This window comes from Coregonus clupeaformis, chromosome 4 (genome assembly GCF_020615455.1).
Source record: "Coregonus clupeaformis isolate EN_2021a chromosome 4, ASM2061545v1, whole genome shotgun sequence".
NCBI lineage: Eukaryota > Metazoa > Chordata > Actinopteri > Salmoniformes > Salmonidae > Coregonus > Coregonus clupeaformis.
In genome coordinates, this window is record NC_059195.1 from 561641 (window position 1) to 687224 (window position 125584).

General features: G+C 45.3%; 7 protein-coding genes across 14 annotated transcripts; 3 read left to right on the top strand and 4 right to left on the bottom strand.

Moving 5' to 3' along the window:
• Positions 1–30847: 30847 nt before the first annotated feature.
• LOC121555348 (peroxisome assembly protein 26-like) lies at positions 30848–33384 on the bottom strand. Its single transcript, XM_041869186.2, has 5 exons — positions 32968–33384; positions 32736–32876; positions 32238–32566; positions 32009–32149; positions 30848–31764 (listed from the first exon to the last, which is right to left on the bottom strand). Exons 1-5 carry the CDS (start codon positions 33177–33179, stop codon positions 31661–31663), a joined length of 927 nt encoding a protein of 308 aa, XP_041725120.1. The 5' UTR covers positions 33180–33384; the 3' UTR covers positions 30848–31660.
• A 1589-nt stretch (positions 33385–34973) lies between these two features.
• LOC121549143 (cystine/glutamate transporter-like) lies at positions 34974–40174 on the top strand. Of its 2 annotated transcripts, XM_041861027.2 has the most exons (13): positions 34974–35056; positions 35461–35761; positions 37522–37648; positions 37766–37881; positions 37977–38102; positions 38210–38309; positions 38407–38451; positions 38551–38674; positions 38777–38880; positions 38975–39071; positions 39226–39375; positions 39499–39676; positions 39824–40174. In XM_041861027.2, exons 2-13 carry the CDS (start codon positions 35521–35523, stop codon positions 39886–39888), a joined length of 1473 nt encoding a protein of 490 aa, XP_041716961.1. In that variant the 5' UTR covers positions 34974–35056; positions 35461–35520; the 3' UTR covers positions 39889–40174. The 2 variants fall into 2 exon arrangements, with proteins under 2 accessions (XP_041716961.1, XP_041716953.1); XM_041861019.2 differs by lacking the exon at positions 34974–35056 and having other exon boundaries at positions 35172–35761.
• On the bottom strand, positions 40171–45853 carry LOC121549130 (forkhead box protein M1). Of its 5 annotated transcripts, XM_045209715.1 has the most exons (11): positions 45287–45422; positions 45125–45157; positions 44451–44960; positions 44189–44337; positions 43759–43953; positions 43458–43586; positions 43216–43272; positions 43043–43099; positions 42859–42910; positions 42564–42733; positions 40171–42459 (listed from the first exon to the last, which is right to left on the bottom strand). In XM_045209715.1, the coding sequence occupies exons 3-11, from the start codon at positions 44914–44916 to the stop codon at positions 41653–41655; spliced, it is 2082 nt and encodes a 693-aa protein (XP_045065650.1). In that variant the 5' UTR covers positions 44917–44960; positions 45125–45157; positions 45287–45422; the 3' UTR covers positions 40171–41652. The 5 variants fall into 5 exon arrangements, with proteins under 5 accessions (XP_045065650.1, XP_045065647.1, XP_045065648.1 ...); XM_045209712.1 differs by lacking the exons at positions 45125–45157; positions 45287–45422 and adding an exon at positions 45699–45853; XM_045209713.1 differs by having other exon boundaries at positions 45125–45422.
• A 125-nt stretch (positions 45854–45978) lies between these two features.
• Positions 45979–47729, top strand: LOC121549157. The gene is made up of 3 exons (XM_041861032.2): positions 45979–46088; positions 46302–46504; positions 46675–47729. Exons 2-3 carry the CDS (start codon positions 46322–46324, stop codon positions 47440–47442), a joined length of 951 nt encoding a protein of 316 aa, XP_041716966.2. The 5' UTR covers positions 45979–46088; positions 46302–46321; the 3' UTR covers positions 47443–47729.
• A 1744-nt stretch (positions 47730–49473) lies between these two features.
• tulp3 (TUB like protein 3) lies at positions 49474–96343 on the top strand. Of its 3 annotated transcripts, XM_045209721.1 has the most exons (13): positions 49498–49575; positions 50365–50529; positions 71882–71923; positions 75707–75758; positions 87786–87948; positions 88996–89202; positions 93663–93790; positions 94051–94242; positions 94488–94600; positions 94785–94902; positions 95023–95121; positions 95569–95740; positions 95902–96343. In XM_045209721.1, the coding sequence occupies exons 2-13, from the start codon at positions 50507–50509 to the stop codon at positions 96033–96035; spliced, it is 1443 nt and encodes a 480-aa protein (XP_045065656.1). In that variant the 5' UTR covers positions 49498–49575; positions 50365–50506; the 3' UTR covers positions 96036–96343. The 3 variants fall into 3 exon arrangements, with proteins under 3 accessions (XP_045065657.1, XP_045065656.1, XP_041716913.1); XM_045209722.1 differs by lacking the exon at positions 50365–50529 and having other exon boundaries at positions 49474–49575; XM_041860979.2 differs by lacking the exons at positions 49498–49575; positions 50365–50529 and adding an exon at positions 67624–67694.
• A 3933-nt stretch (positions 96344–100276) lies between these two features.
• Positions 100277–106254, bottom strand: LOC121547943 (protein mono-ADP-ribosyltransferase TIPARP-like). Its single transcript, XM_045209627.1, has 6 exons — positions 106004–106254; positions 105388–105825; positions 103574–103742; positions 103177–103412; positions 101367–101645; positions 100277–101056 (listed from the first exon to the last, which is right to left on the bottom strand). The coding sequence occupies exons 1-6, from the start codon at positions 106252–106254 to the stop codon at positions 100792–100794; spliced, it is 1638 nt and encodes a 545-aa protein (XP_045065562.1). The 3' UTR covers positions 100277–100791.
• Positions 106255–106923: 669 nt separating this feature from the next.
• LOC121555341 (E3 ubiquitin-protein ligase TRIM35-like) lies at positions 106924–109671 on the bottom strand. Its single transcript, XM_041869177.1, has 7 exons — positions 109569–109671; positions 108850–109293; positions 108544–108639; positions 108232–108462; positions 108111–108133; positions 107903–108024; positions 106924–107717 (listed from the first exon to the last, which is right to left on the bottom strand). The coding sequence occupies exons 2-7, from the start codon at positions 109264–109266 to the stop codon at positions 107173–107175; spliced, it is 1434 nt and encodes a 477-aa protein (XP_041725111.1). The 5' UTR covers positions 109267–109293; positions 109569–109671; the 3' UTR covers positions 106924–107172.
• Between the last annotated feature and the right edge of the window lie 15913 nt (positions 109672–125584).

The window sequence follows — 125584 nt, forward strand, 5'->3', positions numbered from 1 at the left end:
CACTGGCTGTCCAGTCACGAATGGGTTTGCTCTTGAACACTTGGGCCAACTCTTTATCAGGACAGTTGCGTACAAACATGACTGCCAACTCTGAGCACTGATTGGGTAAGGTCCTGCCCTCACTCACAAGGTACTGTTCGGCTGCCTCTGCAGCTTTGTTAAGCCTAATCCAGAAATCTATTGGACCCTCATTAGCATATGGTTTGATTGAATAGAAATCAGCTAATGGCATACCTGAGCAGACAGTATCCCCAAAGTGTTGCTTGAAAACACTGAACACCGCCTTAACATCTGTGACAACAAGGTTGTTACGCTTCCAGACTTTGGTCACATCCCGTGCCCTCCCCATGAGCCTAGACATCACCTCCCCAACATTCCCAGACCCAGTGTAACCCCTCTTCTCTAGGTAGACTTCCATTAACTCCCTCCCACTCCAGGACAGAGTACTTATCTGAGCCATCACCCCTAAAAAGAGGTGGAGCACTAACATCTGACTTCACAACCAGATTCAGCTTGGACGCATCAATAAAGGTTGACCCACACTGCTCAGGCAGGGGAAACTGCTGGGGTTGGTGAGGGGGACGGGCAGGAGAAAGACTTGAAACCCCAGGCTGCAGTAAACTCGCTCTGATAGATTCTCCTATCTCTGAACCAATCTGCTTAATAAGGTCACTAAGCTGACTCGGAGGCGTCCCATTATCACCGAGTACTGTGGATGATGGTACATCAAAAGACAGAGGTGGGATACCCTGGTCAGGTGGAACAAACAGCCTACCCCTCCCAGTGCTTGCAAACTCAGGACTAGCAAACGCTCTACTCCCAGGAGCTGACTGTACAATTGGTGTAAATGGAAGGACACCCCTCCCTCTACCCACACTAAAATCCCCAGCATAACACGTCTTATGGATTTGAGAATCTTCCATGGCTCAACAGAGCACTAAAATACAATGTAATTTAGTGCATTCAAATACCCAAAAAAATTATTGCAATAAACAAATTCATCCAAAACATACAAATAAGCACGAATACCTGTATCTAATGAATATGCTACATTCACTTTCACTGTTTACAGTATATATTCACTTACAGTAAACCATCAACAAATTCACATGCGCTGGTCGTGCACCTCATCCACATGCACAGCTCCGGCGGTCGGCTTGAGCTGACCAGTCGGCAGGTCACGTAATTAGGGACACGGCCACAACTGGAATTCTGATGGTTGGATAATTTTTATTCGACCTGCACACGAAGAGACAACACACAATATGTTAGCTCTTGGTGCAGCCACAGCTCTCGGGCACCTTGCTAGTTGAAGGTCAGGCAAAAGAGAACAGGTGCTGCATGCACACATTCAGTGCCTAACAACACACTATACAATACAAGTAAAATGATATACAACATAATTCTGACAAAATAAAAGACATACCTGCACACCACGAGACAACACACAATAGGTTAGCCCTTGGTGCAGCCACAGCCTCGGCACCTGCGTGAGCACATAGAAACTCACTCAAACACTGCCCCAAATACTCCCGAGTTACAATAGGTACCCTAATTAGCGAGCTCGGTGAAAGTTGTTAACATACATCTTTATATTGTCCACATTGTAACAAAACCTGTAGTTGCGTAACAGCACTTTGTGTAACTTTACCACAGTTTTATATTGACAAATTACGGCGCCAAGGACAACATACCTTGCTAGTTGAAGGTCAGGCAAAAGAGAACAATAAAAGCGTACATAAATACAGATAACCCGCGATGGACCAAACCAAAATATACATAACTTTTACAATTAGGTGTATTTGCAATATAGATACATAAAAATGTTTGTATACCAAAAAATAACATTAGCTATGCAGCTGTAATTAAATAAAGAAACCACATTGAATTATTATTATTATTAACTTATTAACATCCCCTCTTGACCTGGCCTACTTGAACTGTCCTTGTGTGCAATTTGGTGCATAATCTAGGGGAACAACATCACACTACTACACATATAATTCAAGTCATACCTTTATTGTCATTCATGCTCTTATTTTTAACCTAGTAGTTTTGCAAAAGTGTAACCTGCGTCAATTCTAGGAAATATTGGAATAACGTGCTTAAGAGGAGCCCTGACACGCACAACAGGATAACACAACTACCACATTTTCAATTGACAATCATTGATTTAAATGGATGTGGTCAATAGATTTGTATAGGCATATATACTAATTTAATTTAACTTGTAAGCCAACGTTGGATTAGTAGGTCTATGCAACATGCACCTGGATAACCGCGTCATGAATCGGAACGGGCTCCAACGTCCTCATATTATGACAAAATAAAGATCTTAATATTTCACGAAATAAAGACATAGAAGAAAACAGGTTCTAGAAACTCAATTTCTCCATGGCAATAGAATGTAAACATGTAAATAGCGCCAAACATATCCAAATATCGCCTACAACTCAATTCTCAGCGCAGCATATTGGACGACTCCACAGGCATTGATCATTCGCGACTTTAAGTCATTCCTGTTATCTCTAGAGCATCCCGTATATTTATAGCGCTGCATTTCGTCCCCCTCTGACCATGGATAGGGTTGGGAGCATTCCTGAGTTCACTTATGGTCCCACTAAGGTAATCTTAGGAGATATTCCTTTTGGCATACTGTAAATGCCTGTGCATAATGTACCTAATTAAGCATAATTATTTTAATTATCTTCAAAGGAATTCTGTAGAAGCAGCCTTTATTTTCAGACTCTGCAGGCCTGCTGGGAGGAAGCATATTACAATAAACAGGTAAGATTCATCCCACAAAAACAGTAACCACAGAAAAAAAGAGATAGATTTAATCCCAAAACAAGAGTTTTATTTCAAGACAGTTTAGAGAAGATGGTCATAAGAGTTTTTAATATCACTTGCAAATTGTGAGACATGAGCAGTTGTGAAATGTTGCGAGAAGCCCTTCTGAAAGCACATTATATGGTCTTTAGTGGCACGGTCTCACACCTTACCTCATCTTGCAGAAGAAGCTCATGGTCCACTATCTGCTGCTCCAGAGTCGAGGCCAGGTCTCGCCCCATGTCACCATGGAGCACATGAGCGACTGGCTGGTGTCTCAGGGCAAAAAATCCCTTAGGGAGAGGTGAGTACCACGTCAGCTCTCACCTTCACTGCCATTCTCTGTCACCAGCAGCACTCCAGGAGGTGTGGGTAAAATAAACAACAGATAAATAGGAAGCCAGGAAAGTTGAAATGCTTTGTGTTTTATTTGAAGGGTGTGGAAGGAAACCCTGGAGGAGGGGAACGAACTCGCTCGGCTGGTAAGAGAATGAGAGTTAGAGACTTAGACTATCAGTCAGTGAGCTCCTTTCTAGCCTTTCAACAACTAGTCAGTACAGCAGAATATATCTGTTGTGAAATTACACTAATGGGACTTCCTGTTTCCTACGGCAGACCTGGGAAGTAAACACCTGCCTAAAAATGATTGACATGGAGCACAAGGCTGTCTGCAAGCTCCGCCGCTCTATGCACACCACCTCTCCAGCTGGCGCTGACATGTGAGTTCCATGTACTGCCCTGCATACAGCTTGCTCCATTCATCTACACATCTGGAGCTATGCAGAAAATAACTAGGGCAGTGTTCTCTGTGTGAACATTGCACATCGTTTAGCTTTCTCTGCTGCTTTTTGTTGATTTCAGCGACCCCCAAGGTCCACATCATCGTGGAGAGAGCTGTGAGGAGCATTCTGGACAAGCTGTCCAATAAGCCCTGTAGCAACCTGCTCAGCCCATCCCAGGTGGTGGTGGAGCTGGTGCCCAGGATCCTCCTGGCCCTGTGGCTTCAGCCAGAGGAAGGCCATTCAGATCACCCCATCCTCCTAAGCGGGATGGCTGTGAGTATGGTGGTGGCCGTAGGGGAGAAGCTCTCCAACACGTTGAAGGCCTCTTCTCCTCACACCCCTTTCTCCCGTGCTGCTGCTTTTGACTCTGTGAGGTCGATCCTCGGGAGAATCAGGCAGTCCTTCTCCCTGGATGACCTCACAACCCCTTTTTTTATGAGCTCTGTCTGTGCCTTTGTGGCGGACGAGGTGAAAAGCTACTTCCAGCCTACTGCAGACACCCTGCCAGTCCCCCCTGTCCTAGTGGTGGCCGTCTCCGCCACACTACCAGCTGACATCCAAGCAGGTGAGTAGCACTCATAGAGAGCACTCTGACAGATGCCTTTTGTCATGACATCCTGGTGCCTTGTAGTAGTAAAGCCAATCAGGATTTTAATTGTCACCCCAAACACAGATGCAGACCTGGCTTCTTCGCACCTGGAGGTTGTGGACATCACCCCTAACAAAGAGGCTCACCTGGCTTCTTCCCACCTGGAGCTTGGGGACATCACCCCTAACACAGAGTTAGACCCGGCTTCTTCCTATCAGAAGGTTGTGGAAACCACCCCTAACACAGAGGCAGACCGGACTTCTTCCCACCTGGAGGTTGTGGACATCCCCCCTAACACAGAGGCAGACCCGGCTTCTTCCCACCTGGAGCTTATGGACATCCCCCCTAACACAGCGGCATTCCCGGCTTCTTCCCACCTGGAGCTTATGGACATCCCCCCTAACACAGCGGCAGACCGGGCTTCTTCTCACCTGGAGGTTGTGGACATCACCACTAACACAGAGGCAGACCCGGCTTCTATCCACCTAGAGGTTGCGGACATCACCCCTAACACAGAGGCAGACCTGGCTTCTTCCCACCTGGAGGTTGTTTACAAAACCCGTAGCACAGAGGCAGACCCGGTATCTTACCACCTGGAGGTTGAGGACATCACTCCTAACACAGAGGCAGACCTGGCTTCTTTCCACCTGGAGGTTGCGGATATCACCCCTAACACAGAGGCAGACCTGGCTTCTTCCCACCTGGAGGTTGTTTACAAAACCCGTAGCACAGAGGCAGACCCGGTATCTTACCACCTGGAGGTTGAGGACATCACTCCTAACACAGAGGCAGACCTGGCTTCTTTCCACCTAGTTGTTGTGGACATCACTTTTGACACAGAGGCAGACCCAGCTTATTCCCAGCTGGAGGTTGTGGAAGTCACCCCTAATATAGAGGTAGAACCTGTCTCTTCCCACTTGGAAGTTGTGGACATCACACCTTACACAGAGGCAGACCCGGCTTCTACCCACCTGAAGGTTGTGGACATCACCCCTAACACAGAGGCAGACCCGGCTTGTTCTCAGCTGGAGGTTTTGGACCTCTCCCCTAACACAAATGCATACCCGGCTTCTTCACTCTTGGAGGTTGTGGACGTCACACTTGAAGAAAAGCCTCTCATGGTGGCCGTCTCCGCCACTCTGCCATCTGCCATCCAAGCAGGTGAGTAAGACTTATAGAAAGCACTCTGACAGGTGCCATTTGTCATGATAACATGTAAAGTGTTGGTCCCATGTTTCATGAGCTGAAATAAAAGATCCCATTCAACTGGCCAGTGTTTAGAACTCTACGGTTTGCATTTATTTACGTTCTGTCCCGCTTTTGTCCTTTTCCAGAGGATGTTGCTGTGGTCACCCTGGACGTCACCCCACACGTCACCAAGGACGTGACCCTGGATGTTCCATGCAGGGCGAGGAAAGGGGCAGTCCGGCGTTTTTTTGCAGGCTTTGGAGGGCAGTGTGCTGCTGCGCTTGCCACAAGGAAGAGGAGGAACAATATTAACTATTCATTAGACCAGAAACAGGATTGAACCATAGACCATTAAATTCTTTGCATTATAGTTGCCTTCAATTCTGATTTTCTTCTGTTTAATTCTTAATTAATTTCAGAACATTTCTCTAAACTTTGTGGAGTAGGTTGTATAAATAAGTGGGAAACATCCCAATCCCAATTTTAATGCTTTTAATAATTAACTTATTACATTTTTTTTAGATGTATTATTTGACAAAAAAGTGGAGTGCGCGACAAAAAAACTTTAATCATCATAGAAAACTCTTGCTCACTATTAAAAATGCATTGTTTTATTCAAGCAAGGTTAAAAGATTAACGTTTCGGCCTAGTCTATGACATTTTTTACATTTTACATTTTAGTCATTTAGCAGACGCTCTTATCCAGAGCGACTTACAGGAGCAATTAGGGTTAAGTGCCTTGCTCAAGGGCACATTTACGTCATTTAGCAGACGCTCTTATCCAGAGCGACTCACCAATTGGTGCGTTCACCCTATAGCCAGTGGGATAACCACTTTACAACTTTTTTTTTTTTTTTGGGGGGGGTAGAAGGATTACTTTATCCTATCGCAGGTATTCCTTAAAGAGGTGGGGTTTCAAATGTCTCCGGAAGGTGGTGAGTGACTCCGCTGTCCTGGCGTCGTGAGGGAGCTTGTTCCACCATTGGGGTGCCAGAGCAGCGAACAGTTTTGACTGGGCTGAGCGGGAACTATGCTTCCGCAGAGGAAGGGGAGCCAGCAGGCCAGAGGTGGATGAACGCAATGCCCTCGTTTGGGTGTAGGGACTGATCAGAGCCCGAAGGTACAGAGGTGCCGTTCCCCCTCACTGCTCCATAGGCAAGCACCATGGTCTTGTAGCGGATGCGAGCTTCAACTGGAAGCCAGTGGAGTGTGCGGAGGAGGGGGTGACGTGAGAGAACTTGGGAAGGTTGAACACCAGACGGGCTGCGGCATTCTGGATGAGTTGTAGGGGTTTAATGGCACAGGCAGGGAGGCCAGCCAACAGCGAGTTGCAGTAGTCCAGACGGGAGATGACAAGTGCCTGGATTAGGACCTGTGCCGCTTCCTGTGTAAGGCAGGGTCGTACTCTCCGAATGTTGTAGAGCATGAACCTGCAGGAGCGGGTCACCGCCTTGATGTTGGCGGAGAACGACAGGGTGTTGTCCAGGGTCACGCCTAGGCTCTTCGCACTCTGGGAGGAGGACACAGCGGAGTTGTCAACCGTGATGGCGAGATCATGGAACGGGCAGTCCTTCCCCGGGAGGAAGAGCAGCTCCATCTTGCCAGGGTTCAGCTTGAGGTGGTGATCCGTCATCCATACTGATATGTCTGCCAGACATGCAGAGATGCGATTCGCCACCTGGTTATCAGAAGGGGGAAAGGAGAAGATTAGTTGTGTATCGTCAGCGTAGCAATGATAGGAGAGGCCATGTGAGGATATGACAGAGCCAAGTGACTTGGTGTATAGGGAGAAAAGGAGAGGGCCTAGAACTGAGCCCTGGGGGACACCAGTGGTGAGAGCACGTGGTGCGGAGACAGCTTCTCGCCACGCCACTTGGTAGGAGCGACCGGTCAGGTAGGACGCAATCCAGGAGTGAGCCGCGCCGGAGATGCCCAGCTCAGAGAGGGTGGAGAGGAGGATCTGATGGTTCACAGTATCAAAGGCAGCAGACAGGTCTAGAAGGACAAGAGCAGAGGAGAGAGAGTTAGCTTTAGCAGTGCGGAGAGCCTCCGTGACACAGAGAAGAGCAGTCTCAGTTGAATGACCAGTCCTGAAACCTGACTGGTTTGGATCAAGAAGGTCATTCTGAGAGAGATAGCAAGAGAGTTGGCTAAAGACGGCACGCTCAATAGTTTTGGAAAGAAAAGAAAGAAGGGATACTGGTCTGTAGTTGTTGACATCAGTGGGATCGAGTGTTGGTTTCTTGAGAAGGGGAGCAACTCTCGCTCTCTTGAAGACGGAAGGGACATGGCCAGCGGTCAAGGAGGAGTTGATCAGCGAGGTGAGGTAGGGGGAGAAGGTCACCGGAGATGGTCTGGAGAAGAGAGGAGGGGATGGGGTCAAGCGGGCAGGTTGTTGGGCGGCCTGCAGTCACAAGTCGCAGGATTTTATCTGGAGAGAGAGGGGAGAAAGAAGTCAAAGCATAGGGTAGGGCAGTGTGAGTAGGACCAGCAGTGTCATTAGACTTAACAAACGAGGATCGAATGTCGTCAACCTTCTTTTCAAAGTGGTTGACGAAGTCATCCACAGAGAGAGAGGAGGGGGGCGGGGGGAGGATTCAGGAGGGAGGAAAATGTGGCAAAGAGCTTCCTAGGGTTAGAGGCAGATGCTTGGAATTTAGAGTGGTAGAAAGTGGCCTTAGCAGCAGAAACAGATGAAGAAAGTGTAGAGAGGAGGGAGTGAAAAGATGCCAGGTCGGCAGGGAGTTTAGTTTTCTTCCATTTCCGCTCCGCTGCCCGGAGCTCTGTTCTGTGAGCTCGCAATGAGTCATCAAGCCACGGAGCTGGAGGGGAGGACCGAGCCGGCCGGGAGGATAGGGGACACAGAGAGTCAAAGGATGCAGAAAGGGAGGAGAGGAGGGTTGAGGAGGCAGAATCAGGAGATTGGAGGGAGAAGGATTGAGCAGAGGGAAGAGATGATAGGATGGAAGAGGAGAGAGTAGTGGGAGAGAGAGAGCGAAGGTTGCGGCGGCGCATTACCATCTGTGTAGGGGCAGAGTGAGTAGTGTGGGAGGAGAGCGAGAGAAAAGGGAAACAAAGTAGTGGTCGGAGACATGGAGGGGAGTTGCAGTGAGATTAGTAGAAGAGCAGCATCTAGTAAAGATGAGGTCAAGCGTATTGCCTGCCTTGTGAGTAGGGGGGACGGTGAGAGGGTGAGGTCAAAAGAGGAGAGAAGTGGAAAGAAGGAGGCAGAGAGAAATGAGTCAAATGTGGACATAGGGAGGTTGAAATCCCCCAAAACTGTGAGGGGGTGAGCCATCCTCAGGAAAGGAACTTATCAAGGCGTCAAGCTCATTGATGAACTCTCCAAGGGAACCTAGAGGGCGATAGATGACAAGGATATTAAGCTTAAATGGGCTAGTGACTGTGACAGCATGGAATTCAAATGAGGAGATAGACAGATGGGTTAGGGGAAAAATTGAGAATGTCCACTTGGGAGAGATGAGGATTCCTGTGCCACCACCCCTCTGACCAGATGCTCTCGGGGTATGCGAGAACACATGGTCAGACGAGGAGAGAGCAGTAGGAGTAGCAGTGTTTTCAGTGGTAATCCATGTTTCCGTCAGCGCCAGGAAGTCGAGGGACTGGAGATTAGCATAGGCTGGGATGAAGTCAGCTTTGTTGGCAGCAGAACGGCAGTTCCAGAGGCTGCCTGAGACCTGGAACTCCAGGTGTGGGGTGCGTGCAGGGACCACCAGGTTAGAGAGGCAGCAGCCACGCGGTGTGGGGCGTTTGTGTAGCCTGTGCAGAGAGGAGAGAACAGGGATAGGCAGAGGCATAGTTGACAGGCTGTAGCAAATGGCTACAATAATGCAGAGGAGATCGGAATGAAATGAACTAAACATCTGGGACAGTAGAGAGCAGGGCCTTCCTCACCAAAAACTTCTACTTCTAACAACTATAATTGTTTCACTGAACCACCCGAACAAAAACTCTACCAACTTCCACCTTTAGAAATCAGAATTGTTGTGAACCACAGCGGTTCAATGTTTAAAGGAATAGTCTCAACCCACTTTATTCAGCTAGCTAACTAAGACACCATAGCTAACTAGCATGCTAGCATCCAAAAACACACAGTTTAGCACCAACACTTGCATCCAAAAACACACAGTTTAGCGCCAACACTTGGTCACAACAAACCACGATATGACGATATGCAAGTTGTGATTGCCCAGTTAAAGGGGGACCCAGACTCACCCTGGTTCTTGAGGGTTGCAGACACTGAATAATTATCATTTGAAATAAATGGCACTTTTCAAGTCTTGACTAAAAATCTTTAATGAATATGAATTTAAATACAATTGACTTGAGGATCAGAGCAGGCAGGCTGACTGGCTTGCCCTGAAGGCCCTCTGCCTCTACCTCTGTGTGGTTAATCTCAGCCAAGAGGTTGTATGGGTTGTCTGTCTCTCTCTGGGTGTGAATCACTATCACTATGACCCCTCGCTCCGCCTGCCCGTTGGCCTGATTAGAAGGCTTCCACTCTCATTCCTTGTTCACAGGAGCAGGGGTGATGGCATCCGGGGTAACCTCCTCCTCTCCTGTATCTAACCCATCTTTCTGGCTGTGAGTTCGACTGAGGTCACTCATTCTCTCTCCCAGGGTGTTGGATAGTTTCTCCTCCTCTGTGTCTTGTGTATTTTCTACATTGTAGAATAATAGTGAAGACATCAAAACTATTAAATAACACATATGGCATCATGTAGTAACCAAAAACGTGTTACACATATCAAAAATATATTTCAGATTTGAGATTCTTCAAAGTAGCCACCCTTTGCCTTGATCACAGCTTTGTACATACAGAATAATACGAAATGTTCTGAGACCAGGTTGCGCTTTCACCTCCCCGGTAAGAGGGGAATAAGGCAACCTCAGAGTTACATTCAAGGATACTTTATTGACACACACGGATGAAATGGACATGGAAAGGTAGTGGAATGATAGTGGTCCTGTAATGGACAGATAACAGGGGTAATGAAGATGCACAATAACTGATAGCACAAGTAGAGCAACAACGCTATTAACAAAGGAAGGGCTGTATTAATGGCATAATGCTACCTGCAGAGTATTACACAACACAGTAAACACAGAGAGGCAATGGTAGTAGGCAATGGTAGTAAATATAAAGAACAACAAGTAAGAATGATATACATGTTACAAACTCACTTTGTGCACGTACACTATCCCACGGTATCTCTGTGCATTCAAATTGCATCGATAAAATGCAATTGGGTTCATTGTCCATAGCTTATGCCTGCCCATACCATAACCCCACTGCCACCATGGAGCATTCACAACGTTGACATCAGCCAACAGCTCGCCCATACGCTGCTTTACAAGTGGTCTGAAGTCGTGAGGCCAGTTAGAAGTACTGCCAAATTCTCTAAAGCCGCTTTGGCTTATGGTTGAGAAATTAACATAAACGTATCTGTTAACAGCTCTGGTGGACATTCCTGCAGTCTGTAAGCCAATTGCACGCTGCCTCAAAACTTGAAACATCTGTGCATTGTGTTGTGTGACAAAACTGCACATTTTAGAGTGGCATTTTATTGTCCTCAGCACAAGGTGCACCTGTGTAATTATCATGCTGTTTAATCAGTTTCTTGATATGCCATATTTGTCAGGTGGATGGATTATCTTGGCAAAGGAGAAATGCTCGCTTACAGGGATGTAAACAAATTTGTGTACACAATTTGAGAGAAATAAGCTTTTTGTGCGAATGGAACATTTCTGGGATTTTTATTTCAGCTCATGAAACATGGGACCAACACTTTACATGTTGCGTTTATATTTTTGTTCAGTGTAGTTATTAGGTTGGTAGATTGGGATCCTATCTGGGCTAGCTAAAGCCATCTTCATGGTTAGTAGTATGACAGAGAAAATATAGCAAGACAAATTTAAACATCACAAATCTGAGGGGGCAAGTGACCCTGTGCCCCCTTTGGGCATGACGTCTCTGCTATCAACCACATCATTCTGTCTCCGTGAATATTCAAAACAGACACATTCATTCAGGTCTGGTACTGGTCCTACCATATAGATCAGGGATGGACAATTCCAGTCCTTGGGGGTCGGAGGGGTGTCACACTTTTTCCCCATCCCTAGCAAACACAGATGATTAAACTTATTGCATTCTAAACTGAAACCCATGAGTACTTGATTATTAGAGTCAAACGTGTTAGCTGGGGCTGGGGGAAAAATGTAACACCAATCAGGTCCCGAGGACTGGAGTTGCCCATCCCTAATATAGATGCTCTGTTTGCACGCATCGAGGGATGTGGTGAGTGACAGTGGAGACAAGGGAGCACACAGAAACAGCTTTGTCCTTTTAGAAAGTCGTCATAATCCTTAAATAAATATGATATGTATTCAAGAAATGCAGAGCCACTTCCAAAAACATATTGACAGAGTCTAGTATCTAGTAATCTAATCAATTAGTTTTCAACCCTTTGTTATGGCAAGCCTAAATAAGCTCAGGAGTAAAAATGTGCTTAACAAGTCACATAATCAGTAAGATGGACTCACTATGTGTGCAATAATAGTGATTTTTGAACGACTACATAATCTCTGTACCCCACACATGCAATTATCTATCAGGTCCCTCAGTCGAGCAGTGAATTTCAAACATAGATTCAACCATGAAGACCAGGGAGGTTTTCCAATGCCTCACAAAGAAGGGCACCTTTTGGTAGATGGGTACAAAAAAAAGCAGACATTGAATATTCCTTTGAGCATGGTGAAGGTATTAATTACGCTTTGGATGGTGTATCAATACACCCAGTCACCACAAAAATACAGGTGTCCATCCTAACTCAGCTGCCAGAGAGGAAGGAAAACGGTCAGGGATTTCACCATGAGGCCAATGGTGACTTTAAAACAGCTGCTTTGATAGGAGAAAACTGAGGATGAATCATCAACATTGTAGTTACTCCACAATACTAACCTAATTGACAGAGTATGCACTCACTAACTGTAAGTCGCTCTGGATAAGAGCGTCTGCTAAATGACTAAAATGTAAATGTAAAAGAAGGAAACCTGTACATGCATTGTGTTTGCAATCAGGCACTAAAGTAAAACTGCAAATAATGTGGCAAAGAAATGAACTTTATGCCCTGAATACAAAGCGTAATGTTTGGGGAAAATCCAACACAACACATCACTGAGTACCACTCTTCATATTTCCAAGCATGGTGGTGGCTGCATCATGTTATGGGTATGCATGTCATTGGCAAGGACTAGATACTTTTTTAGGATAAAAAGAAACAGCATAGAGCTAAGTACAGGCAGATTCCTAGAGGAAAATCTGGTTCAGTCTGCTTTCCAACAGACACTGGGAGACAAATTCCCTCTTCAGCAGGACAATAACCTAAAACACAAGGCCAAATATTCACTGGAGTTGCTTACCAAGACGACATTGAATGTTTCTGAGTGGCTTAGTTACAGTTTTGACTTAATTCGGCTTGAAAACCTATGGCAAAAAAAAATGGCTGTCTATATAATGTATATTGCATATATTTTACAATCCAGTTGTGCAAAGCTCTTGGAGATTTACCCAGAAAGACACAGCTTTAATCGACTCAGGGGTGGGAATACTTATGTAAATAAGATATTTCTGTATGTAATTTCCAATACATTTGCAAAAATTTCAAAAGCGTGTTTTCACTTTGCATTATGGGGTATTGTGTGTAGCTGCGTGAGAGAAAATATTATAATTGAATCCATTTTGAATTCAGGCTGTAAGAAAACAACATGTGGAATAAGTTAAGGGGTATGAATACTTTCTGAATGCACTGTATATCTGCAAGAAAATGATAAATAAGTGACTGTTTGAAAGGGGGTCATATAAACATTGCCTTATTTATATTTTTACATATAACATAAAGTTAATTCTGTCTGAAATAGTCATGCTTTAATGGGCGTCGTTTCTCACACCAAATTTCCATTCTGGCTCAAACAAAGCAATCTGATCATGCTCCAGTCAAAAACAGCTATAGGGAATGCCTATACATTGTCCAATCTCCTTCCACACATTGATTTCATCTTTATTCAGAAAGAAACAAACTTGAAATTAAGTGTTGTTTCAGTGTCTTGTTGCAGGTTGTGCAATGTTCAAAAGTGTGTGAGAGAAAAAGCATTAACTTGTGTGTGTGGTGTCAAGTGTGGATGGTCCTATGTATGCAAATAGCCGAGATTGGATATTTCAGCACCATGGACAGCAGCGACATTGGGATAGCGAGATCTGTAATTCAGCAACACATGACACTGGATAGTGGCTGTCTCAGGTGAAGTTGGCATTGGGAAAATCCCATCTAATGGGAAACGAGGCATAGGAGGCAAAAGACTGAAGGAGAAGACTCCCACAGGAACTCTTGGCTTAACTGTTCTGCCACATTCATTTCAAATGTTACATTTTTCGATTTGTAAATAAAAGGGAACACATCTGCAAATAATGTAAACTGACTTTTCTAACTACACTGTACAGCTTTAGTGTGTCTGTGCGTCATAGGTACAACTGCAAGCAATTCGCTTCTCAAATCCTTCTCAAATGTCTGTTTAATGTGAGAAATAAAATGAAAAACAACTGTTAGACTATTACAATGCGTACTGTCATGAATTATTACTATTCCCAACAAGACAACGAAGTGATGGTCTTTACCCGCCATGGAGACTTATAAAGGCTACTTCCCCCCCACCAAAAGTTCCCACGCTGAGCGATATTGTTTCTACATCATTATGCATATAATTCAAGTCATACCTTTATTGTCATTCATGCTCTTATTTTTAACCGAGTAGCTTTGCAAAAGTGTAACCTGCGTCAATTCAGAGCTAGGAAATATTGAAATAACGTGCTTAAGAGGACCACACCCGTCGCTATGGGCGGGCCATAGGGGCCGGGCCCGCCCCCAAAAATGCTTGGCACCCCCCACTTGAGGCACAGATCTCTTAAAAAGTGAGGTGGAACTTTCTGAGGTGGAAGTTGGGAGAGTTATATTTCAGTGAAACGTAAGTGAAGGAGGCCCTGCTCTCTCGCTTTCCCAGATGTTTAGTTCATTTCATTCCGATCTCCTTTGCATTATTGTAGCCATTTTCTGTAGCCTGTCAACTATGCGTCTGTCTATCCCTGTTCTCTCCTCTCTGCACAGGCTATACAAATGCCTCACACCGCGTGGCTGCTGCCACTCTAACCTGGTGGTCCCTGCGCGCACGACCCACGTGGAGTTCCAGGTCTCCGGCAGCATCTGGAACTGCCGTTCTGCGGCCAACAAGGCAGAGTTCATCTCAGCCTATGCTACCCTCCAGTCCCTCGACTTCTTGGCGCTGACGGAAACATGGATTACCACTGAAAACACTGCTACTCCTACTGCTCTCTCCTCGTCTGACCATGTGTTCTTGCATACCCCGAGAGCATCTGGTCAGCGGGGTGGTGGCACAGGAATCCTCATCTCTGCCAAGTGGACATTCTCTCTTTTTCCCCTGACCCATCTGTCTATCTCCTCATTTGAATTCCATGCTGTCACAGTCACTAGCCCATTCAAGCTTAACATCCTTAGCATTTATCGCCTTCCAGGTTCCCTTGGAGAGTTCATCAATGAGCTTGACGCCTTGATAAGTTCCTTTCCTGAGGATGGCTCACCCCTCACAGTTCTGGGTGACTTTAACCTCCCTACGTCAACCTTTGACGCATTTCTCTCTGCCTCCTTCTTTCCACTCCTCTCCTCTTTTGACCTCACCCTCTCACCGTCCCCCCCTAATCACAAGGCAGGCAATACGCTTGACCTCATCTTTACTAGATGCTGTTCTTCTACTAATCTCACTGCAACTCCCCTCCATGTCTCCGACCACAACTTTGTATCCTTTTCTCTCTCGCTCTCCTCCAACACTACTCACTCTGCCCCTACTCAGATGGTAATGCGCCGTCGCAACCTTCACTCTCTCTCTCCCGCTACTCTCTCCTCCTCCATCCTATCATCTCTTCCCTCTGCTCAATCCTTCTCCCTCCAATCTCCTGATTCTGCCTCCTCAACCCTCCTCTCCTCCCTTTCTGCATCCTTTGACTCTCTATGTCCCCTATCCTCCCGGCCGGCTCGGTCCTCCCCTCCTGCTCCGTGGCATGACGACTTATTGCGAGCTCACAGAACAGGGCTACGGGCAGCCGAGCGGGAAATCGAGGAAAACTAGACACCCTGCGGGTTTGGCATCTTTTCACTCCCTCCTCTCTACATTTTCTTCATCTGTTTCTGCTGCTAAAGCCACTTTCTACCACTCTAAATTCCAAGCATCTGCCTCTAACCCTAGGAAGCTCTTTACCACCTTCACCTCCCTGCTGAATCCTGAAACCATCAGATCCTCCTCTCCACCCTCTCCGAGTTGGAAATCTCCGGCGCGGCTCACTCTTGGATTGCGTCCTACCTGACAGGTTGCTCCTACCAAGTGGCGTGGCGAGAATCTGTCTCCGCACCACGTGCTCTCACCACTGGTGTCCCCCAGGGCTCAGTTCTAGGCCCTCTTCTATTCTCGCTATACACCAAGTCACTTGGCTCTGTCATATCCTCACATGGCCTCTCCTATCATTGCTACGCAGACGACACAAAACTAATCTTCTCCTTTCCCCCCTCTGATAACCAGGTTGCGAATCGCATCTCTGCATGTCTGGCAGACATATCAGTGTGGATGACGGATCACCACCTCAAGCTGAACCTCCCGGGGAAGGACTGCCTGTTCCATGATCTCGCCATCACGGTTGACAACTCCGTTGTGTCCTCCTCCCAGAGTGCAAAAAGCCTTGGCGTGACCCTGGACAACACCCTGTCGTTCTCCGCTAACATCAAGGCGGTGACCAGATCCTGTAGGTCCATGCTCTACTACATTCGGAGAGTACGACCCTGCCTTACACAGGAAGCGGCACAGGTCCTAATCCAGGCACTTGTCATCTCTCGTCTGGATTACTGCAACTCACTGTTGGCTGGGCTCCCTGCCTGTGCCATTAAACCCCTACAACTCATCCAGAATGCCGCAGCCCATCTGGTGTTCAACCTTCCCAAGTTCTCTCACGTCACCCCGCTCCTCCGCACACTCCACTGGCTTCCAGTTGAAGCTTGCATCTGCTACAAGACCATGGTGCTTGCCTACGGAGCTGTGAGGGGAACGGCAACTCTGTACCTTCAGGCTCTGATCAGTCCCTACACCCAAACGAGGGCATTGCGTTCATCCACCTCTGGCCTGCTGGCTCCCCTACCTCTGCGGAAGCATAGTTCCCGCTCAGCCCAGTCAAAACTGTCCGCTGCTCTGGCACCCCAATGGTGGAACAAGCTCCCTCACGACGCCAGGACGGCGGAGTCACTCACCACCTTCCGGAGACACTTGAAACCCCACCTCTTTAAGGAATACCGGGGATAGGATAAAGTAATCCTCCCCCGCCTTACCTCACCCCACAAAAAAAATAAAATAAAAAAAAATGTGTTGTAAAGTGGTTATCCCACTGGCTGTAAGGTGAATGCACCAATTTTGTAAGTCGCTCTGGATAAGAGCGTCTGCTAAATGACGTAAATGTAAATGTAAATGTCAAAAAAAAATATATATATATATTATAATAGTTGCTAATTTTGTGTTGCATTAATGTTGCATTCTTTATCATTAAAACATAAAAAATAAAAATAAACAATGGTGTGATTTTGTTTGATTGATGGGAATCTACACTGCAACAGCCTATCACGGCCTTAATAAAAAGAAAGTTAGGCTACGTACGTGACGTATCCTACGTCAGTGTAGCCGCTCAACAGTTACCGCGCATTTTTGAAAGCTGGATGAGTTTTCGCCGGCTTACTCGCTTCAGTTCGTCATATATATCCATAAGTGGTTGAAAAGCCCACCAACAGTCTCCTCTGCAAAATTGGATACGACACCGACGCCTCCTGATGTTATAGTTGGAGAAGGAGACCCTGGACGACAGTCTGAGCCTGATGCTAGTAGCTCCGTGGAGTCCGGGGCAGCATTTGAGCCACAACTGCCTGTTGAATCAGTGGGTATGAGTGACCTCGGCATGGACAAACCCAAACAGGTTGTGTTGAGGAAATATTCAGTCAAAATGTTTGGTTAAAAAAAACGATCATTTTCCTCTAGCTGGTATTTGAACAGGGACTGGCTTGAGTACTCGGTGGAAAAGGACTCCGCATTTTGTTATGTGTGCAGGAAATTCAAATCTGTATCATCGGACGCGAACTTCTCCATTAAGGGATTTAATGATTGGAAGCATGCAATTGGAACAGGCAAGGGCTTAAATAAGCATGCAGCTTCAAAAGAACATTTAGCCTGTGAAGCAATGTGGAGAGATTCAGAAAAACGTAGAGAGACAGGAAAAGAGATTTCAGGCAAGGGCTTAAATAAGCATGCAGCTTCAAAAGAACATTTAGCCTGTGAAGCAATGTGGAGAGATTCAGAAAAACGTAGAGCAGGGGTGTCAAACGTCCGGCCCGCGGGCCGGATCAGGCCCGCAAACGGGTTTAATCCGGCCTGCGAGATGATTTTGTAAAGTATAAAAATGAGCTGCAATTTTTCAATAAAATAAACTGCTGTTCCAATTGTGTCCACTGGATGGCGCAATAGCAATTGTGTTAAGCAAGCAAACTGTTTATACCGGGGCAGAGCAAATAGGTCAAGCAAGTGCAGCCAGTCCGGATGAGCTACTTTGTTTTGCCCGCGATATTTATTACGGCTTCTACTTTTAACATTATGTGCTTTGGCACCCTCATTGCCCCAATATGTCTCTGTCAAAAAAGAGAAAAGTGGACGCAGAGTGCAGAGTGTTCCAAGAAAAATTGTCATCCTTCTATTTATTCACGGAATTGAATGGGAAAGCTGTATGTTTGGTGTGTTCACAGCATGTTGCAGTGCTGAAAGAATATAACCTTCGTCGCCACTATGTGAGTCTTCATGCCGACAAATATGACAACTTTCAAGGACAGCGGAGAAGAGAGAAGGTGAATGAACTGTTGGTGGGTCTGAAGAAACAGCAGTCTGTGTTTACTCACAGCCGAGACATCAGTGACGCTGCAGTGAAAGCTAGCTACCTCATTGCTAATGAAATCGCAGTGGCTTCAAAACCATTTAGTGAGGGTGAATTTGTAAAAACATGCATGATGAAGGCAGCTGAGATTGTGTGCCCTGAAAAGCACCAGGCTTTTGCAAATATCAGCCTGACAAGAAACACAGTTGCAGACAGGATTTCCGATCTTTCAGTGGATTTGGACAGCCAGTTGAAGCAAAAAGTAAAGTCATTTATTGCGTTTTCGGTTGCAATTGATGAAAGCACGGACATTACAGATGTTGCACAACTGGCCATTTTCATCCGCGAAGTTGATGACACATTGACCGTCACCGAGGAGTTCGTGGAGTTGGTGCCGATGACAGATACAACGACAGCAGCTGATATTTTCACTGCACTCGTCGGCGCGCTGGACAGGGTCGGAGTGGACTGGTCCCGCACTGTCAGCCTGGCTACAGATGGTGCGCCCTCAATGATCGGGAAAAAAGCAGGCGTTGTGACAAAGTTCAGAGAGAAAGTGCAATCTGCAAATGGAGGACGTGATTTTTGGACTTTTCACTGTATTTTGCACCAGGAGGCTTTGTGTTGCAAGTCATTAAAGATGGATAACGTCATGAAGGTGGTCATCCAAACTGTTAATTTCATCCGATCCAGAAGCCTGAATCACCGTCAGTTTGACAGCCTTCTCAGAGAGAAAGACCACATCTATGGCCTGCCATACCACACTGAGGTAAGATGGTTAAGCCGAGGTGCTGTGCTGAGGCGTTTCTTTGATTTACGAGAAGAAATTGAACAGTTCATGGAAGAAAAGGGCAAACCAGTGTTAGAATTTAATTCCGCAGAATGGATGCAGGACCTTGCATTTATGGTGGATGTTACAGAGCACCTGAATAACTTGAACAAACAGCTGCAAGGGCGCAACAAAGTTGCCACGCAGTATTATGACAGCATACGTTCTTTCAAGTTGAAGCTGTCATTGTGGGAGACGCAACTCGCCGGTGGTAATGCAGCTCACTTCCCCTGTCTGAAAAATGTGTGCGCGACCCAACATGTGGCAGACATGAAGCGGTTCAAAGATAAAATAACGGGACTGTTAAGGGAGTTTGAGCAACGCTTTCAGATTTTTGGTGAACTGGAGAAAGACTTCAACGTTTTTTGTTCGCCATTCACCGTGAATCCCTCTGATCTGCCCGTCAGCATCCAACTTGAAATAATAGACTTGCAGTGTGACTCGGATTTGAAGGGCAAATTTGCCGCAGCTGGCTTGGACACATTTTATCAGAATCTCTTGCCAGGTTACCCCAACTTGACAGCCCTCGCTGCAAAACTGTTGTGCATGTTTGGAACCACATATCTTTGTGAGCAAGTTCTCTGTAATGAGCATAAATAAAACAAAGCTGCGCTCAAGGCTCACGCACAAGCACTTGAATCACATCCTGAAGTTGGCTGCCACTCAGGATGTGACGCCTGATATTGATGCGCTGGTGAAAGCTAAAAGATGCCAGGTATCAGGAGTCAAATAAACTATGCAACCCCACTTAAAGTGCTGCATGAGACACCCTGATATAGTTCTGTGATCTGTGATATACTTCTGTGAATCACTGAGGCATTGTGTGTTTGTGTGTTGTTTGTCCTCAGAATTTCAAATAACTTGAGGTGTTTTATGATTAATAGTGATGTTGTGCTTTTGGACACACTGTCCTCAGGCTCCAGCTTTATGTTTATATGTTTTTATGTTGATGTGCTATTGTTTTTAATTGATTTTATTTTATTTGTATATTTAACCTATTCTTGACTCTGTGGTTCTTGCACTTGTTTGGGGAACAGGATTTCATTATTTGTATCTACATTTCTGCCTGAGAAATGACACCCTGATATAGTTCTGTGATCTGTGAAACAGTTATGTGAATCACTGAGGCATTGTGTGTTTGTGTGTTCTTTTTCTTTAGAATTTTCAAATAAACTTCAGGTGTTTTATGATTAATAGTGATGTTGTGCTTGTACTATTTTGGACACACTGTCCTCAGGCTCCAGCTTTATGTTTTATGTTGATAGTATTAAAACAAAGAAAGCAATCTGAAGTTGTTGTTTTTAAGTTATATATACCATGATTTTACCGGTCCGGCCCACTTGGGAATAGATTTTCCTCCATGTGGCCCCTGAGCTAAAATGAGTTTGGCACCCCTGCCTTAGGACTTCACGTGTCGTTAGTTTATTGTTTTGTCGTGTGTTTATTCGTGTAAATAAACATGTTTGCATATCACGCTGCGCCTTGGTCTGACCCGTTCATCAACGAACGTGACAGTTCCAAACTTCTTCCATTTAAGAATGGTAAAGGCCACTGTGTTCTTGGGGACCTTCAATGCTGCAGACATTTTTTGGTACCCTTCCCTCAATCTGTGCCTCGACACAATCCTGTTTCAGAGCTCTATGGACAATTTCTTTGACCTCATGGCTTGGTTTTTGCTCTGACATGCACTGTCAACTGTGGGACCTTATATAGACAGGTGTGTGTCTTTCCAAATCATGTCCAATCAATTGAATTTACCACAGGTGGACTCCAATCAAGTTGTAGAAACATTTCAAGGATGATCAATGGAAACAGGATGCATCTGAGCTCAATTTCGAGTCTCATAGGGTCTGAATACTTATGTAAATATGTTTTTTTTTTTTTAATCAATTTTAGAATAACAAAATGTGGAAAAATTAAAGGGGTCTGAATACTTTCCGAAGGCACTGTATAAGGCTAAAATAGTCATGTTTTGGGGGAGATCTATGTACAGCAAATTATTTGTCAATTAGGCTATTCTTAGAATATTTTAAACCCTGTTGCAATTTCATGGCTACTGTTTAATAGATGGGAATTCATTTTAATTTGGCAATCCCAGCTTTCCAACGGTGCAGATTTGTTTAGGCTCTACAATGCCGGTGGAAAGGCAACAACGAAATGAATGCTTAGTTAACTATAGTTAACTAGCGTGATAACTGCTACAAGTTATGTTTTTAATTGGTGATCTAGTTAGTCTGTCTGTCATTATTTTATACACCTGCCGCTGAAATGTCGCGCTCTCTCTCCTCGGGCAACAGCCCACTCGCACTGGCACACACACAGCACTACAGACATGGACTGAAGGGTCATTCCGATAATGACTGATATGTATACTGAACACAAATATAAAACGCAACATATCCCATGTTTCATGAGTTGAAATAAAAGATCCCAGAACTTTTCCATACACACAAAAGCTTATTTCTCTCAGATTTTGTGCACAAATTTGTTTACCTCTCTGTTAGTGAGCATTTCTCCTTTGCCAAGATAATCCATCCACCTGACAGGTGTGGCATGTCAAGAAGCTGATTAAACAGCATGATCATTACACAGGTGCACCTTGTGCTGGGGACAATAAAAGGCTACTCTAAAATGTGCAGTTTTGTCACACAACACAATACCACAGATGTTTCAAGTTTTGAAGGAGTGTATAATTGGCATGCTGACTGCAAGAATGTCCACCAGAGCTGTTGCCAGAGAATTTAATACAAATTTCTCGACCAACGTCATTTTAGAGAATTTGGCAGTATGTCCAACCGGCCTCACAACCGCAGACCACGTGTAACCAAGCCAGCCCAGGACCTCCACATCCGGGTTCTTCACCTGCTGTCACGCGTGCTGTAGGTGGGTGTAGTGGTGGAATCAAACGCAGGACACCGAAGTATAGTCCAACAGACTTTAGTAACTCTCCAACAAGGAAATAACGAGAACACTTGCCCGTAGGCGAAATAACGCACGAAGGCGAACAAAACAAATGCGCACTACACAGGTGCGTAAACACTCCACGCAGTGGAGGGAAGCTCAACCGAGCGAAATAGCGAACATCAGCCCTACACACGACAGACAAAAATCAATAACACACAACACCTGACAAACACAACGAGAACTAAATAGGACACTAATGACACTAACTGAAAACAGGTGTGACAACAATCAGACAAAAGCAAACGAACATGAAACATACAACGGTGGCAGCTAGTATTCCGAGACAACGAACGCCGAAGCCTGCCCGAACAAGGGAGAGAGGCAGCCTCGGCCGAAACCGTGACAGTACCCCCCCCTTGACGCGCGGCTCCAGACGTGCGCCGACTCCGGCCTCGGGGACGACCCGGAGGACGCGGAGCAGGGTGCGTCGGGTGCCCACGATGGAATTCCGTCAGGAGAGACGGGTCCAAAATGTCTCTCCTCGGCACCCAGCACCGCTCCTCCGGACCGTACCCCTCCCACTCCACTAGATACTGGAGACCCCCATCCGACGTCTCGAATCCAAGATGGACCTCACGGAGTACGCCGGTGCCCCCTCGATGTCCAATGGGGGCGGAGGAGTCTCCCTGATCTCACTTTCTTGGAGTGGGCCAGCTACCACCGGCCTGAGAAGGGACACATGGAACGAGGGGTTAATACTTTTATATTCAACAGGTAGCTGTAATTTATAACACACCTCGTTCAACCTTCCCAGGACTTTAAATGGCCCTACAAACCGCCCGACCCAGTTTCCGACAGGGCAGGCGGAGGGGCAGGTTCCTGGTAGAGAGCCAGACTCGATCACCAGGTGCGTACACCGGTCCCTCACTGCGGTGGAGATCGGCGCTCGCCTTATGACGTCGGAGGGCCCGCTGCAGGTGGACGTGTGCAGCGTTCCATGTCTCCTCCGAGCGCCTCGCCCACTCATCCACCGCAGGAGCCTCGATCTGGCTCTGCTGCCAGGGTGCCAGAACCGGCTGGTAACCTAACACACATTGGAAAGGGGGTTAGGTTAGTGGAGGAATGGCGTAGGGAATTCTGGGCCATTTCGGCCCAGGGAACGACCTTGCCCACTCCTCCGGCCGGTCCTGGCAGTATGTTCTAAGAAACCTGCCCACATCCTGGTTTACACGTTCCACCTGCCCATTACTCTCCGGGTGGTAACCCGAGGTGAGGCTCACCGAGACCCCCAACCGCTCCATAAAGGCCCTCCAGACTCTGGAGGTAAATTGGGGACCTCGATCAGACACAATATCCTCGGGTACCCCGTAGTGCCGGAACACATGGGTGAATAGGGCTTCGGCAGTTTGCAGGGCGGTAGGAAGGCCCGGCATGGGGAGCAAACGACAGGCCTTAGAAAACCGGTCCACAACGACCAGTATAGCGGTATTCCCCTGTGAAGGTGGAAGGTCAGTAAGGAAATCCACCGAGAGGTGGGACCATGGTCGTTGTGGCACGGGCAGGGGTAGTAACTTACCCCTAGGCAGATGTCTAGGAGCCTTACACTGGGCGCACACCGAGCAGGAGGAAACATAAACCCTCACATCCCTTGCCAACGTGGGCCACCAGTACTTGGCACTAAGACAGTGCACTGTCCGGCCGATACCCGGATGTCCAGAGGAGGGTGACGTGTGAGCCCAATAGATCAATCGATCCCGAACCTCGAGCGGAACGTACTTCCGACCCTCCGGGCACTGTGGTGGACTAGGGTCGGTGCGTAACGCCCGCTCGAGCTCAGCATCGACCTCCCACACTACCGGTGCCACCAGACACGACTCCGGCAGTATGGGAGTGGGCTCCACGGACCTCTCCTCCGTGTCATACCGCCGAGACAGCGCATCTGCCTTACCGTTCTGGGACCCAGGGATGTACGTGATCTTAAACGTAAACCGGGTCAAAAACATATTCCATCTAGCCTGCCGAGGGTTTAGCCTCCTCGCTGCCCGGATGTACTCCAGGTTACGGTGGTCCGTCAAAATGAGGAAAGGGTGTTGAGCCCCCTCAAGCCAGTGCCTCCACACCTTTAGGGCCTGTACCACGGCTAACAGCTCCCTGTCCCCTACGTCATAGTTTCGCTCCGCCGGACTGAGCTTCTTGGAATAAAAAGCACAGGGGCGGAGTTTAGGTGGCGCGCCTGATCTTTGTGAAAGCACGGCTCCTATACCGGCCTCAGACGCGTCCACCTCTACCTGACATGGTAAAGAGGGATCCGGATGCGCCAGCACTGGAGCCGAGGTAAACAGGTCCTTCAGCCTCCCAAATGCCCTGTCCGCCTCGGCAGACCACTGCAGACGCACCGGGCCCCCCTTCAAGAGAGACGTGATGGGAGCTGCCACCTGTCCAAAACCCCGGATAAACCTCCGGTAGTAATTCGCAAACCCCAAAAACTGCTGCACCTCCTTCACAGTGGTTGGTGTTTGCCAATTATACACGGCTGACACCCGGTCTACCTCCATCTTCACCCCTGACGCAGACAACTGATACCCCAAAAAGGAGACCGACTCCTGGAAAAACAGACACTTCTCTGCCTTAACATACAGGTCGTGCTCCACCAGCCTCCGCAACACTCTGCGCACCAGGGCCACATGCTCGACACGGGTAGGCGAGTACACGAGAATGTCATCTATGTACACCACGACCCCCTGCCCCTGCATGTCCCTGAAGATCTCATCCACGAATGATTGGAAAACTGACGGAGCATTCATCAACCCGTATGGCATGACAAGATACTCGTAATGGCCCGAGGTGGTACTAAAGGCTGTCTTCCATTCATCGCCCTCCCTGATGCGCACCAAGTTGTACGCGCTCCTGAGATCTAATTTAGTGAAGAAACGTGCCCCATGCAAGGACTCAGTCATGGTCGCAATCAGCGGGAGTGGATAACTGTACTTCACCGTGATCTAAATGAGACCACGGTAATCGATGCATGGGCGCAAACCACCATCCTTCTTCTTCACAAAAAAGAAACTCGAGGATGCAGGGGAAGTGGAAGGCCGTATGTATCCTTGTCTCAGAGATTCGTCTATGTAAGTCTCCATAGCTTTCTTCTCCTCCTGAGACAGAGGATACACATGGCTCCGTGGGAGCGCAGCTCCTGCCTGGAGGTCTATCGCACAATCTCCCTGCCTATGGGGCGGCAACTGCGTTGCCCTCGACTTACTAAACGCAATAGCCAAATCCCCATACTCAGGGGGAACGTGCAATGCGGGCACCTGGTTTGGACTCTCCACCGAGGTAGCCCCTACGGAAACGCCTAAACATCTACCCACACACTGGGCAGACCACTCCATCAGAGCCCTCTCCTGCCACGAAATAGATGGGTTATGGGTACTCAACCAGGGCATGCCCAGCACCACCGGATACGCAGGAGAGTCAATCAGAAATAGCTGAATCATCTCCTGATGACCCCCCTGCGCACACATCCTAAGTGGCGCAGTGACCTCCCTGATCAAGCCCGCACCCAACGGACGGCTATCTAGGGCATGAACGGGGAAAGGGACATCAACAGGAAGAAGGGGAATCCCTAAAGCTAAACAAAATTTCTTATCAATAAAATTCCCAGCCGCGCCTGAATCTACCAGCGCCTTATGCTGGGAATGAGGTGCTACCTGTGGAAAACTCACAGGCAAACAGAAATGTGCAAGAGAGAGCTCTGGGTGAGTGGGGCGCCTACTCACCTGGAAGGAATCCCCAGTGCGGGACCTGTCGTCCTCTCCCCTAGGAGGCCATCCCCAGCACCTAGCCGCGGTGTGTCCTCCCCGACCACAGTTGGTGCAGGGGATGGACCCCCTAGTAAGCCGACCCCTCCTCTCTCTAGCGCCAGCACCCCCGAGCTCCATGGGACACGGCTCGGAGGCGCTGGAGGGTGAAATGGACGGACCCCCCTCGGACGTCCCGCGGGTAGCTAGTAGGTTATCCAGCCTGATGGACATGTCGACCAACTGGTCGAACGAGAGGCTGGTGTCCCTACAAGCCAGCTCCCGACGGACGTCCTCTCGTAGACTACACCTGTAGTGATCGACGAGAGCCCGATCATTCCACCCTGCATCTGCCGCTAGAGTACGGAATTCGAGGGCGAACTCTTGCGCACTCCTCCTCCCCTGCCGGAGGAAGACCAGACGCTCCCCCGCGCTTTCCCCTCCGGGGATGGTCAAACACCGCCCTGAAGCGGCGGGAGAACTTCGTCGTACGTGATGGTGTCCGCGTCGATCTTCCTCCACTCCGCGTTGGCCCATTCCAATGCCTTCCCGGAAAGGCAGGAGATCAGGGCGGACACGCTCTCATGTCCCGAGGGCGCCGGGTGCACGGTGGCCAGGTACAGCTCCACCTGGAGAAGGAATCCCTGACACCCGGCCGCGGTTCCATCGTAGGACCTCGGGAGCGAGAGTCGGACTCCTCGGGGTTCCGGTGCTGGAATGGGCGGACTGGCCGATGGTGCTGGCAGGGAGGGTGGCGGTGGAGGTGTTCCCCAGCCTCTAATGGTGGTGATCACCTCCTGCAGTGCGGTCCCCATCTGCAGGATCTGGTCCCGTTGTTCCCGAACCTGGTCCTCCAGCGTCGTCTGGGCTGCTGCGGCTCCTGCTGATTCCATTTTAAGGTGTGTTATTCTGTCACGCGTGCTGTAGGTGGGTGTAGTGGTGGAATCAAACGCAGGACACCGAAGTATAGTCCAACAGACTTTAGTAACTCTCCAACAAGGAAATAACGAGAACACTTGCCCGTAGGCGAAATAACGCACGAAGGCGAACAAAACAAATGCGCACTACACAGGTGCGTAAACACTCCACGCAGTGGAGGGAAGCTCAACCCGAGCGAAATAGCGAACATCAGCCCTACACACGACAGACAAAAATCAATAACACACAACACCTGACAAACACAACGAGAACTAAATAGGACACTAATGACACTAACTGAAAACAGGTGTGACAACAATCAGACAAAAGCAAACGAACATGAAACATACAACGGTGGCAGCTAGTATTCCGGAGACAACGAACGCCGAAGCCTGCCCGAACAAGGGAGAGAGGCAGCCTCGGCCGAAACCGTGACACCTGCGGGATCGTCTGAGACCAGCCACCTGGACAGCTGATGAAACTGAGCAATATTTCTGTCTGTAATAAAGCCCTTTTGTGGGGAAAAACTCATTCTGATTTGCTGCGCCCCTACTGAGTCATGGGACATCTATAGATTAGGGCCTAATGATAGATTATTTCAGTTGACTGATTTCCTTATATGAACTGTCAATTAGTAAAATCATTGAAATTGTTGCACATTGCGTTTATATTTTTGTTCAGTATAGTTCTTTAATTGATTGATCATATTTAAAAGTGTGCTTTCATTAATCACATTAACAACAATTCTGAAACTAATTTCCATGACTTTTCATGACCTTACAAACCCCCATTTGACATCATGCCATTCAGGCTGGCACATTTTCAAGCTGCGCAATCTCGAACAGCCTACTGTCACTCACAGATTCACAGACTAGCAGCAAATAAACTTGAACAAAGCGGAATCAGGAAATGAATGCCCACTCTCTATTGCTATTCAATGAAGATCCCACCATCGCTAGAGCGTGATGGGACAAGGAAATCCCGCCCGGCCAAACCCTCCCCTTACCCGGACGACGCTGGGCCAATTGTGCGACGTCTCATGGGTCTCCCGGTCACGGCCGGCTATGACACAGCCTGGGATTGAACCCGGGTCTGTAGTGACGCCTCAAGCCTTAGACCGCAGCGCCACTCAGGAGGCCCAAAAAACAATTAACACAGGATTGCATTTAGAATTGTTGCGCATTGATTGGGCATATAAAATCACTAACAGATTTTCCACTAAAAGGCTCTGTATCTGTATGCTGTGCATGTGATAAATAAGAAATATAATACACACATGCCAATTTAATTCCGCAAAATTAACCTATAGACCGATAAGCATGACTGGTCAAATGTATTTCCACCAACTGGTATTTACATCAATGAATAGGCTAAAAAGCATTATTTCGCAATGTTTTTATTTTCTTCTCCCGGACAATTGGCAGGTTCCAATTTTATTTATCGGCTTAAAAATAAATTTTAAAAATGCTATTATAGGCTAACTGGAAACACTGCTAGCTACCTACCTAGCAGTGGTGTAGGGGTGTTTGGAGAAGTGGGTATACTCAAATGTTGCCCCAAAAAAACCAAAACGGCCTGCTGGTGAAGGAAAGGCGCCCTGTGTGAAAAATGCTGTTTAACTATCGTTTTTTAAATTCCGTTTTACTATATTTTTTCAGGTTTTCACTAAAAATCCACACTTTTTAATAGAAAAACAGCCATGGGAAAAATAAAAATATTTGGAGGGTGTAGTTGCCTTTTAATTCAATTGCTCACCTAGCAAGATACCATTTGGCTAGCCGTGTTTCTGTACTGTACAATATAGGCCTACATGGCAGAGTTTGCAAAACAAATGCCCTCCCAATTGATACAAATCATCATGATTTCATTCTGCCAGGTAGGCTGGCTTTGCAGTCAACATTAAATTGGGAAGGTTTTTTGGGAAAGCCTATAGAAATGTTCATTCAAACAGCACATGATGACTGAATTGCGCATTGCAAAGATTCAACCAAGACTTCGGACCAAACATTTTCAATACCTGGTTTGCATATCCATTGTTTCCTTAGTTAGCATATACTTGTAGATATACGTTGAAACGTCTTTCCTACAATAACAGTTACCGATGTCGTTCAATTCTGTGAGCTGCTCCATGCGAAAACCAGTTGAGCGCGGTTGCTGCCTGATATTCTGCGGCAACGAGCTATGTGTGTGCTGCGCATGGGAATATACACTGCTCAAAAAAATAAAGGGAACACTTAAACAACACAATGTAACTCCAAGTCAATCACACTTCTGTGAAATCAAACTGTCCACTTAGGAAGCAACACTGATTGACAATACATTTCAAATGCTGGAATAGAATAGACAACAGGTGGAAATTATAGACAATTAGCAAGACACCCCCAATAAAGAAGTGGTTCTGCAGGTGGTGACCACAGACCACTTCTCAGTTCCTATGCTTCCTGGCTGATGTTTTGGTCACTTTTGAATGCTGGCGGTGCTTTCACTCTAGTGGTAGCATGAGACGGAGTCTACAACCCACACAAGTGGCTCAGGTAGTGCAGCTCATCCAGGATGGCACATCAATGCGAGCTGTGGCAAGAAGGTTTGCTGTGTCTGTCAGCGTAGTGTCCAGAGCATGGAGGCGCTACCAGGAGACAGGCCAGTACATCAGGAGACGTGGAGGAGGCCGTAGGAGGGCAACAACCCAGCAGCAGGACCGCTACCTCCGCCTTTGTGCAAGGAGGAGCAGGAGGAGCACTGCCAGAGCCCTGCAAAATGACCTCCAGCAGGCCACAAATGTGCATGTGTCTGCTCAAACGGTCAGAAACAGACTCCATATGTATGGAGTATGAGGGTCCGACGTCCACAGGTGGGGGTTGTGCTTACAGCCCAACACCATGCAGGACGTTTGGCATTTGCCAGAGAACACCAAGATTGGCAAATTCGCCACTGGCGCCCTGTGCTCTTCACAGATGAAAGCAGGTTCACACTGAGCACGTGACAGACGTGACAGAGTCTGGAGACGCCGTGGAGAACGTTCTGCTGCCTGCAACATCCTCCAGCATGACCGGTTTGGTGGTGGGTCAGTCATGGTGTGGGGTGGCATTTCTTTGGGGGGCCGCACAGCCCTCCATGTGCTCGCCAGAGGTAGCCTGACTGCCATTAGGTACCGAGATGAGATCCTCAGACCCGTTGTGAGACCATATGCTGGTGCGGTTGGCCCTGGGTTCCTCCTAATGCAAGACAATGCTAGACCTCATGTGACTGGAGTGTGTCAGCAGTTCCTGCAAGAGGAAGGCATTGATGCTATGGACTGGCCCGCCCGTTCCCCAGACTTGAATCCAATTGAGCACATCTGGGACATCATGTCTCGCTCCATCCACCAACGCCACGTTGCACCACAGACTGTCCAGGAGTTGGCGGATGCTTTAGTCCAGGTCTGGGAGGAGATCCCTCAGGACACCATCCGCCACCTCATCAGGAGCATGCCCAGGCGTTACATCAAAGTTGGATCAGCCTGTAGTGTGGTTTTCCACTTTAATTTTGAGGGTGACTCCAAATCCAGACCTCCATGGGTTGATACATTTGATTTCCATTGATACTTTTTGTGTGATTTTGTTGTCAGCACATTCAACTATGTAAAGAAAAAAGTATTTAATAAGATTATTTCATTCATTCAGATCTAGGATGTGTTGTTTAAGTGTTCCCTTTATTTTTTTTAGCAGTGTATTTCACGTGCTTTGCGATTATATAGGCTACTTTGTGCATGATATCGCTATTGTACTACATAATTGATACGGCGTATACCTTCACTATACTACTTGGATATGCATCAGTGGGGATTAAGAAGTAATACGCAATACCCACTGAAAGAAAAGTGAGTATACGCCATATACCTGCGTATAGCCCCCACTACACCACTGCTACCTAGTATACACTAGCTAGCTAGTACACACTACTAGCTAGTATACCTAGTACACACTACTAGCTAGCTAGTACACACTACTAGCTAGCTAGTACACATTACTAGCTAGCTAGTACACATTACTAGCTAGCTAGTACACTGGCTCGCTAATACATGCACCATTCAACCTGTCTGAGCCCGTATACCTCACAGCGTCTGTGTCCTGAGAAGGTATCTGCTGGAGCCAGACCCTATTGAAAGATACTGGACTAATGTATAATGAGAAAACTATAATTTTATCAATTAAAAATCTGTCAAAGTAAAAGTTATAATTTGTCTGACATGCATCTGATTATAATTAGCTTGCCTACATATAACAGTTGTTTTGGACTGTGCCATTCATATCAACACAAAATGTGTCACCACACAAACTCAATCGCTTTCTTGCTCGCTCACACGAACACCTATATGGGTGCAACTGAATCTGCAACACCAGATAAATTAATTCTGCCTATTACTTTCACATTCTGCCTTCACAGCTATCCGTGTTGTTCACATTCTGCCTTCACAGCTATCCGTGTTGTTCACATTCTGCCTTCACAGCTATCCACGATGTTCACATTCTGCCTTCACAGGTATCCATGTTGTTCACATTCTGCCTTCACAGGTATCCATGTTGTTCACATTCTGCCTTCACAGGTATCCATGTTGTACACATTCTGATATGACAGGTATCCATGTTGTTGTTGCTGGCAACAAAAGCACCCCTGAATTTCTCTCTTTATCTCAGTCAGTAATTCATATTTACATGATAAGAGGGTCAATGGTAACCTCTTTGGTCTCAGTCAAATTTAAACCATGATGTCCCAGCACCAGGCTGTATGGTTTTACAGTTCTTAGCTCTGAGCTCTGGCTCGATAGTAAGGAGCAAACATGGCGTCCCACATCTGCTTCAGCATCTGCAGCAGCCGTGAGATCCAGGGGAAAGATGAGGGATGAGCTGTGGAGAAGCCATATCCAAGAATCATCATAACATTTCTGCTCTTTATGTTCTGACATCTAGTCGCTGTTCAGTGCTTAGGTGCTTAAATACTGTAGGTAGGTTGGGTGAAATCAAAAGCTAGACAAAAGCTGTATACTAAGTGCTAGACTAGTATTAACTAAAGCAACCACATTATTTGGATGTTGACAGTTTCTTTCAATGATTGAATAATAGGCTTACAACATTGTTTTTAGTTTTTTACCTGGATCCATCCGGACAAAAAGCATATAGAGAAGGACCACAGCCAGAAAGACTCTCCGAAGAGGGAATGACCCAGCACTGGCTACTGATAGTCCTCTGTTCAAAAGCCTAAGCAAGGCCTCAAGTTTCTGAATCACAGCACCTATAAAGCACAAACACACAGTCAGTGACAATGTCTGAAAGCATTAAAGTCAATACAAAGGGTTAATGCAACTGTAAGTGAGATGCACCTTGAGGTGTGGTAAGTCCAGCAGCCACCACCACAGGACTGGGGTTTGGACTAGGGCTTGGAGGTTGTTCTTGGCTGAGGTTCTCTTTATTCTCCACGATATCCAGTGCTGTTTGTTTCTGGTCCTCTGTGAATGCAATACGTCCCACCTCACCAAAAACCAACTCCCGTGCCTCTGTCATATGACCTAAAGGCACTAGAATATGCAGTAAATACAGCTCTGCTACAGTCCCAAATCCTGCCAATCTCCCATTGGATGGACAGCACAGCCAAACATTGCCTGCCTCCTGCATCATAGCTTGCTCACCCACTTTGGTGTAGAGGAGTATGCTACAAAAATTAAGAGGGACATAGTGAAAAACATGACTGCAGGGTGAATTGGGGAATACATTTACATGCCAATTGAAAACATAGATCACAATGTGCAGTGTATAGCACTGTTATAAATGGTGTGCAAGACATGAGAGCCTGCATATTAACCATGTTAAATTTTCCTCACCACATCTGCATTATTTTGGCAGGTATTTTCTCAGGGCACTCATAATGCTGCAGAATCCATGCCAGTACACCAGGCCACTGATTGAGTTCAGCCAATGCTTGAATCCCCACAATGCAGAGTGCAGCCTTCAACTCCCCATACCTGAAAGTCAGATGGACGGTTTAGTCCAAATATGCAATGCAACAAGGACCATGTAATAAAAGCAGAGCAAATTCTAAGAATTAGTACCCACCTGCTGTCCTCTTGCTCCGCGTTTAAAAGGCTCTCCAGACCTCTCTCACATGTGTCGAAAGCAGCTTGGAAATCCTTCTGAACCATTAACTGTTCGGCAGCTGAGTCCAACAGGCCATGTGTCAGTCCAAAATTTGAACTCAGCGGGGGGCTTTGACGGACAGACACGAAGCTGAGAGTGTGAGCCATTGAGGTGGACGAGTTGCTCCTCATTGTACTGTATGCAGCTAACGTTACTTCTATTTAGTTGTTTGTGCCGACAAATTGTAAGACGCATCACCGACTGTCAACCAAACATTAGTAATGTATTTACCAATATGTTAAACGTGCCGTCAATTATGTGGTGGTGGTAAGTTTAATTGCAAAAAACTGTGGTACCTGCCTTGTACAAATGTGTTTACATTCTGAGGCAATCTACATGCTCTTATTTGACTTCCGCACTCGCCACCAATCATATTCAGAGATTACTCATGAACACAAGGCAGCCAATCACTTGCGTTCTTATTCATACGCGAACCTCCAGGTACGTTTGATTTAGCTCGCCCGGCGTGCCGGATGAGTGAGTCTTTTGGTACCTCTTTTGACACCCTCCAAAATATGCTTGCAATTCAAAGAAAAGGGAATGTTGCCAATCAGATTTCCCTATGCGACATTAAAGTATTAATTAACTAATTCATAAATTTAACCACTGAATATGATAATTGATTTGTGGGATCTCTGGAACAATGGAGCATTTGCACATACCTTTGCATCACTGTTTTTGTAAGACAAGGACAGAAAGTGATGAAGTTGTAGAACTCAAAATAACTCTATGCCATAAGCTAATTATACTGTGCAAAGTAAGGTTTGGGTGTTAAGGGACTTTCATTTCCTCAATTTTCTGTTGAGAGACCGATTTGGAAGGTTCTAAATATTAGACATGATGTTTGATGTTGGACCTGCAGCAATTTGAAATACTTATTTTTCATAGCAGTTGGGATCTCTCCCAAACATCCTCACAACGTTCAGCTGAATAAACATGAAAATAAGAAAAAAAGAAATGGCATACTTTCCCTTTCTGTATTATTCAAGTCACATAATGTGGTGGTGTAAAGTGGTGACATGTCAGATAAGTTATTGTGAATACAACACTTAGTTTCCCAGAAATGCCGGCACCCATTGTCAACACATGCAATTACAACAAAACATGTCAAATGAAAATAAAGCAGCTATAATGCCTTTGTTACCTGCTGTGTTGACACATTTTTAACAATAGGCAGCCAAGCGACGGATGAACTGAAATGGACAGCCACAGTCTCCCAAGCGTTATGAAAAGAGAGGCCAGATACATTTTTTAACAGTTTCATGTTGAATCCTCACATGAGGTCTCACTCTGAAGTTTCTTTGCTCATGACAGAAATACTTCACAGTTCACACACAGGGGCAAACTACATGATCTTGCTGTTATTCATCAGGAGTGTGTGCAGAGCGACAGAAATGAGAAGCCAATTGTTTGACGATGCATTCAACCCCATTTTAGTGTTGAAATTTGCGTCAAATTTGATGTTATTTGGTTATGATTTGGCTATGAATGAATTATACTGATATTTTCTGGATATTAGAGAGGACATTAATAAGGCCATCTGCTCCTATAGCGCGTATACTTTCTCTGTTGTGAAGTTGTTGTTGAAAGCAACCCCCCTGTCATCTGTACAGCTGCCGCTACAAGGGGGGTTTGGGTTCTCGCGCCATGGTATTCCGTGTTTAAAGCTGTGCACACAAGCAAAACTTCACACACACAGGCACACACACACACGAAGACCCACAAAAACTTTAGTGAGCACACACACGCATGCACGCACTTACACACACACACACACACACTCACACACACACACTCACACACACACACACACACACAAACACACACACACACACACACACACACACACACACACACACACTCACACTTACACACACACACACACACTCACACTCACACTCAGTACAATGAATGCAGCATGGCTTTGACCCGTCTAAACTGCCTTAATTGCTCATGTTGTTGAAGCTTGGGAAGACTGCTGGCTTTGTTCCCCGCTTGTACAGGATTGGTGAGTTTCCGTGGTTACTGACTGATCTGATTTGCAAGAGCCAATGAGGGGGTAAAAAACAAGTTCAGGGGAGAGGGCCTTGTGCAAGTGTGAGGGGTATACTAGTCTACCCGTTCAGCTCCTACAGCTCCACCCAGCTTGTCTCATCTCTCAGCTTGTCTTCTATACTCGTCTTCTACATACAGCAGTCTTCATTGGATACATACAAGTAGTTTCAGTATAAGAAGAGTGATATGAATGTTATAGTTTATCCATAGAAGGAATTACAATACTTTTATGTTCATAAAGAGAGAATACTTTTTGTTCACTTAAAGGGACTACTTCTGTGTTTTCTTAAAACTGGAATGTGAAAGGATTTTTGCTGCTTAAAAGTAGCTTTTGGTATTTGATTTATTCACTGGAAGGTGTTGGTGTCTGCTGGCTGTCTAAACAAGGTGTATGCACACCTTAAAGTCTGCTGAGGCATGGGCATAGATGGAGTTCAGTCAAAGGAAGAGGGGGATGAGGTGAAGGAGAAGGAGAAGAAAGAAGATAAAGTGATCCACCTGAGAAGGACGATAGGTCTGCTTCCGGCTATCTCCTTCATCATCGGTACCGTGGTGGGCAGCGGCATCTTCATTGCACCAAAAGGGGTTCTGATGAACAGTGGTAGTGTGGGGCTGTCACTGGTGGTGTGGGCACTGTGTGGGGTCCTCTCGACCTTTGGTAAGTACCAACTGTCATTTTAAAAGAGGTAGTGGGTACCTATGAAGGCAGGAGGTGTATAATTGTGATGTTTGAGAGTGGCAGTTGCTAACATAATATCCGTCCTGAAACATTTTTATTAAGAATTCACACATCAGGTTGATTCAGTATTGTTAAAGGTCCAATGCAGCCATTTTTATCTCAATATCAAATAATTTATTGGTAACAATTAAGTACCTTACTGTGATTGTTTTCAATTAAAATTGTCAAAAATATACAAAAAGAGCTTCTTAGCAAAAAGCAATTTCTGACTCTGTCTGGGAGAGGTCTGAATGAGGAGCCTAATTGGAGGAGCCTAATGGGAGGGATATGTAACCTGAAAACTAGCTGTTATTGGCAGAGAGGTATATTATTGTTATTGGTCTATTAACTTATACTGCCTGGTGATGTCGACAGGCAGGCCAAAACTCCACCCATGCAAAACGAGCTGACATTTCTGGCAGTCTTTTCAAACAACTCTTACACCACTAAAAGGGCATTATCATCATTTTCCAAATTTCACAGTATTTTTCCAACCTCATAGTGTGGAAATATATATAAAACACTGGTAAATCACGTTGTTGACTGCACTGCCCCTTCAATTCACAGGCAGCACACAACATTCACTCCCCAAATGGAAGTGTAGGCTACCCCAGAAGTGTAATCTAGTACTTTCTGTATTTTCTTTGGCAGTAAACTGTGCTGGATGTATTCACTTAGCTGAATCATCTGGCCAGGGTCCACAATCCTCTGGTATTTGCACATGCGATCAACCATTGCACCTAAAAAGTAACTTTCACTTATCTTATTTAATTAAGATAACAGTTCCCTGTACAGGTTATTGTCATACATGCCTCCACTATTACTTGTATCATTAACACACATTAACAATGTTTACTATTAAACTGATGGTTTAACATACAGATATAGGATCTTAATTTGAGCCAGTTTGCTACAGCAGGAAAAGGAGCCTGCAGGAACAGGAAATATGAATTATTATATAGATTATAATTAATGGCCATTTTTGTAGGGGTTGATGCATTTTTCATTAGGGCAAATCAAGTCTGAAATTTCTTAGTGGAAATTACAAACTTTAGAAACCTTTTTAAACCTCAAATACACTACAAGTTTGCATTTCCTGCTGTGCAGGAAAATTCTCAGCAACAAAAGTGATCAAATTAAGATCTGTACTATTCATAAAGACTGTTTATAGGGTAATAGCATATGGCTGACCAAATAAACAGATCAAAAGAGTAGCATGGGCTGAAAGCAGGGGGTGGATGTCTGGCTGATATTTCCCAAGTTTTCCCCCAGTTTTTAACTTTATTATACCACAGTTATAAGCACAGCTATAACTAATGATATGCACGGAATTATGAATATTTAAAAAAATCAGTTTCCTGAATGTATAGAGATAGTGATACAATATAAAATATCCCAGCCCACTGAGCAAAAACGTGTTGAATCAACATTGTTTCAACATCATTTCAACCAACAAATTCAATGTGATGACGTTGAGTCAACATGGAAAACTGACTATATTTGAAAAAAGTAATCAACATAAGGGAATTTAGTATTTTTTTCACCCAACTTTTCACCTAAATCCAAAGACATGGTGACATTTTTTGTTGATTTCGCGTTGAATTCACGTTAGTCGACAACTCAACCAAATCAAAACTAGACGTTGAACTGACGCCTGTGCCCTGTGGGAGATGTGTCATCTGTCTCTGTCCTTTGTCCAGGGGCCTTGTGCTATGCTGAGCTGGGAACCACTTTTACAAAGTCAGGGGGCCACTACACCTATCTGCTGGAGACATTAGGACCCTTGCCTGCGTTCCTGCGACTCTGGGCAGAGTTTTTATTTATCAGGTCAGCAGCCTGTATCTCTGTGTCTCTTTTCATACACTCTTAGAATAGTTTAGGAGACAGTATAGTTTAGTACAAGTTTGTCTAATGCTTTTACTGTACTCCATGTGGACTGTAAAGGCCAGCTGTAGCCTCCTACGTGTCCCTGGCGTTTGGACGCTATGTGGTGGAACCCTTTTTCAGCCCTTGCGCTCCTCCCACAGCACTGATTAAACTGGTCAGCATCCTTGGAGTGAGTGAGTGACAAAATACAATCGATATGACTTTGTGAATTGTATGATTACTATGGAACGCTATTTCAACTAGGCCTATCTTCCCCCTCTCCCTGTAGCATTTGTGGTGGCGATAAACTGCTGGAGTGTGACCCTGGCCTCTCGCACCCAGGTCACACTGACATTCATCAAGATGTTTGCCCTGGTCCTAATCATCGTTCCTGGCATCATGGCATTAGCCAGAGGTGGGGTAGTGGTTTTGGTATAGTAACATGATACATGATACAAACAATATACCCAGGACCCTATTCAATCAAACCTGCTAACTCGTCTTTCTCTCTCCCCTCTCTAGGACAGACAGAGAACTTCCAGAATGGCTTTGAGATTGATACACTAACACTGGATAAGCTACCATTGGCCTTTTATTCTGGTCTATATGCCTATGGTGGATGGTAAGCAGTGCACAAGAAAATCAAATGTCATACCATTGTTGTGTTATCCATAAAGAACTGTTAACTGTTAAATGGACATCTTTTACTTTCTTTGCAGGTTTTATCTGAATTTTGTCACAGAGGAGGTCATTAACCCAAATAGGTATTTAAAAAAAAAATGTAACGATGTGATTGACCATTTATTTCCACACAAAAAAATCAAGTACCCTCATGTCTGTGTTTGTATGCTCTATTTTGTCAGAAACATCCCACTGGCAATCATCTTCTCCATGGTGACGGTGACTGTGTGCTACGTTCTTGTCAACGTGGCCTATTACACCATGATGACAGCAGAGGAGCTTCTTGTGTCTGACGCGGTGGCTGTGGTCAGTACTGTGGCATCAGATGGTCAAAGCCAAGAGAAGGAAAATAACTACATGTGAAATGAACTGCATGTCAGCCTAATATATGCTGTCTGTTTATCGCAGACGTTTGCCAACCGTGCTCTTCACGGCTTGGCCTCTGTGATTCCTTTACTAGTTGCTGTATCCTGTCTTGGGGCGCTGAACGGTGGCTTCTTTGGAGCACCCAGGTAATTAAGCTGCACTCTTGTAATTCAGAAACGTGCACCTTGATGTACGCTTGGCTGGTTCTATTCACGAGACGTCTGTCTGTCCGTGGTGCAGGATGCTGTTCGTGGGGGCCAGGGAGGGACACTGGCCAGTCCTCTTCTCAATGATCCACATCCGTAGAAACACGCCTCTGCCTGCTGTGCTGCTGCTGGTATAGTCTAATACTACTGCCCATAGTCTACCTTGTCAACCCTATTAGAGTCCCTTTATAGACATCTGTATTGTGGGGATGTCCTTATTGGGTTGATGAGGTAGGTCTATGCTTTCATGGTCCAGTTGAGATGTTTGTGTTGTCCTTCCTGCAGTATCCGTTGGTGGTAGTGATGGTGGCCAGAGGAGAGATCTTCCAGCTGATCAACTTTGCTTCCTTCTCTCGGTGGCTCTTCATTGCCATGGCGACCATGGGGATGCTCATCCATCGCTACCGCTTCCCCCTCCACCCAAGACCCTTCAAGGTTGCTATGACTACTATAATTAACTTATGTCACTTGTTTGGTACTTACTAGTTGGCTGTTTCTTGACAGTTTACCTATGGTTTTATTCCTATGATCAGCTCATAATTATATTCTGTCTACTAGGTGCCACTAGCCATCGCAGTCACCTTCACAGTGGTGTGCTTCTTCATCGTTGGGCTGTCTCTGTACTCAGACCCCTGGAACACAGGGGGCAGCTGTGCTCTCACCCTATCTGGAGTCCCTGTCTACTACCTGACCGTCCACCGCTCACGCCTGCCCACCAGATGGAGAAAGATCTTCAGTGAGTGACACACCCTTATCATGCCACTATAATGCCATTGTCATCATACTGAATTACTGATAGCAGAAATGTCAGGTGAGGGTGGTGTTGTGGGGGATAGTAATGGCTGTTGCGAGTCACTGAAGGGACTGTCTCTCTATTCTCCAGACTACTGCAGTAAGCAGCTTCAGATATTGCTGGAGGTGGCTCAGCAGGAAGTCCAGACCTACTGAAGACACCTCTTCACTCACACTGACCAGACAGACACCCATTACTGTGCCCTCCATATTGTATATGGATGTGAATACCAAGGCATGTTAGTTAGATTAGGAAAATAATGAGCTGTTAACTCTACAACACTGACGATTTTTTGTTTTTGTTTACTTGAATTAAGGAGGTGTACTTTTTACGCTTTGAAAACGAGATAGTTTTGTGTGGATTATTTACATTTAAATGACGTTCATCAACAAATGTTGACATACTGGTATTTGGTACTTAAATAAAACAAGAGAAACTGTATTATTATTCATTTATTAAATTTACATAGGATTCATAAAAGACATGGTTGTCTTAAAACATCCCAAATTGGCAGATTTACCCATGTCAGCTTTTCCCCAAACCTTGCTCTGGGGTCTGCTGTACTGGTCGTGTGATAAATACTGAACAAGAATGTAAAAGTTATTGTATATTATGTGGTGTTCATGCCTCTTCCAGTTGATCATACTTTCAATTATTATAGGGGCCAAGAAACCCAAGACTGTGTGAATCTAGTCAAAGTTAAGACCATTCAAACATCTAAACCCAACCCCAACAATGTTAAAAGGAGCAGCAGTCACCGGGTTTCATTGTACAGTCAGCACACTCACCCAAAAAGAGAAAAGGCACATTAAACATTTAAAAGACACCAACTGTAAAAATATGAAGCCAAGTCAATCACCAGCAATCCCATGTCATGATATTAAACACTAGCAAGGAGACAGGATGCTACTCAAACTTTAACCTGAATGTGTCCACCACTGCTAACAAAGGAACTGAGAATAACTGTAGAAAGCCATACATCGTTTAGAATTGTTCATATAAAAATGATGCAGTCTTCCTCTCCCATAACAAAGTAACAATTGTGACCCTTTCATCAAGAAAAAACGCATGCATTAAATGTTTAATCTTCGAGCCAAAAAACTTCCAATGACAATTCAAACATACATTTGTTTTATTCTAATATTTCCTTTCTACACATAGACGGAGTAAGATAGGAATAGATGACATCACCATACTACTTTTACATAGTTAATCACTCACTACTACCAGTCTTAACAAGTTCACAAAGCAGATTGGACATTGATGTGTCATACCCAGAATAAATTACAAAAGTGCACTAGAGTAAGTGTTGACTTGGTCAATCAAAAATGGCATCTCCTTTGGCTGTAGACAGTCCTTGTTGTTAGTCATTTTATTACTTTCCCTCATTGGTGGTTGATCATCTGTACGTCCTTTTAGAGATCCAATCAAATGGAGACTCCCTCACTTTCAGAGGCACCAGGTCTTATATTCTAGCATGGTAGTGTCGGTCTCACTGGATAGTTAGATAAATCATCAATGTATACATTTACATTTGAAAGAGCAAAACATATTACAAAATGTGCAAATTAAACATACATATTCTATGTAGGCTACACACATCAACATACAACTCAGACATACTTTTCTGTTCTCTAGCAGTTCCTTGAAGACTATCATGGGAGGCAGTGAATTGTTATCAAAATATGGTAGCTTAAGCTTGTGGCATGAAACAACCAAGCGAGAGAAAAAAGGAGTGGAAGAAGACAGGTTAGTAGAGACAAATTCAACCAATGACAAAGGAAAAATCTAAGAAAGAAAACTCCCACATTTACAGATTGGAAGACGATATGTGAGCAGCTTGGGTAATGATGAGACTATGTCATCCTTCTCATCTAGCAAAGAACTTGGAAAGGGTCGCGCTCTCTGCTCGGCAGTGGCTACTTGAGTTCAGGAATGAGCTGAGACCAGCTGATGTTCCCCATACCCAGATCATCATCCTCCAGGCCAGAGAAGCTGATATCCACTAAGATTTTGCTCAGGCTGTCATTCATGGTGTCCAGGACCAGGCCCTCCGTAAGGGAGCGGTTGGCTGTGGAGGGACCCCCGATCTGGAGCTCTCTGGAGCAGCCCTGCAGACGCTCTGGCCCCGGGGAGTAGGTGTCGGTGGGGCCAGCCGCGGATGAGGAACGTGCCGAGGTGAGCAGCTTGCGAGGGGAGTTGAACAAGGGCAGGTCCTTAAAGGGAGTGCTACTGAAGCTGAAGGGGGTGTGGTCATGGTGGTGCGGGGTGAAGCTGGGGCCTGGGGTGCGGATGGGGCTGAAGTCCAGCATGCCACCTCTCTCCTTGCCCAGCGGGGTCACCCTCCAGGGCTCTAGCAGCACAGTGGGTGGCTTGCTGGGGGTGGAGGAGGCTGGGTGGCTGCTCTTGATGGGGGTCTTGAAAGAGTACTCCCTGCAGGGGCTGTTATGCTCCGGCCGGGGGTCGAGCTCGGCGTCCTGGAACGCGGAGCCGTCGGAGGCCAGGCCCGAGTCGAAGAAGGTGCTGTCGGGGAAGAGGAGCACGGGCTCCTCGTTGGAAGGTAGGACGAGGCGCTGCTTGCGACGGGAGCTGCTGGCTTCCCTCCTGGCGTTGGTCAGAACAGCCCTAGGGGTAACGGGGGTCAGGGGCACACAGACCTGCTCCTCCTTCATCTCCTCAATGGGAGGAGCATACAGCATCACTGTGGAGGCATCACTGTACGTAACCTGCCAAACACAGTCACAACATGTATTCATTTAATAATTATAGGGAATCAAGTAACCTCCCGGCACTTCACAATAAAAAGGTCTGGGTGATGGTGAGACTTTACCTTAGGAGCTATACGGACCCTCTTGCCCCCTCCTGAGGAGCTAGATTTCTGCTGGAGGGCAGAGAGAGGGAGCTGTGTGGACGAGGACAGGAAGAGTGACTGGGTGAAAGGCAGCTGGATGGGGACTAGGTAGGAGTCTGCACGAGGAAGAAGGGGCTTCATCTTCCTCTCTGAACATATGGAAGAGAGAAAAAAAAAGTCATGAGGCAACAGCTACACATCAATAATTTCCAACTCTCCAAGGTTTGGTAATCGGCCAGCTGCTTGTTTCCCCCCACGTTTTTCACTCACTCACCAGGGGCACCGCCAGATGTTTTCTTGATTTCAGGAGCAATTCTCTTCTGTTGCTGCGGGAGACAATTGAGACATTAACTTCTTATTCACAACAGAGCTATTCTAATCTAAATGGTCCCTTTGTCTTCTCAAAGTCAACATATGAAGACAGCATGAGTTAGACCTGTGTAGGAAAGGTTACTGACTATGTACGGTGGTCCTGTGATGTCTGCCTCTCTCTGCCTACACCTCACATCTCTTCCCTGAAATTAAATGTCAGCTTAATGAGCTAAACAAGAGCAGATGGAAAGCATGTCCTGTCCTCCCTGACTGACTGCTCTGACGACTGCCCCAGAGGAAAAGGGTAAAACAATCTTACGTGTTGGTCATAGACCTGCATGGTCCGAGGCGAGATGGAAGTTGGATCAGACTCAGTCTGTGGGGGTGGGGTGGAAAATTGGTCAAAAGGGACAGAGTTATCATAAAGATAAGAATCAAAAAGTAGATTGCAGAGTTAGACAGTTATATGCAGGGATTTGTCATTTTGTGGAGTCCCATAGAGTTGTGATTGGCTGGTGACAAAATATGACTTAGAACAGAAAAAGTGGGTAACATGCTGACCTTGTAAACCTGGTCAAGAGTAAGGCAGCGATTGGCCTCTGGGCGGATGGTCCAGTAGGAGACCTTGCCATCTTGTGTCGTCTCACGGATGAACATGTCATGCAAGGAGAGATTGTGGCGGATAGAATTCTGGCAAAGGAGCATAGACAATATCAAACTAAGAGGATGTGGCTTATGGCATTGGCAATTATACAAGTTTTTGTTGGGTAATTAAGGGGTATTTTTCTGCTTCTATTTTAACTATTACAGTGGCACCAATAAAATCTTTATCTGTGACCAAGGGCTTATTGTGGCTGTTTACCTTCCAGCCTGGCTTGGCCACCTTTCTGAAATATGGAAAGTGGTCCTCAATCCAAGTGTAGATCTCTTTCAATGTCATCCTCCTGCTCTTCTTACTGTTGATGGCAAACTGAATCATCGCCATGTATGAGTAGGGTGGTCTCTCTGACAAGGGGTCTTTGACAACCCTGTGTGCTTCCATTCGCTCACTTTGTGCCTGTGTGCAAAACAGAACAAAAGAGAGGTTGGTTTTGTTTGGCCCATTTAGACACTACTCTTTTAAGACTCAACAAATGCAGCAAGCATGCAGCACTAATATCACACTTGAGTGCAACACTGTTGAAACATACTAGATAAAAGTATAACATGTCGCCGGTGACACCCTCCTTGAGCATCACTGCTTACGTACGTCCGTTGACAATCACACTGAGATACTAAAAGAGGAGACAAACCTGGAGAATCTGTTGGCAAGCATCATGATTCTCTTTGTTCGCAGCTTTCTTAGCAGGATCTGGTCCAAGACTGTCTGTATTCATCCTCCCAAGCCACTGAATGTTAGTAAGGCTGTCATCTAGTGGACTGCAATCAAGGTCCCTATTCACTGTGAAATAATAAAAACTGTGCGCATCAACAATGTTCATCATCAAACAGTTAAACAACACCTGAAAAGTGGAGGTTCATGTCACTCAAAATCATGAAAGCAAATAAACGTACATGGTTTAATTGTAGTTAAAGTCTTAGTATCCTGTAGGCAGTCCATTGTTGTTGCTTTCTCTGTGACAAGAGCTATGCTACTCCTACCAGAGCTGCGACCTCCCATATAGGTAGATTGACAGAAAGAATCTGCACCATCCTTGATACAGCCGCCACCACTTAGAAGGATGAATTTGTTTGGTCCTTGAGAGCCACACTCCTTCCCCTTGGCAGTGAGGGCCCCAATTACACTCTGAAGGTCTGCAGTTTTGGGGATGACAACCACTTGTGTGCCAGGCATAGTGGGATGGTCCATGATACGGATGCCATCAGGAAAACACTGGCCAACTGAGGGTTTGGATGTGGATGCTTCCTTGTGCCTTAGTCCATCTGGCTCATCAATTGAGCCATCAAGTGCTGGTTCATTTCCCTGGAAAGGCAGCTTCCTCCTCTTGAGGATCAGGGGCCTTCTTGGGCTCTGTCTCATTCTGCTCAGATTACAGAGGCTGGCCCTTTGACTTCACTTGATGTCTGAAGAGATAACAGGTAACGTTAAAGTTAGAAGGTAACATTATTCAAGTTAGAATGTAACGTTACAGCCACAACGACATTTTCCCTGGGGCAGAAAACGCTGTTTAGGTTAGAACTATAAATGGCTAAATGATAGCAAAACTGAGCTGATGACAACTTTCTACCTGAGTTGATGGGCTGCAACTAAGCAAGCAAGACTGTCGGTAAAAAAGTAGTTAGTTCAAAAATTATCCAAGGTTCTTTTGATAGGCAAATGAAAGTAGCGTTAGCTAGCAAGGGTAACCTGGTAACAACGCAGAATTAAATGTATATCGGATATTGATTACATCATGAACTGTTGTTTTCCATAGTTGTGCTGACGTAACTCTAGTACTGTAACTTGCTAACCTAACTCTAATATATTTGTATTTATAGCAATAAATAAATAAAAAATTGCCAGCTAATTGTTAGCTAGCTAGCTAACGATTTTAGAATAGAAATACCAGTCTTTCAAATATCAGCTAACGTTATGGTTATGACGCACCGTCTTCTAGAACATGATGCTGTTAGCTAAATTAGCTAGCAACTAATCCACTGGGTTATAGTTAGCTAGCTAACACCCAAAGAATGTAAAAAAATATTCCCATAACTAGCTAATAGCTAGTTATCTAGCTAGCTGTAGTAGTTAGCGAGTCGCGTGTTTAGTTTGCCAGTTAGCTGCTAACGTTAGCAACTTTAACCAAGTTGAAAACAACAAACCTTCATATTATGATGATGCAATGCGCTTTTGTCCTGGGTTACTTGACTCCTTAATTAATCAATGACAATAATCGAAAATTAAATTTGACAGGTAGTTTGTAGATGTAATATACTAGGCATAGCTCCACTTCCTTTCATTCAGTGTGAAAGGGAATGGGATTTTGAATTTTGGCGCAGTATTTGCGATTCCGGTTATGTGACCTTTGCATATCCAATGGGCTGAAGCCAGTGGATGTGAAAGCCAATCAGCGTTAACCATTATGTTAACCAGGAAGAGTTGAGAAGGACAGCGAAGAAAAGCGATTGCCAAATGTTTGTCCTTTCTGATTCTGACATTATTTCTTCAAAACATTGATAGCTAGCTGCTTCTGGCATGCAATATACACCCAGGTACGTAGTGTGATATAAGCTGCATGGCTTACTGTGTTCATGGAAGGGTACTTCACTCTGTTGTGTTATTTTGTGTTTGTAGTTAACAAGCTAGTAGTTAACCCAAGGCAAGTTATAGGCTATAGCGTTATAACGTTGCATATGCCAACTCTGTTTCATACAGCATTCCTTTGCTGCGTCATGTTATATTTCACCTTCTCTTGATCCCACCAGCTCCTCAGCCATGATCTCTGATGCCCCGTAAAACAAGAAAAAAAGATTTGCCAAACTCACAGAAGCCGCCTCTGTTGTTTTTTGAGCCACCACTTGATGGCGCCAGATACCACACCGTGCCTCAAGTGAGAGGCGCACTCAATCCCAAGTCTTTTCTGTTTGAGGAGCAACGACAGAGCAGCAGCACAGCCTGTTGTTCTTGGGTAATCACAGTTTATCATCATACACATCAGCAGTTATCATAATCAATCATATGTTTTTAATTTAATTATTTACTATCTTCTGAACATTGTCCGTTCAAACCATAGACTATAAATAATGTATAACAAACATGTTCAAAGATGTCTCATCTCTCTCTGTCACTCAATTTCAGGTGAGTCCACAGTTTGATCAACTACCGCCCCCTGCACCCAGAGGAAGGCGAGGGAGGAAGAAGTGCCTCTCTGCAACAAGCATTCTTGACAGGAGTTCTCAATTATCCAGAAAAAGTAGTGTTTGCAAGTTCCAATCCTTATCCTTTCAGAGAAGGTCAACCGCCCAAGTTCTCCATCAAAAGCATGCATGTGGAAAGAAAGCTGTAGAATATGCTGTTGGGGCCCATGAGGATCAGCAGGGCTTGCAAGTGCATAAGATCGGTTCTCTAAGTACCGAGTACCTAAGTAACCAAGATGAAACGGAGACACCAAAACTGAGAACTTCTCTCAGGAAAGGGACAGCTGAGAGGAGAGGGTTGTCAGAGGTAACACCTGAAGGTGCAGCATCAACCTCCAGCAGATGTGTGGAACCCCTTAGAACGTCAGTTGCCAGACATGACACGAGCCCAGCGTCATGCTCTGCTTGGACTCCTGCCTCAGTAACACACCATACCCCAGGAACGGACAATGTCTTCTCCCCACCTGATGTAGAGACTCCAGAGTTACACCATGATGGTAGTTCCTCCTCTATCTCCTTTCTTCGCCTCCTGTTGCCTGTGTCACAGCCGTTGACCCCGCCACACACCGTGACTTCAGAGATTTTAGCAACAGACACCCCAGAGAGGGACTATGGAGTCAAGGTTACATGGAGGAGGAGGAAAGGGTTGATGAGGTTGCTGAGGGACCGAGGTCAACTTACAAGTGCTGAGGCACTGATTAGCATCTAATCAACTTAACTGTAAATGTTGACATTTTATTATCATGTTCTGCAATTAACACTGAATTGTAGTTAACATTGTAGTTAACACCACATTAATAAATTGGTCCACTGATTGAAAGTGATATGTTGCAATGACCATAATATTATTGAGTCCTCTTAATTGTTTTGCTGCTCAGGTTAACTTGGCATGTTGTCCATGTGCAGTTGGTAGTTCAGCGCCCGTTATGGATGTGGCTCTATCTAGCTTCTTGTTTTCTTTGTACCCTGGGTCCACATTAAATCTTTTTTGAAATATAGGTTGTTTTTCAATTGAACATACACTACCAGTCAAAAGTTTTAGAACACCTACTCATTCAAGGGTTTTTCTTTATTTTTACTATTTTCTACATTGTATAATAATAGTGAAGACATCAAAACTATGAAATAAGACATATGGAATCATGTAGTAACCAAAAAAGTGTTAAACAAATCAAAATATATTTTATATTTGAGATTCTTCAAATTGCCACCCTTTGCCTTGATGACAGCGTTGCACACGCTTAGCATTCTCTCAACCAGCTTCATAAGGTAGTCACCTGGAATGCATTTCAATTAACAGGTGTGCCTTCTTAAATGTTAATTTGTGTAATTTATTTCCTTCTTAATGTGATTGAGCCAATCAGTTGTGTTGTGACAAGGTAGGGATGGTATACAGAAGATAGCCCTATTTGGTAAAAGACCAAGTCCATATTATGGCAAGAACAGCTCAAATAAGCAAAGAGAAACAACAGTCCATCATTACTTTAAGACATGAAGGTCAGTCAATACTGAACATTTCAAGAACTTTGAAAGTTTCTTCAAGTGCAGTCGCAAAAACCATAAAGTGCTACGATGAAACTGGCTCCTATGAGGACCGCCACAGGAATGGAAGACCCAGAGTTACCTCTGCTGCAGAGGATAAGTTCATTAGTGTTACTAGCCTCAGAAATTGCAGCCCAAATAAATGCTTCATAGAGATCAAGTAACAGACACATCTCAACATCAACTGTTCAGAGGAGACTGTGAATCAGGCCTTCATGGTCGAATTGCTGCAAATAAACCACTACTAAAGGACACCAATAAGAAGAAGAGACTTGCTTGGGCCAAGAAACACGAGCAAAAATTGTGGAAATTTGTCCTTTAGTCTGGAGCCAAATTGGAGATTTTTGGTTCCAACCGCAGTGTCTTTGTGAGACGTGGTGTGTATTTCCCATCGTAAAGCATGGAGGAGGAGGTGTTATGGTGTGGGGGTGCTTTGCTGGTGACACTGTGATTTATTTACAATTAAATGCACACTTAACCAGCATGGCTACCACAGCATTCTGCAGCGATACGCCATCCGATCTGGTTTGGGCTTAGTGGGACTATCATTTGTTTTTCAACAGGACAATGACCAACACCTCCAGGCTCTCCAAGAAGGAGAGTGATGGAGTGCTGCATCAGATGACCTGGCCTCCACAATCCCCCGACCTCAACCAAATTGAGATGGTTTGGGATGAGTCGGACTGCAGAGTGAAGGAAAAGCAGCCAACAAGTGCTCAGAATATGTGGGAACTCCTTCAAGACTGTTGGAAAAGCATTCCAGGTGAAGCTGGTTGAAAGAATGCCAAGAGTTTGCAAAGCTGTCATGAAGGCAAAGGGTGGCTATTTGAAGAATTTCAAATATAAAATACAATTTTTTGGTTACTACATGATTCCATATGTGTTATTTCATAGTTTTGATGTCTTCACTATTATTCTACAATGTAGAAAATAGTAAAAATTAAGAAAAACCCTTGAATGAGTAGGTGTTCTAAAACTTTTGACCGGTAATGTACATGCATAATGAGTACCCATTGTGAGATTTACAATACTGTAGTATCTTTTGTATAAATAGAGGGGTCTATTTACTAGCTACATTTGTGGTAACATGGAATGCAGAAGCAAAGAAATCTGTCCAATCACTCAAGTCTATAGAATCTGCCATCCAATAGCATAGTCCGTTGTATTCATATGCGGTAACTAGGGCTGTGGTGAACAATTCTACAAGCGTGTCAAGGAAAGTGGTCTGCTGCACCAGGAGGCCACCACCAGCTGGGGATCCATAGCAACCGTGGATAAACATGAGTTACTACAGCATAAGGTAACTAATATATATATAGTTCTTTGCCCATGATATCATGTAGTAATGCAGTGTCAAAATTGGATGGGTGAAGTATGTCTGGTGGTGGTGCGCGAGACTTTCACTTAACTTTTTCAGAAGGCACTGTTGCTCGAGAAGACTATGATGCTAGTTTGGCAAATGTTAACCTAGCTAGTTAACGTTTCTTGCTTGCCTGAAGATAGCAAGCTCTGTGAAGAGACTAGAGCAGAGGCAGGGTGATGAATCAACAATAGAAGATAACACCAAGCACAAACTAAAATACAATATTTTTCACAACTTGAAATGTAGCTAGCTATTCAATTTTTCTTGTCAATAATCAAGCAGAGTTAAACGCTTATAATTAACCATTTGGGCATCGTTTTAACACGAAAAGGAAGCGTGAGCTGGTCAGTGAATTGTAGCTAGGAAAACTACATTGATTGCTAGCTAGCTAGCGTGCTTGTTAACAGTAAAACAGAAAGCACACAATTCGTCATGGATTGCTCGTGAACTTTTTGATTAATGTTTTGTAACGGGAATGGGTTGGACATTTTATTATTTTAACTTGCTAGCTAGCTATAACGTTCCATCTGAAAAATGCAAATATGTCCAAATTGCATGAACATGCACGTTGACAACGACGCTATAACGACGTTATAAACAGCCCATCTGGCTAGGCTCAAGCCTTAAATCTTTTGGGTTGCTAACGTTACATTATTGCGTCACAAAAGCCATCAGATGGGGAATATATTACACTAGATTTCTCGAGTTACTGTGGCTTTGTCATAGGAGCTTGCACCATTGTCCTTGGAGACGGCACCGCAGCTTGCTAGAAAATACAATATTGGGGCCTATGAGGGGGGCAATCTCGGCAACATCACTCTGCACGGTCACCACCAAATAAGTCTCCCCAAACGGAAGAAGTGACAGGATGAACAACGTCAACAAAAGCAGGTGAATCAAGCTCATGTCATAGCATGATGATGGTATGGAACTGTGTTGAGGCCTAACATGAGACAGACAATCCGATGTTGAATAGGGTGTTGGATGGTTCAGTTCATGGATGTTTTAGTTCATGGTTAATGATGTGGTAGTTATGTGATAGGCTACATGGAGGCAATAGACACATGACAATGTGTCAGTCAGAGTATGATTCTTATTTAGCACTATCTGAACCCGTCATCATAACAGAATCAGCTGGCATAAACAAAGTCATGACAGTTTGTCATCAAAATGGGTGCTAGCATAACACCCTTAGCTGATCAAAAGAACATTGTGTCATAATAACAGGGTCATAAATAGTATAACGTTTATGACCCTGTTATTATGACAAAACAATATTATTTTGATCAGCTAAGGGTGTTATGCTAGCACCCACAAGTGAAATCCCCTGCATTGCTTTTGCAACCTCATTTCACCCTGTGAAACTGAATTTCATTTAGGGATTCTTACTGTTTATTTCACTAGCAAACGTTTTCCTTATGCTGTGCATTCCTGGTCAAAATAATGACATTCCACCCTTATATGATTGTGGGTTGGAATGTAGGATGGCTGAATGTTATGTGACTATCTGGAGGCAATAGAGAATTCCACAGTCTTTGGTTTTTAAAGCTTGCCCACGAATGTTGCATTACCATTGCACCCACAACAAACAATATTATTGGCTATTCCCATTGTGACATCAATGCACACTGGAAAATGGCTCAGGAAAATTAATAGGCAAACATGTTGACACAAGACATGCAGTGTTTCCTCTAGGATTTCCACCCAACATTTTAGAGGCCCTCTTGGATGCTGAGACGAAATGTTGCAGTTTTAAAGCTAATTTCCTACAATTCTACACATTTTGCCATGGGGATGAGATAACATTTACAGTTTTAAAGTAACTGGCCAGTGAAAATCTAACTTTAAAAAGTTTATATTCTGTTAACTCATACCCAAATAATGTTGTTGACTCGTCCTATACTCATATTTGTGGCCAAAGCATAAATTGGAGAAAAAACACATCAAAAACCCCACCTCAAACTTGTATCTCAAACTCAAAAAATGAGCTGGCCAATCAGTGGTCTACTTGTATTTTTTTTTTTTATGACCGGTATACGCCCACACCATTCTGTTGTTGGGGTACGCCCAAACCATTCCAACACAGAAAAGCTGCTGTGCATACTTAATTAAACATTTTTGGAAGGAAAACAATTGTACTCATATTGTAATTAATTATAGGTCATATTTCATATTAATCTGGAAACACTGGACAGGCAAATTTCCTGCAATTCTACACATTTTGCCATGGCTTATGCTGTGTTCTTATGCTATCTGAGTGACTCAAACATTATAACAAAATCAATGGAGGCCCCATGCTAGTTCTCAAAGATGATCTTATATAAAAATATATAGCCTCATTATCTTTTCTACATACTTTATATCTGGTTTTAGTCATTTAAGTTTACACTGAAAACGTTTTATGAATATAGGGGAAACACTGACATGACATGCCTCTCCCTGTCTCCTCCTACACTAAAGCTTCTCAATCAGTTTCAGAACTGAGGGCACTGGGCTTAATGTAATGGCTTGTCTGAGGGAAGTCAACTCTCCCTATGGTCCGTCAACACTCCTATTGATGTCTGTTTGATGTCTGTGCATTAGGACTGTGCTGACCAGAGGTGCCCTGAGAGCAGAGCATGTTGCTGTGTGCGTAGGAGGTTACCGTAAGCTCTGCAGAGAGTGAAATCCATAGGTCCATTTTTACCCTGAGAGGAGATTAAAATCAGAGAGCAGTTCCCACCCTTTCCTGTTCAAATGTGGACTATGATTATTTGATGTAATCTGCTTGAGTTCCACACCACTTACTGTTGTAGTTCAAGGAGCACTTCAAAATGGGTAGGCACGCCGCACTAGGCAGGCAGGAACAAAACCATGGGTAGTGTCACGATCGTCTGAAGGAGGAGACCAATGCGCAGCGTTGCGAGTGAACATGATGACTTTAATAATCAAAGCACGTAACTACAAAACAAAATGACGAAACGTGAAGTCCAACAGTACATAGACTAAACAGGAACACGGAAACAATAACCCACAAAACAAAGGAGAAAACACACAGAATATATATGGCTCCCAATCAGAGATAACGAGCCGACAGCTGACACTCGTTACCTCCGATTGGGAGTCATAGACCAATCACCATAGACACAAACAAAATGAAACTCACCCATCCCCAACACCACCAAATGAAATACACCCAAACAAATGAAAGTGAACAACCCTGGCTCAAATATCAAAGTCCATGGAGCCAGAGTGTCACAGTACCCCCCCCTAAAGGTGCGAACTCCGGGCGCACCAACATCAGGACTAGGGGAGGGTCTGGGTGGGCGTCTGTCCACGGTGGCGGCTCTGGCCCCGGTCGTGATCCCCACCCCACCACAGTCACAACCTGCTTCGGTAGCCTCCTCCCAATGACCACCCTCCAACTAACCCCACCTGGACTAAGGGGCAACACCGGACTAAGGGGCAGCATCGGCCTAAGGGGCAGCACCGGGATAAGGGGCAGCACCGGGATAAGGGGGCAGCACCGGGCTAAGGGACAGCACCGGGCTAAGGGGCAGCACCGGGCTAAGGGGCAGCACCGGACTAAGGGGCAGCACCGGCCTCAGGGGCAGCACCGGACTAAGGGGCAGCACCGGGCTAAGGGGCAGCACCGGGCTAAGGAGCAGCACCGGGCTAAGGGGCAGTACCGGACTAAGGGGCAGTACCGGACTAAGGGGCAGTACCGGACTAAGGGGCAGTACCAGGCTGAATGGCGGATACTGGCTGGACGGCTCTGGTGGCTCCCGGCTGGTCGGCTCTGGCGGATCCCGGCTGGACGGTTCTGGCGGATCCCGGCTGGACGGCTCTGGCGGATCCCGGCTGGACGGCTCTGGCGGATCCCGGCTGGACGGCTCTGGCGGATCCCGGCTGGACGGCTCTGGCGGATCCCGGCTGGACGGCTCTGGCGGATCCCGGCTGGACGGCTCTGGCGGGTCCCGGCTGGACGGCACTGGCGGGTCCCGGCTGGACGGCTCTGGCGGGTCCCGGCTGGACGACTCTGGCGGATCCCGGCTGGACGGCTCTGGCGGATCCCGGCTGGACGGCTCTGGCGGATCCCGGCTGGACGGCTCTGGCGGATCCCGGCTGGACGGCTCTGGCGGATCCCGGCTGGCTGGCTCTGGCGGATCCCGGCTGGACGGCTCTGGCGGATCCCGGCTGGGACGGCTCTGGCGGATCCCGGCTGGACGGCTCTGGCGGGTCCCGGCTGGACGGCTCTGGCGGGTCCCGGCTGGACGGCTCTGGCGGATCCCGGCTGGACGGCTCTGGCGGATCCCGGCTGGACGGCTCTGGCGGATCCCGCTGGGACGGCTCTGGCGGATCCCGGCTGGACGGCTCTGGCGGATCCCGGCTGGACGGCTCTGGCGGATCCTGGCTGGACGGCTCTGGCGGATCCTGGCTGGACGGCTCATGGCTGGCTAACGGATCTGGCTGCTCATGGCTGGCTGACGGATCTGGCTGCTCATGGCTGGCTGACGGATCTGGCTGCTCATGGCTGACTGACGGATCTGGCTGCTCATGGCTAGCTGACGGATCTGGCTGCTCATGGCTGGCTGACGGATCTGGCTGCTCATGGCTGGCTGACGGGTCTGGCTGCTCATGGCTGGCTGACGGATCTGGCTGCTCATGGCTGGCTGACGGATCTGGCTGCTCATGGCTAGCTGACGGATCTGGCTGCTCATGGCTGGCTGACGGATCTGGCTGCTCATGGCTGGCTGACGGGTCTGGCTGCTCATGGCTGGCTGGACGGATCTGGCTGCTCATGGCTGGCTGACGGATCTGGCTGCTCATGGCTGGCTGACGGATCTGGCTGCTCATGGCTGGCTGACGGATCTGGCTGCTCATGGCTGGCTGACGGATCTGGCTGCTCATGGCTGGCTGACGGATCTGGCTGCTCATGGCTGGTTGACGGATCTGGCTGCTCATGGCTGGCTGACGGATCTGGCTGCTCATGGCTGGCTGACGGGTCTGGCTGCTCATGGCTGGCTGATGGTGCTGACTGGGCGGCTAGCGGTGGAGGCGGACCCCAGCCTCGGATAGCAGTCATCACCTCCAGCAGGGCGGCTCCCATCCGCATGAGCCGCTCCTGCCCGTCACGAACCCGAGCCTCCAGTCCAGCATAGGCTGCGTCGGCTCCTGCTGATTCCATAGCAGGTGTATGATTCTGTCTGGCGGAAGGCTCTAGCGGCTCCGGTCTGGCGGACGGCTCTGAAGGAACAGGCCGGGCTGGGCTGGTGACGCACCCCGTAGGATACGTGCTTGGAGCAGGAACAGGCCGGTCCGTACCGGGAACACACACCACTGGCCTTAACTGGGGATCAGGAACGGGCCGGACCGGACTGGTAACACACTTCAGTCTCTCATGCCGTGCCACAACAACTTCCCTCCCTCTACTCGCCAATGGCTCCCGTAATCCGATAGCCTTCTCTCCAGCTCTCCCTGTGGCAGCCTCCTGCTGCCCAGGCGCCCAAGCCATGTGCCCCCCCCCAAAAAATTTTTGGGGAGTAACCACGGGCTTCCAGCCTCGACTCCGCGCTTCCTCTTCATACCACCTCCTCTCGGCTGCAGCTGCCTCCAGCTCTTCACGAGGGCGGTGATATTCCTCCTCATACCACCTCCTCTCGGCTGCAGCTGCCTCCAGCTCTTCACGAGGGCGGTGATATTCCTCCGGTTGTGCCCAAGGACCCTTTCCAGCCCGTATCTCCTCCCATGTCCATGAATCTTTTGGAGGCGTCCATACATCCTGTGTAGGTAGGTCCTGTTGCCGCTTGTTACGCCGCTTGGTCCTCTTGTGGTGGGTTATTCTGTCACGATCGTCTGAAGGAGGAGACCAATGCGCAGCGTTGCGAGTGAACATGATGACTTTAATAATCAAAGCACGTAACTACAAAACAAAATGACGAAACGTGAAGTCCAACAGTACATAGACTAAACAGGAACACGGAAACAATAACCCACAAAACAAAGGAGAAAACACACAGAATATATATGGCTCCCAATCAGAGATAACGAGCCGACAGCTGACACTCGTTACCTCCGATTGGGAGTCATAGACCAATCACCATAGACACAAACAAAATGAAACTCACCCATCCCCAACACCACCAAATGAAATACACCCAAACAAATGAAAGTGAACAACCCTGGCTCAAATATCAAAGTCCATGGAGCCAGAGTGTCACAGGTAGTCTGAAAAAATAAACAGAATTGTCTGCAGTGTTTCAAAGTCTCTTCAAGGATGTCTGTTTTATCTTTCTTTCTCTTTTTAGAAAGTTAGACCCCAGGCCATCAGTAGGTTATAGCTAGGGGCTAAGAACAGTGAGGTGACGTCATTGTGATGGGAACTAGGAACTATGTGCATGTGTAGTCTTTCAGAGGATGTGTGTGGAGGATTAGTGTGAGGAACAGACATGTAGCCTGGGCAGGGTTTCCGTTAGGAAAATTTGGCGCCAGACAACGTGAACGGCAAGATTTTAATTTACCGGATGTTTGAGAAATTTACCGGACATCCATATGCATTGGGTGTGTAACATATTAGGGAGTCATCCCATGGCGCTCAAAAGCACATTTAGATTATTGTAATTCATCTTAGCAGAATAGAAATTAGCCTGTAAAGTTGTAATAAAATAAAGTTCAATGATGTTCTTATACCAACATGAAAGGTTTTATCGAAAAGCAAAACATTCCCCATTGGGTCTTCGTTGCTGCTATAAATCATAAATGAATATCATTAAAAACATTTTTTTTGTTTTGTTGCCTAGATGAACAAGTCGCCTACACAGTAATAAACTTCTAAATATAATATTTGTATAATATATTTTGTGAACAACCTGTCCTATAGGCTATTTGTATGAACATTTAAATTAATAAATAACAAACCACAGCTGGTTTCAAATACAATCTAGGCCTCTAATTTAATTTAGCCAAGGCATGAACATTTTAATTAGGCCTAATAACAAAACATGGCTGTCTATTGACACCAGAGCCGGCCCGCCTCACTCCCCATTCCAGCTGCCATTCAGCACCACAGCAGTGGAAAGAGGCCATTCTAGGCGGCCACAAAATGAACAAATTATAAAACTGATGTTGGACAATCAAATTCGATATGTAAATAAACAAAATTAGTTAAGGCTGGTTCATTGAGAGAAAGCTTATTTTACAATGCTCCTGTAAAACGAAGCCCGCGCCATGCATTTATAAAAGCACTTCTTTCCAAAGCTCAATGTTTCGTTTCAAAGTGCTACTGAATAAGCTCAACTGAAATGCACGAATAGTGTATGATACACATCATTATTCTACTCTAGTCTATCAATCCATTCCAAATCTATATAGGCCTGACCTACTATACAGTGGGGAAAAAAAGTATTTAGTCAGCCACCAATTGTGCAAGTTCTCCCACTTAAAAAGATGAGAGGCCTGTAATTTTCATCATAGGTACACGTCAACTATGACAGACAAATTGAGAAAAAAGAATCCAGAAAATCACATTGTAGGATTTTTTATTAATTTATTTGCAAATTATGGTGGAAAATAAGTATTTGGTCACCTACAAACAAGCAAGATTTCTGTCTCTCACAGACCTGTAACTTCTTCTTTAAGAGGCCCCTCTGTCCTCCACTCGTTACCTGTATTAATGGCACCTGTTTGAACTTGTTATCAGTATAAAAGACACCTGTCCACAACCTCAAACAGTCACACTCCAAACTCCACTATGGCCAAGACCAAAGAGTTGTCAAAGGACACCAGAAACAAAATTGTAGACCTGCACCAGGCTGGGAAGACTGAATCTGCAATAGGTAAGCAGCTTGGTTTGAAGAAATCAACTGTGGGAGCAATTATTAGGAAATGGAAGACATACAAGACCACTGATAATCTCCCTCGATCTGGGGCTCCACGCAAGATCTCACCCCGTGGGGTCAAAATGATCACAAGAACGGTGAGCAAAAATCCCAGAACCACACGGGGGAACCTAGTGAATGACCTGCAGAGAGCTGGGACCAAAGTAACAAAGCCTACCATCAGTAACACACTACGCCGCCAGGGACTCAAATCCTGCAGTGCAAGACGTGTCCCCCTGCTTAAGCCAGTACATGTCCAGGCCCGTCTGAAGTTTGCTAGAGTGCATTTGGATGATCCAGAAGAGGATTGGGAGAATGTCATATGGTCAGATGAAACCAAAATATAACTTTTTTGGTAAAAACTCATCTCGTCGTGTTTGGAGGACAAAGAATGCTGAGTTGCATCCAAAGAACACCATACCTACTGTGAAGCATGGGGGTGGAAACATCATGCTTTGGGGCTGTTTTTCTGCAAAGGGACCAGGACGACTGATCCGTGTAAAGGAAAGAATGAATGGGGCCATGTATCGTGAGATTTTGAGTGAAAACCTCCTTCCATCAGCAAGGGCATTGAAGATGAAACGTGGCTGGGTCTTTCAGCATGACAATGATCCCAAACACACCGCCCGGGCAACGAAGGAGTGGCTTCGTAAGAAGCATTTCAAGGTCCTGGAGTGGCCTAGCCAGTCTCCAGATCTCAACCCCATAGAAAATCTTTGGAGGGAGTTGAAAGTCCGTGTTGCCCAGCGACAGCCCCAAAACATCACTGCTCTAGAGGAGATCTGCATGGAGGAATTGGCCAAAATACCAGCAACAGTGTGTGAAAACCTTGTGAAGACTTACAGAAAACGTTTGACCTGTGTCATTGCCAACAAAGGGTATATAACAAAGTATTGAGAAACTTTTGTTATTGACCAAATACTTATTTTCCACCATAATTTGCAAATAAATTCATTAAAAATCCTACAATGTGATTTTCTGGATTTTTTTTCTCATTTTGTCTGTCATAGTTGACGTGTACCTATGATGAAAATTACAGGCCTCTCTCATCTTTTTAAGTGGGAGAACTTGCACAATTGGTGGCTGACTAAATACTTTTTTCCCCCACTGTACATGTTGATCTTGCCTAGGGAAGCAGCAGAACTGCTAGGACTGGGCCTGACGAACACAATAATTTGCCTCTAATTTACTTGCGTTTGCGGCGGACCTTGGCTTGCTCAAAGTGAGCCGTTGCTGTTGGGAAGTCAAAACTGTCCAACTCCTTGGAGCAGCTTGATGCACATCAGCCTCGTTACTTTGTCCTCAAGAAGGTGTGATCTTAAGGCCGTCTTTACTCTGATTTGGAGCAAGAATCCCCTCTCGATGGGCACTCTGGAAACAGGGATAATCAACACAATCTTCGCCAATTTTGCCCAGTAGGGGTACACTTATCTGAAGTCCCTTGTGAGGACCTCGCGCCTTTAACTTGAGTTAAAATATAAACACAACCAACACTACTGTCCCAGCAGCTTGAGGATTTATTATAGAAACACACTGACACTAATGTCCCAGCAGCTTGAGGATTTGTTATAGAAACACACTGACACTAATGTCCAAGCAGCTTGAGGATTTATTAGCCTATGAAGTATATTTGCCTTTGAAGTTGGAGCACATCGACTGGTATCTCCATCAATGAATAAAAAGCATTATTTTGCAATAGATTATAAAAAAAAAAATCCAGACAATTTGTCCGGTAACAATTGTATTTATTCGCTTTTCATTTTCTTTTATTTGGGGCCGAAAGCCACCATTTACCGGCTAATGGAAACCTGGGGTTTGGCAGGCAAAAACAACATACCAGGTTCGCCACCATGTCCAAACCCCCCCCACCCAGACACTGTTTGTTTGTGTCCAGCAGTCATGCACACAGATGGCACAGCTGCAAGGTCTCATCAGAGAGGAAACAAGGGAGTTTTAAATCCTGGCATGTAAAACATCTCACCTATCTCTCAAGCCCTTTCCAGCGGCTCCAGCCGTGCGCCGACACCGGCCTCGGGGACGGCCAAGAGGACGCGGAGCAGGGCGAGTCGGATGACGACTGTGGAAATCCCTCAACATGGAGGGATCTAGGATATCCCTCCTAGGGACCCAGCACCGTTCCTCCGGGACGTACCCCTCCCACTCCACGAGATACTGCAGGCCCCCCACCCGACGCCTCGAATCCAAGATGGAACGGACTGAGTACACCGGTGCACCCTTGATGTCCAGTGGGGGCGGAGGAACGTCCCGTACCTCAGACTCCTGGAGTGGACCAGCTACTACCGGCCTGAGGAGAGACACATGGAACGAGGGGTTAATACGGTAATTAGGAGGAAGCAGTAACCTGAGAATGAGGGGAAAACTCTGGAAATACAACATCTATACACATATGTGCAACAGGGAGCTCTGGGTGAGTCGGGTGCCTACTCACCTGAAACGGTCCACCAGTGCTCTGCCTACTGCCTCGACTCCTTAAAGACCCTCCCCAGCACCGACCAGCAGTGTATCCTCTGCGGCCATAGTTGGTGCAGGGGACGGCCCCTCTACCGGTCTCCCTAAGAGCAGCACCTCCGAGCTCCATTTTTCTATTTTTTTATTTATTTCACCTTTATTTAACCAGGTAAACCAGTTGAGAACAAGTTCTCATTTACAACTGCGACCTGGCCAAGATAAAGCAGAGCAGTGCGATAAAAACAACAACACAGAGTTACATATGGGGTAAAGCAAAACAAAGTCAAAAATACAACAGAAATACATATATATACAGTGTGTGCAAATGTAGCAAGTTATGGAGGTAAGGCAATAAATAGGCTATAGTGCAAAATAATTACAATTAGTATTAACACTGGAATGATAGATGTGCAAGAGATGATGTGCAAATAGAGATACTGGGGTACAAATGAGCAAAATAAATAACAATATAGGGATGAGGTAGTTGGGCGGGCTAATTTCAGATGGGCTGTGTACAGGTGCAGTGATCGGTAAGGTGCTCTGACAACTGATGCTTAAAGTTAGTGAGGGAGATAAGTGTCTCCAGCTTCAGAGATTTTTGCAATTTGTTCCAGTCATTGGCAGCAGAGAACTGGAAGGAATGGCGGCCAAAGGAGGTGTTGATGACCAGTGAGATATACCTGCTGGAGCGCAGACTACGGGTGGGTGTTGCTATGGTGACCAATGAGCTAAGATAAGGCGGGGATTTGCCTAGCAGTGATTTATAGATGGCCTGGAGCCAGTGGGTTTGGCGACGAATATGTAGTGAGGACCAGCCAACAAGAGCGTACAGGTCACAGTGGTGGGTAGTATATGGGGCTTTGGAGACAAAACGGATGGCACTGTGATAGACTACATCCAATTTGCTGAGTAGAGTGTTGGAGGCTATTTTGTAAATGACATCGCCGAAGTCAAGGATCGGTAGGATAGTCAGTTTTACGAGGGCATGTTTGGCAGCATGAGTGAAGGAGGCTTTGTTGCGAAATAGGAAACCGATTCTAGATTTAACTTTGGATTGGAGATTCTTAATGTGAGTCTGGAAGGAGAGTTTACAGTCTAACCAGACACCTAGATATTTGTAGTTGTCCACATACTCTAGGTCAGACCCGTCGAGAGTAGTGATTCTAGTCGGGTGGGCGGGTGCAAGCAGCGTTCGGTTGAAGAGCATGCATTTAGTTTTACTAGTGTTTAAGAGCAGTTGGAGGCTACTGAAGGAGTGTTGTATGGCATTGAAGCTCGTTTGGAGGTTTGTTAACACAGTGTCCAATGAAGGGCCAGATGTATACAAAATGGTGTCGTCTGCGTAGAGGTGGATCTGAGAGTCACCAGCAGCAAGAGCGACGTCATTGATATACACAGAGAAAAGAGTCGGCCCAAGAATTGAACCCTGTGGCACCCCCATAGAGACTGCCATAGGTCCAGACAACAGGCCCTCCGATTTGACACATTGAACTCTATCTGAGAAGTAGTTGGTGAACCAGGCGAGGCAGTCATTTGAGAAACCAAGGCTATTTAGTCTGCCAATAAGAATGCGGTGGTTGACAGAGTCGAAAGCCTTGGCCAGGTCAATGAAAACGGCTGCACAGTACTGTCTATTATCGATCGCGGTTATAATATCGTTTAGGACCTTGAGCGTGGCTGAAGTGCACCCATGACCAGCTCGGAAACTGGATTGCATAGCGGAGAAGGTACGGTGGGATTCGAAATGGTCGGTGATCTGTTTGTTGACTTGGCTTTCAAAAACTTTTTTTTAAGGCAGGGCAGGATGGATATGGGTCTGTAACAGTTTGGATCTAGAGTGTCACCCCCTTTGAAGAGGGGGATGACCGCAGCAGCTTTCCAATCTCTGGGGATCTCAGACGTTACGAAAGAGAGATTGAACAGGCTAGTAATAGGGGTTGCGACAATTTCGCGGCTAGTTTTAGAAAGAAAGGGTCCAGATTGTCTAGCCCAGATGATTTGTAGGGGGTCCAGATTTTGCAGCTCTTTCAGAACATCAGCTGTCTGGATTTGTGTGAAGGAGAAGCGGGGGGGGCATGGGCAAGTTGCAGCGGAGGGTGCAGAGCTGGTGGCCGGGGTAGTGGTAGCCAGGTGGAAAGCATGGCCAGCCGTAGCAAAATGCTTGTTGAAATTCTCGATTATTGTAGATTTATCGGTGGTGATAGTGTTTCCTAGCCTCAGTGCAGTGGGCAGCTGGGAGGAAGTGCTCTTATTTTCCATGGACTTTACAGTGTCCCAAAACTTTTTGGAGTTAGTGCTACAGGATGCACATTTCTGTTTGAAAAAGTTAGCCTTTGCTTTCCTAACTGCTTGTGTATATTGGTCCCTAACTTCCCTGAAAAGTTGCATATCGCGGGGGCTATTTGATGCTAATGCAGTACGCCACAGGATGTTTTTGTGCTGGTCAAGGGCAGTCAAGTCTGAGGAGAACCAGGGGCTATATATGTTCTTAGTTCTGTATTTTTTGAATGGGGCATGTTTATTTAAGATTGAGAGGAAATTACTTTTAAAGAACAACCAGGCATCCTCTACTGACGGAATGAGATCTATATCCATCCAGGATACCTGGGCCAGGTCAATTAGGAAGGCCTGCTCGCTGAAGTGTTTTTGGGAGCGTTTGACAGTGATGAGGGGTGGTCGTTTGACCGCGGACCCGTTACGGATGCAGGCAATAAGGCAGTGATCGCTGAGATCCTGGTTGAAGACAGCGGAGGTGTATTTAGAGGGTAAGTTAGTCAGGATGATATCTATGAGGGTACCCATGTTTACGGATTTAGGGTTGTACCTGGTAGGTTCGTTGATAATTTGTGTGAGATTGAGGGCATCTAGTTTAGATTGTAGGATGGCCGGGGTGTTAAGCATATCCCAATTTAGGTCACCAAGCAGTACGAACTCTGAGGATAGATGGGGGGCAATCAATTCACATATGGAGTCCAGGGCACAGCTGGGGGCTGAGGGGGGTCTGTAGCAAGCGGCAACAGTGAGAGATTTATTTCTGGAAAGGTGGATTTTTAGAAGTAGAAGCTCAAACTGTTTGGGCACAGACCTGGATAGTATGATAGAGCTCTGCAGGCTATCTCTACAGTAGATTGCAACTCCACCCCCTTTGGCAGTTCTATCTAGACGGAAAATGTTATAGTTGGGGATGGAAATTTCAGAATTTTTGGTGGCCTTCCTAAGCCAGGATTCAGACACTGCTAGAACATCAGGGTTGGCGGAGTGTGCTAACGCAGTGAATAACTCAAACTTAGGAAGGAGGCTTCTGATATTTACGTGCAGAAAACCAAGACTTTTACGGTTACAGAAGTCAACAAATGATAGCTCCTGGGGAGTAGGAGTGATACTGGGGGGCTGCAGGGCCTGGGTTAGCCTCTACATCACCAGAGGAACAGAGGAGGACTAGAATAAGGATACGACTAAAGGCTTTAAGAACTGGTCTTCTAGTGCGTTGGGTACATAGAATAAAGGGGGCAGTTCTCCGGGCGTTGTAGAAAAGATTCAGGGCATTATGTAGAGAAAAGGATATGGAAGGATATGAGTACAGTTCAGGTAACCCTAAGCGTTGGGTAACAATGAAAGAGATAGCGTCACTGGAGGCACCGATTGAGCCGGTCTCGGCGTGTATGGGGGGTGGAACAAAGGAACTATTTGAGGCAGTTTGAGAGGGACTAGGGGTTCTACAGTGAAATTGTATAATAAGAACTAACCCAAACAGCAATAGGCAAGGCATAATTGACATGGGAGAGAGGCATAAAGCAGTCACAGGTGTTATTAGAGAGAGCTAAGACAACAACTGGAAATAGCGATAACGTTTGGGCTAAGGCTAAACAGAATAAACAGGACAGGGTACCGTGTAAAGGAACAGTCCAGCAGGCATCAGCTGTGCAGCTGAGTGATCATAAGATCCAGTGAACAGCAATATGTGAGTCCGAGAGCAGTTCAAATTGGTGCTTCAGCACAGCTAGCAGGGAGCACAGTTGTAGTTTGCGTGTGCTAGCGGGCCGGGGCTGGCAGATGGATCTTCGTGGTCGCCGCAACGGGAAGCCTGTTGAAACCACATCAGACTATTTCGCCGGCAAACCAGTCGTGTTGGATCGGCGGGGCTCAGTGTCAACACTAGGAGGTCCCGTCCGGTTGACAGAGAGGTAGATAGCCGGGAGATGGGCCTGAGGCTAGCTCAAGGCTAACTGGTGCTTGCTATAGGGCAATGGTAATTAGCCAACAACAGGTTGCAGCTAGCTAGCTGGTTGCGATGATCCGGCGCTAGGGTCCAGTGATTCCGGCAGAAAGTCCAATAAGCTCTGGGTCGATAGCACGCTGTGCAGACTGGCCGACGAATTGTCCAGGCTAGAGCTAGAGCTGGCTGGTGGATAGTGTAGGCCACGGACAGTGGTGAAGACGCTAACGGTGACTAATAGCAAGTAGCCATTCAGTTGCAGCTACGCTAGCTACACTAGTTTCAAGCTTAAGGTTCTTGATGAAAGTTATAAAGAAATAATAGAATCCTTTCCACGTTGGGTGAGGCGGGTTGCAGGAAAGTATATTTAGTTAAAGAATGAAAAGTAAAAATTGAGAAATATATACAAAAATAGACAAAAAAACAAGAAACGGGATATTTACACAAGGACAATGAATAAAAGCGAACGCACTGCTACGCCATCTTGGAATACATAGGGGTAGGGTCGGAGGTGCTGGGGGATGGAATGGACGGCCCCTGATCCGGACGTCCGCGTGCAGCCAACAGGTTATCCAGCCTGATTGACATATCCACCAGTTGGTCCAGGTTAAGGTTGGTGTCCCTGCAGGCCAGTTCCTGACGAACGTCCTCCCTTAGGCTGCATCGGTAGTGGTCGATAAGGGCCCTCTCATTCCATCCTGCGCTGGCAGCCAGAGTCCTAAAGTCCAGTGCAAAATCCTGTGCGCTCCTCTTCCCCTGTCTGAGGTGGAATAGACGTTCGCCCGCCGCTCTCCCCTCCGGTGGATGATCGAATACCGCCCGAAAGCGGCGGGTAAACTCCTCATAACGTACAGATGCTGCGTCTATTCCTCCCCACTCGGCGTTGGCCCATTCGAGTGCCTTCCCAGACAGACAGGAGATGAGGGCGGACACGTTCTCGTATCCCGAGGGAGCCGGGTGGATGGTTGCCAGGTATAGCTCTACCTGGAGCAGAAAACCCTGACACCCGGCAGCTGTACCGTCGTATGCCCTCGGGAGCGAGAGCCGAATCCCACTGGACCCAGGTGGTGAAAAGGTGGACAGCGGTGTGGGTGGTGGTGTAGTTGGAGGAGGTATAGGAAAACCTCCTCTCTCCCATCGCTCCATAGTATTCACCACGCGTTCCATTGCCGTGCCGAGAGCCTGGATCATGTTCGCTTGTTGTTGGACGCGTTCCTCCATCGTTCCGGCTGGCATGGCTGTACCTGCTGACTCCATTATTGGTGCGTGTTTCTGTCAAGGTGTCAGTGTAATGCGGTAGGACGAAGTCAGGCTCAGGACACAGAGCTAATCGAAAAACTTACTTTACTCGTAGGTATCTTAATGAACATACCTCCACGCAGGGAGGAACAAACCCACTCACATACGACAACCAAAACATGAACAAACACGCACAACACACAGTGTGAGCCAGAGGGTTAAATAGGGAAGACATAATTACATGATGGGAAACAGGTGAGACCATTACAGACAAAACAAGTAGAACATAGAAACATGGATCGGTAGCATCTAGTACTCCGGTGACGACGAACGCCGAAGCCTGCCCGAGCAAGGAGGAGGGGCAGCCTCGGCTGAATTCGTGACAGGCATAGACAGTGAGTAGGCTACTGTGGCTCTCTTCTCTCTCTGCTGTGGGTTTCATGCTTGGATGACTCAATTGGCAGAGGATGCGAGTGTCTGTTTTAAGAACTGAACAGAGAGGTTGAAAGTGACCTTATCACAGCAGCATCAGAGGCTGATACCACACACCTCAGAGTAGAGGGAAAAATACAGCACATGAAACTGTACTGAACAAGCGCATGGATGGACAAATGAAAATCAGGATGTCTGCAAGGTAGAGTGCACATGATCAATGATCAAAGATAATCATGCACTCAGTCTCACTCAAAATCAGTTACCATGCAGTCTACTGTAGGAAAATTGTTCCTGGCTTAATACAATGTGTCTTCAGCTTAAATCAGCTTTTACAATAATTCCCGTTCCATAAAGGTGTGGTTGTTGTATCCCTATGTCACGATGGCTCGGCAGGCCTATAACAAACCACCTGAACCTCAAGTATCTAACTGTACAAGACGTGTGGGTGAGAAAGCTGTTTCAACAGGGGTGAAAATGAGGTGCAATTTACTTCCTGTTTTCCAGCACATTCCAAACACATGGCTCAGCAGTGGCTTGGACAATCCACCCAGTTGAGTCAGGGACTGACAGAGAAAACAAATCTAGAATTTGCAATAGGTAGGCTAGTTCTCAACTGTATCATGTAGACCGAAGAATCTGCTGTGACTGAATTGGATGCATGAGATAATGAGCTTCAGTAGTTCCGGTCTTTGGGTTTTCATCATTGGTTATATGGACATAAGGCGGTGCTTCGAGTGCTTATCAGTCGACACTTAGCGCTTGTTTCCATCATTTGTTTGGACAATGTTTAATTACTCCCAGGATAATCATTCCCCAGATTGCCCTCAGCTGAGGAGAATGCCATTTTCCCTTCGCTGGCACACACATACACTAACAGAAGACAATATGACTTAAAGGTCCTGTGGTCTCCTAGCAACAGGACCAAGGTGCTCCACGTCTTGCCAGTTTTAGCAATGAGAGGGTTGTTTGTTTATACTTCCGTTAATTGGGAGTAACTGCGGTTGTCATCCAGAAACAGCTCTACTGACACGGATTCAAGGAGCATATAAGGATAGCCTATGTAGAAAGGCAGAAAACCAGAATAATGTGGTTTCACATTGACAAGAAACAGTTTGGTTCATTTTACTATGACTAAGCAAATTCCATGTTCTGGCGTTTTCTGTCAAAATAAAAGTGTTGGAATATTTTACTTAAGATACTGGGCTTAGGCTAAAGCACACAAAATGTAAACCTTCCCAATTAGTGTTACGTTCAGTTTGTGTCTGGTCTGCGGTTTTAATATGTGCAATATAAGAGGAAATGACGTCTGTGGAATTCTACTGAAAGCATCTTTATATATTAGAGACCCAATCAGCAGAAAACATTTTCTGATACAGTCCAGCTTTAGCATGTAGCTGATACATCTTTGAAACTGAGACATGTACCTAAATCAGAGGACCAAGCTTAGGGATTTCATGCCAGGTATTTTGTCTTGGCATGAACTCACACCACATTTAGACTCCCCTAACAAATCCCTGTGCGTTCACGGTGCTGTGTTGTGTTCAGAGGCTAGCCTCAAGTGTGGCGTCATGGCAACGGCTGCTACTCAGAGACCTCACACTCAGCTGTGTGGCGCTGTCACTCCCGGGGTGGGACTCCCTTCAGGCTGCAGGGTAGCAGGGTTGTACTGGGAGCTTCAGGTAGAGCTTCAGATTGACTCTGGACCGGGTTGGGAGTACCATACATTACCAGAGCTGCTGCTGGACTGACTGTCTATCACACACCTAGACTGGCTGCTACAGCATCATGGACAGTGTAAAGAGTGGTGTCTCCCAGCCTGTCTACAGCCGCTGGTCCTACAGGTATACAGAGGCCTACGTAGGCACACACACACACACGCACACACACACACACACACACACACACACACACACACACACACACACACACACACACACACACACACACTGTGTGCTTGATTTCTCATAAATGTGTACTGTAGAGTGAAAAATAGGATGATAGAGGAACTGAGAGAGTGAATGGGTCTGTGTCCTGTGAGTCAGGTGTTTGTTGTGCCTGTGACCGACAGAGAGGCTTGGAGCATCTCCTCCTCCTCCCACTGCTCCTACCTCCTACCCACAACCCTGTTCTCTGTTCTCCTTGGGCTGAATGGCTTACCTGCTGTTAAAGGGAAACCACTCAAAAACAATCTTTTGGTGTTTTTTTTCCATTAGTCCACTGTTGATACAGCTCCAAAATGTTTTGTATGTCAGCAGTCAAGTTTTCAAGATATTGGAATTTCAAGAAGCAAAGTGTCACCGGCCACATCATCATGATGATGTAAAATGCAGTGTCAACAGTGGACTAATGGGAAAAAAATACCAAAGTTTCCCTTTAAGGATCTCTTCCTCGCTCATGTTTCGTCTGTTGCATCGTCGTTACTTATTCAGAGCTCCACCTCTTGTACTGTAACTAGAGTTTCTTTCTTTTTTTCTAACATGTTATATTGTGAGGTTTTGTTTCACAGCTGTTTGCTGTAACTAAGGACGTGCTAAGAGTATTTGACCAAGTAGCTGACATGAAAGAATTTGATTGAAGTTGCTTGTGTTGAAAAGACTGTCGTTTAGCTTGTATGAGTCCTATAATATCCTAGGCCTAGTTAAACAGTGTTGTTCACGCTCTACACCTCACCATGCGTTGATCATTTATTCAGCTGGTGTCTTTTCATCTGGCTTCCTTAAAGGCACAATCTGCAATCTGGGAATCTGTTTAATGGTCATTTCAATTCTTGGTATATAGCAGGGCTGCCGTTTCACACAAAAAACAAATGCCAAATTCTAGCTGTAACATGGCGCAGAGCTGATCTGACTGCCAGGGAATCAAAAACTGCCTAATCTCACCCATGTCATCACCCTGTTTTGAATAATCCCTCTCTCTTGCGATTTCATTCACTGAACTGGAACTGAAGCCATTCTCTCCATCCTCCGTGGAAATAGAAGTTTAATTAGTCTACCTCTCATTCAGTCTTTATTTTTAACCCCGGAAAGTCATTTGCCGAAGGGGAAATTAAATTGACTTTATTCGATGAACTTTAAAACATGATTTAAATTAGTCCAAAGCTGTCACGCCCTGACTCAGGGGACGCTTATATGTTGAGTCAGGGTGTGTATATTCCTTGTTGTGCTTTGTCTATGTTTAGGATCTAGTATGTCTAGTTCTATGTTGGCCGGTGTGGTTCCCAATCAGAGGCAGCTGTCGCTCGTTGTCTCTGATTGGGGACCATACTTAAGCAGCCTATTGGCACTGTCTAGTTGTGGGATCTTGTTCCTTGTAAGGTATGTTGTGTGTGCTACCTTGGACTTCACGTTTCGTTTATTGTTTTGTCGAGTGTTTAATAGTTAAAATAAACATGTATGGTTATCACGCTGCGCCTTGGTCTGACCCGTCATTCAACGAACGTGACAGAAGATCCCACCAAACACGGTCCAAGCAGCGTGCCCAGGAGCAGCAGACACCCTGGACACAGGTAGTGGAGCAGAGATCATGGACTTGGAAGGAGATAAGAGAGGATCTGGCCAAGCATATGGAGGCCCTGAAAGGGATGAGGGAGAAGGAGGTGAGATTAGCCGATGGCGGACCCTGGGCGAAGGAGGAAGCCCAGGCAGGAGAGGTGAAACGGAGACCCGAGAGGCAACCCCAAGACATTTTTTTTTGGGGGGCACACGGTGTGGACGACGAGGCAGCAGTAGGCCGTTAAAGGGCGGATCTGCAGGTTAGGAGAGGAGGCCACCATGTTACGGGGGCTATTGGTTCAGAGGGAGCAGGAGTTATTCGGTCAGAGGGAGGCGTTACAGGAGGCTAAAAGGGAGAAGGAAAGAGTAGAGGCACAGCGAGAGGAGCTGGTTAGGCAGCAGAAGGAGCGGGGGTTAATAAAGGAACCCAGTCCTGCTCCTCGTACCAAGCAAGTGGTGCGTGTCGCCAGTCCGGTCTGGCCCGTTCCTGCTCCCCGCACCAAGCCAGTGGTGCGTGTTCCCAGTACGGCCCGGCCTGTTCCTGCTCCTCGCACCAAGACAGTGGTGCGCGTCGCCAGCCCGGCCCGGCCTGTTCCTGCTCCTCGCACCAAGCCAGTGGTGCACGTTAAAGGGCCCGTGCCTGCTCCTCGCACCAGACCAGTGGTGCGTTGTCCAGTCCGGCATGGCCCGTGCCCGTTCCACCGGTGCCTGGTCCGGCACCGGTCAGCTGCTCCACTCCAGAGCCAGAGCAGTCCGCTCCACCGGTGCCTGATCCAGTGCCGGTCAGCTGCTCCACTCCGGAGCCAGAGCAGTCCGCTCCACCGGTGCCTGAGCCAGCTCCGGTCAGCTGCTCCACTCCGGAGCCAGAGCAGTCCGCTCCGCCGGTGCCTGATCCAGCTCCGGTCAGCTGCGCCACTCCGGAGCCAGAGCAGTCCGCTCCACCGGGGTCTAGTCCAGCTCCGGTCAGCGGCTCCACTCCGGAGCCAGAGTAGTCCGCTCCACCGTTGCCTGATCCAGCTTCGGTCAGCGGCTCCACTCCGGAGCCAGAGCAGTCCGCTCCACCGGTGCCTGGTCCAGCTCCGGTCAACGGCTCCAGTCCAGACCATGACGTCAGCCCCTCTCCAGGTTCGGGGTCTCCCACACCAGGGTCCAGACAGGGCTTGGAGTATAGTGGGAGGAAGGAGAGGGGAAGCAGCGCGCCGAGGTCCAGACCAGACCAGGGGCGCAACAGGGAGGCGGAGAGTGAGAGGTCGTCACGCCCCGAGCCAGATCCGCCTCCGAGGCGGATTGCCCACCCGGCCCCTACCCTGTTATGTTTATGTTGTGCGGTCGGAGTCCGCACCTTTGAGGGGGGGTACTGTCACGCCCTGACTCAGGGGACGCTTATATGTTGAGTCAGGGTGTGTATATTCCTTGTTGTGCTTTGTCCATGTTTAGGATCTAGTATGTCTAGTTCTATGTTGGCCGGTGTGGTTCCCAATCAGAGGCAGCTGTCGCTCGTTGTCTCTGATTGGGGACCATACTTAAGCAGCCTATTGGCACTGTCTAGTTGTGGGATCTTGTTCCTTGTAAGGTATGTTGTGTGTGCTACCTTGGACTTCACGTTTCGTTTATTGTTTTGTCGTGGTGTTTAATAGTTAAAATAAACATGTATGCTTATCACGCTGCGCCTTGGTCTGACCCGTCATTCAACGAACGTGACAAAAGCTGTGAAGTATATTAATGAGAATCCTTTTATTGCAGTTTGAAAATACGCTTCTCTGTTGTCTCTCATCTGATAATAAAGTCTCAAATGTTATGCTAAATGCCAGAGACACGTTTTGAACTGCATCATATTTTCATCTGAATGCAATAGTCTCATCCTATTCTCAAGCCTTTTCACCAACAGACAGAGGACAATGCGATGACATGGAGAGTATTCTAAAGCTTGTTTGTGACAACGTAATACACTATTACTAGCCTGCGTTCTGTTTGCTTGTCAGTCAGTAAATCTTTACAGCACAGTGTCAGTGTTATGAAACATTGATTACCGTGTAGAGACCTGTGAAGGGAACAGAAATACGGTGTCCTCCAAGTTTGATAGAGGTGGAGGACACTCAGTATGTTCCTAGATTAAAGTATAGAATGATGATACCCTGTGGCAGATCAAGCAAATACACAGCACCTGATCAATGTTCATTCACTGTCTGGGTGACTGTCACCACGCCACGGTCATATAGGTGTTCATTCGTAATACTACTGTACAGGCCACTGTCTGTTCTATGTCTGTTAGCTCAAATAGGCCTATTTAGACAAATGAAAATAGATTGCGTGATATGTGTTATGGACTGAGGATCGATTTACATTTCCCTGTAAAATAGAAAGATCACGTGCTTCTCAAACTGAAGGACTACACCAGTGTTGACACAGAGTATCAGAACAGTACCAAAGCATCCCATTTTAGCCTAGTTTTTTTTTTTTGGTATCACTGATCTCTTGCTAACTCTATTCTTCTCTGTGTCCTGTGTTTCCTGTTCCAAAACCCCATGACCCTGAAGACCCTCCAGCTCCGCCAGCTTCTCCTCTACCTCATCAGCAAGGTAAGCAGCACAGATGTCGGATCTTCATTTGATCACCCTGTTGCTGGAGAACTTTCCTGCAATGCAGGAAATTTAAAACTTGGAGTGTATTTGAGGTTTATAAAGGCTTCTGAAGTTTTTCATTTCCACTTTGAAATTTCAGACTTGATTTCCCTTACGAAAAATGTCCATTAATTATAATCCATATAATAATTCAAATTTCTTGTTGCTGCAAGATTATTCTCCTGCTGTAGCGAACTGGCTCAAATTAAGATCCTACATTTAGCACCCATCCATTAGAATACCTATAATTAACCATCCACCCAGGCACCCACAGCTTCCATCAACTAGTCATTTCATGGTCAAAGTAGAATTCTTCTATTCATAGTACGCTCCAATAGGTCAGTTGACAGACGACTTCAGAAATGCTCTGCTTTGGTGAGTGCCAGGTAAAGACCCTGTAGTGCAACCGTTGAAGTGAAATTTGCGCAGAACAGTCTGTGTAAGGGTCTACTAGAAAGAGCTGTCCTGTTGTGTTGTCAGAGAGACTAGGTTGAGTGTTGGGGGACGGATAGTCATATTGATTGTGGTGTCAAGTAGATGGATGAAATCAAGGAATGTCCACAGTGGCCACACACAGTCACTCTTCTACCTCTAGGGTTGAATGGGGACACTTTTCGGGTGGTAGAGCCACCTAAAAATGGTCAGTTTTACAGGCAGGTACGTTTAATGACAGTATCCCAACTATGTTTTTTCCCCCCAGTCCAAAAGCACATTTACATTTACATTTACATTTTAGTCATTTAGCAGACGCTCTTATCCAGAGCGACTTACAGTTAGTGAATGCATACATGTTTATTATTATTATTTTATTTTTTATACTGGCCCCCCGTGGGAAACGAACCCACATCCCTGCCGGCCAAACCCTCCCCTACCTTGGACGACGCTGGACCAATTGTGCACCGCCCATGGGTCTCCCGGTCGCGGCCGGCTGCGACAGAGCCTGGACTCGAACCAGGATCTCTAGTGGCACAGCTAGCACTGCGATGCAGTGCCTTAGGCCACTGCGCCACTCGGAAACACCCTTTGGTAGTAACCATACCCACCAAGTCTCCAGCCTTTCCCCAGTGGAGAGTAGTCCCATTACATCTCCTCCCAGGTCCCTAGCTGGACAGCTAGTCTACCTCTCCTCCCCCTGGCCCTGCCCTCCTCTGGCCACCCTACACTCGGAGAAAAAAGGGTTCTAAAAGGGTTCTTCGGCTGTCCCCATAGGATAACCTTTTGTGGTTCCAGGTAGAACCCATTTTGGTTCCAGGTAGCACCCTTTTTGGTTCCATGTTGAACCCTCTGTAGAAAGGGTTCTACATGGAACCCAAAAGGGTTCTACCTGGAACCAAAATGGTTCTACCCGGAACCAAAAAGGGTTCTTCAAAGGGTTTTCCTATGGGGACAGCCGAAGAACCCTTTAAGGTAGCACCTTGTTTTCTAAGAGTGTAATGACCATCCCGGATGTGTAATTAACACCTCCCATCATCCTTCACTCGTCACTAGTGTCACCAACACCTGCTCATGGCCATGTAATGGCTTCCCTGTGGACAGATCTGCACGCCTGTATGGATAGCACTGCACTGGGCTGATTACACTTGAAGAGGGCTGTAACAATCAGTACACTAAAACAGAGTGCTATGCAGCCTCTGAGATGACTGATCATTAATGTTGAGTTGACCTAACAGGGGTTGTTGTTGAGTGAATAGACAAGCAACTGGCAAAGTCAGGTCCAAAACTCATTGGTTCAATGACATTGGTAGCATTTCTTATTGCCACAGAATGTGGAATTTCAATCTGTAATAATTGACTTACTAATGATTTTCATCCATAATTCTGAGGATATCTGAGGACATGGCCAAATCGTTGTTGTCTGTAATAATCTGAGTTGATGTAATAGACGGATGATGCATGCCACTCAGCAGATGATGTCCTGCTTTCTATTCCTCTTGGCCTTTGGTGACTGTCCTTTAGAAGCGGTGATGATGACGTAATGAGGCCCTTATATCCTCCAGCAGAGTGATGTGTCATGGACCTTATCCCAGAGAGAGAGAGAGAGAGAGAGAGAGAGAGAGAGAGAGAGAGAGAGAGAGAGAGAGAGAGAGAGAGAGAGAGAGAGAGAGAGAGAGAGAGAGAGAGAGAGAGAGAGAGAGAGAGAGAGAGAGAGAGAGAGAGAGAGAGAGAGAGAGAGAGAGAGAGAGAGAGAGAGAGAGAGAGAGAGAGAGAGAGAGAGAGAGAGAGAGAGAGAGAGAGAGAGAGAGAGAGAGAGAGAGAGAGAGAGAGAGAGAGAGAGAGAGAGAGAGAGAGAGAGAGAGAGAGAGAGAGAGAGAGAGAGAGAGAGAGAGAGAGAGAGAGAGAGAGAGAGAGAGAGAGAGAGAGAGAGAGAGAGAGAGAGAGAGAGAGAGAGAGAGAGAGAGAGAGAGAGATTCCTATCCTACTCCTGTAACACTTTCTGTCTGAATGGGAGATGTAAAGGTATAATACAGCCCAGGCTATTTGAAACAGCAACAGATGGTATGAGCATGTGGACTGACAGAGAAATGAGTGAATCCCCAAATTCTTCTGAGCAATTTCAGCAGGTGGTGGCAGAACCTTTTTTTTTTCTCCCAACCTCCAACCATCCCTCCATCACACACTCACTCCCCCATTCCTCCATCACAAACTTCCCCATTCCTCCATCACACACTTCCCCACATGCTGTGCTCTTGCAGTGAGAGTGGTTTGTTGTGGCTGGGTAGAGTAGAGGTGGGTTCCTCTAACTCTCTCTGTGCCTCTGAATAGACTCCCACTGCTACTCCCACCTTCTTCTCCCTCTCCACTGTAGCTTAGCAACATGTACCCAGCAGGCCTTTTCACAGGAGTCCAGGAAAAGTAGTCCCAAACAACAGCCACCACTCTGACGGCCAGAGACAGGACTCTATGGAGAACTGTGTCTTAGATGTAGACTTGCTGTTGCTTTGTAGCACTGTAGTGCTGCTGTCTGTTGCTTTGCTGTATTGCATTATACAGTCCTGATATCATATTTGACCTCACCAGGAAAGTGAGGAGTTTTATAACTAGAGCCCTAAGCTTTTCTTGGTCAGGTTAGCCTACGTGGACAAAATGATATCTATTAACAACTACATTTTTATTTCCGTCTGTTGCAATCTTTTTTTCTTTGTTTTTTTTGTATGATCATGCACTCAGGCTAAGCTCAAACAGTTATAGCCTAAGGTATGACTGTAATCCGGTATGACAGTCTTATTTGTGCGCAGCAGTGCAACTGCTTTTTCAAGCGAACACCTTGGTAACGTTCAAGAGGATATTTCAGTGCATTGTCCGCAGTTGTTATTCACAGCAGCGATGCCCCCTGGTGGAATCCCATTAAAAATCATTAGTGTCATTGATGTAAGTGACATCGGGGTAGGCTAGGTCGATAAACCCTATATACCATATACCGGGGTATTTAGACATACTGACGGTGTGATTTTCATTACCTTTAAAAAAAAGAAATAAGGCCCCTTGTGTGCACTTCTGGTAATATTGTATACCCCGGTATGGAACAGAAACGTTATGAAAATCTGTATACCACCCAATCTCAATCGGGGGTGCATTCATTAGTGACCACTGTAGCAAATTGTTTGTTATTGGAAAAATAACAGATAACAGATGAGACCCAGATAACAGATTCGTATTAACCACAGAACCACTTGTATTATGTCTCAGTCAGATGTGAGTTATGAGTGTATAGTAACCATTTTGTCTTTCATCTCTTCCCAGTGCCCTTGATGATGACAGCACCAGCCTCAGGCAGCAGAAGCTGGAAAAGCAGGTAATGACTACCCTTATTAAACACATTAAACTAGTTATGCCACATACAGCACCTGTTCAATATCATAGCCACTCTACAGACACTACGGCTCCCAGAGACTTGTTCAGGGTATATGTCATGAGTATTCTATTTCTGATGCAGAAATGACCAGACTAGTCCATATTATATACAGTTGAAGTCGGAAGTTTACATACACCTTAGCCAAATACATTTAAACTCAGTTTTTCACAATTCCTGACATTTAATCCTAGTAAAAATTCCCTGTTTTACGTCAGTTAGGATCACCACTATATTTTAAGAATGTGAAATGTCAGAATAATAGTAGAGAGAATGATTTATTTAAGCTTTTATTCCTTTCATCACATTCCCAGTGGGTCAGAAGTTTACATACACTCAATTAGTATTTGGTAGCATTGCCTTTAAATTGTTTAACTTGGGTCAAACGTTTCGGGTTGCCTTCCACAAGCTTCCCACAATAAGTTGGGTGAATTTTGGCCCATTCCTCCTGACAGAGCTGGTGTAACTGAGTCAGGTTCGTAGGCCTCCTTGCTCGCACACGCTTTTTCAGTTCTGCCCACACATTTTCTATAGGCCTGAGGTCAGGGTTTTGTGATGGCCACTCCATACCTTGACTTTGTTGTCCTTAAGCCATTTTGCCACAACTTTGGAAGTATGCTTGGGGTCATTGTCCATTTGGAAGATCCATTTGCGACCAAGCTTTAACTTCCTGACTGATGTCTTGAGATGTTGCTTCAATATATCCACATAATTTTCCTTCCTCATGATGCCATCTATTTTGTGAAGTGCACCAGTCCCTCCTGCAGCAAAGCATCCCCACAGCATGATGCTTCCACCCCCGTTCTTCACGGTTGGGATGGTGTTCTTCGGCTTGCAAGCAACCCCCTTTTTCCTCCAAACATAACGATGGTCATTATGGCCAAACAGTTCTATTTTTGTTTCATCAGACCAGAGGACATTTCTCCAAAAAGTACGATCTTTGTCCCCATGTGCAGTTGCAAACCGTAGTCTGTCTTTTTTATGGCGGTTTTGGAGCAGTGGCTTCTTCCTTGCTGAGCGGCCTTTCAGGTTATGTTGATTATAGGACTCGTTTTACTGTGGATATAGATACTTTTTTACCTGTTTCCTCCAGTATCTTCAGAAGGTCCTTTGCTGTTGTTCTGGGATTGATTTGCACTTTTCGCACCAAAGTACGTTCATCTCTAAGAGACAGAACGCGTCTCCTTCCTGAGCGGTATGACAGCTGCGTGGTCCCATTGTGTTTATACTTGCGTACTATTGTTTGTACAGACGAACGTGGTTCCTTCAGGCGTTTGGAAATTGCTCCCAAGGATGAACCAGACTTGTGGAGGTCTACAATTGTTTTTCTGAGGTCTTGGCTGATTTCTTTTGATTTTCCCATGATGTCAAGCAAAGAGGCACTGAGTTCGAAGGTAGGCCTTGAAATACATCCACAGGTACACCTCCAATTGACTCAAATTATGTCAATTAGCCTATCAGAAGCTTCTAAAGCCATGACATCATTTTCTGGAGTTTTCCAAGCTGTTTAAAGGCACAGTCAACTTAGCGTATGTAAACTTCTGACCCACTGGAATTGTGATACAGTGAATTATAAGTGAAATAATCTGTCTGTAAACAATTGTTGGAAAAATTACTTGTGTCATGCACAAAGTAGATGTCCTAACCGATTTGCCAAAAGTATAGTTTATTGACAAGACATTTGTGGAGTGGTTGAAAAACAAGTTTTAATGACTCCAACCTAAGTGTATGTAAACTTCCGACTTCAACTGTATATCTAGAAGCATTTTGCGTTTGATGTTTTGGTTGTTTTTGGTGTCTTTTCATGTTTTGTCAGATTTTTTTTTGAGGGCTTGTCTCAGTCCATGTTTATAGCTGTGAGCCTGTCAAGCTTGAACATTTGACTGGCAGCGAGTGTATAAATGACCTTGTTTTCTGCCTCCGGTGTCACTCAGGCTATGAATTTAGTTGGCTTTGTAATAGCATTTGTATTACCGACCATCAGCACAATAAGGCTGATTGTCATGAAACAGAGGGAAAACAGGGTGTGTTTGAACTCTTTCATTTTCGAAGGAAGAACAGTTTGTACAATTAGCAGAAAGAAAATTATTTTTCCATAAGGGAATTGTTTTAGCACTCATTGTAGAGATAAAGCACCAATCTGCTCCTTTCTCAGCTAACAGTTCTTCCTGGTCTGTGTGTCTGATGATTGTCCCTTACAATCCCTCCTGCCTGCAGTATCCTTATCACCACCCACGCTCCTTTAAAGTGAAACGGACTGATTTGGTTTAAGAAACCAGACTTAAGCAACAGTCACACAATGGAGTAAAAGATGGATGAGATGATTGGCAGGCACATAGACTGACTCAATGGGTGTGTCCCAAATGGCACCCTGTTCCCTACATAGTGCACTACTTTTGACCAGAGCCTAACAAAGTAGTGCACTATGTAGGGAATAGGGTGCCATTTGGGACGTAGCCATAGAAAGGTTTCAATAGACGGAGTCTGTGTAGTGCGCTGTATGCCTACAGATGTAGGATCTTAATTTGATCACTTTTGTTGCTGAGAATCTTCCTGCACAGCAGGAAATGCACACTTGTAATGTATTTGAAAAGGCTTCTAAAGTTTGTAACCTTAACCCTAAACCTAACCATAACCCAAACCCTAAACCTAACTCCTAACCCTAAACCTAACTACTAACCCCTTACCCTAACCTTAATTCTAACCCTAAACCTAACCCCTAAGCTTAAAATAGCCTTTGTCCTCATGAGGACGTGGGAAAACCAACCCCCCCACATACACATTGCTCCTACCTCTATTGCTGTCTGACACTCGCAGCACCTCTATCCCCCCCCTCCCTCCCTCTCAATTCAATTTCAATTTAAGGGCTTTATTGGAATGGGAAACTTATGTTAACATTGCCAAAGCAAGTGAAGTAGATAGTAAACAAAAGTGAAATAAACAATCAATATTAACAGTAAACATTACACTCAGAAGTTCCAAAAGAATAAAGACATTTCAAATGTCATATTATGTATATATACAGTGTTGTAACAATGTGCAAATAGTTAAAGTACAAATGGGAAAATAAATAAACATAAATATGGGTTGTATTTACAATGGTGTTTGTTCTTCACTGGTTGCCCTTTTCTTGTGGCAACAGGTCACAAATCTTGCTGCTGTGATGTCACACTGTGGTATTTCACCCGGTAGATAAGGGAGTTTATCAAAATTGGGTTTGTTTTCGAATTCTTTGTGGTTGTCTGTAATTTGAGGGAAATATGTGTCTCTAATATGGTCATACATTTTGCAGGAGGTTAGGAAGTGCAGCTCAGTTTCCACCTCATTTTGTGGGCAGTGTGCACATAGCCTGTCTTCTCTTGAGAGCCAGGTCTGCCTACGGCGGCCTTTCTCAATAGCAAGGCTATGCTCACTGAGTCTGTACATAGTCAAAGCTTTCCTTAAGTTTGGGTCAGTCACAGTGTACTCTCTGTTTAGAGCCAAATATCATTCTAGTTTGCTCTGTTTTTTTTGTTAGTTCTTTCTAATGTGTCAAGTAATTATCTTTTTGTTTTCTCATGATTTGGTTGGGTCTAATTGTGTTGTTGTTGTTGTCCTGGGGCTCTGTGGGGTCTGTTTGTGTTTGTGAACAGAGCCCCAGGACCAGCTTACTTAGGGGACTCTTCTCCAAGTTCATCTCTTTGTAGGTGATGGCTTTGTTATGGAAGGTTTGGGAATCACTTCCTTTTAAGTGGTTATAGAATTTAATGGCTCTTTTCTGGATTTTCATAATTAGCGGGTATCGGCCTAATTCTGCTCTGCATGCATTATTGGGTGTTTTTCGTTGCACACGGAGGATATTTTTGCAGAATTCTGCATTCAGAGTCTCAATTTGGTGTTTGTCCCATTTTGTGAATTCTTGGTTGGTGAGTGGACCCCAGACCTCACAACCATAAAGGGCAATGGGTTCTATAACTGATTCAAGTATTTTTTGCCAGATCCTAATTGGTATGTCAAATGTTATGTTCCTTTTGATGGCATAGAAGGCCCTTCTTGCCTTGTCTCTCAGCTTTGTGGAAGTTACCTGTGGTGCTGATGTTTAGGCCGAGGTTTGTATAGTTTTTTGTGTGCTCTAGGGCAACGGTGTCTAGATGGAATTTGTATTTGTGGTCCTGGCAACTGGACCTTTTTTGGAACACCATTATTTTTGTCTTACTGAGATTTACTGTCAGGGCCCAGGTCTGACAGAATCTGTGCAGAAGATCTAGGTGCTGCTGTAGACCCTCCTTGGTTGGTGACAGAAGCACCAGATCATCAGCAAACAGTAGACATTTGACTTCAGATTCTAGTAGGGTGAGGCCGGGTGCTGCAGACTGTTCTAGTGCCCTCGCCAATTCGTTGATATATATGTTGAAGAGGGTCGGGCAATTTTAACCGCACACTTGTTGTTTGTGTACATGGATTTTATAATGTCGTATGTTTTCCCCCCAACCCCACTTTCCATCAATTTGTATAGCAAACCCTCATGCCAAATTAAGTCAAAAGCTTTTTTGAAATCAACAAAGCATGAGAAGACTTTGCCTTTGTTTTGGTTTGTTTGTTTGTCTCCATCTCACTCATTCTCTCTCTCTTCCCCACTCTGCCCCGGGGTGCTTAAGACTGCTGATTCAGTTAGCGACAGTGACCACCCAGACTCACTCACATACACTCTAGTTCTCTCTCACACACACTCTCTCACAGGCTGAGGAGGAGACACGGACTCAGAGTGAGAGGGAAGCTGGTGTTGCGTGGTTATCCTCGTGTTAGTTGTCTGATCTGAAAGCCTGATCCAGGATCCAGGGGTAGAGGGGGGGCAGGGAGACAGAGGCATGCCCGGCACGAGTGCTGCTCGTGGGGGAGAGTTTAGATGTGACGGGGTCTCACAGAGCATGAAACCCTGAGCTCCACAGAGAAACTTCTGCACTTCACTTTCACTCTCTGCAATGGACAGGGTGGGTCAGCACCTCTTATTCTCTGGTCTGTTTATGTCCTTTATGGTTGACTATTTTGATCTGAGAGTAACATGGGAAGTTTGGGCACAGGTACATGCTTGCGTGTTTGTATTTTGGTGAGTATATTTCTGTGCGTGTGTGTGTGCATATGTACGTGCTTGCGTGTGTGTACTGTGCATGTGTGCTAGCATTTGATTTCAGCTCATCCTGGTGATATCATTGTTATAGCCTGTCTCTGGTGGGACACACTTCCGTGGATGTGGGATATCTCATTGTCTGTTATTTTCATTAGCCTCCTGTGTCTTGTTTTAGGCCTGGACAATATCTTGCTCCCATAGCCTCAGGACGGTGCTTTTCTCATATCCTATCCTCTGAAATCTTTCAAGTGCCAGTCTTTTGTTTAAATGGATAATAATGCAATGGATTGTTTTAATTATAGGGCAGTTTTGTTTCTAGGATCCTACACTCTTTTCTCCAGTTGTTTTATTTTATTTTATATATTCTGATATTCTATCATTTAGAGATATGATCTGTGTAATGGTGGTGCACTGGGAACTAGTAGCTTATTCAACAGATTCTATCAACTCTTTATGTTGCTGTTTGATTATGCAAATAGTTGAACAATGAGTAGCCTAAAGCATAAATATTCCTCATTTCCCGCGCAGTCTCTGTGGCTTTTTTGGCCATACTCCATGTTCTGGTTATACACTCTTAGAAAAAAGGGTTCCAAAAGGGTTCTTTGGCAGTCCCCATAGGATAACCCTTTTTGGTTCCAGGTAGAACCCTTTTTGGTTCCAGGTAGAAAATGTTCTACCTGGAACCCCAAAGGGTTCCTTCTATACCTGGAACCAAAAGGGTTCTTTAAAGGGTTCTCTTATGGGGACAGCCAAATAACAGTTTTGCGTTGTAGATAGCACCTTTTTTTCTAAGAGTGTAGTCCAAGCAAGCAAGATAGGAACTAGGTTTAAGTTCTGTTCAGTTTGGACAGGGTTAACTCAGTTGTTTACAGCTGGCTCAGTGAAGTGTCGTTGCCACTGATGAGTTCTGTCAGTGAGAGAGACAGTTCAACGTCTGCTCTACTACTGTCAGTTTTTGTGAGGTAACCGTTCTGTAAAAATGTTAATATGAGTGAAATCCAGGAGTGGCCGTTGCTAAGATTCCAGCAGCAGTAGCATCTTAGTTACAGAGCAATATCACACCAGTGAGAGAAAAACACATTATACAAATAGGGCTAGCAAGAATTTCCCAGCCAGTTTACACAGGAAGACTACTGCTGCCCAGAGCAAAGGGAGAAGACTAAGAAAAAACGAGGCAAAAGGGTTTCAAAGTCATCCGGTCCTGGGTCAGATGTGTGGCTCTTGATAACATTTTTAAATAGGATCTCATCGTGAAGCATTGTGGGGCTTTTGTTTCTTATTTACATGGAATCTGTATCCTGTGTCCAAATTAACAGTCTGTTTCATTATGATAATCCATTCAGATGTTTTATTCATTTGTCTGCTATTTTTAGCCTTAGAAGAAAACGAGGAGGCGAGCCCTGTTTCCCTCTTAAAGGGATACTTTGGGATTTTATCTACTTCCCCAGTCAGATGAACTCGTAGATACCATTTTTATGTCTCTGCGTGCAGTTTGAAGGAAGTTGCTAACTAGCGTTATCGCAATTGATGACTATTGTTAACGCAATGACTGGAAGTCTATGGTAATTGCTAGCATGCTAGTAGATACCATAGACGTCCAGTTATTGTGCTAACGACAGTTAGCATTGGCTCGCGAAACTACCTCTAACTTCCTTCATACTGGATGCAGAGACACTAGTTCATCTGACTCTGGGGAAGTAGATAAAGTCCCGAAGTATCCCTTTAAAACAAAGCCTGTTTGAAATGTAAACCATCAGTATCCAAGCTGAAACAATTAAGCCCCCAGAGGCCTTTCATCTGGTCTTATTTGCATTTTAATCAAAGACAAAGTCTGGGTATTTAATTAATCATATTTTTCAGGTATACCTTTAGATTCAGGTGTCAAATAGAAATAGGCCATGGGTGTGTGTGTGTGTGCACGTGCGTGTGTGTGTGTGTGCACGAGTCTGCGAGTGTGTGCATGAGCATGCATGCGTGTGTGTGTCAGTGCTTTTGTGTGTGTTTGCGCCTGTGTTGCGTTGGCCCTGAATGTGTGTGTTGCGTTGGCCCTGAATGTGTGTGTTGCGTTGGCCCTGAGTAATAAAACCTTTCTGTAGTGGTGGTTAATCAGCCCAATGAGCCTTCAGAGAGACAAGGACCTCTCGTCTCTTTCCAGCCCAGTTCATCACTAAACACCCCTTGTTGTTTTGATGCTCCCCACTAATTGATGCAGTTACGTAACCCATCGCCTGCTTTGACCAGAGACCAGGACTGGAGGGCCAGCTGACGAATGTCACCATAATTAATGGAAATGGCCAATTTCTCTAGTGTGAAGCTTTTTTATATTCATAGAGACATTGTGCTTTGTATTGTCTAGCCAGAAATCTAAAGGGGGCCAACCCTTGTCGCTGTTGTCCTGTCACGATCGTTTACGGATGAGACGGACCAAGGCGCAGCGTGATAAGCATACATGTTTATTTAAACTTAAACACCACGACAAAACAACAAACGAAACGTGAAGTCCAAGGTAGACAAATAACACACACCACTGGCCTTGTGCGGGAAGCAGGAATGGGTCGGGCCGTACTGGGAACACGCACCACTGGCTTAGTGCGGGGATCAGGAACGGGCCGGACCGGACTGGCGACACACACCACTTGCTTGGTGCGAGGAGCGGGACTGGGTTCCCTTATAAACCTCCGCTCCTTCTGCTGCCTAACCAGCTCCTCTCGCCGTGCCTCTACACTCTCCTTCTCCCTTATCGCCTCCTGTAGCTCCTCCCTCTGACCAATTAACTCCTGCTCCCTCTGGACCAATAGCCCCCGTAACCTGGTGGCCTCCTCTCCTAGTCTGCAGATCCGCCCTGTCGCTGCCTCCTGCTGCCTCGTCGTCCACTCCGTGTGCCCCCCCAAAAAATGTTCTTGGGGTTGCCTCTCGGGTGTCCGTCGTCGGCACGGTTGGCGCCGTTTCTCCTCTCCTGCCTGGGCATTTACCTTCGCCCATGGCCCTTTCCCCGCGAATATCTCCTCCCATGACCACCATTTGCCCACCTGAGACATCGCTATTCTCTCTTCCTGGGCACGCTGCTTGGTCCTCATTAGGTGGGATCTTCTGTCACGATCGTTTACAGATGAGACAGACCAAGGCGCAGCGTGATAAGCATACATGTTTATTTAAACTTAAACACCACGACAAAACAACAAACGAAACGTGAAGTCCAAGGTAGACAAATAACATACCTCACACGGAACAAGATCCCACAACTAACAGGTGCCAAAAGGCTGCCTAAGTATGGTCCCCAATCAGAGACAACGAACTACAGCTGCCTCTGATTGGGAACCACCCTGGCCAACAGAGATCTACACGATCTAGAAACTCAAACATAGAAAACTAAACATAGAAACTACACACCCTGGCTCAACATTTAAGAGTCCCCAGAGCCAGGGCGTGACATGTCCCTAGTTTCCCAGCACGTTTGTGATGGCTGTGACAATGTCAGCTCTAATGAGCCCACTGCCTTGTCACTGTCCCATGTCCCCAGTCTCTCTGTCCCCCTACTGAACAGAGCCTTAGCCAGCACAGCACAGAGTTATCATAGGGTTCCACAGGAAGCAGCATTTCCAACTCTAGGTTTACTAAGTAGTTATAATTTGAGTTGTTTGCGCTGTATGTGAAGCAGTCTGTTACTTTGTCTCATAGCATCTTTTATGATGGTCTAGACGTACTTTTCCAGGACCCATGTAAAAGGTTTTTCAAAATGTATTTAAATGGATGCTTTTGTTGCTGAAGGTCCTTCACTGAGTAGCTAACTCTCCTATGTCCCATTTCCTCTGGTGGTATTGCTAGGATACAAAGATCCATTATTCTGTGACCTTTATTATGACATAAATATAGCCTAGCCAACCATACTTCACCTGTCCTGTTTCCATGAGAGTTGCATATTCTGCCTGCCAATTTAGTCTCAAAGATACCGATGGAAAAAAGCATGACATTTTACTGTGGCTAAATTATTTGCCAGGTCGGGTCATGACGCTTATGTGTGTGTGTTGTTTACAAATCCATCTGGGGTTCCATTTTGAGATTCACATTGAATGTGCTCCCGAGTGGCGCAGCGGTCTAAGGCACTGCATCTCAGTGCTAGAGGCGTCACTACAGACCCTGGTTCGATTCCAGGCTGTATCACAATCCGGCCGTGATTGTGTGTCCCATAGGGCGGCGCACAATTGGCCCAGCGTAGTCCGGGTTAGGGGAGGGTTTGGCCGGGGTAGAATGTCATTATAAATAAGAATGTGTTCTTAACTGACTTGCCTAGTTAAATAAAGGTAAAAAAATAAAAATAAATAATACTTACACTAGTTTATCAATGTATAAAATAATGCGCATTTACAGAGTATATGAAGAAGAAAAATACAGGAACTGAGACACACACACACACACACACACACACACACACACAGGGAAGTGCCAGAGATAAATAGTTTAAAAAAGGTTAAATAAAACAAAGAATGGCCATCATGTTCTGTCCTCTCCCCCAACAACAGTGGGAGTGGTGAAAAGACAACAACAAAGAATGTGGAGTCTATCAAGGACACTCTGACACGGTTACCATAGGAACATGCTCTTGTTTGACACCCCTCAAACGAAGCTGGCAAGCCACCATAATAAGTATTTTCCTCATTTGTTTTGTCTTATTGCTCAAGATAACTCTGAGAGAGAGCACCGTTTTCCAAAACAACAACACCGCTTTCGATCAAATTGTCCCAAGTGTCTGATAAGGACAGAGTCGTTACTGATTGTCTGGTACTCAGCATTTTGAGTGATCTGGAAAAGGCTGTCTGTATAAGGTTGAATGTAGATAAGTGTCTGGGGGGATCCCAGAGTCAGATGAACTCGTGGATACCATTTTTATTTCTCTGCATGCAGTAGGAAGGAAGTTAGCAGTAGTTTCACGAGCCAATGCTAACTAGTGTTGGCGCAATGACTGGAAGTACACAGTCTACAGGTACGGTGGTATTACATAGCAGCCAGACCGCTAGCCAGGCCAGCTCTTTATGATTAAAGAGTGTTTTAATGAGGGAAAGGGATGGCATCCTCATGGACTGTGGGGAAGAGAGGCCAGATACAGTGGGGAAAAAAAGTATTTAGTCAGCCACCAATTGTGCAAGTTCTCCCACTTAAAAAGATGAGAGAGGCCTGTAATTTTCATCATAGGTACACGTCAACTATGACAGACAAAATGAGGAAAAAAATCCAGAAAATCACATTGTAGGATTTTTTATGAATTTATTTGCAAATTATGGTGGAAAATAAGTATTTGGTCAATAACAAAAGTTTCTCAATACTTTGTTATATACCCTTTGTTGGCAATGACACAGGTCAAACATTTTCTGTAAGTCTTCACAAGGTTTTCACACACTGTTGCTGGTATTTTGGCCCATTCCTCCATGCAGATCTCCTCTAGAGCAGTGATGTTTTGGGGCTGTCGCTGGGCAACACAGACTTTCAACTCCCTCCAAAGATTTTATATGGGGTTGAGATCTGGAGACTGGCTAGGCCACTCCAGGACCTTGAAATGCTTCTTACGAAGCCACTCCTTCGTTGCCCGGGCGGTGTGTTTGGGATCATTGTCATGCTGAAAGACCCAGCCACATTTCATCTTCAATGCCCTTGCTGATGGAAGGAGGTTTTCACTCAAAATCTCACGATACATGGCCCCATTCATTCTTTCCTTTACACGGATCAGGCGTCCTGGTCCCTTTGCAGAAAAACAGCCCCAAAGTATGATGTTTCCACCCCCATGCTTCACATTAGGTATGGTGTTCTTTGGATGCAACTCAGCATTCTTTGTCCTCCAAACACGACGAGTTGAGTTTTTACCAAAAAGTTCTATTTTGGTTTCATCTGACCATATGACATTCTCCCAATCCTCTTCTGGATCATCCAAATGCACTCTAGCAAACTTCAGACGGGCCTGGACATGTACTGGCTTAAGCAGGGGGACACGTCAAGCACTGCAGGATTTGAGTCCCTGGCGGCGTAGTGTGTTACTGATGGTAGGCTTTGTTACTTTGGTCCCAGCTCTCTGCAGGTCATTCACTAGGTCCCCCCGTGTGGTTCTGGGATTTTTGCTCACCGTTCTTGTGATCATTTTGACCCCACAGGGTGAGATCTTGCGTGGAGCCCCAGATCGAGGGAGATTATCAGTGGTCTTTTATGTCTTCCATTTCCTAATAATTGCTCCCACAGTTGATTTCTTCAAACCAAGCTGCTTACCTATTGCAGATTCAGTCTTCCCAGCCTGGTGCAGGTCTACAATTTTGTTTCTGGTGTCCTTTGACAGCTCTTTGGTCTTGGCCATAGTGGAGTTTGGATTGTGACTGTTTGAGGTTGTGGACAGGTGTCTTTTATACTGATAACAAGTTCAAACAGGTGCCATTAATACAGGTAACGGGTGGAGGACAGAGGAGCCTCTTAAAGAAGAAGTTACAGGTCTGTGAGAGCCAGAAATCTTGCTTGTTTGTAGGTGACCAAATACTTATTTTCCACCATAATTTGCAAATAAATTCATTAAAAATCCTACAATGTGATTTTCTGGATTTTTTTTCTCAATTTGTCTGTCATAGTTGACGTGTACCTATGATGAAAATTACAGGCCTCTCTCATCTTTTTACGTGGGAGAACTTGCACAATTGGTGGCTGACTAAATACTTTTTTCCCCCACTGTATACCTGGACAGATACAGGAGGATCACTAGAGCCTTATCACCAGCTGTCAGTCCAGCTGTCAGTCTGGGGCAGGGAGGGACGGATGGACAATATTTGCATGGTATAACGCCATACTCCCGTCACTGACTCTCACTGTCGTTGTTCCCCTCCCGTCCATAGAGGGCGCTGTTGGAGCAGAAGCAGCGGCGGAAGCGGCAGGAGCCTCTGATGGTGCAGCCCAACCCAGAGGCCCGGCCCAGGCGCTCCAGGCCCCGGCGCAGTGAGGAGCAGGCCCCGCTGGTGGAGTCACGCCTCAGCATCACCAGCGATGTCATCATGGACGGTGAGCCTTGGTTCTTGGGGTTAGCTACTGTACTAGCTAGCATGATTAAGGGCAAGAGTTTTTCCTGTTCAGAAGGTCCCTGAATTTTTCTGGGGTCAGATCACACGATCGGGAAAAAGGAAGCAGGATTAGTGCTGAGTGATTGAACCCAAGTCCACAGTCAGAGATAGACAGTTGTTGGTGTTGGCTATGAAGAAGAATACTTTAATGATCAATTTTCTTTCCAGTCCAGAGTGAGGGCAGTTCGTCAGGTGAGGATAGTGAGAGGGAGTGGTGGGAGAAGGTGGGGCCAGGCCCCATGTTGCCCAGGAAAGCAGGGAGAGGGCCAGTCATGGAGCTCACTCTGGAGGAGCAGAGTGGCCTTCCAGATCGAGGTAGAATAGACCAGTCAGGAAATACAAGGCTATAGAAAAAGTGCTTATATAGAATAGGATTATAAACATTGGTGCATCCCACTTCTGACACCAATCGCCTGTACATTGGCATGCAGCATATGTTAGTCTCTCACATACTGGGATACAATGTTATAAAATGTTCCTACAAACAATCAGGAAACGAATATGTTGAGGTGTGTGTGTGCGTGCGTGCTCGTGCGTGTCTAATAACGCCTCCCTCAGTCAAGGTAGTGGAGGAGACACCCAGGAAGCTGTTCTCTCTGATGCCCAGAGGGGCCTTCAGATGGGGAGGAGACAGTCACATTCAGAGAGGCAGAGCAGCATTCAGACTCCCAGGCAAGAAAAGGGCAAGCTGAAGCCACCTGCTCAGTGCCGCATATCACTCCATAGCACAAGGCTAACTATAAAGAGGAGCTCTGACATGAACATAGAGGAGAGGTACTACAGAGAAACACAGCTGCAAGCAGACGGCTAAGTAATAAGGCATAAGTAATCAAATCACCTCAGGGAAGCACAGATAGAAGCACAGGAATACAGGACAGCTCTTGGAGAAGTAGACAGCTGGGTGCTCAAACACACAGACAAGCAGGACAAAGTCATTAACATAATTCAAGACATTAAAACAAGTTTATGAATGTGCCCCACCCTGCAGGTATCGACGGCCCTGCTGCCTTCATGGGCTCTGAGGCCCCAGACCTGGGTAACAAGATCCAGATTCTGTCGGTGAGCCAGTCCCAGCCCCTGTCTCTGTCCCAGCCGCTGCCCCAGTCTCCCCCCGCCGAGGAGCCAGACCGGGACGGGGACACAGAGACTCTGCTGGAGCCCAAGACGGATATCCACGAGCTGCTGCAGAAACGAGGTGAGCCTTGAGAAAGGGTTCAGACAGGGAGTCAGGACAGCCAGTTAGGACAGAAGTTAGGAGTGCTAAAGTGGAGTGTTAAAGAGTTCTGTCAATAGGTAAGGCTGGGGGGTTTCCTGAACACCTTACCTGACCAGGAAATACTCTGGGGCCTAGTTATGGTCAGACCATGTGACCAGGAAATACTCTGGGGCTTAGTTATGGTCAGAACATGTGACCAGGAAATAGTCCTAACCCTATGGCCTACACAGCACAGACAATGTCTCATACGCAGTAGTGCTATAGACATGCGTCATCTACCCTGATAAATCCTCTGGGTCGCCTCAGCACACGAATACCAAGCAGCTTCAGAGATCACATCCCGTCTGCTGATCTGGCGGGCCTCACGGCTACACAGACAGGGCACTCAATATAAGTGTCACTTTCACACCTCTGGGCTGGTAGAGGCACTTTGTAGTCTAGTGAGAGGACAGGCTGAACTGATAGAGAGAGAGAGAAATGCAGGATAGAGTGAGAGGCAGGGGTTGAGAAGAAAAAGAAAGCAAAGGAGGACAGGTGAGAAATTGGAGCGTGGGAGCATATCTGGTCAACATCCTTGTTCAGGGACAGTCTCAGTGAGAAATTGGAGCGTGGGAGCATATCTGGTCAACATCCTTGTTCAGGGACAGTCTCAGTGAGAAATTGGAGCGTGGGAGCATATCTGGTCAACATCCTTGTTCAGGGACAGTCTCAGTGAGAAATTGGAGCGTGGAAGCATATCTGGTCAACATCCTTGTTCAGGGACAGTCTCAGTGAGAAATTGGAGCGTGGGAGCATATCTGGTCAACATCCTTGTTCAGGGACAGTCTCAGTGAGAAATTGGAGCGTGGGAGCATATCTGGTCAACATCCTTGTTCAGGGACAGTCTCAGTGAGAAATTGGAGCGTGGGAGCATATCTGGTCAACATCCTTGTTCAGGGACAGTCTCAGTGAGAAATTGGAGCGTGGGAGCATATCTGGTCAACATCCTTGTTCAGGGACAGTCTCAGTGAGAAATTGGAGCGTGGGAGCATATCTGGTCAACATCCTTGTTCAGGGACAGTCTCAGTAAGAAATTGGAGCGTGGGGAGCATATCTGGTCAACATCCTTGTTCAGGGACAGTCTCAGTAAGAAATTGGAGCGTGGGAGCATATCTGGTCAACATCCTTGTTCAGGGACAGTCTCAGTGAGAAATTGGAGCGTGGGAGCATATCTGGTCAACATCCTTGTTCAGGGACAGTCTCAGTGAGAAATTGGAGCGTGGGAGCATATCTGGTCAACATCCTTGTTCAGGGACAGTCTCAGTGAGAAATTGGAGCGTGGGAGCATATCTGGTCAACATCCTTGTTCAGGGACAGTCTCAGTAAGAAATTGGAGCGTGGGAGCATATCTGGTCAACATCCTTGTTCAGGGACAGTCTCAGTGAGAAATTGGAGCGTGGGAGCATATCTGGTCAACATCCTTGTTCAGGGACAGTCTCAGTGAGAAATTGGAGCGTGGGAGCATATCTGGTCAACATCCTTGTTCAGGGACAGTCTCAGTGAGAAATTGGAGCGTGGGAGCATATCTGGTCAACATCCTTGTTCAGGGACAGTCTCAGTGAGAAATTGGAGCGTGGGAGCATATCTGGTCAACATCCTTGTTCAGGGACAGTCTTAGTGAGAAATTGGAGCGTGGGAGCATATCTGGTCAACATCCTTGTTCAGGGACAGTCTCAGTGAGAAATTGATCATTTTATCATGTGTAAGAGGTAAGAGCAGCATCCACCTAACACAGTACCTATTTATGCCACCTCACCTCCTTCTGGCTGGTCCACAACCTGTTGCTGCTGTCCTTTCGGTTGTCCTCGTTAAAAGCCATTGCGCAGTGCTAAAACCTTTTCCCTGCTCTGGATACTACTTCCTCCCAGGGCTGTGGGGCTGCAGTGTGCAGTTAGAGAGCCGGCCGGCGGAGGGCGAGATTGATGGTGACGCAGTGAGAAATGGATCATTTTATCACGTGTAAGAGGCAAGAGTAGCATCCACCTACCACAGTACCCCTATATGCCACCTCACCTCCTTCTGGCTGGTCCACGATGAGTGTTGAAGTCTGTTTCATTTCCTGAGACTAATTCAATATCAATTTGTACTGTTACTGTGCTAAATGACAAGCTAAATAAAGATAGCCAGGTCTATATCCGGGAGGGAGATGTATTACCTAGTTAAACCTGAGACACAGATTAAGGGCAGTATATTACTGCATTAGCCTCCGTTTTTTAAGGATCTTCTCCTGGACAGCAACAAGATGGCAGGTGACACTCCCCTATAATGCAAACCTTCATCATGAATGAATGTCTGGTCTGCTTAGTGCTACTGAGATACAGCCTGTCCTCCGGTGCCTTAGATAGTATCTATCTGCCTGGCTGCATTTTGATTTCCCAGTGGAAACGAATTGAAATGGAAACGGCAAAGGATTAATAATAGCCTTCTGCCTCCATTTCGATTTGACTTGGGGACGCTATTCAATCAAAACTGGTTAGCGAGTTTCCAGGGTAAAGTTCTTTATGTGCTGTGAGACTGAGAGAAAGTGGTTGTTTGAAATTATCCCATTTACAACATGAGCATTGAGCCCTTTCTTTTTTTAAATAAAAGTTGTATTATCAGCACGCTTTGACATTTTCATTTGGCTGATTAGTAAAAGCAGTGAGTCCGCAAAACTTTGTGTGTTGTTTTAATTGATGCCTTGGAGTCACTATTAGAGTGTAGCTGACATTTACGATCTGTATTTCGTGTTTGGCAGTACCCTGACATTTAGACACATCTCCGGGGCTAGATGGAGTGAACACCACTGTGTACATATTGTTTCTAGCCACGTTGGCCAATACATATGCGTTTATCCGCAGAGGCGTGGGACATCTCACTCAGCCCCTCCCCCTCTCTGACTGACCCCGCCCGCGACAGGGTGGTCCAGTTGGTAGGTGCAGTGGAGGAGGGGCTGGAGGAGGGACCGGAGGAGGGGCCAGAGCGCCCGCTGTCTGCCAGGGAGAAACTACTCCAGTCAGGTAGTAGAGAGCAGCCTGCCGTTCCCATGGTTACGGGGCTGGAGTGAAGATTGCTGGGTTTCTGTCTCTCTCCTTTCCTCTCTCTCTCTGCAGCACTAACTCTATGGAGCACAGGTGAAACTGAGGTAGGATACAACAACAGTGAATTACATAGTTACTGATAATAACATAGTCATTGGGTGTAAAGTGCTAGATATCATATTCTGGCTTCAAGATACGCTGAGTAAGTGACTTTAATGCACATTAGAAGAAAAACTGGCATCATAACATTTAATATTTCATGTATCATCAACGATGGAACACTTTGAGAGCGGACATTTTTCCCCTGCTCACTTTGAATTCTACTTTCTCACCTAAAAGATGCTTTCTCATTAAAATATTCCACAGCGCTAGCCAGCACCAGCCAGAGTCACAGCTGGTCAATCCAATTAGCAGCATTACTGACACCTGTCCAGAGCAGCTCCCACAGAGGCCTGTCTGATCACACCGTGCTGGTTCTGTCTGGCTGGCAGCTCTCAGTACGATTTCTGCTTCATCTCTCTAATTTCCCTCGTTCCTAACTAACCCCTTTACATTGGACTATCAGGGCCGGTTTCACGGACACCGAATACTCCTGGACTGAAAAGCCAAACGTGCTTTTAGTACAAGGCTTAATCTGGTTCCAGGGAACCAGCTCTCAGTGATGGATAAAACACATTGAAGATAGAGAATCTATTGTCTTGTATTTTACAGTATTCTATCCAATGTGAAAATATACAGGGCTCAGTAGTCGACTAACAGTGGTGTCTGGGCATAATGAAAGCTGCTGGGATGGCTAGAGGTTCATAACAGGTCTCTTCTATCGTAACCTGGTTACTGGGTAGTCTCATCTGTTCTATACAGAAAAGTTATTCCTCAATGGGTCTCAACAGTTAATCAGCACTATTTCGCTTCTGCTTTCCTTCCTATCCTCTGCCAGCTGTGTTGAGGTTAGGCTGTCTCCTCAAAGATATTTTGGACTACTAAATATTTTAGAGAGCAGTTTCAGCTGCATACTGTAATATATGTCCTTTTCCGATTGCAGAAATATTGCATCAACTGGGGTAGTATGATGACTTAGTTGGAACAAATCAAAGGCTATGTGATCAAAAACTAAATCTGAATATATTTGAAGAAATATGTTGCCCATATCCATTACATGCAAGCTAATCACTTTGGGTCCCAGGAGAAAAAATCTCTCCTTGAGTCATGGCAATAAGAACCTATGGGATTACTGAGGAGATATGGAGGTGTTTTCAGCTTGGCTGGGCATCTGAGATGATCTCTCCTGTCTGCATAGAACCCTGGGTCCTCTGATCTCAACCAATGGCGTGTAAGATGTAGGCCACATCTCCCATAGCGCATTCTTTCTCCCTTGACCAGGTCTGTCAGGCAGTATGAACTACGAAGAGGCCAGTGAGGAAGATGGTGATGAAGACCGGACCCGCTCGCTGTCCCCCAACACAGAGTCAACCCGGCCTGCGTCTGCCTCCAGCACCAAGTCCAACACAGTGAGTCCAACCATATCATATCATTAGACGAACATACATAGCTATGTGTCTATGGCTTGTGAGTAAGACTTCTAATGTATTCATTACACATGACAAATAAACTTGTCACTTGAAGACGCATAGAAATGCATGAAGACACTGAAACAACAAGATGGCAGATGAATGTTGTCCCCCGTACTCCTGGACCGTATCTCCTTTATAACAGTGATTGGCCGGTATCTTTTGTGATGTAGCAGTGTGTGTCTTTTTCTGTCTCTCAGGAGTACGTGACAACGGGGTCGCCCACGGCGGAGAGCGCCCTGATCGAAGTGGACAACCCGGAGCAGTTTGTGGTCCGTCCCGCCCCCCGCGGCGTCACCGTCAAGTGCCGCATAACCCGGGACAAGAAGGGAATGGACCGCGGCCTGTACCCCACCTACTTTATGCACCTGGAGAGAGAGGACGGCAGGAAGGTACGTATGACCTCACATCCTGTCATGGTGGATTAACATGGAGACGACACCTAGATAGATTTACAGTCAAGATAGGTTTCTTTTACCATCTTATTCCACGGGCCTGTTTAATTTTATTTTCCTTAATAGCTACATTTGAAATGGTATGAGAATATCAAGGAAAAGTAACGCCTTTTTTGATGGTGATTAAAATGATGGTTTGTGAGTTTCCCTCTCACCCTGAGTTTACTCTCTGTTTCACCCAGCTGTTTCTGCTGGCTGGGAGGAAGAGGAAAAAGAGCAAGACGTCCAACTACCTGATCTCAGTGGACGCCACGGACCTGTCACGCGAGGGAGAGAGCTTCATGGGGAAACTGAGGTAGGACCATATCTCACTCTGTCACAACTCTGCTAAATATAATTCTAAATCCTTACTGATAAACAATTTCCATATTGTTTTGAGCCCTCGGCTGCATCTGATAACCCTATTGGGTGTGAAGTGGGATTGTGAGTGCTGGAGGGACACTGTAGACTCTAATGTGATTGGTCTGGTCATCCTGCAGGTCCAACCTGATGGGGACCAAGTTCACGGTGTATGACCACGGCACCAACCCCTGTAAGAACCCTGGAGCTCTGCTGGAGGAGAGCAACACACGACAGGAACTCGCAGCCATCTGCTATGTGAGTGTACACACACACATACACACACACACACACACACACACACACACACACACACACTAATATAATTGAACCCTGTCAGGTTGTGTGACATTCTGATCTCCTGTGTTCTCTCTGCAGGAGACCAACGTTCTGGGGTTCAAAGGTCCCCGCAAGATGACCGTCATCATCCCAGGCATGAACATTAACTTTGAGAGGGTCCCCGTCCGCCCAAACAGCGTACGTATCAGCCCCAGGGGACTGAACAATTCTATGCACTTCTCCTAACACTTGTAGTCACTGTTCTTGTTATGCACAGGAAGGGAGAGGGGCGTGTCAGAGGGCATGATTGATTTAAGACTCTGGCATTCTTACAACTTGAAATAGCAAATAATAATGAATAATGGAGTGAGCATTGAAGTCAACAATGTAATGGAAACTGAGGCTAACCCACTAAGGGCTGTGAGATGTGTGGTCACTGGTCAGTGACGTCAGATCAGATGGTTTGGATGTCTGGGTCATATTCATTAGGGCACGCAATGAAAAACTTTTTTAAAACGCTTTGCAACGGGAAACTAAATTGAGCGTTCTTATTGGACAAGTCAAGGTTGTCCCTCCCTGTTTCAGTCCTATTTCTTCCGTTTGGTGCCTAATGAATACGACCCTGTTGGCTGTGTGTGTTTCCAGGAGCAGGAGAGCCTTCTAAGTAAGTGGCAGAACCACTCACTGGAGAACCTGATCGAGCTGCACAACAAGGCCCCCGTGTGGAATGACGACACCCAGTCCTACGTGCTCAATTTCCACGGCCGCGTGACACAGGCCTCCGTCAAGAACTTTCAGATCGTCCACGACAACGACCGTGAGTCGATCCGTCAGTGCTTCTCTTGACTGTTTCTTTCCTCTTTCTCTTTTTCACACTCTCTCTATTTCTCACTCTCTCCCTCCCTCTCTCTCTCGCTCCTTGGGTAGAATGGAATAATGATTTCACATTATTTAATCATCTCTTCTCTCTTCCCTCAGCGGACTACATCGTGATGCAGTTTGGCAGAGTGGCCGAGGACGTATTCACCTTAGACTACAACTACCCCATGTGTGCCCTGCAAGCCTTCGCTATTGGCCTGTCCAGTTTCGACAGCAAACTGGCCTGCGAGTGACCAACCCCATCACGACTCCTAACTCGCCATTCCCTCCATGGCCTTTTCAACCCACTCCCTCCCCCTCCAGGACAATGTCAACTCCACAACACCCGCCACTCCACCTCCCCCCTCACAGGACTCAGCGCCTTCCTTGTACAGTCAGCGGTCAGCTCACCAGCAGTCTGCCACTATGGAAATAATCATGAACTATGACCTCTCACCCCTATGTGGTACGTCCAATCACGGCACCCGAATCACGCTGACTTGGAGAGCGGATGAAGAGAGTGGGTGTGTGAGAGAGAGAGAGAGAGAGAGAGAGAGAGAGAGGACAAAAGCAAATGGACTTGGGCGGAGGATATAGGGTTTTTCCTTGTCAGCAGAAAAATTAAATGACCATCCGCAAAGGGAAACAAATCATCAAGGCGCCTTTGTTTTTATTTGTATTTATCTGTAGTTCTGTTTCAATTAGTTTGTATTGCTTTTTTTGCTTTATCTGTGTATATTAGTGATTTTATGTGTATTGAAATTGATTGAAAGGGAAAAAGGACACCAAGCATCAAAGACCAGACTGTCGTGGGCACTTCCTGTTAGGGACAGGACTTCTAACACAGACTAGATCTGGTCACAGGGGATGGTGTCTTTGATTTATATCAGAATTGAATGTTTTATAGGCCTCAAATCATGTCTAATGCATTTCGTTTTTAGCAGATGTTTTTAAAGGTGCCTTTAATGTTGATTCCAATAGTTATTCTACTCCATTTTACATTCTGTTGCCTTCCACAATCACTGTTGTGCAATTCTTTTGACCAACTGGAAACGTTATGTTCTATATCCTAAAATTCAACTCACTGTCTTCAAATCGTCACATTGCTTTTGTTTCCAGCCATTTTGCAGCATCAAGATGTTTAATCATTGTACCGTTAAAAAACGATTTCAACCCTTTTTTATTTTCTTCCTCGTTTTTAATTTCTCGTAATCAAATTGATTTGCATATCAGAAAGTCTTGAAGTCATGCATATCCATCTAATGTGGTCTCATCTGTTTTCTATTTTCTTGTTTTAAAAACACTTTTACTAACGTATCTCAGTAGCATTCCGAGGAGTTTGGAACAGAACATTTCTTATTGCAATTCCTTTGTACATGTCATTTTGTGATGTCTTAGCCCCATGTCACTGTTAAAACCTCACGGGAAAGTCAATAGAGTTGCTCAGCAAGCACAATGAAAGGATTCTATAAGTTTTGCCTTAATGTTTGGACATACTGCTCATTTTCAAATATCATGAAATGTCAGCCTAAATGTCATTTCAATGTGTGGAATACAAAAGAGCAATCCAAACAATGGAGGAATATTCAGTTGGCCTGTACTCAGTCTACATTATATGCCAAACTTGTCTACCCATTTAAAATGACAGCAGATTGAATAATAACACTACATTTTATATGGGCTCCCAAGTGGCGCAGCGGTCTAAGGCACTGCATCTCAGTGCTTGAGGCTTCACTACAGACCCCCCTGGTTCGATTCCAGGCTGTATCACAACCGGCCATGATTGGGAGTCCCATAGGGCGGCGCACAATTGGCACAGCGTCGTCCGGGTTTGGCCGGTGTAGGCCGTCATTGTAAATAAGAATTTGTTCTTAACTGACATGCCTAGTTAAATAAAGGTCAAATAAAAAATGTACTGTAACTGGAAGTGTTACTCTGTTCAGCAGACTACACTTGCACTGTACCATGAAGTCATTGAGAACCCACTGGGCAAAAACTGGTTGAATCAACGTTGTTTCCACGTCATTTGAACCCCAACATTTTAGGTGATGACTTTGAATCAACATGTAACACTGATTGGATAACTTGATTATGCCATTCTTAGTGCAAATTTAGACAAAATAAAAAGACCTAGCTTGCTAAAAGACAAAGTTAACCGGTTCCTTTAAAAATTGCAATTAATTTTCTCAAATCGTAAGGGAATTTAGTCTTTTTTTATACCCAACTTTTAAATCCAATGGCCGGGTGAAATGTTTGGTTGATTTCACTTTTAATTCACATTAGTTGACAACTCAACCAAATGTAAATCAAAACTAGACGTGGGAAATTACTTTTGGGGCAACATTTTCAAGGTGCAAAATAGTTCAAATCTGTGCAAAAATAAATAAAAAGGTGACCATAAAAAGTTATTTAAGTAGAGTTTAGTACCTTGAAAAATTCATAAATAGTGGGCTTTTTTTACAATGCTCGTTGCTGAAGAAAAGTTTCAAATTGCATAACAATGCCAGATTATTACTTTTACAGTATTTTTTGCACCATGAAAAAGTCACCCTTGATTAAAGTTTCAGCTGGATGGATGCGCTATAGAGACACTTCTGTCCAGGACTGTGTGTCACGGTTAACTAAGCCAGAACCCAGAAGCAGACCGGGACACGGTACGTGAGACAAAGGTGAGTGTTTATTTATAGAGTCCGAGTGAAGCTGAATAATCCAGGGAACAGAGCGGGTGGCGTGGATGGGTTGTTGAGGGTGCAGTGGTTGGTCCGGTACTGGCTCGGCAGCCGCCGACCATCAGGCAGAGGTTGGGTGAAGGTTCCGGGTGAGAGACTGCAGACAGAACAAAACGGAGGTGAGTACACAGCAAATCAACAAGGTGAAAAACAACAAAACTAACGCTAGAACTCAAAGGCTGATACGCTGACAAACATACTGTTCATGGCTAACGATCCGGCAGGAACTGGATGTTGGCCCAGAGCCTAAGAAGGGTGATGATCAGGACCAGGTGTGCAGATTGCTGATGGGATGCAGGTGCGGAAAACCAGAGCGCTCCCCGGAGCGTTCCCGAACCCTCGGGAAACTGGAGAATACGAGCAGGAACACTAGTCACCAGACAGGACCCGACTCAGACAGCCGGGATCGTCACACTGTGATTATTGTTCTTGGACGATTAGGAACATTCCCGGGGAACCTGCAGGATGCGTTTGATTCCTGTCCAGAAAAGACAAACACTGATTATGTGTGTCAGTGTCAGGAAACAAAGTTAATTCACAAGATGTACTGTTTGAAAGAGGGAAAGGGTTTGTTTGTACAAAGATATAAAAGAGAGAAATATAACATTTTACCACATGATACTTTGGGGGAATTGCATTCCATTCATAACTTACCTTTCTGACATTTAATTTTTTTAGATTTAATTTCAGAAATATGACTGTAAATAGAATAAATGAAATTATTGTAAAGTGAACAAGACTCCCCTCGTAAGTTTTTTGAAGTAATGAAGCATGAATGTATTCATTAAAACCCATTTATTTGCACCTTTTGAATATTTCTTATACTAAATGTTATCAGATCTTCAACCAAAACCTAATATTAGATAAAGGGAACCTGAGTGAACAAATACCACAACAATTACATACTTATTTAATTTATTTCATAAACAAAGTTATGCAACACCCAATGCCCCTGTGTGAAAAAGTAATTGCCCCCTTACACTCAATAACTGGTTGTGCCACCTTTAGCTGCAATGACTCCAAACAAACGCTACCTGTTGTTGATCAGTCTCTCACGTCACTGTGGAGGAATTGTGGCCCACTCTTCCATGCAGAACTGCTGTAACTCGGTGACATTTGTGGGTTTTCAAGCATGAACTGCTCGTTTCAAGTCCTGCCACAACATCTCAATTGGGATTAGGTCTGGACTTTGACTAGGCCATTCCAAAACTTCAAATTTGTTGCTTTTTAGCCATTTTCATGTAGACTTGATGGGTCACAATATGTCTTGCAAAAACCAAACACTGCATTCCACAGTAAGTTTTGGTTTGAAGATCTGATAACATTCAGTATGAAAAATATGCAAAAATAGAGAAAATCAGAAAGGGGACTAATACTTTTTCACGGCGCTGTACATGATAACCTTTCATTTGTAGGCTAGGTTGTAGCTACCTCATGATGGGTATAGGGCAAATTCGAGTATCATGTAGTAGCCCAAACCTATCGATGTTACATTGAGCTGGGTGAATGGAATATGAATGACAGTCATCCAATATGCTGTAATAGAAATAAGGCCATGCTCATGAAAAAAATATTGTCCTCCCTAATCTTAAACGGCACGACCGCAACTGGTTTATTCAGTAAAACCCATTTATTGTCAATAACATAACAACTTTACAGTTGATTAAGAACCTTTTTGAAAGCCATATCTAGAACTTATAATTTCTTCTTTCTACATTACCAAGTGCTATAATTGCTTCGATTGTTAAAACATTTTGAAAGCAGATCAAACTTGTTTTAGTGTTACATTTAGAATTCCATTTTAAAATGGGACGTTGTACAAACTATCTTACTGTAAAAACCGTAATCGTAAAGCTTTATAAAACACATCTATTCTAAAAACACTCCAAGTCTTTGGAAGGCTTTGAACATTACCCTTTGGACTGGATACAGATAAACATTTTGTTTGATACAGTTTTGACTGATCTATTCTTAATGCTGTATTTCTCCTTAATGCAAGGTGCTGCAGTACGGTCTGGTGTGGAATGAACATCCAGTGAACAACAACAGTTACAGTCACAGGCAGCAACACTAGCACCCCCAGGGCAAACCTACTCATTGATGTCCATCACCTCTAGCAGATCTTTGTATTTGATCAGGTAGTAGGGGTAGCACTGGCACCGGTCAAAAACTACAAAGATGGTGGGGTTGACCAGCTGGTCCACACAGGTGTCGTACAGGTTGTAGTCCTCCTTCGTGGATCTGACGGGTGGCAGCCGGCGGTATGTGCGCTTGCTCACGCTCACCTTTCCCACCAGCACCTTGGCCAGGAACATGTGACGCACCCCGGCGTCAGGTGACACCGCAGCGAATGTGTTGGAGTAGGAGGCGTCGCCGGCGAAGTAGGAGCCGTAGCCGTACGTGAACCCGTTGACTCCGGAGACGCGTGGGTCGAAGTTGTTGTGGCAGTGTCCTCAATGAAGTCCCTGACGGTCCCGTGAAACAGGTGCCTCTCCAGAGCCTCGTCCTCCTTTGTGTCGCCGCGCTTCTGCATGTGCTCCTTGTACCTACAACACAAACAATGCCACCTAATGTATGTATTCATCTTCAATTTAATAGGTTTTTTATCAGTATTACATTTATTCATGGTCAAATGGAGCAGGATAATAAAACGCCTCCATCTCATTTGGATAACCCTTATCGATACAATTATGTTGATCTGTTGTGTGATGTAACGTTGCACCATGTTATCAACCTTTTTCCTTTCCTTTATCCCATTCCCACATGACAGTCATAAGTACATGAGGAAAATAATTGGGTATTCTGACAAAGATAGAATCCATATCAAAGAGGGACAGAGGGAGTCCCCACCCACACCTTTGGAACTTGTCCCAGTGGAGGACGTTCTGGATCTGGTGGATGCTGACTATCTCCACCCGGGTCTCTAACAGGGTCTTGTGGAAGAGGCTGTGGATCTTCTGGAAGGCCTGGGTGCTGGCTGGCACCTCCACCATGCTGTAGTCCTGGTCTGGGGTGGGGCTAGGGGTCCACACTGGGGGGTACCAGGTGCTGAACTCCTCCAGGGGGTCTACACTGAAGTTAGCCGGGGAAGGCTCAGTGGATGTGCCGGCCAGACAATCCAGCAGGATACCTGTCCTATACAAGACAAGTAGATTATTGTTTTAGTGAATGTAGTTGATGTTATTATTGATGAAGTAGAACTAATATGGTGTGATTCCAGCATTATGAGTAGGACCCTGAAAAATTCTCTACCACCTGACCTATGACATTAACCTGCAGCTCAATCATTTTACTGGTGACAATACAGCCTCTTTCAAATACATTTCAACATAATGAACACATGGTTAGTAATGGTTAGTCGTTTTACATAGGTGCATCCCCTTTAGGGTCTAAATGCCAACAGGTGGCTTGAGATGACACTGTCAACCTTTTGGTGCCGTAGGACAGAACTACTGGTTAGAAAAAAAAAGAGTGGAGAATTTCTCCTGGCCCCAATTATGAGATACACTACATGACCAAAAGTATGTGGACACCCCTTCAAATTAGTGCCTCAGCTATTTCAGCGACACCTGTTGCTGACAGGTGTATAAAATAGAGCACATCGCCATGCAATCTCCATAGACAAACATTGGCAGTAGAATGGCACGTACTGAAGAGCTCAGTGACTTTCAACGTTGCACTGTCATAAGATGCCACCTTTCCAACAAGTCAGTTTGTAAAAGTTCTGCCCTGCTAGAGCTGCCCTGGTCAACTGTAACTGCTGTTATTGTGTAGTGGAAACGTCTAAGAGCAACAATGGCTCAGCTGCGAAGTGGTAGGCCACACAAGCTCACAGAACGGGACCGGCGAGTGCTGAAGCGCATATAAATCGCCTGTTCTCGGTTGCAACACTCACTACCGAGTTCCAAACTGCCTCTGGAGTTGTGTAAAGCTCGCCGCCATTGCACTCTGGAGCAGTGGAAACGCGTTCTCTGGAGTGATGAATCACGCTTCACCATCTGACAGTCCGATGGACGAATCTGGGTTTGGCGGATGCCAGGAGAACGCTACATGCCCGAATGCATCGTGCCAACTGTAAAGTTTGGTGGAGGAGGAATAATGGTCTGGGGCTGCTTTTCATGTTTCGAGGTAGGCCTCTTAGTTCCAGTGAAGGGAAATCTTAACGCTACAGCATACAATGACATTCTAGACGATTCTGTGCTTCCAACTTTGTGGCAACAGTTTGGGGAAGGACTTTCCTGTTTCAGCATAACAATGCCCCCATGCACAAAGCGAGGTCTATACAGAAATGGTTTGTTGAGATCGGTTTGGAAGAACTTGACTGGCCAGCACAAAGCCCTGACCTCAACCCCATCGAACACCTTTGGGATTAATTGGAACGCCGACTGCGAGCCAGGCCTAATCGCCCAACATCAGTGCCCGACCTCACTAATGGTCTTGTGGCTGAATGGAAGCAAGTCCCCATAGCAATATTCCAACATCTAATGGAAAGCCTTCCCAGAGGAGTGGAGGCTGTTATAGCAAAGGGGGGACCAACTCCATTTTAATGCCCATGATTTTGGAATGAGATGTTTGACGAGCATGCAGTGTATAACATAAACAAGTGCATGTAAATGAGATTTAAGATAATTGAACACAGTTTAAAAGAGCCTAGAAAGGAAGGTACCTGAACCAATCAACCACCTGAAGGTTAAAACAAAACATGGACGCGTAACTCAAATGTGTTCTCAGAGACTTAAGGGAACGGTAGTAGGGTCTGCATCGGATGGCCCGCTGAAACCCTGTGGTGACGTTGGTCTGGATCATACTGAATAAGTCCACCTTGTATTCCACCTCTAAGATGTGGAAACGACACTCCAGCTTCCCAGCATCCATCTTGTCCAGAAGGATCTTGGACACATCCTTAACAACAAGACAACCCAGTAAGTCAAAGCCTACATAGCCCAACATGAGTGGTGACCATTTGTGAGGGGATTATCTTTTGTAATGAACAAAATACAGTCAGCCATTGTAAAAGTTCAGTGAAAATCTGAGGGTATGAGAGAGAGGTTTGAAGCACTCACATCTTTGTACTTTGTCCAGCTGAGGTTATTCCACCAGAAGAAACACCACCTGGTGTAGAGGTGAGGGTTCTTGGTTGGGTCGGTGGTGTTCTGGAGTCTTCTGACCTGGTCGTATTTCTCCCCGTCCATCAATGTCATGGTGTTAAAGTGCAGAGTGAACACATCCGTGCTAGTGATGGGGAAAACATTTGATACAGTTACATATCGGGATATAGCTTTTTGATGATATACAGTGCCTTCAGAAGTTTTTTCACACGCCTTGACTTTTTTCCACATTTGGTTGTGTTACAGCCTGAATTCAAAATGCATTCAATTGAGATTTTGTGTCACTGGTCTACACACAATACCCCATAATGTCAAAGTGGAATTATGTTTTTAGAAATGTTTATAAATTAAACAAAAATGAAAAGATGAAATGTCTTGAGTCAATAAGTATTCAAACCCTTTGTTATGGCAAGCCTAAATAAGATCAGGAGTAAACATTTGCTTAACAAGTCGCATAATAAGTTGCATGGAATCACTGTGTGCAATAATAGTGTTTTACATTATTTTTGAATGACTACCTCATCTCTGTACCCCACACATACAATTATCTGTAAGGTCCCTCAGTCGAGCAGTGAATTTCAAACGCAGATTCAACCACAAAGACCAGGGATGTTTAACAATGCCTCACAAAGAAGAGCACCTATTGGTTGATGGGTCCAAATAAAAAACGCAGACATTGAATATCCCTTTGAGCATGGTGAAATAAATAATCAACCAGTCACTACAAATATACAGGCGTCCTTCCTAACTCAGTTGCTGGAGAGGAAGGAAACCAGGCCAAAGGTGACTTTAAAACAGTTAGAGTTCAATGGCTGTGATAGAAAACTGAGGATAGATCAACAACATTGTAGTTACTCCACAATACTAACCTAGATGACAGAGTGAAAAGAAAGAAGCCTGTACAGAATAAAAATATTCCAAAACATGCATCCTGTTTGCAATAAGGCACTAAAGTAAAACTGCAAAAACTGTGGCAAAGAAATTAACTTTATATCCTGAATACAAAGGGTTATGTTTGGAGCAAATCCAACACAACACATCACTCTTCATATTTTCAAGCATGGTGGTGGCTGCATCATGTTATTGGTATGCTTGTCATCGGCAAGGACTAGGGAGTTTTTTGGGATAAAAATAAATATTGTATCGGCACCTAAGTATCGTATCGTGAGGTACTGGGCAATTCCCAGCTCTAATCAGTACTGACAGAAACATAGAAAAAAAAAACATTAAGAGTTATGGTGTGGTAGCAGGCAGCGCTATGTTAAAAAGAGAGATATCAAATTCTGGATGTCATCTCTGGCACTTCCCTGTGTGTGTGTGAGTGTGTGTCTCAGTTCCTGTATTTTTCTTCTTCATGTACTCTGTAAATGTGCAATATTTTATACATTGATAAACTAGTGTAAATATATATATATATATATATATATATATATATATATATTTTAACCTTTATTTAACTAGGCAAGTCAGTTAAGAACAAATTCTTATTTACAATGACAGCCTACCCCGGCCAAACCCTCCCCTAACCCGGATGACGCTGGGCCAATTGTGCGTCGCCCTATGGGAGAGAGAATCCCGATCACGGCCGGTTGTGATACAGCCCGGGATCGAACCTGGGTCTGTCGTGACGCCTCTAGCACTGCGATGCAGTGCCTTAGACCGCTGCACCACTCGGTGGAATTATGAGGAAAAACAAGCATGGAAATCACAGACTTTGAGGACTGAGGGACAGTGTTTTATTATTTACATCTACTACCTGTACTACTCACCCTTCCTTGACTCCAATCTCCTCCCGGTTTACATTGCAGTAGACCCTCTCTAGTTTAACCTGGGCGTGCGGGGTGAAGTCTACCCACTGGTGACTGTTGACGCACCACAGCTGCCAGTGGAAGGGGTATGGCGTGTGGTGCTGCTTGCACTTGCTCCCCATCCAGCAGAAGTAAGTGAGAAAGTGGTCGCAGATCTGGATGTCGCCTGAGGTGTTTGTGTGGAAGGGCAGACTGACTGCTGTCTTGGATGGACCAGGGGACTGATTAGTGCTAGTGGCTTGGGTTTGGGCTGGGGTGGTAGGCTGGTGGACAGGCTGGGGCTGGGTGATGATGACAGGCAGGGGGAGGATGAGAGAGGTGGTTTTGACTGGGCCTGGTGCCATATTCTGGGGCTTGTGAGGCGAGATGGTGACCGCTCCAGGTTGAGGAAAGAGGGTGCTTTGAGGAAAGATGAGGAGCACACTGGGGGTGCTTTTGGTTGGGGTCATTTGTTGTGGTAGAGGTTGGATGATCATTTGGGTCTGGCTTAGGGCTGAGGATGGGCCCGATGATGTATGGATGATCCTTGTGGTGCTGCTGCTTTTGCCAGAAGAACAGATAGGAGTATTGCTGGTACTAGTAGTCTGCCCTGACTTGGAGAGGCGTGATGCGGACATTGATACTGTATGGTGTCACAGTCCAGACGACGTCCACCTGTTGGGAGTGCATGGCGTCCCACACTGGCAGACTGGTGTTGGTGTCAGAAGGGACCTCCATGACCAGTAGAGAAGGAGTGAGGAAGCTGACCTTGGCAGATTTTGGCGAGGCCTCTGTGATCACGGTTGTAGGCCCCCTCTTCCTCCCTTTGTTTGATGAAAGGTCTGTCATCTTCAATATCTTTTGAGGGTAAATAGTCAGTTTATGTTGATATAGCATGGTACCTGAAGGACTAAATAAATGTCCCAATCCTATTCCCAGTCAAAAGCAAAAGCCTAAAAAGACAAAAGCCTAATCATTTTAACAAAAGCAAAACACTCCTTATCACATAACCAAAATCAAATTAGCTGGAATCCTAAAAACGCGAACAGAGATATCTTGTAGTAGACATTTAATGTAAAGTTACAAATTAATACGAATGCTTTTGGGACTTTTCCTATGACTTTCGTCGTGTTTCTCCTGTCCTCGAATTTGCGCAACTTGCTAGCTAAATGACTTGCATCGCATGATACATCAGCAGAACATGAACTTACTTTTTACCTGTTAACTTGCAGTGTTTCAGGGTTAATGAATCTGTCCACGTTTTGTTTTACTCGTAAAAATGTATTGATTGGTGAGTAACTAAATAAAGCATTTATAGTTAAGCCTAAAACTGATCTGGAAGTCTTCTTCAAACAATATTCTTACTAGATCGTTTGTAGATTTCAGGGGATACCATTTGAAAGGTCTTATTACAGGAATGGTTTAGCCCAACTATTTGAAATTGATGACGACAAATGTTACAGACAAATACTAAGTTACCTTAGTATTTTCTAATAAAAGAAAGATCACCACAGGAAGTCTGGTATATTCCATTTTTATTTAGTTTTACTCCACACAGAAAACAATAACTTTTATTCCATACACTACAGAATACAATACAATAAATGTAAACACTTGACCATTAGAAAATCAAATGTCAGTGTTTATTTAAAGGCAACGAGTGGTAGATATTTAAATGTTATTTACCCATTAGATTTTGTCTTATGACAGATAAAATCAACATCAAGAAAGACACTTTTTAGATTGACAGAAAATTCCATAACATTATCATGTGTGATCTACAGATTTCACTGAGACCTCTAATGGCTCAATCCTCAGAGGACACTGCTTACAGCCAACCCAGAAATAGGGGAAGACCCTCTCAGAAAATGTGTGTTTGAAAGTGTAGATCTGTGTGTTGTCAGTTGGGTCAGAGAAGCACACTCTCCCCTTCTCCCAGTCTAGCTGCACTCTGATCCTCTGAGGGCTCTTCTTCAGATTGAGTCGTGTCAGGGGTGAGGTCCCTGCAAAGTACATCTTGTGGTAAAAGTACACGGACAGGTATCCATTCTTCAGCACGGAGGAGACCTTTTCTTTCCTCTTGATGGACTCTTTGGCTACGCCGAGGACCCAGGCGCTGTTTTCTCCAACCTCCACGTCCCAGACATGCTTCCCTGAGCTGAAACCCTCAGAGCCCAGTACGCCCGTGTCGGGGTCGAACCTCTCGGGGTTGTCTGGAAGCTTCAGTTTGTCGTCGCTGTCCCTCACACTGGTGAGGTCTTCAGACAGCAGGAGCCAGGGGGCAGCCGTGTTGGGGTCCAGAGTCACTGGAGCTGAGGAGAAAGTACAGCCAGTTACCATGATGTAGCGGTTCTCACCACTGTAATTGCTGCGTCAATACACATTAGGAAGCACTTAAAGGGATTCAAAAGTTAACATTTCAGTCTCATGTAATAAAATAGACTAGTCTTGACACCGAGTGATGTTCAACACTCTGCAGCTCGTACTCAGTACTCACTGTATTTAACAATCCCTTGCATCTTCTCCCACACTTTGTATTGAAGTGAGCCCAAGTACTTGGCCACATCGATGAGTGCTCCCGAGACCATAACTGGGTCCTGCAGTGTGATGCACTGAGCACTATACATCCAGAACAAGTAGGAGTTAGTACTCATCGTTTCATGTTCTGTAGACAGTGAAACCACCAGGGGTTGGAATGTACTCACCTTCTCATTGTCTGCTTGCATTTCTGGAAAAAACCCCACAAAAAAAACATTGTTTTTAGGCAGTTTGATGATATGCACCTTCAGTTCATGTATCGGATAATACACAAGTAGAAAAGCTTACATGAAGGAGAGCGATATCCTCCAAAGCCATCTCCTCCTCCATGGCTCTAATTGTGTCAGAGAGGGAGGCCAGGGTTCTGTCCATCTCCCTCATACTCTGCCTCAACATCTCACTCTTACTCTCCTCCTCCTCTTTCAGAGCTGCAAGCCTAGCAGCCTCTTCAGCTTGGAGGAAATGGTGGAGCTTCTCAAACTCCTCATGAATCCTCTTCGCCGCAAACCGGGCCTGGACCTGAAATGAGACCTTTGTTAAGATTGTGTGTTAGCATACGAGATATTTTGATTTCATGATATGGCTAACCAACAACACTACCTGAATGTGTATCACTGTATTTTCGTAGTTTTGCTTCATTTTGTCAAAAGCCTCCCTCTTCTCTTGCAAACAAATAAATACAGACTTCATCTCCTCCTAAAGAACATTAGAGAGAGAATTGGACAAAGAATAGAGTAAACAAAACATATCAGTTCTTCAAAGGCAAACAGTTGCAGAGGCATAAAACAGATTAGCTCAAACTCCCAGCATGTTTCCCTTTACCTTCATGTTCATCTCTGAACTCATAAAACGCTAGCTAGAGATCCATTTATATTTATAGGGCTGTCTATCACAACATCAGATTACCTTAATGTCGCCTATAGCCTCTTCCACCGGGCAGCACTCATGGTTTTTATGCTTCCTGGAGGTGTGACAGACCACACAGATGGGCTCCTTGTCCTGCAGACAGAACAGCTTCAGCCTCTCCCCGTGCAGGGAGCACAGCTCACCCGGCTCACACAGCTCCCCTGTAGGCCTGAGCGCGCCACTCCCCTGGATGTAGGAGTCACACAGGTTCTTCAAAGTGAGGCTGGCCACTGGCTCGTCCACAAACTCCCTCCTACAGAGAGGGCAGTCCCGGCCCGAGCCCTTCCCAGACCAGTACTGCTGTAGGCAGGCTGCACAGAAACTGTGGCTGCACTTGAGGACTACGGGGTCCCTGAAGACGTCACAGCACACAGGGCAACAGAGGTCATCCTCTGGGAGAGAGAATCGGGCGGCCATGCCTTCTTCACACGAAAGTGACTCCTCCTTTGGAAGGGAATGTAGGGAAAAGGAAAACACAGTGCTGCAGGCATTAGACAGAGCCAGAGCCAGCCCTTGTTTGTGTTCTATTTAGCTAATGGCCTCAGTAAGCTAAGGTACAGTATTTACTTTTACTTTACCCAACAGAATATATATGGATATTTGGGCTCAACAACATACTGTCTGAACTTCAAAATGGCCATACTTAATGCCTAGGTCCTAGGACAAGTCGATGTTTAGTTTGGGAGTGGTTTAATACCACAAGTTACGGTGACACTCACCTGATATCTACAGGGAACCGCCACCAAAGACACGTAAAGCTCTTGTTTTATCTGCGTCGCCAAGAGCTGTTTTGACTTCCTTCTTCCTGTTATGGTGTGACACAGCCTTATAGGGGTGGAGCCAGACAGACCATTCTTTAACCCTTTATCACCAGTTCCACTTTGTGTTCACATTGGTTTCATTATTTGGTGGTACTAGAATGTTACTCCATTGTTTGTGTTTGTTGTCATTGTTGACTTTGTAAACAAATAATGTATTCAAATTAAAAGTAATGTTTCACTAATGAGTTGTCATGCCTTGAGCACTACTATTTGAATGTGAAAATGTCATAGCCGTGGGATGTATTTACGCCATTGATGTTTACTTTTTTGTTGTAGGCCCGCTCTTTGACGGTATGCCCATTTTACAATGTGGCATTGAGCAACAGTGGTCTCCACCGTATACCGGTAGTTGGAGATACCCATCTAGTGGTGAATATATGCAATGGTCGCAAATTGAATTTATTTTGTAATGTGTAAATGAGTAATTAATTAAACTCATTTAAATAATTAGGAAGGTCCATTCAGTTAAATAAAAAAGCACAACATGAAATGCAATAGAAACATAACATATTTATTTAGATTATTGACACTGTACTTTACATATTTTACATACTGTAACAACTGCTTTAAACACTCTTACAAGAATTATGACATAGAAAGTTGTTACTATATAGGAGGTATATATGCATTCTATTGGCATCAATTAAATTACACTACTTATACCTATAGTATGCTTTGTGTTGAGGCAAGTCTTACAGCTATTTGCATGGAGCTGGATTCAACTAAAGTTCACTCAATGGGGTCCCTCCAGTTGATACGTAAACTAGTTAGCATGTTAGTAGATATTTGTCCCCAAATATTATAAACCTGGCTACCTGTCTCCACTCACGTTTATATTTTGCCAATGAAAGTTGGGGCTAACTGACAAAAGGCGCAGTGGGACAAACTGATTGGTACTGTAAAAGTATGGGAACACTTTTTCAGTGAATGTATCATTGAATGCGTACAGAGTAGTGCCCTTAGTGGGATCGCAGAATGTCAGCTCCCCCTTGTCACAGTCCAGACATACTCTGATCACTCGTGGGCTCTCATCCACCTTGACCTGGATGCGAGGTTTTACACATAATCTATATTTCCCACTAATATATCTGATGCTCCACAATCCACTCTGAGGCTCCATTTTGAGTGGCTTGTTGCGCACAATTGACTCTTTGGCTACTCCCAGGGTCCAGTTATCACTTTCTCCTACCTCTACATCCCAAAAATGTCTGCCTTTACTGTACCCTTCAGAACCCAACACTCCCATTTTAAACCACTCAGGATTTTCTGGAAGGTTCTGCCTCTCCTCACTGTACATCACAGTGGTCAGGTCATGTGTCAGTATGAGCCTTGCAGACACTGTGTTTGGATCCATGGTCACTGAAGCTTAAGGGGAAAGTTTATTTTACTTTAATATTGTACCTTAATACTGAAGTGTGTAGGTGTGTTGGGAGATAAAACTATTTCAAATAACTATTGAAAAATACATTTATTTCCAAAGTATTGTGGCCTTATTTGCTACAGTAAAATATTCAAGATATAAAAAAAAACATTTGTGAAAAACTTGGACTTACTATAGTAAACGATCCCAAACATCTTCTTCCAGACCTTGAATTTCAGAGATCCCACATGCTTGGCTATGTCAATGAATGCTCCTGACACTATCTCAGCATCTGTCTGTTGGTGTGGATTCAGCTCTATGGGAATAATTAAACATCAGTGCTGTTGTAAATGGAGCGTAACATGTATTTAGTAGGGATGAAATGGGACATAACTTACAACGTACCTATTAAGTATGGCCTTGTAATTCTACAAAAAGTAGGACATATGTCACTATGTTATATCAGATGATACTGAGATAATTTAGAAAAAACTCACAGAGGAATAACACATTTACAGTTGTGAAATTATTCACCAGCAATTTCCAACCTGGTTGTGAATTGCAAGGCGTTATATGATATTTGACTGCAGCCTAGCAGTGTGAAGCTTGCGTCTTTTGGACGAACATCAGTTTTTGCAGTGAGTTCATGAGATCATGTTGGGAATTTACATCTTTGTCATTTAAAAAGTCTTTACCCTTACCTGAAGGAATGTGATATTGTCAACTTCCATGTCCTTGATCATTTGAATAGTCTCTATTAGGGTTGAAATCTCCTTGGTCAACGGCTCAGCTCTTTCTCGCATCACTTGACATTTCTGTTTCGCTTCCTTTCTCAGGGCAGTGTGGTGTCAGGACAACGATGCTGATATGCTGTGTAGACAAGGAATCCGCTGACACTGTACCTGATTATAAAGGTTTATTATATCAAAGGTTCCAGCGTCAATTTACAGATTTCTGCAGAAATCCGGAGAACAACTAACCCAATCTAAAAATGATTATTCTCCCCGTCCTTTGTTGAAACATGGTATTTATCCTATGTAACATAAGATGGGTGGTTTTTGATAGACCAATCCCTGGCCTCCACATATCTCCAAATGTCCTCTATTCCAAGGAGCCCCTGTAGTAATGCTTTCCAGATGTTTCAGCAAAGCAGAGTAAAGTTCATCTATCACACCATTTGCAAACGTCAGCCAAAATTATAAATTGTTCAGATACTACAGCAGCTATCCTGGCTGTCTCTTCCTCTTCCAGGAACTGGTGGAGTTTCTTAAACTCCTCCCTTATCTGCTCCTCTCTATGCTGGGCTTGACCCTAATAGACAAGATTAAACTTGAACACTGCTCAAATGTTTCTATATTTAAAAAAAACATTTATTTTTATGACAGATACCTGTATATGCTCCTCCCAGGTTTGATGGCACATCTTGGCTGTGTTCATGTTTTCTAATTCCTTCTTCAAAGTGGAATCCACATGCTGGTTAAGTTAAATTAAAAGTGATTTTTGTAAACCTAGTAAAACTAAATCAGGAATGTATGTTACACAAACCAGTCTTTAATCCAGCCAGTCACTCTCTACTCAGTCACATAATGGGATTGAAATGACCAGTTAAAATAAAAGCAAAGTGAACAAATACTTTCACAAACTGACCTTCAAATCAGGCACAGCCTCCCCAATGGGATAGCAGTCATGGCCTTTATGTTTCTTTGATATGTGACAGACAACACAGATGGGCTGTTTGTCATTCAAACAGAAGAGTTTGAGTTTCTCTCCATGTTGGCAGTTATCCTGAGATCCTTTCTCCTTTTCACTCCCTCTCTGGAACGATTCACAGAGACTCTTTAAGGCCAAACTTCAGCTCGGTTCATCAGTAGAACACTCTTTCCTGCATACAGGACATAGGAAAATCTCCATGTCCTTCCAGTATTTCCGTAGACGCTCCTCACAGAAGTTGTGGCTGCATTTGAGGACCACAGGATTGCTGAATATGTCACAACACACGGGACAAGATAGTTGTTCCTCCAGGAGAGACAAGCTGTATTCCATTATTATGTATCACTCAGTGTGCTATTCTGTCTTGGTTAAGGCTAGAATACATCAAGCAGGTTAACTGGGTTGTGGCTCAAGGGACAGGTTATACTGATTTTTAAAGGCACGAGACCCACAATGAAGTTTTCATATTCCAGGAAATGAAACCAAAACCAGAACTATCACATTTCCCTCTGCATCCTGGCAGAAACCCAGTTGTGTGTATTGTACCAACCCACAATAATGAGTGCTCTAACACAGACATGTATTAGTAACAGTCTTATCTTGTCATAGCAGCTTTTACCCAAATAACGTAATACATGTACAGCGAGGGAAAAAAGTATTTGATCCCCTGCTGATTTTGTACGTTTGCCCACTGACAAAGAAATGATCAGTCTATAATTTTTAATGGTAGGTTTGTTTGAACAGTGAGAGACAGAATAACAACAACAAAATCCAGAAAAACGCATGTCAAAAATGGTATAAATTGATTTGCATTTTAATGAGGGAAATAAGTATTTGACCCCTCTGCAAAACATGACTTAGTACTTGGTGGCAAAACCCCTGTTGGCAATCACAGAGGTCAGACGTTTCTTGTAGTTGGCCACCAGGTTTGCACACATCTCAGGAGGGATTTTGTCCCACTCCTCTTTGCAGATCTTCTCCAAGTCATTAAGGTTTCGAGGCTGACGTTTGGCAACTCGAACCTTCAGCTCCCTCCACAGATTTTCTATGGGATTAAGGTCTGGAGACTGGCTAGGCCACTCCAGGACCTTAATGTGCTTCTTCTTGAGCCACTCCTTTGTTGCCTTGGCCGTGTGTTTTGGGTCATTGTCATGCTGGAATACCCATCCACGACCCATTTTCAATGCCCTGGCTGAGGGAAGGAGGTTCTCACCCAAGATTTGACGGTACATGGCCCCATCCATCGTCCCTTTGATGCGGTGAAGTTGTCCTGTCCCCTTAGCAGAAAAACACCCCCAAAGCATAATGTTTCCACCTCCATGTTTGACGGTGGGGATGGTGTTCTTGGGGTCATAGGCAGCATTCCTCCTCCTCCAAACATGGCGAGTTGAGTTGATGCCAAAGAGCTCCATTTTGGTCTCATCTGACTTTCACCCAGTTCTCCTCTGAATCATTCAGATGTTCATTGGCAAACTTCAGACGGGCCTGTATATGTGCTTTCTTGAGCAGGGGGACCTTGCGGGCGCTGCAGGATTTCAGTCCTTCACGGTGTAGTGTGTTACCAATTGTTTTCTTGGTGACTATGTGTAGGTCTACAATCTTGTCCCTGACATCTCTGGAGAGCTCTTTGGTCTTGGCCATGGTGGAGAGTTTGGAATCTGATTGATTGATTGCTTCTGTGGACAGGTGTCTTTTATACAGGTAACAAACTGAGATTAGGAGCACTCCCTTTAAGAGTGTGCTCCTAATCTCAGCTCGTTACCTGTATAAAAGACACCTGGGAGCCAGAAATCTTTCTGATTGAGAGGGGGTCAAATACTTATTTCCCTCATTAAAATGCAAATCAATTTCTAACATTTTTGACATGCGTTTTTCTGGATTTTTTGGTTGTTATTCTGTCTCTCACTGTTCAAATAAACCTACCCTTCAATTTATAGACTGATACTTTCTTTGTCAGTGGGCAAACATACAAAATCAGCAGGGGATCAAATACTTTTTTCCCTCACTGTATATAGTAAATATGCAGCTGTCACCTTTCAAATATCTATTAGGAAATACACTGTACAGACTAGAGTGAAATTTTTTAATTGATCAAACTAGTGACATGCCTACTAGCACCTGTGTTGTGAGAACAGTACTTTACCACTAGATATCAGTAAATGTCCAGACATTGCAAAGAGCAATGGTTCTTACTGTGAAACACATTGTAAAACTGCATTGTAGACTGTAACTTACTGCTGGTGAAGACATGACAGTATTCCTTAATAGTGTATAAGTATACAGACATAGTCACCCAATGAGATATGCTGTTATTATATGTAACGTAATGTCCTACAGTAAATCCAAATATGTCCTTTAAGACACCAAGTTTTACTGTCATTTTATTAGCAAGCAATTCCAACAGCCTCAACTAAATATTATTGTCTGCAGTGTCTCTCTCTCTCTCTCTCTCTCTCTCTCTCTCTCTCTCTCTCTCTCTCTCTCTCTCTTTCTAAGATGGAGAATGGCAGGCAGGCAGTGCGACAGACACAGGCTTAGTGATTCATTATTTCTCATACTGTTCAATGTTGTCCCAGGCAGCCAGGCAACTAGGAGCCTCATTGGGGCTGAGGATGGCTGTCAATCCCTCTAGGTTCTAATGAGCTTGGGCAGTTTGACATGCAGTGTTCTCTCTTACTATCCTCCCTGGGACTTGTCTCAGTGACGGATACCTTCTGGAGAGTATCAGGACCCCTCCACCAGTCTCACACCACTCTCAGGGTGTTACGGAGCTGACAGTACAGAGTGTCAGTGTGCTGTGCACTGCTCCCAAGTGTCCTGGGGAGAGGAGAGGGTGCTAGTGCCCAAAATGCCCTCCTCCTCTTGGTTCGATGTTAGAATCGATCAACATGCCAATGTATGTTGTGGTGGCTTGCTGGATCAAAGTGCAGGTTGATAGTGTTGAAATGGACTCCACCCACAATTACCGGCAGTTTCTATATGTCATTCCCATTATGGAGAGTTGCCAGGCAACAGAACCAAAACTTACAGTTAGGTTTCACTCTGCCTGCTCCAGACAGAAACTAAGGCTCAGGCTCAGGGGTGTATGCACAATACTACCAACCAGTGGATGCTGCTGAGGGGAGGACGACTCTTAATAATGGCTGAAATGGTGCAAATGTAATGTCATCAAACCATGTGTTTGATGTATTTGATACCATTCCACCAATACCGCTCCAGCCATTACCATGAGCCCGTCCTCCCCAATTAGGGTGCCACCAACCTCCTGTGCTACCAACCCACAATATGACAATCTAACAGTCAGATAATAAGTATTGTCTTGTCAAAGCAACTGGTATCTGTATATACGGTAAACATGCAGCTGTCACTTTTGCAATATCTATTAGGTAATATATTGTACAGACTAGAGTGGCATAAAACAACTACAACAACAACAATAATAATAATAACAAATCTAATTAAACTAGTGATGTACCTACTAGTACCTGTGTTGTGGGAACAGTACTTTACCACTAGATGTCAGTAAATGTCCAGACATTGTAAAGAGCAATGGCTATTACTGTGAAACACATTGTAAAACTGCATTGTAGATGGTTTCTTACTGCTGGCGAAGACATGGTATTATTGCTTAAAAGCATACAGATATGGTCACCCCATGATATATGCTGTTTTTATATGTAACATTCTTTCAAATCTAGTCAAAAATAGTCCTACAGTAAATCCAATATGCTTTAGATATGTCCTTTAAGACACCAGGGTTTACTGTAATTTTATTAGCAAGCAATTCCAACAGCTTTAACTAAATGTTATTGTCTGCAGTCTCTCTCTCTCTCTCTCTCTCTCTCTCTCTCTCTCTCTCTCTCTCTCTCTCTCTCTCTCTCTCTCTCTCTCTCTCTCTCTCTCTCTCTCTCTCTCTCTCTCTCTCTGGCAGGCAGGCAGTGCAACGGACGCAGGCTTCGTGATTATTTCTCTCATAGTGTCTCCACAGTACAGAGTGAGTGTGCGTTGCACTACCCCAAGGGTCCTGGGGAGAGGAAAGGTTGCTAGTTCCCTGTGCCTGTCTTGGTTTGATGTCTCAATGCCACTCTGCTGTGGAGCTCCTTCCTATAACATGGCCTCTGGAGAGACAGAAGGTATTGATGCCGATGGCTCCGAGAGTATGTTAAATGTTATTATCAATAGAGTATAACAGTGTCACATTTATTGCAGCCTCGTATAAACTGATTTGCAAACAGATGACAAAAAGTCAATAAGCTATTAATCTGCTCTGCTACGCAGTAATGGTCGACGGTAACTAGTGAAAAGAGGGACCATTAGTTATTAGGGTGCTTATGGACTGAAGAGAGCAAGGTGTAGAGGGAAAGAGGGAGGGAGGGAGAGGGAGTGAGAGGGAGAGGGAGGGAAGGAGAGAGAGAGAGAGGGAGAGAGAGGGAGAGATAGAGCGAGAGAGAGAGAGAGAGAGAGAGAGAGAGAGAGAGAGAGAGAGAGCTCCTCAAATGATCACAGAAGTTTGAATAACTACCAATGGAACAGGCCTGTAGAGTAGTCCTTGGGTAAATAGTGGAAGACATTAGCAGATAAATATCCTCAAAATGAAACACAACTGTAATTGTTACAGTTCAGAGATGGAAGAAGGCCATGGTGCTTGGACTGTATGTCATGCTTTATCAATATTTAATATTCAGAGAAAAATAGTTGTGTGACGTGTCGACCAATCATTTCCATGCACTTCACATTCTGAGTAGTAGAGGACCACCAGCGTCAAAGGAAATAAACCTCAAGCACATCCATTTAATCAGAGGAGAATTTCATTTCTGCTTTTCACACATGAATTGAGGCCTCCATATAAATTGGATTAAATACACAATATCACCAGACTGGCCAGGCTGGCTGCTTACCAAGTACCAGTTACCTTTTCAGTCATATTGGATTTTTCTCCCTTCTCTGTATTGGTGGATGAACTCGACAACAATCTCAGACAGACATGAAAAAAATATTCTAGGTGCAAACAGTTTTGAAAGTTTCCCCAGAAGCCATTTTATTTATGGATTCTTACTCAGAGGCCAAATGTGTGTTGATCACTGGAATAAACACACACACACACACACACACACACACACACACACACACACACACACACACACACACACACACACACACACACACACACACACACACACACACACACACACACACACACACACACACACACACACACACACACACGTCTTGCCCACAGCTTGCATGGGGATGAATGAGCGGTGAGTCAATTTTATTTGGAGAGGCTAGTGAGAAGCCTGGGACTCAGACTCCATCCTCCTTGGGGCTCTGGAAGGTCGCCAGGCATCACATACCAGATCTCCAGGATTCACTGGGAGCCCAGCTTTTATTGGGTGTTCAGCCTCGCATACCTCAACCTCCACCACTGCAAATAGAGTTTAAAGGAGCAACATCAATTCAATAACCCACACCTGACGGGGACAGTTCGATACAGCACACCCACTCTCCTCTCCCCAATCTAATTCTTTTTTTTCTCAATTTCCAAGCTTTCCTTTAAACTCTAGCTGAGGGAGAGAGTGATTACAAGGTTGTTTCTGGGAGATGAATGTGTGCTCTGCAATGACTCAAATCGTTATTAGTTTTTTTTTCTGGCTTCGTGATGCTACGAGCGAGGAAAGCGTTCCTGGTGTCAGGAAGGTTTTCACAATCGCTTTCCTGAAATTGTGTTTCATGTTATGGATAGTTTTTTCCCCCAACATCCTGAAACGGTGACTGGGGACATTTATGGAAACACCCACTCTGGAGAGTGAAGAAACGTTACAATGTGATTCAGATCACAGACGCAGGCACTACATCACATCACGTAGACATCTCCAGACTACAGTGTTTAGGGTAGCGACCATTTTATAAGGGCTGATCTAAAAGGTTGGTGCCAAACCAATGCCACACATTGACCATCTCCAAGTACAGTGCTATGAAAAAGTATTTGCCCCCTTTCTAATTTTCTCCACTTTTGCATATTTGTGATACTGAATGTTATCAGATCTTCAACCAAAACCTAATATTAGATAAAGGGAACATAAGTGAACAAATAACACAACAATTACATATTTATTTCATTTATTTCATAAACAAAGTTACGCAACACCCAATTCCCCTGTGTGAAAAAGTAATTGCCCCCTTACACTCAATAACTGGTTGTGCCACCTTCAGCTGCAATGACTCCAACCAAATGCTTCCTGTAATTGTTGATCAGTCTCTCACGTCGCTGTGGAGGAATTTTGGCCCACTCTTCCATGCAGAACTGCTTTAACTCAATTTAATTTGGTTGGAGTCATTGCAGCTAAAGGTGGCACAACCAGTTATTCAGTGTAAGGAGGCAATTACTTTTTCACACAGTGGAATTGGGTGTTGCATAACTTTGTTTATGAAATAAATGAAATAAATATGTAATTGTTGTGTTATTTGTTCACTTATGTTCCCTTTATCTAATATTAGGTTTTTGTTGAAGATCTGATAACATTCAGTATCACAAATATGCAAAAGTAGAGAAAATTAGAAAGGGGGCAAATACTTTTTCATAGCACTGTAGGTCGCATGGCCTACAGTGCAGAAACGGTCATTGTCACTGGTGAGGGGCCTAATCCATTGTGGCATGCTGGGATAGGCTCTAGGCTCTAGGCTCTGGGCTGCGCTGGGAAGAGAAGAGGACCAGCTTCACACCACAGGCAGATAAGGAGGTAGTAGCTAGAGGAAACTAAGAGTCTTTTTAGAGCTAAGATGGATGGTTGTGATGCTCAATCATGGCACAACAGGGCCTCTGTCCCCATGATAGGGGATATTAAGCGCTGCCCTGGGAGAAAGGATCCTGCCCTCATTACCTGTGTGCTAGCGGGGCATATAAAAGATGGGAATGGTTATAACGTGCTATATAATCCTCCGTTGACCTCTACGAGCCCCCTGCATCGGTCTCAGAGCGGAGATGGAGTTCAGGGACACATCCGCTGCCGCTGGCTGGAAATAGTGTGACTTGTGTGGGGTTGATTCATGACATGATGGGATCCTTGAAGACAGTGGATAGTAGATGGTGCTGTACAGTAACACATTTATCTCCCCCTGAGACATCACTGTTATATGTGTTATATGTGTATATGTATGTGATTACATTGGGAGTAAGAGATGACGTGAGGCCTCTGCATATGTCTACTTCTATCCTGATCATGGGGTGGGATTTAATTAATAAAACCTATTTTCTTGCAGGAAGCTATTGTTACCGTCTCCAATTCGACAGTTTCCATGGGACCAAGAATGCAAATAATCCTTTAATCTTAGCAGCCGGTCACAGCCTCACAGCCGCCCTCATCACATCACAACTCACAAAACTCACATTGGTCCCAGCAACCCTTTGTCCCATGTGAAATGCCTCAGGCTCATAGCCATTGTAGGGTTCTAATGCTTTTTATTAGTCATTTCTTTGAGGTTTTAAATTTGATCAGTTGGTGCACTGGCTTCCTACTGAGGGGGGATGGCAGAGAAAGTACCATTCAGTAAATTAGCCTCCCAAAGTGCATCAGCCCAGTCTTTAAGCACTGACCCGTCATACTAGAGTGTTAGCGTAGGAAATCCCTGGATACTTTGAACTGCTGAGGGGAGATGGCAGAGAAAGTACCATTCAGTAAACAATGAGGAAGGAGAAGGTTTGAGTGAGTCATCAGGGAGTTTTAACCAATAGATAACAAGGAGTATGCAGGTGACATAACAGGTTCACCATTGTGGTGCCCTGCTATAACCGACAGTTACTAATAGCTCAAGTCCATTCAGAGTTTCAGTCATCAGTGTACAGTAGCCTACATCCTCTTTGTCATGCAAGGAGCCAAAGTGGAGCCAATGAATGAAACGGGATGTCACTCCCGGCAACCAGCCCATCCCCTTACTCCTCCTCTGTGGATGGACGCTGGACAGACGTAGTCCCGTTGCCAGGCTACGGCAGAGGAATGCTCCGTTTCGTTGTGTCCTCCAGTTAACAACCATGCGGATGATGCCACTAGTTTTGTACCTTATTCATCTGACATTTCTACCGAGGGGGACCGAGGATGTGTCCCTGAATGACTTGCAGAACTACTGCCAGTAAATGTCAACTCTAAGGCCTAATGATTTTTAGTCGTTGACATGTTTAATGTGTCCATAAAAGTAGAGAGGAACCAGTCCATTAAAGAGTAGATGGTAGAGAGTGGAGAGAAACTGATAAGGTATATTCTTTATCGCCCTGTGCCTTTCAGAGGGACATAATGTGAGTTTTCAAGGAAGTTAGAAATAGAATTGGGGTGATAGTCTTAAATCCTGGTTTGTAGTAATTCATTCTCTTGCTCGTAACAGACCATCGACCATCCAGCATGTGACGGCTCCAGTCCGTGACTGTCACAGATGGACGATGCCGAAGTACCTACACATCAGGCGTGTATTAGTGTGTCTGCACCGTTCATAAAACAACAAGTCCCCTTTCATCATTCTAATAGGGTCGTTATTAAAGATAGTCTCTGCAACGTGATCAACGACGGCCATAAACTGACTGCCATCTGTATCGACTGGGGCTGGGACTGGGGCTGGGACTGGGGCTGGGACTGGGGCTGGGACTGGGGCTGGGACTGGAGGAGTGGACTGGCCCTGAGTGGAGAAGAGAGAGGAGAGGCGGGTTGTTGTTTAAAATAGTAGCAGTGCAATCAACCATTGATCTGGGGGACGGGGACGGGGACGGGGACGGGGGGCTGCAGCAGCTCAATATAATGCTGGGGTTTAAATGTTGATAAACAATGATCTATGAGCCGATGCGGAGAGACGGGGGAAACAAAGCGAGATAATTGTGTTGTTGGCGTTCGCTCCCTCGTCCATGGTGCCCAGTGAAGGTCATGCTTTATTGAGTGTTTGGCAGCGCTTTTATCCATAACCATACTTGAAACACGAAACTATGGATAATAGCACTATTGATTTTAGCGATTGCCGGAATTGTATATTTTACTAGCCTTCAACGCGACACATAAAGATGCAACTCAAGTTCTAAAATGAATTTCTCCACTCAAGGTGACATAGAAACCTGTCCATTAGACAAGTGGAACGGAGGCTGTTATTTTTCTAATGCAATACCATAGAGGGAGAGTAAAAGATACATATGAAATGGTTTACATAAACGGTAATAGGCCCTATAGGTGTCAGGTAAGTGGCATTCCATTTGTAGTTATGGACATCAGAGGTTGATGTTTCATTGCTGTGAGGCAGCTCTGGACGATGCAGTTCACTGCTGCTCAGACAGTGGAGCAGAGAGGGAGGTGACATGATCATCATGACAACAGTTATGCAATCTCTTTGGGCTATCAGTGCCTGTAGAGAGAGGACTGCTGCAACCGCACTCACTGCCACTCCCGTCTCTCTGTCTCTCCCTAGCCCTGATCCCAGATCTGTCTGTGCTGTATACTGTAGCCAACTCCTGTGGTTGTTGATATGCCAGGCGCTGCAGGCATAGCAGGCATAACGACCACCATACTAGGCTACACGGCACAAACAGATGTGGAACCAGGCAAGTCTCTGACACACTATCAGCCCTACAGACCTCCCTCTCAGAGTTGCATCACTCTCCAGTACAGGGTGATTGATGTATGGCGTCCGCTGGGTGGATGGTGGGATGGTTGTTTGGAGTCAGACACAGACTCTTAGGGTCAACGTGTCTGGAACGCTGCCCTGTCTGACCCCCAGCATGCAAAAATCAACACCTACAGATTGAAAACCAGATGAGGAAAGGCGTAGTGAAATCAAAATGGCCGCCCTCTTTGACCACGGGTGACCCCATTTAAATTTGATGGGAACACGTCAAGTTCCAGTATCCTGCACTGATATTAACACTAGTAATAACACTATATATATTATTAACAGTAGTTACAGTATATTCCATCCCTGAGAGAAGTTTCAAATGAAATTAAATAAAGCAACTCTGTGGTACTTCATTTTCATCAAACTGGGGATTAAAGTTAAATCTGCCTTTATTTTGTTCTATTGTACAATAATGTGTAATCTTTACTGGTTATGTCTCTTCATCAGTTGAAATGTCATGCTCCATGTTGCCATGGAAATTAATGCACACCCAGCGCACTGCAAAGCATTCAAATTTGAGTTGCGAATAGATTTTCATTAATAATGCATGTTGGTCGAAATGAGCTCTGAATATTGTGATCAAAGTTAAAATCCGTGTTTAAGGAGAGTTCACTTTTTATTGTCCGTAATTACAGTGGATTATGTGGGATTATTTGGGAAGCAGTGCCATTAGATTAGAGATTATGTCACTCTCTCTGATGTCCCAGGTTGTTTCATAACCTTCACCAGATGCTATAGCCTATATCCACCTCCATACATGTACCTATAGATAACACAACTACAGACATAGGATCTTAATTTGATCACTCTTTTGTTTTCCTGTGTCGCCAGATATGCAGATGAGCTTCTGTGATTTCCATTAATTCACTGAAAGCTCACACTAACACACGGTTATATTAACAGTATTGCACTTTTCCTGTAGCCTACCTTTTAGTCCAGCTAATAGCCTAACCACTGAGCAAGCAACATATTATGGACTAAATGTTTCAATCCTGTTGCTGCAGGATTCTTTTGCTGTGACAATATAGGTCAAATTATGATCCGACATCTGTATGTCACCACAATCCACCAGTAATGTTCATGTCCATTGTAATGGCATGCCGTTGTAGTATGCATTAATATGAATCTGCTCTAGTCTGGTCTTGAATCTAACCCAAACTGCTGGTCGAGGAAGACTGATTACAGATTACCGAGGCACGTGCTGTGTGTCAATGCTATGGATTTGTATTTACTTTTGTACTGGCTGGATTGACAGTGAGCACCTGTGAACGGCGAGGCAGCAGCCCACTAAACTGATCTGTTCACACACACAGTTGATTCAGAGAGGAGGCTGGGAGAGAAGAAATGAGGGCCTGCTGCCCCGTGCCAATCAAAAACAATTCAGTGTCTGCCGAAGAAGCAGCGTGCCCTAGTAGTGAACGAAAGCCATAAATAACGCCAGTGTTTGACACCGTCCACATCTGGTTATTGACGTTGACTAGGTTTAGTTTCTTATCACATTTTTAGCAGTATTTTCTCAATTGTTTTTTACATTTGTACCACAAAGGAGTTTAGAAGGAATGGAGATTCAACCACTTTCTCCTCAGACCTCCGGCGAGGTCTATGCTGCTGGTGGTAATTTATTTTCTAATCGATTTCCACTGCAGACCCATCTCTCCTATCACTGATGTCCAGTAATCAGCTGGAGTGAGACAGAAGCATTTTATTATGGGGTATTGCTGTCTATATAAACTGCATGGAAAGATAGTCTCTTTATAAAGCACAGCGAGGCAACTAGAAGGAGTGGTATGTATCACACCATTTACGGGTCACTGTTCTGCATCTTCTGCCATGCAATAGCTATCAACATGAGTGTTTCGGAGAGAGACAGTTCCTCAATGTCCTCAGGTGATACTTAATAGAGGGGTTCATTTCCTGGTCACAACCCCATCTCTGTCTCGCTCTCCAGTGCTTTACACAGGCAAGATAAAAGGATAGAGCTGAGAGCAAACTGACCAAACCCAGTGGCAACAGACAAAAATGACAAAGAAAGAGCAAACTGACCAAACCAAACACAGAGCTTGTGGAACGCTTCCCTGAGGCCCTAAGGTTCCATGATCTGTAGCAGCCCAAGTCAGGCTTGATCCACCTTAACCCTCAGTTCAGTGTTCACTCCGACTGGCACTAATCTCAGTGTTCAGTCTGCTGCCAAGATCACTGACAGTTCCCTGAGAGAAACACGGAGGTTTTCATCCCCCACTATAAAGGTGATTTAAGGCTACTGTCTGTCTGTCTGTGTGCGTGTCCGTGTGCGTGCGTGCAGCAGACAACTGGGAGCACTTTCAACCCTACTCTTTATCAATGGCTTCCTCTGTTGCTATGAAGGGACTGGTGTAGTCACATGGGCCAATGAAGGACATTCCGAGATGACATAGGGATGTTTAGGGTACATACATTAGTTACAAGGCATACTGTAGGAGGTATAACCAGTCTCTTCTTCTTAGAATGACAAAGATAAGCATTTCTTATGGATTTCTACCACATGGCTCCAGTTCAGACTTCCACAGTAATTGGATATATGTATTTCAACCTAGTTTGAGACTGAGAACACAACACTGCATATTAGGCAGATGCATGTGAAAAGGAACATTATTATTTTTGTGTCATGTTTACGAAGTACTTTGAAAGGAGAGAAAGAGGGAGATTGTGATAGTAGAGAATAATGCACAAAGATGTCTGAAGTTTGTTCTAAACAGAGAATTCATAATCAAAGCACACAAACAAAACATGAGTTGTTTTCAATATTTCTTCCGATTTTTTTGAGATTTTCTTTTGCCATTTTGATAACCATGTGTTGAGTTCCATTGATTTGAAATGTACAAAGCAGTTTCGAGCTTGATCAAGAAAAGTCTGGAAGAAGGAACACATATAAATCACATATCTAACTGAGGTTTTCGTCACCTCAGGGTATAGATTTCAATTATTAGCACTGACAGAATACTGCAAGACCCCCCCTCTCTCCTCTCTCTTTCTCTCTCTCTCTCTCTCCTCTATCTCTCTCTCTCTCCTCTCTCACTCTCTGCCCCTCTCTATTCATCTATCTCTCACACTCTCTGCCCTCTCTCTATTTATCTCTCATACTCTCTCTCTCTGCCTCTTTCTCTGCCTCTCTCCCCCCCCCTCTCTCTCTCTCTCTCTCTCTCTCTCTCTCTCTCTTTCTCTT

Bases quoted from the DNA above. Each gene is read 5' to 3' on its own strand.
- LOC121555348 (XM_041869186.2), bottom strand. From the start codon at position 33,179: ATGAGGAGCAACTCGTCCACCTCAATGGCTCACACTCTCAGCTTCGTG. The intron at 32,877-32,967 runs GTGGGTACTAAT...TCTGACTTTCAG, and splicing joins GCGGAGCAAGAGGACAGCAG to GTATGGGGAGTTGAAGGCTG. The intron at 32,150-32,237 runs GTGCATCTCACT...TGTGCTTTATAG, and splicing joins TGGACTTACCACACCTCAAG to GTGCTGTGATTCAGAAACTT.
- LOC121549143 (XM_041861027.2), top strand. From the start codon at position 35,521: ATGGGCATAGATGGAGTTCAGTCAAAGGAAGAGGGGGATGAGGTGAAG. The intron at 39,376-39,498 runs GTTGCTATGACT...TCTGTCTACTAG, and splicing joins TCCACCCAAGACCCTTCAAG to GTGCCACTAGCCATCGCAGT. The intron at 39,677-39,823 runs GTGAGTGACACA...TCTATTCTCCAG, and splicing joins CAGATGGAGAAAGATCTTCA to ACTACTGCAGTAAGCAGCTT.
- LOC121549130 (XM_045209712.1), bottom strand. From the start codon at position 44,916: ATGAGACAGAGCCCAAGAAGGCCCCTGATCCTCAAGAGGAGGAAGCTG. The intron at 43,954-44,188 runs GTTTGTCTCCTC...TTTTGCACACAG, and splicing joins CTTGCCAACAGATTCTCCAG to GCACAAAGTGAGCGAATGGA. The intron at 43,587-43,758 runs GTAAACAGCCAC...CTCCTTTGCCAG, and splicing joins TGGCCAAGCCAGGCTGGAAG to AATTCTATCCGCCACAATCT.
- LOC121549157 (XM_041861032.2), top strand. From the start codon at position 46,322: ATGCCCCGTAAAACAAGAAAAAAAGATTTGCCAAACTCACAGAAGCCG. The intron at 46,505-46,674 runs GTAATCACAGTT...ACTCAATTTCAG, and splicing joins GCACAGCCTGTTGTTCTTGG to GTGAGTCCACAGTTTGATCA.
- tulp3 (XM_041860979.2), top strand. From the start codon at position 67,639: ATGGACAGTGTAAAGAGTGGTGTCTCCCAGCCTGTCTACAGCCGCTGG. The intron at 75,759-87,785 runs GTAATGACTACC...TCCCGTCCATAG, and splicing joins AGCAGAAGCTGGAAAAGCAG to AGGGCGCTGTTGGAGCAGAA. The intron at 89,203-93,662 runs GTGAGCCTTGAG...TCCCTTGACCAG, and splicing joins CGAGCTGCTGCAGAAACGAG to GTCTGTCAGGCAGTATGAAC.
- LOC121547943 (XM_045209627.1), bottom strand. From the start codon at position 106,254: ATGACAGACCTTTCATCAAACAAAGGGAGGAAGAGGGGGCCTACAACC. The intron at 105,826-106,003 runs GTACCAGCAATA...CTTTCCTCAAAG, and splicing joins CAAGTCAGGGCAGACTACTA to CACCCTCTTTCCTCAACCTG. The intron at 101,646-103,176 runs GTACCTTCCTTT...TGTCTTGTATAG, and splicing joins CAGGTGGTTGATTGGTTCAG to GACAGGTATCCTGCTGGATT.
- LOC121555341 (XM_041869177.1), bottom strand. From the start codon at position 109,266: ATGGCCGCCCGATTCTCTCTCCCAGAGGATGACCTCTGTTGCCCTGTG. The intron at 108,134-108,231 runs GTAAGCTTTTCT...GGTTTTTTCCAG, and splicing joins AGGATATCGCTCTCCTTCAT to AAATGCAAGCAGACAATGAG. The intron at 107,718-107,902 runs GTGAGTACTGAG...CTTTCTCCTCAG, and splicing joins GCAAGGGATTGTTAAATACA to CTCCAGTGACTCTGGACCCC.